The sequence below is a fragment of the Ursus arctos genome, chromosome Y, assembly GCF_023065955.2.
Source record: "Ursus arctos isolate Adak ecotype North America chromosome Y, UrsArc2.0, whole genome shotgun sequence".
Lineage (NCBI taxonomy): Eukaryota > Metazoa > Chordata > Mammalia > Carnivora > Ursidae > Ursus > Ursus arctos.
This window is the reverse complement of record NC_079874.1, coordinates 14,042,220-14,186,398: the sequence shown is the minus strand read 5'-3', so window position 1 is coordinate 14,186,398 and position 144,179 is coordinate 14,042,220.

Below are 144,179 nucleotides of genomic sequence, written 5' to 3'. Positions count from 1 at the left end.
GTGTGTGTGTGTGTGTGTGTGTGTGTGTGTTGCGTGTTCAAGTGTCTGCATGAGCACACACCTGTCCCAGTGTGGTTGTAGGCCCTGTTCGATGATGGAGAGGGACTGCGGGGTTTCTAGCTCTGCTGACTGAGGAGAAAGGGGCCAGTGGCTGACTGCAGCCACATCCCTCCTGACACACAGACGTCGTGGGCATTCCTTGGGTATTCAGGGGTGTGTCTGCCCCCGGATGCCACACGCAGAGGGGCCAAGGGGAGCAGGGAGGGGTGGGAGCTGGCAGGCGTATGTCAAGCGACCTCCCATCTGTGCTGCTGGCACGGCTGGTCCCAGCTGTGGGAAACACCGTGAGGTTTCAGCATGTGCTACAGAGGGGCTAAGAACTTGTGCCCCGATTTGCGCTGTCGGCCAAGGGTCCCAAAGAGTAAGTAAGTCCCCACTGGCAGTACGTTTCTGCAGAGGAAAGAGTCCTGAGGGGAGCGCTCCTCCTGGCCGAAGGGCCGTCCTGGTGTCCGATGAGCTCCCGGTTGGGGCGGTCATCTCTGCCTCCTGTGGACCAGGTGGAGAAGAGGGAAAGGAGAGGAGGTGGACCCTCAGGGCCCGTGTTCTCTGCCTCACCGAGGGGCACCTAGCTTGCTGCTCCTGAGTCGACAGGCGCTTCCCAAATCAACACCTCTCACTACCCCTGAGCTGGCTCCCACCACCAGCACGCCCCCGAGGACGCACTTCCCCAGGTGACGTTCCCCACTAGCTCTGCCACAACTGGACCTCGCAACGTGGGCCCCAGCTCTGTCTTCCTGTTGCCCATCAATGGTCTCTGTGTGAGCGACCCAGTGGCCCCTGGGCTGCTATGCTGACAGCTCAGCCTGTTTGGACTCTTGGCCTCTCGTCTTTGGGGAACTCTGTTCCTTCCTGCCTGTCGGAGCAGCTAGCTGTAGGTAGAGGAGGGTTCTGGCCTTCGGGCTCTGGAAGCCCTGCTGGGCCCATGGCCCCATGTCCGGAACAGCACTAGGTGGCACCACTGTGCGGCAGTGGTGGGGATCTGAAGCCCGATACACTCCTCAGGAACAGAGTAGTGCGCTGGAGAGCCGCAGTGCCGTGGGCACAGGGAGCTTCCCTTGAGCCACTGGAAAGGCTGTTCCCTCATACACGTCTTCCCGGCTCCTTGACTCCTAAGCTGCAGGGCAACCTGGCAGCTCCCATGGTCTGGTCCCTAGGATTCTTCATGTCCGCAAGGTGGAGCTGAAGACCCATGGACCCCACTGGTCCCCCACGGGACCGGCCAGCATGCCTTAGGCCCTAGAAGTCCCCAGAAAGGGCCAGCCCACCATGCCTGTTTTCCCTGGAACCTTCTGGGCTTCCTCTGGCCTTTCGGGAAGGACCTCCCAGCTATAAAAGGGAGAGGAAAGGCTGGACGGTAGCCACATGCCCTGTGCCCCCAGAGCAAGGCGCCGTGCTGCCTCGGCCACGTGGAAGACCTGTCTGCCGTGGAATGAGGTGGGGTTGATTGGATGCAGGCATCAGCTGCCAGGGAGTAAGTCTTACGTTGCCACGCCGTCTCCGGGGCATGGCTCGTGAGGCACTTTGCCGGCACCGAGGACAAAGTGGGTGTGGAAGAAGGCCCTACTTTTCAGTCATGCCTGGAGAGACTGGCTTGCATTGGCACCAAAGCAACTGCCCAAAGCTTACTGTGCCGGCTTACAAGCACACTCTGGGTGTCCTCTCACCACGACTGCGAGCCCGCCGCGGGGCCGTGGTGGCCCGGCCTGATATTCCGCTCACGGTCTGACCCGGGTGGCCTGGACGGGCCAAGGCTAGGAAGGGTACGTTCTCTTCTGCAGGCCAGGCGAGCCGGGAACCCCTTCCCATGGCATTCGCAGTGTTGGCACAATGCAGCACAACACATTCTGTGTCTAGTGGGAAAGGCGTGTGCATTCCTGCTACGTGTGTCCTGGGTGCCGTCCTCAGCTCCTTGCCGCCTGACCTCCCTAACAGCAGACAGACAGGTGGCTCCAGGCCAGCAGACGGCATCACCTGCCACCCTCTTAACAGGGTTCACCCAGACATCCTCTTCAGGGTCCCCTTTGCTCTATGCTCGTGGCTCCTCTAAGGGTCAGTTGCTCTGTCCTCCAGGGCAAACACACTGCGTGTCTGCTTGCGTGGTTGTTGGGTGAGTGTGCTGCTGTGGGACCCCGCTTGGGACCTTTTCCAGGGTCACCCGACTGGGTGCCAGTCACAGAGGGGGACAGGGCTTTTATGCCCAGGGAAAAGAGCTGCTCAGAGGGGTGAATGCATCTTCTGTCCTGAAGTCCTTCTCCCCTAGAGACCGTGTGGCCAGTGAGGGGCCAGAGAAAGAGCACCTGAACCCAAAGACTTAGAGGAAGACGGAGAGGAGAGCAAGAAGAAAGCACAGGCACGCAGATGGACAGAGCACTCTTTGTCACTCTTCTCCTGAGTAGCAAAGGACATGGGCTGGAACAAACTGTGGCCACACTTTTCCCCCCACGCTGGCCTGGCAGAGAGCATCGGGGCACCTGTGTCCTGGAATTGCCCTAGATTCTCCGGGGCATGGGCTGACGCTTTCCACACACACTGGTCCAGGGCTCTCGGGGGTGTGTACCGTGTCCTGAGTCCTAGAGGAGTCTATTCGGGTAGGCGAGGGACAGCCTGGCATTGCCTGGCTTCAAATACCAGGCGGAGGGCCCCCCGGGAGGAAGCGGCGGGAGGGGTGAAGGTGGAGGTGTGTCCCGGCGGGACGGCAGGCGGGGGCGCCGCAGCTGGCTCCCTGAGTGGTGCCTGCAGCGCGAGGGGCGGGGCCCTGCGTGACCACGCCCACCAGCCGTTACCTGATTGGACGCGGGGTTCTCCCTCGTCCAAGGCCAGCCCAGGACTCAGTCCCACCAAGGCCGCACACGTGATACAGCGTCCTCCTGGGGCGTCACAGCATGCCCGCTATCCCTTGTGCGCATGCGTTCAGCGGCCCACGGCCTCTGGGAGGACGCTGCCTCCCGCAGACAACCAGGGGCGCCGGAGCTCCACCTGCCCGACCGTTTGCGGGAGCCACGTGCTCTCACCTCCAGCTCCTCTCCGCTGCTGGCTCTGCTCGCTCACGACCAGGACCACATGGAGAGCGCGGCGGGCTCCGGGGAAGGCGGGGCTGCCCCGCCGTCCTGCACCACCTTGGTCCTGGAGGGGGGCCGTGAGGCGTCGGGGCCCCGCGCCCAGGCAGGCGCCCGGGGGGACGCAGGGCCGCTGCAGGCCCTAGGTGCCGCCGGGATGGGCGCAGAGGCTGTGGTGGGTGCTGAGGCCCAGCAGGGCAGAGAGCAGGCCGGCCCCGGGGACGAGTTGGTGCTGGTGGTGGATGTCATGGTAGCGCTGGACCCTGGTGTAGAGGAGGTTGGAGGGGAGCACACTGTAGAGGAATCAGAGGAGGAGGAGGACAAGGAGGCTGAGCAGGAAGCCAAAGTTGCGGTGGAGTCTCAGGACACAGTCAAGTCTGAGGAAGAGGAGAAAGCTGAAGTGGTGGCACGGCCTGAAGAGGCTGAGGAAGGGGAGGCTGTTGAGGATGAGAAGGAGGACACTGAGGAGGGGGCTGTTGCGGAAGAGTCTGAGATATACCTCCAAGAGGTTACGGAGGTGGGGGAGGAAGCTGATGAGGGAAATGAGAAGTCCACGGAGAAAGAGCATGAGGAGGCGGAGAAGGCTGAGGAGGATTCTGTGGACGGAGCATCTGAGGCCAAGGAGGAGGAGGCTAAGAAGGAGGAGGACGCAGATGGTGAAGAGCAGGTGGCTGAGGAAGAGGAGGCCGAGGAGTGGGAGCAGCCTGAGGAAGGGGAGAAGGCTGAAGAGGCTGAGGAGGTGGCTGTGCAGGAGGAGGCCAGGGAGGAGGGCCAGAAGGAGGAAGAGGCGCAGGAGAAGCAGGAAGGGGAAGAACAGCCAGAGGCACGGCGGGGTCCATCCCTGTCCCCGCTCGAGGCTCTAGGGGCCCTGCAGTCCGAGCTGGAGCCCGGGAATAAGCAAGCCAGCAGGTCCTACTCTCTGCTCAAGCTCAAGTCATGTCAGAGGCGGCAGCGTCACCTGGAACACCGAAGCGCCATTATCCGGGGCATCCCTGGCTTCTGGGCCAAGGCTGTATCCTTCATGCTGTCACTGAGGGATTCCGATGTATCTGGGCCAGTGTGTGAGGAACGAGAGGGAGGGGGCTGTTGACTATCAACATGCATCATGGGGGGGAACCCCCCTCACGCCCCGCAGCATTGCAGAGGACACGCTCATGCCGTGGGGATCAAGACAGCCTGGAAATCCTGGTTCCGGTTGGGCGTGGGGGCCGCAGGGTGCTCTGGGTGTCGCACGAGGCACTGAAACTCCGCTGGGCATCTAGGAGCACTGGTTCGGGTCAGAGTCAGGAATAGCAGCAGGGTCTCTTCACCCAAAACACATTCACACCAAGCACGGGTTCCCCTGGGTAGAATGCTGCAGGCAAGGGGTGGTGAGAGCCCACCCGGTCAGCCTGAGGCAGGAATGTGTGCTGTCCGGAAACGCGCTAGTTCTGCCTAGCCATCAGCACACGAGGATGAGCTGTGGAGGGGGTGTGGGGCGGGAGGGGTGTCTCTCAGGATGCCAGCTGCCTGTGTCCCTGCTGAGATATGTAGCACCACGGGGCGCCGTGGTCCTTGAGGCAGCCGGGGCGGAGGCAGTGGGACCCCGCGGCGGAGAGGGGAGACAGTGCCCGGTTGCTGTCCAGACTCGCTCTGTTGCTGTAGCTCTTTCATCTCCAGCCCTCGGAGATCCTTGACCGAAAGCAGTCTGTGAACCACTCGCAGATGTCAGCCATGATCAGTGAGCAAGATGAAGGCATACTTGGCTACCTGACGGATTTGAAGGTCTGGCCCGGGAGACTGAGGCCGGGGTGGGGGACAGGAGAGGAGAGGGTGGCCAAAGTGAGTCCTCCCCAAAGTCAGGAGGGTCAAGGTCTGCTGGACAGAGCTTTCACGCCTCTGCCCCACTTTCCCGCCGGGCAGGTGGAGGAACTGCGGTTTCCCCGTGAGTGCCGCCACATCCTGCTCTTCTTTCGCAAGAACTCCTACTTCCGGAATGAAGTGGTTGTGAAGGAGTATGTCGTCAGCGCTGCTGGTAAGAGGCCGCTGTCTGGATGGGCGGTGGCAGGTGGAGGAGGGCGGGTTGCCTTCCCCGACTCATTACCCAGCACCCTGTCACACACTCGTCTTCCTGCAGGGTACGGGCCATCTCATTCCCCTCCCATCCAGTGGCACCAGGATTTCGAACGAGAGGCCCACAGCCGCAGGCACCACAACAGCAGCCTTAACTTCTTCAACTGGTTCTCTGACCACAGCTTTGCCGGGGCTAGCAGGATAGCTGAGGTGGGGCCCTGTGACAAACAGCGTAAATGACCTTGCTGGCTTCTCCAGCTGCTTGGGATGGACACCTGAGCCCTGCCCCCGTTTCTCCTGCCAGATCCTCATGGACGACCTGTGGCCCAATCCCCTGCAGTATTATGTGAGCAAGAAGGCAGCAGGAGAGGGAACTGAGAGGACGACAGGTGAGGAGCCCAGGGCGTGGGCGCCGAGACGTGTGCTGTCGGGATCCCTGGGCCCTGGGCTACACAAAGGGAGACACTGAGGTTCACAGGAACACTCCGAGACAGCGACCCCGGGACAAAGCACGTCACCCTGACATGGAACGTGGGGAGGTGCAGTGCCAAACGGGTTGTGCCTGGGGAAGCTTGAGGCAGGCGAGGCCACGCAGCGTCATGGAGCGGAGCCGGAGAAGCAAAGCCGGCTCAGCGGCTGCACTTGCGGCAACTGTCATTCTGTGGCCCGTGAACCCCAGCCTCAGGTCTGCGAGCAGCGCATTACAAGGGTGACCAGAGGCACCCTTGGCCCAAATGTCTGGGTGTCCTGGTGCAAAGCCGCACCCCGCCTTCCCGTCCCTTCTCTGTGTTGATCACCACAGTTGTCCCCTTAAATTCCGGAGGCATCTCCTTTGCCAAGCCCACTGGCCCGCGGGCAGTCATGAAGGAGCAGGCTCGGTAACACGTGGCTGGAGGAAACATAAAGCGATCACAGTCGGGGGCAGGGGCTTGGCCAGGGGAGAATGAACGCCATTCCCGACGAGAACCTTGAAACCCTCAAGCAACCTTAAGTATGGCCCAGTGAAGATACCCACTGCTGTCCTCCTGTGTCCGTGTGCACGTGTGTCCCCGCGTGCGTGCTTGTGCGTGTGCGTGTGCGTGTGTGTGTGTGTGCCATCTCGTCTAGGGAGCTTCATGATGTTGAAGTGAGGATGAGGACCATCGCACTTGACGGAAAGCAGTCCGGAAACTTCAGAAGGAGCCGAAGGGTCAACCCGCTTCCTCTCTGCAGGAAATAACTGAAGACAGGTGCCGGGGCGAAACACGGCCTGTTGAGGCCCCGGGAGCCCTGGAGAAATATCGAAATGTAAATAAACAACGTCAAGTGTGTTTCCGTGTGTGTGTGTGTGTGTGTTTGTGTGTGTGTGTGTGTGTGTGTGTCTGTGTGCTCTGGCACACGCACTCTTCCTCCTGGAAGGGGCTCCAGGGGACTGACTGAACACAGCGGCTGCATGTCGGTGTTTTCCTTCTGCGCCTGGGCTTCCCCAGTCTGTGGATCGGCCTGTCCTGTAGGCTTGCCCACAGGGCTAGGACACGCATGGTCTGGGACTGCATCCCAGGGGGCAGAGGTACCGTTCCCCCAGGCCCAGTGGAGCCGGGCAGGGAGAAGACCTGATCGAAAGGCCAGCCAACCGGGGCTCATCTCTTCCCTGGGGAAATGAGGGAGTTCAAGGAAAGGGAATAACGAGCCAGGGCCAAACACGTCCAGTAGCCAGGTTAGGTGGACGCCGATGGTGGCCTCCAGGGATGCTCCCTGGTGGATGGCCTCAGACACACCCACCGCACATTCCATGGGGGGAGGACTCAAGGTCCATGACTCTGTCGAACCCAGTGCCACTGCTCTCCCCAGGTCTAGGAACGCACACAGCCTCCTGCTGACACAGTCAGGCTCTGAGGACCAGCAACCACGTTAAGGAGTGAGGGCCAGGCTGTATGGAGGGACTGTGGGAGAGGGGACAGAGGGAGCTGGGAGGGTAGGAAACATGACCCTCTCGTTCCGGCACAAGGGCCCAGGAGAAAGGAGAAATTGCAGGGGGACACACACACAGGCACGCTCACACACAGTGGTGCACAGACACTGCGTCCTCACACACACACTCAAACAGCCGCACCCACAAGCTGACACACACACTCACTCAGGTGCACCCTCAGTCACCCACCCCCCCACACACTCCACTCCCTCACTTGTCCTGGCACACACAAGCTCACACAGCCACGCTCTGCCGGCATCTCTAGTGCCCTGACTCCCTAGGGCCCTCGTTTGGGCTCCCCCAGATGACAAAGAGGCGGAGGCGTGCGGGAGGGGTGGTATGGTTCCTCAGGACTGGCAAGGCCCAGTCCCCGCAGCGGTGTGCTGTCTGTCCCATGACCACTGTGGTGCTGAGATTCCTGTTTCCACATGGGCTTAAGGCGTTTGCCCAAGGCCCTCTCTCCGCTGAAGACCCCACAAGGTAAGCACCACCAAGAGGCACGAATCACTGGTCCCTGTCACAAGCTGAGGCAGTTAGTCTCCAGGTGTCAGCCCACAAGACCCTTCCACACGTGAACAATAACCCCATAGGTAGGGGCAGGATCAAAGCCGTGATTGCAACACCTTATCAGGGATTGCACAGGGCCCCACACTCCAGGTTGGAAAGAGCTTATCCAACTCCCTAAACTTTTGTTTTGTACATTACCATGGCTTCCAAGATCCTGAAACTTATTTTATTTAAACTTATTTATTTATTTATTTATTTATTTATTTATCAGAGAGAGAGAGAGAGAACACAAGCAGGGAAACAGCCCAGGGAGAGGGAGAGGCAGGCTTCCCGTCGAGCAGGGAGCCCGAAGCGGGGCTCGATCCCAGGAGCCTGGCTGCAGGACCTGAGCCGAAGGCAGACGCTTAAGCGTCTAGCCACCCAGGCGCCCCAAACCCCCTAAACTTGAACAGGAACGCAGCAACCCTTTGGGGAGCTCTGTACACTTGCTGAATAAACTTTGCCCTGCTGCCCACCACTCCTCTTCTGGACTACATCTCCTTTCCACGACACGGCATGACCGAGAACCCGGGCACTGAGGGACCCACAGTCCTGGATCCCAGACTGCTGTCTCATCGGAGAGGACCACATCAGGAGTTCACTAGCGTTCTGGCTCCATGACTCTGAACCACGTGTGTGTCCCTGGCCCTTCTGGATCTTCGTGTTCTTGTCTGTGTAAAGCGTCTCTCTTTGCCCGTGTTAGTCTGTCTTCCCGAACATGCCTTGGCGTGTCTTGGCCCGGCTGTGCCTGTGCCGTCAGGTCTCCCATCTCGCATCCGTGCTGAGCCCAGATAGGCACAGCTGTGCCTCTAGGAGTGCTTTGGGCTTTGCGAGTCTCTGCTTGGCTACAGCTGCCGGGCCGTTGGCCTGCCAATGTGTTGGCGTAAGGGTTCCTGTCTCTGAGTCTGTCCACCTGTGAATTGGACCCCGTTTCATCCATTTTGGGGTCAGAATCCTCTCCTCCTCCGACGGGGGCGCGTTAGGAATCTTTGGTGAGTCTTGAGAAGTCCTTCACTTCCTGGACCGTAGGGTGGCGCAGTGACGCCTCCTTGGAAACAGAGGAAGGGCCAAGCTCCTCCTGCCGGGCAGCGAGGGGCTCACCAAAGGGTCCTCAGCCGCCCCGCTTAGGGCCGAAGGTCACTCATCGTTCTCCCTTTTCCCGCTTTCAACTACTTTGTGGCCTCAGTCTCTTGCACAGTGCGTTGATGTGGGCAGGTTTTCAAAGGCAGAACGTCCTGCTGCCGTCCCCATCTTGCTGTGTTGCCCCGTCGCCTGCTCCTGAGCAGGACCGACTGACGTCCGCCACTGTGGTACTTGGTTTCTGTGTAACCCATGCCCCTTTCCATCCTCAATTCCTGCGTTATGTCCTCCTTTGCTGTCCGCTTCGTGTGTCTGGGAGACAGGCGGACATCTCTGGCACCACTGGATCGAACTGCGCTAGGCCTCCGAGACCTTGTGCGTGAGCGAGGTACCCAAGGCACCGTCAGGGACATGCGGGGACCTCCAAGAGGTCCTTCCTGCCCCTTCGTTCTGAAATTCCTCTGCAAACGCTTGGCTGATCCCAACGCTAGGGACGAAGCCAATATTGCCACCTGCAGGCCCGGGGCACCTTGGGTCGGTAGAACTCCTGCGCCTGGCGTAACTCAGTGTTCACACCCCGACCCCGTTCACCCCGTCACCACTGCTCTACCCTGGGGTTGCTTGCCCGCCTCTGGCTCTGTTAGCTTCCTACACATGGGTGCTCCCACCCATAGGCTTCCTCCTGGGAAGGGGCTGGCTTCCTCCACGGTAGACAGTGCTTTACCGATTCTACGCTGAACGCCCCTTCTTGGGGGCCCTCCCCACTCACAGTTGCAGGGAACACCCCAGCCTGGGGGAACCCAGGTTTGCCCATACGTGGACTTGGTTGACGTAGTGGGCGAGGGGCCTGCTCCCGGCTGGGTGTCCTGACTCCACTTCACGTTCCCACAGCTTACAAGACCCAGCTCTGTGCATGCTGAGCCGACGATCCTACACGTGCCCCTGCTTGGATGCACTTGTCCTTCAGGCCACACAGGCAACGCAGCGTGGTTCCATAGGCAAATCCTGCTCTCCTGTTTCCTCTGCGAGTACTTTACGGGGATGCCTTGTATCTCAGGCTAGCCCTTTGACTTAAGGGTCTAGTGACCGGCTTCCTTTCAGCGGGTAGGACTCTGCTTATCTTAGAGCCACACACCCCCACCGCCACCCCACGGCCCTCTCCCTACCACCCTAGGCTCATCCTCTCACTCCTTCTCCTGATGCCTGGTGCATATTTTCTCGGGCGTCCTTGGCGACCATAACCTTTACGTTACACTCTTTTTCCCTGAACGTGTTGCAGGTTATCACCCACTGCCTTCTGGCCACCGTCCATCCTAAGGGGAAGCTGGCTCTTCCTCCCACTGAGGAACCCCGGGGTGTGATGGGTCAGTCCCGCCTCTGTGGGCTGCCGAGAGGCCTGTCCTTGCCTTTGCACCAAACACAAGAGCCCATTGGCCTGGGCATCCCTTTGGATCCTTCCTTCCCCTAGGACTGCATTGGGCTCCTTGGATGTGCAGAGTCAGCATTGTCCGCAAAGTGGCAAAGCTTTATCACCTTAGGTCCTCATGCACTGGCTGCCTCTTCCTCTCTCCCACCTCTTCCTGGCATTCCCAATTTGTGCCTGCTGGTGGTCAGCATGAGCTGACCCCTCTCCCTCCCTCTCCCTCTCTCCCTTCCTCTCTCCCTGCAGAGTCTCTCCCTCCTCTCTCCCTCTCCCTTTCCCTCGCTTCTCCTCTCCATCCCTCCTCTCCCTCTCCCTCCTCTCTCCCTCACCCTTCTGTGTCCCTCTCCCTCCTCTCTCCCTCCTCTCTCTTCTTCCCCCTCCCTCCTCCTCTACTTCTCCCCTCCTTTCCCTCTCTTCACCCTCTCCCTCTCCTCCCCCTCTCCCTTCTGTGTCCCTCTCCCTCCTCTCTCCCTCCTCTCTCTTCCTTCCCCTCCCTCCCTTTTCCTCCCTCCTCAGTCCTACTCTCCCTCTCTTCCCCCTCTTGCTCTCTTCCCCGTCTCCCATCACCTGGAGCCCCCAGCCTTCTCCATTTCCATGGCTGTGCTGCTTCTGGTGCAGTGTTGCCTCAGGAGCTTCCTTCAGGGGCTCGAGCAACATGACAAGAGCTAGTGTACTTAGGACTGTAGTGGTAACTCCAACGTCTGGGCTGTCTCAGGGACGGTGTTAGAAAATTTTGCTTCTCCCGCCATATGGCCTTTGGTTTTGCTCCCTTCCTCGTTTGCGTCCACAAGCAGATTTTGAAACACTGAAACGTGCTACCGCCAAAAGCCCTGCACTTTACCCCAAGGGGGACCCTCCTGCCCCTTTCCGGTTGAAATCCTCCAGGCGCCCAGACCCATTCCTTTTAAATGAGGCCCTCCCACAATGCAACACTAACCCTCGCGGCCTTGGCATCACCCACGCGGCCTTCCTGGCACTCAAGGCGGTATCCCTCGGGCACCTCAATGTTCACCCAAGGTGGGGACCGCCATGAGGCGTGGGACTGTCCCGAAGGACCTGGTGAGTACCGGAGAAAGGGCACGTGTGCTGCCAATGCTCGCTGCCATATCCCCTCGCAGGCAGGTGGTCCACTCGGTGACAGACACAGCAGGAACATGCAGCCAGTGGGGGGACCAAAGGCAGTGGAGCTGCCCAGCAGCCTCAGCTCCTCAGGAAGGTGGATAAAAGCAGGCTCCGTGGACCATTCTGCTGGAGCTCTGACATCCTTGGCAGTTAGAGCAGGAGGGAAGGAGGACACGAGAGTCCCCCAAGGAAGGAGAAAGCAAAGATGGGAAGAGAGCCAGACAGAGAAGGGTGTGGCAGAGGAAAGTACAGCGGGAGCAAGTCCTGCCAGCGGCTTTGACGAAAGACTACCCCGAGTCACTGTGTAGGCTACATGGCCTGCCCACTGGCATGCCACCGAGTCCGAATCCCGGACCTCCCTGGGGCTGTGTTAGTAGCTCTGTAGGCACCGTGGGGTGGCCAGGGACCTTGGCTCTTTGCTAATTTGAGGCCAGTTATGTGTGTGTGTTTCCTCTCTTTTGAGGAGAGTCCGGGCGCGGAGGGGGTGAGGGAGGCAGCCCCTGCATCCTGGATCCTGGTGGGCGGCCCCCTGACACCCTTCGCCACCGTTCGGGTAAATGCGGGAAGGCCATGGGCACAGCGATCTGGCGGTGGTTGGAGCACCAGGTAATGGCTCCAGGGCTTTCCTTCAGGGTCACTAAGAAAGGGCCGGGTGAGGCTTCCGGGGGTCAGGGGGTCACCCTCTTGAGCCGTTGCATTGGAATTCCCCAGTGCCAGCAGCCTGGTCCCCCTGGACGGCCGGGAAAGGCAACACGGGCTGTGTGATAGGAGGGACCTCCGGCTCATGGCCTGGCAGGTGATAGCCGGGAATAGACCAGGTTCCAGACGCGTAGGCCACCCCGGAGGAGGAGGCACACAGGCCGGCTCCCTGGCTGGTGCCTTCGGGGGCGAGGGGCGGGGGTCTGGGCGGGCACACGCTCCGCCCTGTCATCCTCAGTACGCTCCGTGCCCAGCGGCCTGGGCGTGACTCAGGGCTCCGTGTCACAAAGGCCGCATGCGTGGCGTCGCGTCACCGTCGCCCCGTGGCCATCTGGTCCCTAGCTCTTCTGCGCATGCCTTCACCAGCCTCCGGCCTCTTGGAGGCCTCTGCTTCCCGCCTCCAGTTGGGGGCGCCAGAGCTCCACCTGCCGGCCGCGTGCGGGAGCCAGGTGCTGGCTCCTCCAGCTCCTTCGCTCCGCTGCGGGCTCTGCTCCCTCAGCACCAGCACCACATGGAGAGCGCGGCGGGCTCCGGGCAAGGCGGGGCTGCCCTGCCATCCTGGAGCACCTTGTTCCTGGAGGGGGGCCGTGAGGCGCCGGAGCCCTGCGCCCAGGCAGGCGCCTGGGGTGAGGCGGGGCCGCTGCAGGCCCTAGGTGCCGGGGGGATGGGCGCAGAGGCTGTGCTGGGTGCGGAGGCCCAGCAGGGCAGAGAGCAGGCCGGCCCCGGGGACGAGTTGGTGCTGGTGGTGGAGGATATCATGGCGGTGGTGGAGGTCGTGGCCGAGGAAGACCAGGAGGCGGTGCAAGCACAGCAGGACGAGCAGCTGCAGCAGCTGCAGCAGGGGGAGTCAGGGCCGGGTCCCGAGACAGCCGGCGCCCCACTTGCCGCGCTGGAGATGGCTCAGTTCGCGCTCAGCTCTGTGGATGCCCAAGCTACCAGGGCCTACTTGCGGCTCAAGCGCAGGATGAATCAGAAGCGGAGTTCTCACCTGGCTCGAAGAAGGGCCATCATCCAGCGCATCCCCGGCTTCTGGGCCCAGGCGGTATCCTTTCTCCTGCTGGGCTTGGGTTTGTCTGCGGTGGAGGTCCACTGGGAGGAAGGGACCAGCAGAGGCTCTGCCAGGGGCAGGAGCGCTGGGGGAAAGGGTCCCCGGCCCCTCTCCACCCCCAGTGGGAGTGGGTCCCCCGTCCCTATAAGGCGCAGCACAGGGGCGTGGGCCTGGAAGGTGGGGGGAAGGCAAGGGCTGAGGCTTGTGGAGACCACGTCTGAGCAGAAGCTGCGGGCAAATGCTCTGGGACTGCAGGGAGCACTCCCAACACTCTCCCAGGGGTCATGGAGCACATGTCCACACCCTGCATGTCTAGTGTAGTTCCACCCTTGGCTCGGAGCAGGTCCTGGAAGGAAACGTCCTGCCGGCTGCGTGGGGTATGCCCATTGAGAGGCAGGCCACCCCCTTCCCTGTCCTTCAGAGCCTGTGTTCTTTTCCAAAGAGTACAGTGCCCACCCACTGCTGCGTCCTCATGCGGCTTCCAGAGTCATTCAGCAGGCCGCCAGGCTTCCCCGTACATCAGAAACCCAGACACGCTGTACGCGGTGCTGCAAACTGTCTCCTCAGGCCCTACACAGCCAGGCTGCGGCCCCATGCCCAGGCGCCCCCCCACCCCCCGTTTGCTCCCTCCGTGTCTCTCCCCTCTATGTGCGTCCCACCCTCTCCCTCGCTCCCCTCTGCCCTCCCTCTGTGTCCCTTCCTCCTGTGTGGGTATCTCTGTCTCTGTCTCTCCTTTGCTTTCCCCCCCCCCCCCGTTGCCACCCAACCCCCTTCCCTCCCTCTCTCGCTGAACCTAACGGGCCCTCCCTTTGCCCTGTGGGTGTGCAGCCAGGCTAAGGGAGATGAGTGGCCCCTTTGTGGGCGCAGAAGGCCCCTCCAGGACACAGGCCTGCAGGCCAACACATAAGCAAACACGGCCCTGAGAGCGCGACCGACCACATCTGGACACCCAAAGCAGTCACTGCCTGCCTGCCAAACACACAGGCCAGGGTGACGGTGGAAGGGAGAACAGGCAGGCCCTTGACCTTGTCCTGCCGGGCGCAGACCCTCTCGGAGGCACTGGAAGCCAAGGCACCTGCTGGTATTGAGCAGCTGTGATGAAAGAGCAGGAGCTGAGTGGCTTGGGAGGGCAGCAGGGCCTGGTGGTTCTACCCGTGCCCTGTTTGGGGCCCTTCCTCTCCCCGGGAAGGGCTGGGTTGGTCCTGGCTCTCCTTCCATAGCGCTGAAGGCGAGGCTCCTTGACCCAAGGCAGATCCTGAATCACCCCCAGATATCAGCCGTGACGGGTGACCAGGACAAAGATGTGCTCAGCTACATGACCGATTTGGAGGTCAGCACTGGGAGTGGGTGGCGGGGGTAGGACCACTGGGAGTGGAATTTGGGCAAGGGAGGGCCCGGTAGTATTGTTCAGCGGAGGATGCAGGGAGCATCTCGGGACCCGTGGAGGACAAGTCCCCTTCCCCTCGTCTTTCTTTTATGTTGCAGGTGGAGGAACTGGGCCGTCCCAAGGACCACAGCAGGTTGATGTTCTTCTTTGGGAACAACCCCTACTTCCAGAACAAAGTGATCCTTAAGGAGTATCACCTTAGCATTGCCGGTAGGAGTGGGCTAGAGCTTCGAGGGTGCCGGGGGCGGGCCGGCGGGGGCAGGTGGGCACTCGGGAGGAGCAGGGCGTGTGCAGGGACACAAGTGGAAGCCAGAGCCGGCACAGGAGGGAGAGAGGCTGAGAGGAGAGCGGGAGAGAGGGCGACAGGGTGTGGGTCCTAGGCAGTGCAGAGCCTCCCCTGAATTTTCCCTTCCTGCAGGATACAGGGCGACTCGGTCCACTCCAGTGCAGTGGTTCTGGGATGAAGAACGTGGAGCTCCCAGCCGAAGACTCGACTCCACCAGCCTTACCTTCTTCAAGTGGTTGTGCGACCCCAGCTGCCCAGGGTCTAACAAGATTGCCGAGGTGGGGCCGCTGAGGCCTTCATTAGCATTGGTGATGGCAATGGGGGCAGCCTGGGAAGGGGTCCCGGGCCCCGTGCTCACCTGGGCGGTTTCCCCTACCAGATCATAATCGAGGACCTGTGGCGCAATCCCTTGCGGTACTACCTGAGGCAGGGAGGCAGCCGACGACACTGAGCAGACAGGAGGACCTGTCGGTGAGCAGCCGGGCCACTGCGTCCTGAAATATGTGTGGGAGGTGCCAGGGCACAGTCGGGTTTGGGACTCAGTTTGGAAACTGAGGCTCAGAGGACCCTGGGCCCCGGATCACCCAGGGAGCGGCTGGAGGGAGAGTAGGGACCCTGGCGAGGGAACTCAGGGCACACACCCAGGGCAGGGTGTCCACTGGGGCAAGTTCATCCGGTGAGCCAGGTGGGAGCCAGAAAGTCTCAGGTCGTTCGGGGGAAGCAAGGCTCCTCCACCCCATTTCTCTGAACACTCACCCATGGCCGTCCGCCGGGTCCTCAGTTCTCCTGCTGGCTTTTCAGGTGGGGACAGTCTGCCAAATTTTTCGAGTGGGGCTCCCTTGTCCCGAGACGCTCCGACGTCCCTCCGTGTTACGGACCACCCCGTGGCCTCCCAGAGCCACACGGCCATTCTTGGCAATGGTACTAGGCCATCTGGAGGAGGGTGGTGAAGCCCTAGAGGAGGAGGAAGCGGGATCCCACAAGGACAGGGCCCTCGGTCACCGCCGCCTTAGCGATCCTCGGCATGAGGCAGTGTCACGAACACCTCCCTTGTGCGTCCGTGTGTCGTGTGTTTGTGTGTGTGTGTCGCGGGCACGGCAGCTGTGCGGACGTGGACACCGCAGAGCATCAGAGTTGGACCAACGAGAAGCAGTGGAGGAGGCGTCCAGCGTTGTGAGAGACGGGTGGACGAGTCTACGTGGTGCTCTGCCCGCACAGGACAGACGTGGGGGAACAGATCTTCAGGGCCATCTCTAGAGAGTGTCCAGCACCCAGATCGCCAGGGATGGCGGGCGAGTCATAAACAAGTTCAGAAGCCCTATGTGTCTGTGTGTGGATGGGTATGGGGGACCCAGCACACGGCCAGTAGGAGATCAGCCCTGGCCTGTGGGATTCCGTGTGTGCGGGGGCTGTAAGGCACGGGGGCAGGGCAGGGCAGGGCTTGGTTGTGGAGAGACCACCGCTCTTGCTCGGCAGGTCAGGGAGGAGGACGGGAAAGGGCACACCTCTCTACATGGGAGCCGTGTTCTTCAGGGCAGGGGAAGGGGCGTGCTGAGCGGGGCACTCGTGGCCCGGTGGCTCTGCTACCGCCCCGTTCACCCCGCTTGGAGAGCTTCTCCCTGTACCCTTTCTCCTGGAAGCGTGCCCTGCATTGCTGTGATGCCGTCCCGTGCATGCTTCCTCTAGTCAGGATCACCGCAAAACCACGTGTCCCTGGAGGACTAAGGAGGCGGCTCCTCAGGGTCCCTCACGGTCCCTCCAAACCCACGTCCTGTCCCTCTGCACCACCCTCCCACAGGCGTGCATGTGTGTGTGTGTGTGTGTGTGTGTGTGTGTGTGTGTTGCGTGTTCAAGTGTCTGCATGAGCACACACCTGTCCCAGTGTGGTTGTAGGCCCTGTTCGATGATGGAGAGGGACTGCGGGGTTTCTAGCTCTGCTGACTGAGGAGAAAGGGGCCAGTGGCTGACTGCAGCCACATCCCTCCTGACACACAGACGTCGTGGGCATTCCTTGGGTATTCAGGGGTGTGTCTGCCCCCGGATGCCACACGCAGAGGGGCCAAGGGGAGCAGGGAGGGGTGGGAGCTGGCAGGCGTATGTCAAGCGACCTCCCATCTGTGCTGCTGGCACGGCTGGTCCCAGCTGTGGGAAACACCGTGAGGTTTCAGCATGTGCTACAGAGGGGCTAAGAACTTGTGCCCCGATTTGCGCTGTCGGCCAAGGGTCCCAAAGAGTAAGTAAGTCCCCACTGGCAGTACGTTTCTGCAGAGGAAAGAGTCCTGAGGGGAGCGCTCCTCCTGGCCGAAGGGCCGTCCTGGTGTCCGATGAGCTCCCGGTTGGGGCGGTCATCTCTGCCTCCTGTGGACCAGGTGGAGAAGAGGGAAAGGAGAGGAGGTGGACCCTCAGGGCCCGTGTTCTCTGCCTCACCGAGGGGCACCTAGCTTGCTGCTCCTGAGTCGACAGGCGCTTCCCAAATCAACACCTCTCACTACCCCTGAGCTGGCTCCCACCACCAGCACGCCCCCGAGGACGCACTTCCCCAGGTGACGTTCCCCACTAGCTCTGCCACAACTGGACCTCGCAACGTGGGCCCCAGCTCTGTCTTCCTGTTGCCCATCAATGGTCTCTGTGTGAGCGACCCAGTGGCCCCTGGGCTGCTATGCTGACAGCTCAGCCTGTTTGGACTCTTGGCCTCTCGTCTTTGGGGAACTCTGTTCCTTCCTGCCTGTCGGAGCAGCTAGCTGTAGGTAGAGGAGGGTTCTGGCCTTCGGGCTCTGGAAGCCCTGCTGGGCCCATGGCCCCATGTCCGGAACAGCACTAGGTGGCACCACTGTGCGGCAGTGGTGGGGATCTGAAGCCCGATACACTCCTCAGGAACAGAGTAGTGCGCTGGAGAGCCGCAGTGCCGTGGGCACAGGGAGCTTCCCTTGAGCCACTGGAAAGGCTGTTCCCTCATACACGTCTTCCCGGCTCCTTGACTCCTAAGCTGCAGGGCAACCTGGCAGCTCCCATGGTCTGGTCCCTAGGATTCTTCATGTCCGCAAGGTGGAGCTGAAGACCCATGGACCCCACTGGTCCCCCACGGGACCGGCCAGCATGCCTTAGGCCCTAGAAGTCCCCAGAAAGGGCCAGCCCACCATGCCTGTTTTCCCTGGAACCTTCTGGGCTTCCTCTGGGCTTTCGGGAAGGACCTCCCAGCTATAAAAGGGAGAGGAAAGGCTGGACGGTAGCCACATGCCCTGTGCCCCCAGAGCAAGGCGCCGTGCTGCCTCGGCCACGTGGAAGACCTGTCTGCCGTGGAATGAGGTGGGGTTGATTGGATGCAGGCATCAGCTGCCAGGGAGTAAGTCTTACGTTGCCACGCCGTCTCCGGGGCATGGCTCGTGAGGCACTTTGCCGGCACCGAGGACAAAGTGGGTGTGGAAGAAGGCCCTACTTTTCAGTCATGCCTGGAGAGACTGGCTTGCATTGGCACCAAAGCAACTGCCCAAAGCTTACTGTGCCGGCTTACAAGCACACTCTGGGTGTCCTCTCACCACGACTGCGAGCCCGCCGCGGGGCCGTGGTGGCCCGGCCTGATATTCCGCTCACGGTCTGACCCGGGTGGCCTGGACGGGCCAAGGCTAGGAAGGGTACGTTCTCTTCTGCAGGCCAGGCGAGCCGGGAACCCCTTCCCATGGCATTCGCAGTGTTGGCACAATGCAGCACAACACATTCTGTGTCTAGTGGGAAAGGCGTGTGCATTCCTGCTACGTGTGTCCTGGGTGCCGTCCTCAGCTCCTTGCCGCCTGACCTCCCTAACAGCAGACAGACAGGTGGCTCCAGGCCAGCAGACGGCATCACCTGCCACCCTCTTAACAGGGTTCACCCAGACATCCTCTTCAGGGTCCCCTTTGCTCTATGCTCGTGGCTCCTCTAAGGGTCAGTTGCTCTGTCCTCCAGGGCAAACACACTGCGTGTCTGCTTGCGTGGTTGTTGGGTGAGTGTGCTGCTGTGGGACCCCGCTTGGGACCTTTTCCAGGGTCACCCGACTGGGTGCCAGTCACAGAGGGGGACAGGGCTTTTATGCCCAGGGAAAAGAGCTGCTCAGAGGGGTGAATGCATCTTCTGTCCTGAAGTCCTTCTCCCCTAGAGACCGTGTGGCCAGTGAGGGGCCAGAGAAAGAGCACCTGAACCCAAAGACTTAGAGGAAGACGGAGAGGAGAGCAAGAAGAAAGCACAGGCACGCAGATGGACAGAGCACTCTTTGTCACTCTTCTCCTGAGTAGCAAAGGACATGGGCTGGAACAAACTGTGGCCACACTTTTCCCCCCACGCTGGCCTGGCAGAGAGCATTGGGGCACCTGTGTCCTGGAATTGCCCTAGATTCTCCGGGGCATGGGCTGACGCTTTCCACACACACTGGTCCAGGGCTCTCGGGGGTGTGTACCGTGTCCTGAGTCCTAGAGGAGTCTATTCGGGTAGGCGAGGGACAGCCTGGCATTGCCTGGCTTCAAATACCAGGCGGAGGGCCCCCCGGGAGGAAGCGGCGGGAGGGGTGAAGGTGGAGGTGTGTCCCGGCGGGACGGCAGGCGGGGGCGCCGCAGCTGGCTCCCTGAGTGGTGCCTGCAGCGCGAGGGGCGGGGCCCTGCGTGACCACGCCCACCAGCCGTTACCTGATTGGACGCGGGGTTCTCCCTCGTCCAAGGCCAGCCCAGGACTCAGTCCCACCAAGACCGCACACGTGATACAGCGTCCTCCTGGGGCGTCACAGCATGCCCGCTATCCCTTGTGCGCATGCGTTCAGCGGCCCACGGCCTCTGGGAGGACGCTGCCTCCCGCAGACAACCAGGGGCGCCGGAGCTCCACCTGCCCGACCGTTTGCGGGAGCCACGTGCTCTCACCTCCAGCTCCTCTCCGCTGCTGGCTCTGCTCGCTCACGACCAGGACCACATGGAGAGCGCGGCGGGCTCCGGGGAAGGCGGGGCTGCCCCGCCGTCCTGCACCACCTTGGTCCTGGAGGGGGGCCGTGAGGCGTCGGGGCCCCGCGCCCAGGCAGGCGCCCGGGGGGACGCAGGGCCGCTGCAGGCCCTAGGTGCCGCCGGGATGGGCGCAGAGGCTGTGGTGGGTGCTGAGGCCCAGCAGGGCAGAGAGCAGGCCGGCCCCGGGGACGAGTTGGTGCTGGTGGTGGATGTCATGGTAGCGCTGGACCCTGGTGTAGAGGAGGTTGGAGGGGAGCACACTGTAGAGGAATCAGAGGAGGAGGAGGACAAGGAGGCTGAGCAGGAAGCCAAAGTTGCGGTGGAGTCTCAGGACACAGTCAAGTCTGAGGAAGAGGAGAAAGCTGAAGTGGTGGCACGGCCTGAAGAGGCTGAGGAAGGGGAGGCTGTTGAGGATGAGAAGGAGGACACTGAGGAGGGGGCTGTTGCGGAAGAGTCTGAGATATACCTCCAAGAGGTTACGGAGGTGGGGGAGGAAGCTGATGAGGGAAATGAGAAGTCCACGGAGAAAGAGCATGAGGAGGCGGAGAAGGCTGAGGAGGATTCTGTGGACGGAGCATCTGAGGCCAAGGAGGAGGAGGCTAAGAAGGAGGAGGACGCAGATGGTGAAGAGCAGGTGGCTGAGGAAGAGGAGGCCGAGGAGTGGGAGCAGCCTGAGGAAGGGGAGAAGGCTGAAGAGGCTGAGGAGGTGGCTGTGCAGGAGGAGGCCAGGGAGGAGGGCCAGAAGGAGGAAGAGGCGCAGGAGAAGCAGGAAGGGGAAGAACAGCCAGAGGCACGGCGGGGTCCATCCCTGTCCCCGCTCGAGGCTCTAGGGGCCCTGCAGTCCGAGCTGGAGCCCGGGAATAAGCAAGCCAGCAGGTCCTACTCTCTGCTCAAGCTCAAGTCATGTCAGAGGCGGCAGCGTCACCTGGAACACCGAAGCGCCATTATCCGGGGCATCCCTGGCTTCTGGGCCAAGGCTGTATCCTTCATGCTGTCACTGAGGGATTCCGATGTATCTGGGCCAGTGCGTGAGGAACGAGAGGGAGGGGGCTGTTGACTATCAACATGCATCATGGGGGGGAACCCCCCTCACGCCCCGCAGCATTGCAGAGGACACGCTCATGCCGTGGGGATCAAGACAGCCTGGAAATCCTGGTTCCGGTTGGGCGTGGGGGCCGCAGGGTGCTCTGGGTGTCGCACGAGGCACTGAAACTCCGCTGGGCATCTAGGAGCACTGGTTCGGGTCAGAGTCAGGAATAGCAGCAGGGTCTCTTCACCCAAAACACATTCACACCAAGCACGGGTTCCCCTGGGTAGAATGCTGCAGGCAAGGGGTGGTGAGAGCCCACCCGGTCAGCCTGAGGCAGGAATGTGTGCTGTCCGGAAACGCGCTAGTTCTGCCTAGCCATCAGCACACGAGGATGAGCTGTGGAGGGGGTGTGGGGCGGGAGGGGTGTCTCTCAGGATGCCAGCTGCCTGTGTCCCTGCTGAGATATGTAGCACCACGGGGCGCCGTGGTCCTTGAGGCAGCCGGGGCGGAGGCAGTGGGACCCCGCGGCGGAGAGGGGAGACAGTGCCCGGTTGCTGTCCAGACTCGCTCTGTTGCTGTAGCTCTTTCATCTCCAGCCCTCGGAGATCCTTGACCGAAAGCAGTCTGTGAACCACTCGCAGATGTCAGCCATGATCAGTGAGCAAGATGAAGGCATACTTGGCTACCTGACGGATTTGAAGGTCTGGCCCGGGAGACTGAGGCCGGGGTGGGGGACAGGAGAGGAGAGGGTGGCCAAAGTGAGTCCTCCCCAAAGTCAGGAGGGTCAAGGTCTGCTGGACAGAGCTTTCACGCCTCTGCCCCACTTTCCCGCCGGGCAGGTGGAGGAACTGCGGTTTCCCCGTGAGTGCCGCCACATCCTGCTCTTCTTTCGCAAGAACTCCTACTTCCGGAATGAAGTGGTTGTGAAGGAGTATGTCGTCAGCGCTGCTGGTAAGAGGCCGCTGTCTGGATGGGCGGTGGCAGGTGGAGGAGGGCGGGTTGCCTTCCCCGACTCATTACCCAGCACCCTGTCACACACTCGTCTTCCTGCAGGGTACGGGCCATCTCATTCCCCTCCCATCCAGTGGCACCAGGATTTCGAACGAGAGGCCCACAGCCGCAGGCACCACAACAGCAGCCTTAACTTCTTCAACTGGTTCTCTGACCACAGCTTTGCCGGGGCTAGCAGGATAGCTGAGGTGGGGCCCTGTGACAAACAGCGTAAATGACCTTGCTGGCTTCTCCAGCTGCTTGGGATGGACACCTGAGCCCTGCCCCCGTTTCTCCTGCCAGATCCTCATGGACGACCTGTGGCCCAATCCCCTGCAGTATTATGTGAGCAAGAAGGCAGCAGGAGAGGGAACTGAGAGGACGACAGGTGAGGAGCCCAGGGCGTGGGCGCCGAGACGTGTGCTGTCGGGATCCCTGGGCCCTGGGCTACACAAAGGGAGACACTGAGGTTCACAGGAACACTCCGAGACAGCGACCCCGGGACAAAGCACGTCACCCTGACATGGAACGTGGGGAGGTGCAGTGCCAGACGGGTTGTGCCTGGGGAAGCTTGAGGCAGGTGAGGCCACGCAGCGTCATGGAGCAGAGCCGGAGAAGCAAAGCCGGCTCAGCGGCTGCACTTGCGGCAACTGTCATTCTGTGGCCCGTGAACCCCAGCCTCAGGTCTGCGAGCAGCGCATTACAAGGGTGACCAGAGGCACCCTTGGCCCAAATGTCTGGGTGTCCTGGTGCAAAGCCGCACCCCGCCTTCCCGTCCCTTCTCTGTGTTGATCACCACAGTTGTCCCCTTAAATTCCGGAGGCATCTCCTTTGCCAAGCCCACTGGCCCGCGGGCAGTCATGAAGGAGCAGGCTCGGTAACACATGGCTGGAGGAAACATAAAGCGATCACAGTCGGGGGCAGGGGCTTGGCCAGGGGAGAATGAACGCCATTCCCGACGAGAACCTTGAAACCCTCAAGCAACCTTAAGTATGGCCCAGTGAAGATACCCACTGCTGTCCTCCTGTGTCCGTGTGCACGTGTGTCCCCGCGTGCGTGCTTGTGCGTGTGCGTGTGCGTGTGTGTGTGTGTGCCATCTCGTCTAGGGAGCTTCATGATGTTGAAGTGAGGATGAGGACCATCGCACTTGACGGAAAGCAGTCCGGAAACTTCAGAAGGAGCCGAAGGGTCAACCCGCTTCCTCTCTGCAGGAAATAACTGAAGACAGGTGCCGGGGTGAAACACGGCCTGTTGAGGCCCCGGGAGCCCTGGAGAAATATCGAAATGTAAATAAACAACGTCAAGTGTGTTTCCGTGTGTGTGTGTGTGTGTGTGTGTGTGTGTGTGTGTGTCTGTGTGCTCTGGCACACGCACTCTTCCTCCTGGAAGGGGCTCCAGGGGACTGACTGAACACAGCGGCTGCATGTCGGTGTTTTCCTTCTGCGCCTGGGCTTCCCCAGTCTGTGGATCGGCCTGTCCTGTAGGCTTGCCCACAGGGCTAGGACACGCATGGTCTGGGACTGCATCCCAGGGGGCAGAGGTACCGTTCCCCCAGGCCCAGTGGGGCTGGGCAGGGAAAAGACCTGATCGAAAGGCCAGCCAACCGGGGCTCATCTCTTCCCTGGGGAAATGAGGGAGTTCAAGGAAAGGGAATAACGAGCCAGGGACAAACACGTCCAGTAGCCAGGTTAGGTGGACGCCGATGGTGGCCTCCAGGGATGCTCCCTGGTGGATGGCCTCAGACACACCCACCGCACATTCCATGGGGGGAGGACTCAAGGTCCATGACTCTGTCGAACCCAGTGCCACTGCTCTCCCCAGGTCTAGGAACGCACACAGCCTCCTGCTGACACAGTCAGGCTCTGAGGACCAGCAACCACGTTAAGGAGTGAGGGCCAGGCTGTATGGAGGGACTGTGGGAGAGGGGACAGAGGGAGCTGGGAGGGTAGGAAACATGACCCTCTCGTTCCGGCACAAGGGCCCAGGAGAAAGGAGAAATTGCAGGGGGACACACACACACGCACGCTCACACACAGTGGTGCACAGACACTGCGTCCTCACACATACACTCAAACAGCCGCACCCACAAGCTGACACCCACACTCACTCAGGTGCACCCTCAGTCACCCACCCCCCCACACACTCCACTCCCTCACTTGTCCTGGCACACACAAGCTCACACAGCCACGCTCTGCGGGCATCTCTAGTGCCCTGACTCCCTAGGGCCCTCGTTTGGGCTCCCCCAGACGACAAAGAGGCGGAGGCGTGCGGGAGGGGTGGTATGGTTCCTCAGGACTGGCAAGGCCCAGTCCCCGCAGCGGTGTGCTGTCTGTCCCATGACCACTGTGGTGCTGAGATTCCTGTTTCCACATGGGCTTAAGGCGTTTGCCCAAGGCCCTCTCTCCGCTGAAGACCCCACAAGGTAAGCACCACCAAGAGGCACGAATCACTGGTCCCTGTCACAAGCTGAGGCAGTTAGTCTCCAGGTGTCAGCCCACAAGACCCTTCCACACGTGAACAATAACCCCATAGGTAGGGGCAGGATCAAAGCCGTGATTGCAACACCTTATCAGGGATTGCACAGGGCCCCACACTCCAGGTTGGAAAGAGCTTATCCAACTCCCTAAACTTTTGTTTTGTACATTACCATGGCTTCCAAGATCCTGAAACTTATTTTATTTAAACTTATTTATTTATTTATTTATTTATTTATTTATTTATTTATTTATCAGAGAGAGAGAGAGAGAGAGCACAAGCAGGGAAACAGCCCAGGGAGAGGAAGAGGCAGGCTTCCCGTCGAGCAGGGAGCCCGAAGCGGGGCTCGATCCCAGGAGCCTGGCTGCAGGACCTGAGCCGAAGGCAAGACGCTTAAGCGTCTAGCCACCCAGGCGCCCCAAACCCCCTAAACTTGAACAGGAACGCAGCAACCCTTTGGGGAGCTCTGTACACTTGCTGAATAAACTTTGCCCTGCTGCCCACCACTCCTCTTCTGGACTACATCTCCTTTCCACGACACGGCATGACCAAGAACCCGGGCACTGAGGGACCCACAGTCCTGGATCCCAGACTGCTGTCTCATCGGAGAGGACCACATCAGGAGTTCACTAGCGTTCTGGCTCCATGACTCTGAACCACGTGTGTGTCCCTGGCCCTTCTGGATCTTCGTGTTCTTGTCTGTGTAAAGCGTCCCTCTTTGCCCGTGTTAGTCTGTCTTCCCGAACATGCCTTGGCGTGTCTTGGCCCGGCTGTGCCTGTGCCGTCAGGTCTCCCATCTCGCATCCGTGCTGAGCCCAGATAGGCACAGCTGTGCCTCTAGGAGTGCTTTGGGCTTTGCGAGTCTCTGCTTGGCTACAGCTGCCGGGCCGTTGGCCTGCCAATGTGTTGGCGTAAGGGTTCCTGTCTCTGAGTCTGTCCACCTGTGAATTGGACCCCGTTTCATCCATTTTGGGGTCAGAATCCTCTCCTCCTCCGACGGGGGCGCATTAGGAATCTTTGGTGAGTCTTGAGAAGTCCTTCACTTCCTGGACCGTAGGGTGGCGCAGTGACGCCTCCTTGGAAACAGAGGAAGGGCCAAGCTCCTCCTGCCGGGCAGCGAGGGGCTCACCAAAGTGTCCTCAGCCGCCCCGCTTAGGGCCGAAGGTCACTCATCGTTCTCCCTTTTCCCGCTTTCAACTACTTTGTGGCCTCAGTCTCTTGCACAGTGCATTGATGTGGGCAGGTTTTCAAAGGCAGAACGTCCTGCTGCCGTCCCCATCTTGCTGTGTTGCCGCGTAGCCTGCTCCTGAGCAGGACCGACTGACGTCCGCCACTGTTGTACTTGGTTTCTGTGTAACCCATGCCCCTTTCCATCCTCAATTCCTGCGTTACGTCCTCCTTTGCTGTCCGTGTCGTGTGTCTGGGAGACAGGCGGACATCTCTGGCACCACTGGATCGAGCTCCGCTAGGCCTCCGAGACCTTGTGCGTGAGCGAGGTACCCAAGGCACCGTCAGGGACATGCGGGGACCTCCAAGAGGTCCTTCCTGCCCCTTCGTTCTGAAATTCCTCTGCAAACGCTTAGCTGATCCCAGCGCTAGGGACGCAGCCAATATTGCCACCTGCCGGCCCGGGGCACCTTGGGTCGGTAGAACTCCTGCGCCGGGCGGAACTCAGTGTTGACACCCTTGAGCCCTCCCCGACCCCGTTCACCCCGTCACCACTGCTCTACCCTGGGATGCTTGCCCGCCTCTGGCTCTGTTAGCTTCCTACACATGGGTGCTCCCACCCATAGGCTTCCTCCTGGGAAGGGGCTGGCTTCCTCCACGGTAGACTGTGCTTTACCGATTCTACGCTGAACGCCCCTTCTTGGGGGCCCTCCCCACTCACAGTTGCAGGGAACACCCCAGCCTGGGGGAACCCAGGTTTGCCCATACGTGGACTTGGTTGACGTAGTGGGCGAGGGGCCTGCTCCCGGCTGGGTGTCCTGACTCCACTTCACGTTCCCACAGCTTACAAGACCCAGCTCTGTGCATGCTGAGCCGACGATCCTACACGTGCCCCTGCTTGGATGCACTTGTCCTTCAGGCCACACAGGCAACGCAGCGTGGTTCCATAGGCAAATCCTGCTCTCCTGTTTCCTCTGCGAGTACTTTACGGGGATGCCTTGTATCTCAGGCTAGCCCTTTGACTTAAGGGTCTAGTGACCGGCTTCCTTTCAGCGGGTAGGACTCTGCTTATCTTAGAGCCACACACCCCCACCGCCACCCCACGGCCCTCTCCCTACCACCCTAGGCTCATCCTCTCACTCCTTCTCCTGATGCCTGGTGCATATTTTCTCGGGCGTCCTTGGCGACCATAACCTTTACGTTACACTCTTTTTCCCTGAACGTGTTGAAGGTTATCACCCACTGCCTTCTGGCCACCGTCCATCCTAAGGGGAAGCTGGCTCTTCCTCCCACTGAGGAACCCCGGGGTGTGATGGGTCAGTCCCGCCTCTGTGGGCTGCCGAGAGGCCTGTCCTTGCCTTTGCACCAAACACAAGAGCCCATTGGCCTGGGCATCCCTTTGGATCCTTCCTTCCCCTAGGACTGCATTGGGCTCCTTGGATGTGCAGAGTCAGCATTGTCCGCAAAGTGGCAAAGCTTTATCACCTTAGGTCCTCATGCACTGGCTGCCTCTTCCTCTCTCCCACCTCTTCCTGGCATTCCCAATTTGTGCCTGCTGGTGGTCAGCATGAGCTGACCCCTCTCCCTCCCTCTCCCTCTCTCCCTTCCTCTCTCCCTGCAGAGTCTCTCCCTCCTCTCTCCCTCTCCCTTTCCCTCGCTTCTCCTCTCCATCCCTCCTCTCCCTCTCCCTCCTCTCTCCCTCACCCTTCTGTGTCCCTCTCCCTCCTCTCTCCCTCCTCTCTCTTCTTCCCCCTCCCTCCTCCTCTACTTCTCCCCTCCTTTCCCTCTCTTCACCCTCTCCCTCTCCTCCCCCTCTCCCTTCTGTGTCCCTCTCCCTCCTCTCTCCCTCCTCTCTCTTCCTTCCCCTCCCTCCCTTTTCTTCCCTCCTCAGTCCTACTCTCCCTCTCTTCCCCCTCTTGCTCTCTTCCCCGTCTCCCATCACCTGGAGCCCCCAGCCTTCTCCATTTCCATGGCTGTGCTGCTTCTGGTGCAGTGTTGCCTCAGGAGCTTCCTTCAGGGGCTCGAGCAACATGACAAGAGCTAGTGTACTTAGGACTGTAGTGGTAACTCCAACGTCTGGGCTGTCTCAGGGACGGTGTTAGAAAATTTTGCTTCTCCCGCCATATGGCCTTTGGTTTTGCTCCCTTCCTCGTTTGCGTCCACAAGCAGATTTTGAAACACTGAAACGTGCTACCGCCAAAAGCCCTGCACTTTACCCCAAGGGGGACCCTCCTGCCCCTTTCCGGTTGAAATCCTCCAGGCGCCCAGACCCATTCCTTTTAAATGAGGCCCTCCCACAATGCAACACTAACCCTCGCGGCCTTGGCATCACCCACGCGGCCTTCCTGGCACTCAAGGCGGTATCCCTCGGGCACCTCAATGTTCACCCAAGGTGGGGACCGCCATGAGGCGTGGGACTGTCCCGAAGGACCTGGTGAGTACCGGAGAAAGGGCACGTGTGCTGCCAATGCTCGCTGCCATATCCCCTCGCAGGCAGGTGGTCCACTCGGTGACAGACACAGCAGGAACATGCAGCCAGTGGGGGGACCAAAGGCAGTGGAGCTGCCCAGCAGCCTCAGCTCCTCAGGAAGGTGGATAAAAGCAGGCTCCGTGGACCATTCTGCTGGAGCTCTGACATCCTTGGCAGTTAGAGCAGGAGGGAAGGAGGACACGAGAGTCCCCCAAGGAAGGAGAAAGCAAAGATGGGAAGAGAGCCAGACAGAGAAGGGTGTGGCAGAGGAAAGTACAGCGGGAGCAAGTCCTGCCAGCGGCTTTGACGAAAGACTACCCCGAGTCACTGTGTAGGCTACATGGCCTGCCCACTGGCATGCCACCGAGTCCGAATCCCGGACCTCCCTGGGGCTGTGTTAGTAGCTCTGTAGGCACCGTGGGGTGGCCAGGGACCTTGGCTCTTTGCTAATTTGAGGCCAGTTATGTGTGTGTGTTTCCTCTCTTTTGAGGAGAGTCCGGGCACGGAGGGGGTGAGGGAGGCAGCCCCTGCATCCTGGATCCTGGTGGGCGGCCCCCTGACACCCTTCGCCACCGTTCGGGTAAATGCGGGAAGGCCATGGGCACAGCGATCTGGCGGTGGTTGGAGCACCAGGTAATGGCTCCAGGGCTTTCCTTCAGGGTCACTAAGAAAGGGCCGGGTGAGGCTTCCGGGGGTCAGGGGGTCACCCTCTTGAGCCGTTGCATTGGAATTCCCCAGTGCCAGCAGCCTGGTCCCCCTGGACGGCCGGGAAAGGCAACACGGGCTGTGTGATAGGAGGGACCTCCGGCTCATGGCCTGGCAGGTGATAGCCGGGAATAGACCAGGTTCCAGACGCGTAGGCCACCCCGGAGGAGGAGGCACACAGGCCGGCTCCCTGGCTGGTGCCTTCGGGGGCCGAGGGGCGGGGGTCTGGGCGGGCACACGCTCCGCCCTGTCATCCTCAGTACGCTCCGTGCCCAGCGGCCTGGGCGTGACTCAGGGCTCCGTGTCACAAAGGCCGCATGCGTGGCGTCGCGTCACCGTCGCCCCGTGGCCATCTGGTCCCTAGCTCTTCTGCGCATGCCTTCACCAGCCTCCGGCCTCTTGGAGGCCTCTGCTTCCCGCCTCCAGTTGGGGGCGCCAGAGCTCCACCTGCCGGCCGCGTGCGGGAGCCAGGTGCTGGCTCCTCCAGCTCCTTCGCTCCGCTGCGGGCTCTGCTCCCTCAGCACCAGCACCACATGGAGAGCGCGGCGGGCTCCGGGCAAGGCGGGGCTGCCCTGCCATCCTGGAGCACCTTGTTCCTGGAGGGGGGCCGTGAGGCGCCGGAGCCCTGCGCCCAGGCAGGCGCCTGGGGTGAGGCGGGGCCGCTGCAGGCCCTAGGTGCCGGGGGGATGGGCGCAGAGGCTGTGCTGGGTGCGGAGGCCCAGCAGGGCAGAGAGCAGGCCGGCCCCGGGGACGAGTTGGTGCTGGTGGTGGAGGATATCATGGCGGTGGTGGAGGTCGTGGCCGAGGAAGACCAGGAGGCGGTGCAAGCACAGCAGGACGAGCAGCTGCAGCAGCTGCAGCAGGGGGAGTCAGGGCCGGGTCCCGAGACAGCCGGCGCCCCACTTGCCGCGCTGGAGATGGTTCAGTTCGCGCTCAGCTCTGTGGATGCCCAAGCTACCAGGGCCTACTTGCGGCTCAAGCGCAGGATGAATCAGAAGCGGAGTTCTCACCTGGCTCGAAGAAGGGCCATCATCCAGCGCATCCCCGGCTTCTGGGCCCAGGCGGTATCCTTTCTCCTGCTGGGCTTGGGTTTGTCTGCGGTGGAGGTCCACTGGGAGGAAGGGACCAGCAGAGGCTCTGCCAGGGGCAGGAGCGCTGGGGGAAAGGGTCCCCGGCCCCTCTCCACCCCCAGTGGGAGTGGGTCCCCCGTCCCTATAAGGCGCAGCACAGGGGCGTGGGCCTGGAAGGTGGGGGGAAGGCAAGGGCTGAGGCTTGTGGAGACCACGTCTGAGCAGAAGCTGCGGGCAAATGCTCTGGGACTGCAGGGAGCACTCCCAACACTCTCCCAGGGGTCATGGAGCACATGTCCACACCCTGCATGTCTAGTGTAGTTCCACCCTTGGCTCGGAGCAGGTCCTGGAAGGAAACGTCCTGCCGGCTGCGTGGGGTATGCCCATTGAGAGGCAGGCCACCCCCTTCCCTGTCCTTCAGAGCCTGTGTTCTTTTCCAAAGAGTACAGTGCCCACCCACTGCTGCGTCCTCATGCGGCTTCCAGAGTCATTCAGCAGGCCGCCAGGCTTCCCCGTACATCAGAAACCCAGACACGCTGTACGCGGTGCTGCAAACTGTCTCCTCAGGCCCTACACAGCCAGGCTGCGGCCCCATGCCCAGGCGCCCCCCCACCCCCCGTTTGCTCCCTCCGTGTCTCTCCCCTCTATGTGCGTCCCACCCTCTCCCTCGCTCCCCTCTGCCCTCCCTCTGTGTCCCTTCCTCCTGTGTGGGTATCTCTGTCTCTGTCTCTCCTTTGCTTTCCCCCCCCCCCCCGTTGCCACCCAACCCCCTTCCCTCCCTCTCTCGCTGAACCTAACGGGCCCTCCCTTTGCCCTGTGGGTGTGCAGCCAGGCTAAGGGAGATGAGTGGCCCCTTTGTGGGCGCAGAAGGCCCCTCCAGGACACAGGCCTGCAGGCCAACACATATGCAAACACGGCCCTGAGAGCGCGACCGACCACATCTGGACACCCAAAGCAGTCACTGCCTGCCTGCCAAACACACAGGCCAGGGTGACGGTGGAAGGGAGAACAGGCAGGCCCTTGACCTTGTCCTGCCGGGCGCAGACCCTCTCGGAGGCACTGGAAGCCAAGGCACCTGCTGGTATTGAGCAGCTGTGATGAAAGAGCAGGAGCTGAGTGGCTTGGGAGGGCAGCAGGGCCTGGTGGTTCTACCCGTGCCCTGTTTGGGGCCCTTCCTCTCCCCGGGAAGGGCTGGGTTGGTCCTGGCTCTCCTTCCATAGCGCTGAAGGCGAGGCTCCTTGACCCAAGGCAGATCCTGAATCACCCCCAGATATCAGCCGTGACGGGTGACCAGGACAAAGATGTGCTCAGCTACATGACCGATTTGGAGGTCAGCACTGGGAGTGGGTGGCGGGGGTAGGACCACTGGGAGTGGAATTTGGGCAAGGGAGGGCCCGGTAGTATTGTTCAGCGGAGGATGCAGGGAGCATCTCGGGACCCGTGGAGGACAAGTCCCCTTCCCCTCGTCTTTCTTTTATGTTGCAGGTGGAGGAACTGGGCCGTCCCAAGGACCACAGCAGGTTGATGTTCTTCTTTGGGAACAACCCCTACTTCCAGAACAAAGTGATCCTTAAGGAGTATCACCTTAGCATTGCCGGTAGGAGTGGGCTAGAGCTTCGAGGGTGCCGGGGGCGGGCCGGCGGGGGCAGGTGGGCACTCGGGAGGAGCAGGGAGTGTGCAGGGACACAAGTGGAAGCCAGAGCCGGCACAGGAGGGAGAGAGGCTGAGAGGAGAGCGGGAGAGAGGGCGACAGGGTGTGGGTCCTAGGCAGTGCAGAGCCTCCCCTGAATTTTCCCTTCCTGCAGGATACAGGGCGACTCGGTCCACTCCAGTGCAGTGGTTCTGGGATGAAGAACGTGGAGCTCCCAGCCGAAGACTCGACTCCACCAGCCTTACCTTCTTCAAGTGGTTGTGCGACCCCAGCTGCCCAGGGTCTAACAAGATTGCCGAGGTGGGGCCGCTGAGGCCTTCATTAGCATTGGTGATGGCAATGGGGGCAGCCTGGGAAGGGGTCCCGGGCCCCGTGCTCACCTGGGCGGTTTCCCCTACCAGATCATCATCGAGGACCTGTGGCGCAATCCCTTGCGGTACTACCTGAGGCAGGGAGGCAGCCGACGACACTGAGCAGACAGGAGGACCTGTCGGTGAGTAGCCGGGCCACTGCGTCCTGAAATATGTGTGGGAGGTGCCAGGGCACAGTCGGGTTTGGGACTCAGTTTGGAAACTGAGGCTCAGAGGACCCTGGGCCCCGGATCACCCAGGGAGCGGCTGGAGGGAGAGTAGGGACCCTGGCGAGGGAACTCAGGGCACACACCCAGGGCAGGGTGTCCACTGGGGCAAGTTCATCCGGTGAGCCAGGTGGGAGCCAGAAAGTCTCAGGTCGTTCGGGGGAAGCAAGGCTCCTCCACCCCATTTCTCTGAACACTCACCCATGGCCGTCCGCCGGGTCCTCAGTTCTCCTGCTGGCTTTTCAGGTGGGGACAGTCTGCCAAAGTTTTCGAGTGGGGCTCCCTTGTCCCGAGACGCTCCGACGTCCCTCCGTGTTACGGACCACCCCGTGGCCTCCCAGAGCCACACGGCCATTCTTGGCAATGGTACTAGGCCATCTGGAGGAGGGTGGTGAAGCCCTAGAGGAGGAGGAAGCGGGATCCCACAAGGACAGGGCCCTCGGTCACCGCCGCCTTAGCGATCCTCGGCATGAGGCAGTGTCACGAACACCTCCCTTGTGCGTCCGTGTGTCGTGTGTTTGTGTGTGTGTGTCGCGGGCACGGCAGCTGTGCGGACGTGGACACCGCAGAGCATCAGAGTTGGACCAACGAGAAGCAGTGGAGGAGGCGTCCAGCGTTGTGAGAGACGGGTGGACGAGTCTACGTGGTGCTCTGCCCGCACAGGACAGACGTGGGGGAACAGATCTTCAGGGCCAGCTCTAGAGAGTGTCCAGCACCCAGATCGCCAGGGATGGCGGGCGAGTCATAAACAAGTTCAGAAGCCCTATGTGTCTGTGTGTGGATGTGTATGGGGGACCCAGCACACGGCCAGTAGGAGATCAGCCCTGGCCTGTGGGATTCCGTGTGTGCGGGGGCTGTAAGGCACGGGGGCAGGGCAGGGCAGGGCTTGGTTGTGGAGAGACCACCGCTCTTGCTCGGCAGGTCAGGGAGGAGGACGGGAAAGGGCACACCTCTCTACATGGGAGCCGTGTTCTTCAGGGCAGGGGAAGGGGCGTGCCGAGCGGGGCACTCGTGGCCCGGTGGCTCTGCTACCGCCCCGTTCACCCCGCTTGGAGAGCTTCTCCCTGTACCCTTTCTCCTGGAAGCGTGCCCTGCATTGCTGTGATGCCGTCCCGTGCATGCTTCCTCTAGTCAGGATCACCGCAAAACCACGTGTCCCTGGAGGACTAAGGAGGCGGTTCCTCAGGGTCCCTCACGGTCCCTCCAAACCCACGTCCTGTCCCTCTGCACCACCCTCCCACAGGCGTGCATGTGTGTGTGTGTGTGTGTGTGTGTGTGTGTGTGTGTGTGTGTTGCGTGTTCAAGTGTCTGCATGAGCACACACCTGTCCCAGTGTGGTTGTAGGCCCTGTTCGATGATGGAGAGGGACTGCGGGGTTTCTAGCTCTGCTGACTGAGGAGAAAGGGGCCAGTGGCTGACTGCAGCCACATCCCTCCTGACACACAGACGTCGTGGGCATTCCTTGGGTATTCAGGGGTGTGTCTGCCCCCGGATGCCACACGCAGAGGGGCCAAGGGGAGCAGGGAGGGGTGGGAGCTGGCAGGCGTATGTCAAGCGACCTCCCATCTGTGCTGCTGGCACGGCTGGTCCCAGCTGTGGGAAACACCGTGAGGTTTCAGCATGTGCTACAGAGGGGCTAAGAACTTGTGCCCCGATTTGCGCTGTCGGCCAAGGGTCCCAAAGAGTAAGTAAGTCCCCACTGGCAGTACGTTTCTGCAGAGGAAAGAGTCCTGAGGGGAGCGCTCCTCCTGGCCGAAGGGCCGTCCTGGTGTCCGATGAGCTCCCGGTTGGGGCGGTCATCTCTGCCTCCTGTGGACCAGGTGGAGAAGAGGGAAAGGAGAGGAGGTGGACCCTCAGGGCCCGTGTTCTCTGCCTCACCGAGGGGCACCTAGCTTGCTGCTCCTGAGTCGACAGGCGCTTCCCAAATCAACACCTCTCACTACCCCTGAGCTGGCTCCCACCACCAGCACGCCCCCGAGGACGCACTTCCCCAGGTGACGTTCCCCACTAGCTCTGCCACAACTGGACCTCGCAACGTGGGCCCCAGCTCTGTCTTCCTGTTGCCCATCAATGGTCTCTGTGTGAGCGACCCAGTGGCCCCTGGGCTGCTATGCTGACAGCTCAGCCTGTTTGGACTCTTGGCCTCTCGTCTTTGGGGAACTCTGTTCCTTCCTGCCTGTCGGAGCAGCTAGCTGTAGGTAGAGGAGGGTTCTGGCCTTCGGGCTCTGGAAGCCCTGCTGGGCCCATGGCCCCATGTCCGGAACAGCACTAGGTGGCACCACTGTGCGGCAGTGGTGGGGATCTGAAGCCCGATACACTCCTCAGGAACAGAGTAGTGCGCTGGAGAGCCGCAGTGCCGTGGGCACAGGGAGCTTCCCTTGAGCCACTGGAAAGGCTGTTCCCTCATACACGTCTTCCCGGCTCCTTGACTCCTAAGCTGCAGGGCAACCTGGCAGCTCCCATGGTCTGGTCCCTAGGATTCTTCATGTCCGCAAGGTGGAGCTGAAGACCCATGGACCCCACTGGTCCCCCACGGGACCGGCCAGCATGCCTTAGGCCCTAGAAGTCCCCAGAAAGGGCCAGCCCACCATGCCTGTTTTCCCTGGAACCTTCTGGGCTTCCTCTGGGCTTTCGGGAAGGACCTCCCAGCTATAAAAGGGAGAGGAAAGGCTGGACGGTAGCCACATGCCCTGTGCCCCCAGAGCAAGGCGCCGTGCTGCCTCGGCCACGTGGAAGACCTGTCTGCCGTGGAATGAGGTGGGGTTGATTGGATGCAGGCATCAGCTGCCAGGGAGTAAGTCTTACGTTGCCACGCCGTCTCCGGGGCATGGCTCGTGAGGCACTTTGCCGGCACCGAGGACAAAGTGGGTGTGGAAGAAGGCCCTACTTTTCAGTCATGCCTGGAGAGACTGGCTTGCATTGGCACCAAAGCAACTGCCCAAAGCTTACTGTGCCGGCTTACAAGCACACTCTGGGTGTCCTCTCACCACGACTGCGAGCCCGCCGCGGGGCCGTGGTGGCCCGGCCTGATATTCCGCTCACGGTCTGACCCGGGTGGCCTGGACGGGCCAAGGCTAGGAAGGGTACGTTCTCTTCTGCAGGCCAGGCGAGCCGGGAACCCCTTCCCATGGCATTCGCAGTGTTGGCACAATGCAGCACAACACATTCTGTGTCTAGTGGGAAAGGCGTGTGCATTCCTGCTACGTGTGTCCTGGGTGCCGTCCTCAGCTCCTTGCCGCCTGACCTCCCTAACAGCAGACAGACAGGTGGCTCCAGGCCAGCAGACGGCATCACCTGCCACCCTCTTAACAGGGTTCACCCAGACATCCTCTTCAGGGTCCCCTTTGCTCTATGCTCGTGGCTCCTCTAAGGGTCAGTTGCTCTGTCCTCCAGGGCAAACACACTGCGTGTCTGCTTGCGTGGTTGTTGGGTGAGTGTGCTGCTGTGGGACCCCGCTTGGGACCTTTTCCAGGGTCACCTGACTGGGTGCCAGTCACAGAGGGGGACAGGGCTTTTATGCCCAGGGAAAAGAGCTGCTCAGAGGGGTGAATGCATCTTCTGTCCTGAAGTCCTTCTCCCCTAGAGACCGTGTGGCCAGTGAGGGGCCAGAGAAAGAGCACCTGAACCCAAAGACTTAGAGGAAGACGGAGAGGAGAGCAAGAAGAAAGCACAGGCACGCAGATGGACAGAGCACTCTTTGTCACTCTTCTCCTGAGTAGCAAAGGACATGGGCTGGAACAAACTGTGGCCACACTTTTCCCCCCACGCTGGCCTGGCAGAGAGCATCGGGGCACCTGTGTCCTGGAATTGCCCTAGATTCTCCGGGGCATGGGCTGACGCTTTCCACACACACTGGTCCAGGGCTCTCGGGGGTGTGTACCGTGTCCTGAGTCCTAGAGGAGTCTATTCGGGTAGGCGAGGGACAGCCTGGCATTGCCTGGCTTCAAATACCAGGCGGAGGGCCCCCCGGGAGGAAGCGGCGGGAGGGGTGAAGGTGGAGGTGTGTCCCGGCGGGACGGCAGGCGGGGGCGCCGCAGCTGGCTCCCTGAGTGGTGCCTGCAGCGCGAGGGGCGGGGCCCTGCGTGACCACGCCCACCAGCCGTTACCTGATTGGACGCGGGGTTCTCCCTCGTCCAAGGCCAGCCCAGGACTCAGTCCCACCAAGGCCGCACACGTGATACAGCGTCCTCCTGGGGCGTCACAGCATGCCCGCTATCCCTTGTGCGCATGCGTTCAGCGGCCCACGGCCTCTGGGAGGACGCTGCCTCCCGCAGACAACCAGGGGCGCCGGAGCTCCACCTGCCCGACCGTTTGCGGGAGCCACGTGCTCTCACCTCCAGCTCCTCTCCGCTGCTGGCTCTGCTCGCTCACGACCAGGAACACATGGAGAGCGCGGCGGGCTCCGGCGAAGGCGGGGCTGCCCCGCCGTCCTGCACCACCTTGGTCCTGGAGGGGGGCCGTGAGGCGTCGGGGCCCCGCGCCCAGGCAGGCGCCCGGGGGGACGCAGGGCCGCTGCAGGCCCTAGGTGCCGCCGGGATGGGCGCAGAGGCTGTGGTGGGTGCTGAGGCCCAGCAGGGCAGAGAGCAGGCCGGCCCCGGGGACGAGTTGGTGCTGGTGGTGGATGTCATGGTAGCGCTGGACCCTGGTGTAGAGGAGGTTGGAGGGGAGCACACTGTAGAGGAATCAGAGGAGGAGGAGGACAAGGAGGCTGAGCAGGAAGCCAAAGTTGCGGTGGAGTCTCAGGACACAGTCAAGTCTGAGGAAGAGGAGAAAGCTGAAGTGGTGGCACGGCCTGAAGAGGCTGAGGAAGGGGAGGCTGTTGAGGATGAGAAGGAGGACACTGAGGAGGGGGCTGTTGCGGAAGAGTCTGAGATATACCTCCAAGAGGTTACGGAGGTGGGGGAGGAAGCTGATGAGGGAAATGAGAAGTCCACGGAGAAAGAGCATGAGGAGGCGGAGAAGGCTGAGGAGGATTCTGTGGACGGAGCATCTGAGGCCAAGGAGGAGGAGGCTAAGAAGGAGGAGGACGCAGATGGTGAAGAGCAGGTGGCTGAGGAAGAGGAGGCCGAGGAGTGGGAGCAGCCTGAGGAAGGGGAGAAGGCTGAAGAGGCTGAGGAGGTGGCTGTGCAGGAGGAGGCCAGGGAGGAGGGCCAGAAGGAGGAAGAGGCGCAGGAGAAGCAGGAAGGGGAAGAACAGCCAGAGGCACGGCGGGGTCCATCCCTGTCCCCGCTCGAGGCTCTAGGGGCCCTGCAGTCCGAGCTGGAGCCCGGGAATAAGCAAGCCAGCAGGTCCTACTCTCTGCTCAAGCTCAAGTCATGTCAGAGGCGGCAGCGTCACCTGGAACACCGAAGCGCCATTATCCGGGGCATCCCTGGCTTCTGGGCCAAGGCTGTATCCTTCATGCTGTCACTGAGGGATTCCGATGTATCTGGGCCAGTGCGTGAGGAACGAGAGGGAGGGGGCTGTTGACTATCAACATGCATCATGGGGGGGAACCCCCCTCACGCCCCGCAGCATTGCAGAGGACACGCTCATGCCGTGGGGATCAAGACAGCCTGGAAATCCTGGTTCCGGTTGGGCGTGGGGGCCGCAGGGTGCTCTGGGTGTCGCACGAGGCACTGAAACTCCGCTGGGCATCTAGGAGCACTGGTTCGGGTCAGAGTCAGGAATAGCAGCAGGGTCTCTTCACCCAAAACACATTCACACCAAGCACGGGTTCCCCTGGGTAGAATGCTGCAGGCAAGGGGTGGTGAGAGCCCACCCGGTCAGCCTGAGGCAGGAATGTGTGCTGTCCGGAAACGCGCTAGTTCTGCCTAGCCATCAGCACACGAGGATGAGCTGTGGAGGGGGTGTGGGGCGGGAGGGGTGTCTCTCAGGATGCCAGCTGCCTGTGTCCCTGCTGAGATATGTAGCACCACGGGGCGCCGTGGTCCTTGAGGCAGCCGGGGCGGAGGCAGTGGGACCCCGCGGCGGAGAGGGGAGACAGTGCCCGGTTGCTGTCCAGACTCGCTCTGTTGCTGTAGCTCTTTCATCTCCAGCCCTCGGAGATCCTTGACCGAAAGCAGTCTGTGAACCACTCGCAGATGTCAGCCATGATCAGTGAGCAAGATGAAGGCATACTTGGCTACCTGACGGATTTGAAGGTCTGGCCCGGGAGACTGAGGCCGGGGTGGGGGACAGGAGAGGAGAGGGTGGCCAAAGTGAGTCCTCCCCAAAGTCAGGAGGGTCAAGGTCTGCTGGACAGAGCTTTCACGCCTCTGCCCCACTTTCCCGCCGGGCAGGTGGAGGAACTGCGGTTTCCCCGTGAGTGCCGCCACATCCTGCTCTTCTTTCGCAAGAACTCCTACTTCCGGAATGAAGTGGTTGTGAAGGAGTATGTCGTCAGCGCTGCTGGTAAGAGGCCGCTGTCTGGATGGGCGGTGGCAGGTGGAGGAGGGCGGGTTGCCTTCCCCGACTCATTACCCAGCACCCTGTCACACACTCGTCTTCCTGCAGGGTACGGGCCATCTCATTCCCCTCCCATCCAGTGGCACCAGGATTTCGAACGAGAGGCCCACAGCCGCAGGCACCACAACAGCAGCCTTAACTTCTTCAACTGGTTCTCTGACCACAGCTTTGCCGGGGCTAGCAGGATAGCTGAGGTGGGGCCCTGTGACAAACAGCGTAAATGACCTTGCTGGCTTCTCCAGCTGCTTGGGATGGACACCTGAGCCCTGCCCCCGTTTCTCCTGCCAGATCCTCATGGACGACCTGTGGCCCAATCCCCTGCAGTATTATGTGAGCAAGAAGGCAGCAGGAGAGGGAACTGAGAGGACGACAGGTGAGGAGCCCAGGGCGTGGGCGCCGAGACGTGTGCTGTCGGGATCCCTGGGCCCTGGGCTACACAAAGGGAGACACTGAGGTTCACAGGAACACTCCGAGACAGCGACCCCGGGACAAAGCACGTCACCCTGACATGGAACGTGGGGAGGTGCCGTGCCAAACGGGTTGTGCCTGGGGAAGCTTGAGGCAGGCGAGGCCACGCAGCGTCATGGAGCAGAGCCGGAGAAGCAAAGCCGGCTCAGCGGCTGCACTTGCGGCAACTGTCATTCTGTGGCCCGTGAACCCCAGCCTCAGGTCTGCGAGCAGCGCATTACAAGGGTGACCAGAGGCACCCTTGGCCCAAATGTCTGGGTGTCCTGGTGCAAAGCCGCACCCCGCCTTCCCGTCCCTTCTCTGTGTTGATCACCACAGTTGTCCCCTTAAATTCCGGAGGCATCTCCTTTGCCAAGCCCACTGGCCCGCGGGCAGTCATGAAGGAGCAGGCTCGGTAACACGTGGCTGGAGGAAACATAAAGCGATCACAGTCGGGGGCAGGGGCTTGGCCAGGGGAGAATGAACGCCATTCCCGACGAGAACCTTGAAACCCTCAAGCAACCTTAAGTATGGCCCAGTGAAGATACCCACTGCTGTCCTCCTGTGTCCGTGTGCACGTGTGTCCCCGCGTGCGTGCTTGTGCGTGTGCGTGTGCATGTGTGTGTGTGTGCCATCTCGTCTAGGGAGCTTCATGATGTTGAAATGAGGATGAGGACCATCGCACTTGACGGAAAGCAGTCCGGAAACTTCAGAAGGAGCCGAAGGGTCAACCCGCTTCCTCTCTGCAGGAAATAACTGAAGACAGGTGCCGGGGTGAAACACGGCCTGTTGAGGCCCCGGGAGCCCTGGAGAAATATCGAAATGTAAATAAACAACGTCAAGTGTGTTTCCGTGTGTGTGTGTGTGTGTGTGTCTGTGTGTGTGTGTGTGTGTGTGTCTGTGTGCTCTGGCACACGCACTCTTCCTCCTGGAAGGGGCTCCAGGGGACTGACTGAACACAGCGGCTGCATGTCGGTGTTTTCCTTCTGCGCCTGGGCTTCCCCAGTCTGTGGATCGGCCTGTCCTGTAGGCTTGCCCACAGGGCTAGGACACGCATGGTCTGGGACTGCATCCCAGGGGGCAGAGGTACCGTTCCCCCAGGCCCAGTGGGGCCAGGCAGGGAGAAGACCTGATCGAAAGGCCAGCCAACCGGGGCTCATCTCTTCCCTGGGGAAATGAGGGAGTTCAAGGAAAGGGAATAACGAGCCAGGGACAAACACGTCCAGTAGCCAGGTTAGGTGGACGCCGATGGTGGCCTCCAGGGATGCTCCCTGGTGGATGGCCTCAGACACACCCACCGCACATTCCATGGGGGGAGGACTCAAGGTCCATGACTCTGTCGAACCCAGTGCCACTGCTCTCCCCAGGTCTAGGAACGCACACAGCCTCCTGCTGACACAGTCAGGCTCTGAGGACCAGCAACCACGTTAAGGAGTGAGGGCCAGGCTGTATGGAGGGACTGTGGGAGAGGGGACAGAGGGAGCTGGGAGGGTAGGAAACATGACCCTCTCGTTCCGGCACAAGGGCCCAGGAGAAAGGAGAAATTGCAGGGGGACACACACACACGCACGCTCACACACAGTGGTGCACAGACACTGCGTCCTCACACACACACTCAAACAGCCGCACCCACAAGCTGACACACACACTCACTCAGGTGCACCCTCAGTCACCCCCCCCCCACACTCCACTCCCTCACTTGTCCTGGCACACACAAGCTCACACAGCCACGCTCTGCGGGCATCTCTAGTGCCCTGACTCCCTAGGGCCCTCGTTTGGGCTCCCCCAGACGACAAAGAGGCGGAGGCGTGCGGGAGGGGTGGTATGGTTCCTCAGGACTGGCAAGGCCCAGTCCCCGCAGCGGTGTGCTGTCTGTCCCATGACCACTGTGGTGCTGAGATTCCTGTTTCCACATGGGCTTAAGGCGTTTGCCCAAGGCCCTCTCTCCGCTGAAGACCCCACAAGGTAAGCACCACCAAGAGGCACGAATCACTGGTCCCTGTCACAAGCTGAGGCAGTTAGTCTCCAGGTGTCAGCCCACAAGACCCTTCCACACGTGAACAATAACCCCATAGGTAGGGGCAGGATCAAAGCCGTGATTGCAACACCTTATCAGGGATTGCACAGGGCCCCACACTCCAGGTTGGAAAGAGCTTATCCAACTCCCTAAACTTTTGTTTTGTACATTACCATGGCTTCCAAGATCCTGAAACTTATTTTATTTAAACTTATTTATTTATTTATTTATTTATTTATTTATTTATTTATTTATTTATTTATCAGAGAGAGAGAGAGAGAGAGAACAAGCAGGGAAACAGCCCAGGGAGAGGGAGAGGCAGGCTTCCCGTCGAGCAGGGAGCCCGAAGCGGGGCTCGATCCCAGGAGCCTGGCTGCAGGACCTGAGCCGAAGGCAAGACGCTTAAGCGTCTAGCCACCCAGGCGCCCCAAACCCCCTAAACTTGAACAGGAACGCAGCAACCCTTTGGGGAGCTCTGTACACTTGCTGAATAAACTTTGCCCTGCTGCCCACCACTCCTCTTCTGGACTACATCTCCTTTCCACGACACGGCATGACCGAGAACCCGGGCACTGAGGGACCCACAGTCCTGGATCCCAGACTGCTGTCTCATCGGAGAGGACCACATCAGGAGTTCACTAGCGTTCTGGCTCCATGACTCTGAACCACGTGTGTGTCCCTGGCCCTTCTGGATCTTCGTGTTCTTGTCTGTGTAAAGCGTCCCTCTTTGCCCGTGTTAGTCTGTCTTCCCGAACATGCCTTGGCGTGTCTTGGCCCGGCTGTGCCTGTGCCGTCAGGTCTCCCATCTCGCATCCGTGCTGAGCCCAGATAGGCACAGCTGTGCCTCTAGGAGTGCTTTGGGCTTTGCGAGTCTCTGCTTGGCTACAGCTGCCGGGCCGTTGGCCTGCCAATGAGTTGGCGTAAGGGTTCCTGTCTCTGAGTCTGTCCACCTGTGAATTGGACCCCGTTTCATCCATTTTGGGGTCAGAATCCTCTCCTCCTCCGACAGGGGCGCATTAGGAATCTTTGGTGAGTCTTGAGAAGTCCTTCACTTCCTGGACCGTAGGGTGGCGCAGTGACGCCTCCTTGGAAACAGAGGAAGGGCCAAGCTCCTCCTGCCGGGCAGCGAGGGGCTCACCAAAGTGTCCTCAGCCGCCCCGCTTAGGGCCGAAGGTCACTCATCGTTCTCCCTTTTCCCGCTTTCAACTACTTTGTGGCCTCAGTCTCTTGCACAGTGCATTGATGTGGGCAGGTTTTCAAAGGCAGAACGTCCTGCTGCCGTCCCCATCTTGCTGTGTTGCCGCGTAGCCTGCTCCTGAGCAGGACCGACTGACGTCCGCCACTGTTGTACTTGGTTTCTGTGTAACCCATGCCCCTTTCCATCCTCAATTCCTGCGTTACGTCCTCCTTTGCTGTCCGTGTCGTGTGTCTGGGAGACAGGCGGACATCTCTGGCACCACTGGATCGAGCTCCGCTAGGCCTCCGAGACCTTGTGGGTGAGCGAGGTACCCAAGGCACAGTCAGGGACATGCGGGGACCTCCAAGAGGTCCTTCCTGCCCCTTCGTTCTGAAATTCCTCTGCAAACGCTTGGCTGATCCCAACGCTAGGGACGAAGCCAATATTGCCACCTGCAGGCCCGGGGCACCTTGGGTCGGTAGAACTCCTGCGCCGGGCGGAACTCAGTGTTGACACCCTTGAGCCCTCCCCAACCCCGTTCACCCCGTCACCACTGCTCTACCCTGGGGTTGCTTGCCCGCCTCTGGCTCTGTTAGCTTCCTACACATGGGTGCTCCCACCCATAGGCTTCCTTCTGGGAAGGGGCTGGCTTCCTCCACGGTAGACTGTGCTTTACCGATTCTACGCTGAACGCCCCTTCTTGGGGGCCCTCCCCACTCACAGTTGCAGGGAACACCCCAGCCTGGGGGAACCCAGGTTTGCCCATACGTGGACTTGGTTGACGTAGTGGGCGAGGGGCCTGCTCCCGGCTGGGTGTCGTGACTCCACTTCACGTTCCCACAGCTTACAAGACCCAGCTCTGTGCATGCTGAGCCGAAGATCCTACACGTGCCCCTGCTTGGATGCACTTGTCCTTCAGGCCACACAGGCAACGCAGCGTGGTTCCATAGGCAAATCCTGCTCTCCTGTTTCCTCTGCGAGTACTTTACGGGGATGCCTTGTATCTCAGGCTAGCCCTTTGACTTAAGGGTCTAGTGACCGGCTTCCTTTCAGCGGGTAGGACTCTGCTTATCTTAGAGCCACACACCCCCACCGCCACCCCACGGCCCTCTCCCTACCACCCTAGGCTCATCCTCTCACTCCTTCTCCTGATGCCTGGTGCATATTTTCTCGGGCGTCCTTGGCGACCATAACCTTTACGTTACACTCTTTTTCCCTGAACGTGTTGAAGGTTATCACCCACTGCCTTCTGGCCACCGTCCATCCTAAGGGGAAGCTGGCTCTTCCTCCCACTGAGGAACCCCGGGGTGTGATGGGTCAGTCCCGCCTCTGTGGGCTGCCGAGAGGCCTGTCCTTGCCTTTGCACCAAACACAAGAGCCCATTGGCCTGGGCATCCCTTTGGATCCTTCCTTCCCCTAGGACTGCATTGGGCTCCTTGGATGTGCAGAGTCAGCATTGTCCGCAAAGTGGCAAAGCTTTATCACCTTAGGTCCTCATGCACTGGCTGCCTCTTCCTCTCTCCCACCTCTTCCTGGCATTCCCAATTTGTGCCTGCTGGTGGTCAGCATGAGCTGACCCCTCTCCCTCCCTCTCCCTCTCTCCCTTCCTCTCTCCCTGCAGAGTCTCTCCCTCCTCTCTCCCTCTCCCTTTCCCTCGCTTCTCCTCTCCATCCCTCCTCTCCCTCTCCCTCCTCTCTCCCTCACCCTTCTGTGTCCCTCTCCCTCCTCTCTCCCTCCTCTCTCTTCTTCCCCCTCCCTCCTCCTCTACTTCTCCCCTCCTTTCCCTCTCTTCACCCTCTCCCTCTCCTCCCCCTCTCCCTTCTGTGTCCCTCTCCCTCCTCTCTCCCTCCTCTCTCTTCCTTCCCCTCCCTCCCTTTTCCTCCCTCCTCAGTCCTACTCTCCCTCTCTTCCCCCTCTTGCTCTCTTCCCCGTCTCCCATCACCTGGAGCCCCCAGCCTTCTCCATTTCCATGGCTGTGCTGCTTCTGGTGCAGTGTTGCCTCAGGAGCTTCCTTCAGGGGCTCGAGCAACATGACAAGAGCTAGTGTACTTAGGACTGTAGTGGTAACTCCAACGTCTGGGCTGTCTCAGGGACGGTGTTAGAAAATTTTGCTTCTCCCGCCATATGGCCTTTGGTTTTGCTCCCTTCCTCGTTTGCGTCCACAAGCAGATTTTGAAACACTGAAACGTGCTACCGCCAAAAGCCCTGCACTTTACCCCAAGGGGGACCCTCCTGCCCCTTTCCGGTTGAAATCCTCCAGGCGCCCAGACCCATTCCTTTTAAATGAGGCCCTCCCACAATGCAACACTAACCCTCGCGGCCTTGGCATCACCCACGCGGCCTTCCTGGCACTCAAGGCGGTATCCCTCGGGCACCTCAATGTTCACCCAAGGTGGGGACCGCCATGAGGCGTGGGACTGTCCCGAAGGACCTGGTGAGTACCGGAGAAAGGGCACGTGTGCTGCCAATGCTCGCTGCCATATCCCCTCGCAGGCAGGTGGTCCACTCGGTGACAGACACAGCAGGAACATGCAGCCAGTGGGGGGACCAAAGGCAGTGGAGCTGCCCAGCAGCCTCAGCTCCTCAGGAAGGTGGATAAAAGCAGGCTCCGTGGACCATTCTGCTGGAGCTCTGACATCCTTGGCAGTTAGAGCAGGAGGGAAGGAGGACACGAGAGTCCCCCAAGGAAGGAGAAAGCAAAGATGGGAAGAGAGCCAGACAGAGAAGGGTGTGGCAGAGGAAAGTACAGCGGGAGCAAGTCCTGCCAGCGGCTTTGACGAAAGACTACCCCGAGTCACTGTGTAGGCTACATGGCCTGCCCATTGGCATGCCACCGAGTCCGAATCCCGGACCTCCCTGGGGCTGTGTTAGTAGCTCTGTAGGCACCGTGGGGTGGCCAGGGACCTTGGCTCTTTGCTAATTTGAGGCCAGTTATGTGTGTGTGTTTCCTCTCTTTTGAGGAGAGTCCGGGCGCGGAGGGGGTGAGGGAGGCAGCCCCTGCATCCTGGATCCTGGTGGGCGGCCCCCTGACACCCTTCGCCACCGTTCGGGTAAATGCGGGAAGGCCATGGGCACAGCGATCTGGCGGTGGTTGGAGCACCAGGTAATGGCTCCAGGGCTTTCCTTCAGGGTCACTAAGAAAGGGCCGGGTGAGGCTTCCGGGGGTCAGGGGGTCACCCTCTTGAGCCGTTGCATTGGAATTCCCCAGTGCCAGCAGCCTGGTCCCCCTGGACGGCCGGGAAAGGCAACACGGGCTGTGTGATAGGAGGGACCTCCGGCTCATGGCCTGGCAGGTGATAGCCGGGAATAGACCAGGTTCCAGATGCGGAGGCCACCCCGGAGGAGGAGGCACACAGGCCGGCTCCCTGGCTGGTGCCTTCGGGGGCCGAGGGGCGGGGGTCTGGGCGGGCACACGCTCCGCCCTGTCATCCTCAGTACGCTCCGTGCCCAGCGGCCTGGGCGTGACTCAGGGCTCCGTGTCACAAAGGCCGCATGCGTGGCGTCGCGTCACCGTCGCCCCGTGGCCATCTGGTCCCTAGCTCTTCTGCGCATGCCTTCACCAGCCTCCGGCCTCTTGGAGGCCTCTGCTTCCCGCCTCCAGTTGGGGGCGCCAGAGCTCCACCTGCCGGCCGCGTGCGGGAGCCAGGTGCTGGCTCCTCCAGCTCCTTCGCTCCGCTGCGGGCTCTGCTCCCTCAGCACCAGCACCACATGGAGAGCGCGGCGGGCTCCGGGCAAGGCGGGGCTGCCCTGCCATCCTGGAGCACCTTGTTCCTGGAGGGGGGCCGTGAGGCGCCGGAGCCCTGCGCCCAGGCAGGCGCCTGGGGTGAGGCGGGGCCGCTGCAGGCCCTAGGTGCCGGGGGGATGGGCGCAGAGGCTGTGCTGGGTGCGGAGGCCCAGCAGGGCAGAGAGCAGGCCGGCCCCGGGGACGAGTTGGTGCTGGTGGTGGAGGATATCATGGCGGTGGTGGAGGTCGTGGCCGAGGAAGACCAGGAGGCGGTGCAAGCACAGCAGGACGAGCAGCTGCAGCAGCTGCAGCAGGGGGAGTCAGGGCCGGGTCCCGAGACAGCCGGCGCCCCACTTGCCGCGCTGGAGATGGTTCAGTTCGCGCTCAGCTCTGTGGATGCCCAAGCTACCAGGGCCTACTTGCGGCTCAAGCGCAGGATGAATCAGAAGCGGAGTTCTCACCTGGCTCGAAGAAGGGCCATCATCCAGCGCATCCCCGGCTTCTGGGCCCAGGCGGTATCCTTTCTCCTGCTGGGCTTGGGTTTGTCTGCGGTGGAGGTCCACTGGGAGGAAGGGACCAGCAGAGGCTCTGCCAGGGGCAGGAGCGCTGGGGGAAAGGGTCCCCGGCCCCTCTCCACCCCCAGTGGGAGTGGGTCCCCCGTCCCTATAAGGCGCAGCACAGGGGCGTGGGCCTGGAAGGTGGGGGGAAGGCAAGGGCTGAGGCTTGTGGAGACCACGTCTGAGCAGAAGCTGCGGGCAAATGCTCTGGGACTGCAGGGAGCACTCCCAACACTCTCCCAGGGGTCATGGAGCACATGTCCACACCCTGCATGTCTAGTGTAGTTCCACCCTTGGCTCGGAGCAGGTCCTGGAAGGAAACGTCCTGCCGGCTGCGTGGGGTATGCCCATTGAGAGGCAGGCCACCCCCTTCCCTGTCCTTCAGAGCCTGTGTTCTTTTCCAAAGAGTACAGTGCCCACCCACTGCTGCGTCCTCATGCGGCTTCCAGAGTCATTCAGCAGGCCGCCAGGCTTCCCCGTACATCAGAAACCCAGACACGCTGTACGCGGTGCTGCAAACTGTCTCCTCAGGCCCTACACAGCCAGGCTGCGGCCCCATGCCCAGGCGCCCCCCCACCCCCCGTTTGCTCCCTCCGTGTCTCTCCCCTCTATGTGCGTCCCACCCTCTCCCTCGCTCCCCTCTGCCCTCCCTCTGTGTCCCTTCCTCCTGTGTGGGTATCTCTGTCTCTGTCTCTCCTTTGCTTCCCCCCTCCCGTTGCCACCCAACCCCCTTCCCTCCCTCTCTCGCTGAACCTAACGGGCCCTCCCTTTGCCCTGTGGGTGTGCAGCCAGGCTAAGGGAGATGAGTGGCCCCTTTGTGGGCGCAGAAGGCCCCTCCAGGACACAGGCCTGCAGGCCAACACATAAGCAAACACGGCCCTGAGAGCGCGACCGACCACATCTGGACACCCAAAGCAGTCACTGCCTGCCTGCCAAACACACAGGCCAGGGTGACGGTGGAAGGGAGAACAGGCAGGCCCTTGACCTTGTCCTGCCGGGCGCAGACCCTCTCGGAGGCACTGGAAGCCAAGGCACCTGCTGGTATTGAGCAGCTGTGATGAAAGAGCAGGAGCTGAGTGGCTTGGGAGGGCAGCAGGGCCTGGTGGTTCTACCCGTGCCCTGTTTGGGGCCCTTCCTCTCCCCGGGAAGGGCTGGGTTGGTCCTGGCTCTCCTTCCATAGCGCTGAAGGCGAGGCTCCTTGACCCAAGGCAGATCCTGAATCACCCCCAGATATCAGCCGTGACGGGTGACCAGGACAAAGATGTGCTCAGCTACATGACCGATTTGGAGGTCAGCACTGGGAGTGGGTGGCGGGGGTAGGACCACTGGGAGTGGAATTTGGGCAAGGGAGGGCCCGGTAGTATTGTTCAGCGGAGGATGCAGGGAGCATCTCGGGACCCGTGGAGGACAAGTCCCCTTCCCCTCGTCTTTCTTTTATGTTGCAGGTGGAGGAACTGGGCCGTCCCAAGGACCACAGCAGGTTGATGTTCTTCTTTGGGAACAACCCCTACTTCCAGAACAAAGTGATCCTTAAGGAGTATCACCTTAGCATTGCCGGTAGGAGTGGGCTAGAGCTTCGAGGGTGCCGGGGGCGGGCCGGCGGGGGCAGGTGGGCACTCGGGAGGAGCAGGGCGTGTGCAGGGACACAAGTGGAAGCCAGAGCCGGCACAGGAGGGAGAGAGGCTGAGAGGAGAGCGGGAGAGAGGGCGACAGGGTGTGGGTCCTAGGCAGTGCAGAGCCTCCCCTGAATTTTCCCTTCCTGCAGGATACAGGGCGACTCGGTCCACTCCAGTGCAGTGGTTCTGGGATGAAGAACGTGGAGCTCCCAGCCGAAGACTCGACTCCACCAGCCTTACCTTCTTCAAGTGGTTGTGCGACCCCAGCTGCCCAGGGTCTAACAAGATTGCCGAGGTGGGGCCGCTGAGGCCTTCATTAGCATTGGTGATGGCAATGGGGGCAGCCTGGGAAGGGGTCCCGGGCCCCGTGCTCACCTGGGCGGTTTCCCCTACCAGATCATCATCGAGGACCTGTGGCGCAATCCCTTGCGGTACTACCTGAGGCAGGGAGGCAGCCGACGACACTGAGCAGACAGGAGGACCTGTCGGTGAGTAGCCGGGCCACTGCGTCCTGAAATATGTGTGGGAGGTGCCAGGGCACAGTCGGGTTTGGGACTCAGTTTGGAAACTGAGGCTCAGAGGACCCTGGGCCCCGGATCACCCAGGGAGCGGCTGGAGGGAGAGTAGGGACCCTGGCGAGGGAACTCAGGGCACACACCCAGGGCAGGGTGTCCACTGGGGCAAGTTCATCCGGTGAGCCAGGTGGGAGCCAGAAAGTCTCAGGTCGTTCGGGGGAAGCAAGGCTCCTCCACCCCATTTCTCTGAACACTCACCCATGGCCGTCCGCCGGGTCCTCAGTTCTCCTGCTGGCTTTTCAGGTGGGGACAGTCTGCCAAAGTTTTCGAGTGGGGCTCCCTTGTCCCGAGACGCTCCGACGTCCCTCCGTGTTACGGACCACCCCGTGGCCTCCCAGAGCCACACGGCCATTCCTGGCAATGGTACTAGGCCATCTGGAGGAGGGTGGTGAAGCCCTAGAGGAAGAGGAAGCGGGATCCCACAAGGACAGGGCCCTCGGTCACCGCCGCCTTAGCGATCCTCGGCATGAGGCAGTGTCACGAACACCTCCCTTGTGCGTCAGTGTGTCGTGTGTTTGTGTGTGTGTGTCGCGGGCACGGCAGCTGTGCGGACGTGGACACCGCAGAGCATCAGAGTTGGACCAACGAGAAGCAGTGGAGGAGGCGTCCAGCGTTGTGAGAGACGGGTGGACGAGTCTACGTGGTGCTCTGCCCGCACAGGACAGACGTGGGGGAACAGATCTTCAGGGCCAGCTCTAGAGAGTGTCCAGCACCCAGATCGCCAGGGATGGCGGGCGAGTCATAAACAAGTTCAGAAGCCCTATGTGTCTGTGTGTGGATGTGTATGGGGGACCCAGCACACGGCCAGTAGGAGATCAGCCCTGGCCTGTGGGATTCCGTGTGTGCGGGGGCTGTAAGGCACGGGGGCAGGGCAGGGCAGGGCTTGGTTGTGGAGAGACCACCGCTCTTGCTCGGCAGGTCAGGGAGGAGGACGGGAAAGGGCACACCTCTCTACATGGGAGCCGTGTTCTTCAGGGCAGGGGAAGGGGCGTGCCGAGCGGGGCACTCGTGGCCCGGTGGCTCTGCTACCGCCCCGTTCACCCCGCTTGGAGAGCTTCTCCCTGTACCCTTTTTCCTGGAAGCGTGCCCTGCATTGCTGTGATGCCGTCCCGTGCATGCTTCCTCTAGTCAGGATCACCGCAAAACCACGTGTCCCTGGAGGACTAAGGAGGCGGTTCCTCAGGGTCCCTCACGGTCCCTCCAAACCCACGTCCTGTCCCTCTGCACCACCCTCCCACAGGCGTGCATGTGTGTGTGTGTGTGTGTGTGTGTGTGTGTGTGTGTGTGTTGCGTGTTCAAGTGTCTGCATGAGCACACACCTGTCCCAGTGTGGTTGTAGGCCCTGTTCGATGATGGAGAGGGACTGCGGGGTTTCTAGCTCTGCTGACTGAGGAGAAAGGGGCCAGTGGCTGACTGCAGCCACATCCCTCCTGACACACAGACGTCGTGGGCATTCCTTGGGTATTCAGGGGTGTGTCTGCCCCCGGATGCCACACGCAGAGGGGCCAAGGGGAGCAGGGAGGGGTGGGAGCTGGCAGGCGTATGTCAAGCGACCTCCCATCTGTGCTGCTGGCACGGCTGGTCCCAGCTGTGGGAAACACCGTGAGGTTTCAGCATGTGCTACAGAGGGGCTAAGAACTTGTGCCCCGATTTGCGCTGTCGGCCAAGGGTCCCAAAGAGTAAGTAAGTCCCCACTGGCAGTACGTTTCTGCAGAGGAAAGAGTCCTGAGGGGAGCGCTCCTCCTGGCCGAAGGGCCGTCCTGGTGTCCGATGAGCTCCCGGTTGGGGCGGTCATCTCTGCCTCCTGTGGACCAGGTGGAGAAGAGGGAAAGGAGAGGAGGTGGACCCTCAGGGCCCGTGTTCTCTGCCTCACCGAGGGGCACCTAGCTTGCTGCTCCTGAGTCGACAGGCGCTTCCCAAATCAACACCTCTCACTACCCCTGAGCTGGCTCCCACCACCAGCACGCCCCCGAGGACGCACTTCCCCAGGTGACGTTCCCCACTAGCTCTGCCACAACTGGACCTCGCAACGTGGGCCCCAGCTCTGTCTTCCTGTTGCCCATCAATGGTCTCTGTGTGAGCGACCCAGTGGCCCCTGGGCTGCTATGCTGACAGCTCAGCCTGTTTGGACTCTTGGCCTCTCGTCTTTGGGGAACTCTGTTCCTTCCTGCCTGTCGGAGCAGCTAGCTGTAGGTAGAGGAGGGTTCTGGCCTTCGGGCTCTGGAAGCCCTGCTGGGCCCATGGCCCCATGTCCGGAACAGCACTAGGTGGCACCACTGTGCGGCAGTGGTGGGGATCTGAAGCCCGATACACTCCTCAGGAACAGAGTAGTGCGCTGGAGAGCCGCAGTGCCGTGGGCACAGGGAGCTTCCCTTGAGCCACTGGAAAGGCTGTTCCCTCATACACGTCTTCCCGGCTCCTTGACTCCTAAGCTGCAGGGCAACCTGGCAGCTCCCATGGTCTGGTCCCTAGGATTCTTCATGTCCGCAAGGTGGAGCTGAAGACCCATGGACCCCACTGGTCCCCCACGGGACCGGCCAGCATGCCTTAGGCCCTAGAAGTCCCCAGAAAGGGCCAGCCCACCATGCCTGTTTTCCCTGGAACCTTCTGGGCTTCCTCTGGGCTTTCGGGAAGGACCTCCCAGCTATAAAAGGGAGAGGAAAGGCTGGACGGTAGCCACATGCCCTGTGCCCCCAGAGCAAGGCGCCGTGCTGCCTCGGCCACGTGGAAGACCTGTCTGCCGTGGAATGAGGTGGGGTTGATTGGATGCAGGCATCAGCTGCCAGGGAGTAAGTCTTACGTTGCCACGCCGTCTCCGGGGCATGGCTCGTGAGGCACTTTGCCGGCACCGAGGACAAAGTGGGTGTGGAAGAAGGCCCTACTTTTCAGTCATGCCTGGAGAGACTGGCTTGCATTGGCACCAAAGCAACTGCCCAAAGCTTACTGTGCCGGCTTACAAGCACACTCTGGGTGTCCTCTCACCACGACTGCGAGCCCGCCGCGGGGCCGTGGTGGCCCGGCCTGATATTCCGCTCACGGTCTGACCCGGGTGGCCTGGACGGGCCAAGGCTAGGAAGGGTACGTTCTCTTCTGCAGGCCAGGCGAGCCGGGAACCCCTTCCCATGGCATTCGCAGTGTTGGCACAATGCAGCACAACACATTCTGTGTCTAGTGGGAAAGGCGTGTGCATTCCTGCTACGTGTGTCCTGGGTGCCGTCCTCAGCTCCTTGCCGCCTGACCTCCCTAACAGCAGACAGACAGGTGGCTCCAGGCCAGCAGACGGCATCACCTGCCACCCTCTTAACAGGGTTCACCCAGACATCCTCTTCAGGGTCCCCTTTGCTCTATGCTCGTGGCTCCTCTAAGGGTCAGTTGCTCTGTCCTCCAGGGCAAACACACTGCGTGTCTGCTTGCGTGGTTGTTGGGTGAGTGTGCTGCTGTGGGACCCCGCTTGGGACCTTTTCCAGGGTCACCTGACTGGGTGCCAGTCACAGAGGGGGACAGGGCTTTTATGCCCAGGGAAAAGAGCTGCTCAGAGGGGTGAATGCATCTTCTGTCCTGAAGTCCTTCTCCCCTAGAGACCGTGTGGCCAGTGAGGGGCCAGAGAAAGAGCACCTGAACCCAAAGACTTAGAGGAAGACGGAGAGGAGAGCAAGAAGAAAGCACAGGCACGCAGATGGACAGAGCACTCTTTGTCACTCTTCTCCTGAGTAGCAAAGGACATGGGCTGGAACAAACTGTGGCCACACTTTTCCCCCCACGCTGGCCTGGCAGAGAGCATCGGGGCACCTGTGTCCTGGAATTGCCCTAGATTCTCCGGGGCATGGGCTGACGCTTTCCACACACACTGGTCCAGGGCTCTCGGGGGTGTGTACCGTGTCCTGAGTCCTAGAGGAGTCTATTCGGGTAGGCGAGGGACAGCCTGGCATTGCCTGGCTTCAAATACCAGGCGGAGGGCCCCCCGGGAGGAAGCGGCGGGAGGGGTGAAGGTGGAGGTGTGTCCCGGCGGGACGGCAGGCGGGGGCGCCGCAGCTGGCTCCCTGAGTGGTGCCTGCAGCGCGAGGGGCGGGGCCCTGCGTGACCACGCCCACCAGCCGTTACCTGATTGGACGCGGGGTTCTCCCTCGTCCAAGGCCAGCCCAGGACTCAGTCCCACCAAGGCCGCACACGTGATACAGCGTCCTCCTGGGGCGTCACAGCATGCCCGCTATCCCTTGTGCGCATGCGTTCAGCGGCCCACGGCCTCTGGGAGGACGCTGCCTCCCGCAGACAACCAGGGGCGCCGGAGCTCCACCTGCCCGACCGTTTGCGGGAGCCACGTGCTCTCACCTCCAGCTCCTCTCCGCTGCTGGCTCTGCTCGCTCACGACCAGGAACACATGGAGAGCGCGGCGGGCTCCGGCGAAGGCGGGGCTGCCCCGCCGTCCTGCACCACCTTGGTCCTGGAGGGGGGCCGTGAGGCGTCGGGGCCCCGCGCCCAGGCAGGCGCCCGGGGGGACGCAGGGCCGCTGCAGGCCCTAGGTGCCGCCGGGATGGGCGCAGAGGCTGTGGTGGGTGCTGAGGCCCAGCAGGGCAGAGAGCAGGCCGGCCCCGGGGACGAGTTGGTGCTGGTGGTGGATGTCATGGTAGCGCTGGACCCTGGTGTAGAGGAGGTTGGAGGGGAGCACACTGTAGAGGAATCAGAGGAGGAGGAGGACAAGGAGGCTGAGCAGGAAGCCAAAGTTGCGGTGGAGTCTCAGGACACAGTCAAGTCTGAGGAAGAGGAGAAAGCTGAAGTGGTGGCACGGCCTGAAGAGGCTGAGGAAGGGGAGGCTGTTGAGGATGAGAAGGAGGACACTGAGGAGGGGGCTGTTGCGGAAGAGTCTGAGATATACCTCCAAGAGGTTACGGAGGTGGGGGAGGAAGCTGATGAGGGAAATGAGAAGTCCACGGAGAAAGAGCATGAGGAGGCGGAGAAGGCTGAGGAGGATTCTGTGGACGGAGCATCTGAGGCCAAGGAGGAGGAGGCTAAGAAGGAGGAGGACGCAGATGGTGAAGAGCAGGTGGCTGAGGAAGAGGAGGCCGAGGAGTGGGAGCAGCCTGAGGAAGGGGAGAAGGCTGAAGAGGCTGAGGAGGTGGCTGTGCAGGAGGAGGCCAGGGAGGAGGGCCAGAAGGAGGAAGAGGCGCAGGAGAAGCAGGAAGGGGAAGAACAGCCAGAGGCACGGCGGGGTCCATCCCTGTCCCCGCTCGAGGCTCTAGGGGCCCTGCAGTCCGAGCTGGAGCCCGGGAATAAGCAAGCCAGCAGGTCCTACTCTCTGCTCAAGCTCAAGTCATGTCAGAGGCGGCAGCGTCACCTGGAACACCGAAGCGCCATTATCCGGGGCATCCCTGGCTTCTGGGCCAAGGCTGTATCCTTCATGCTGTCACTGAGGGATTCCGATGTATCTGGGCCAGTGCGTGAGGAACGAGAGGGAGGGGGCTGTTGACTATCAACATGCATCATGGGGGGGAACCCCCCTCACGCCCCGCAGCATTGCAGAGGACACGCTCATGCCGTGGGGATCAAGACAGCCTGGAAATCCTGGTTCCGGTTGGGCGTGGGGGCCGCAGGGTGCTCTGGGTGTCGCACGAGGCACTGAAACTCCGCTGGGCATCTAGGAGCACTGGTTCGGGTCAGAGTCAGGAATAGCAGCAGGGTCTCTTCACCCAAAACACATTCACACCAAGCACGGGTTCCCCTGGGTAGAATGCTGCAGGCAAGGGGTGGTGAGAGCCCACCCGGTCAGCCTGAGGCAGGAATGTGTGCTGTCCGGAAACGCGCTAGTTCTGCCTAGCCATCAGCACACGAGGATGAGCTGTGGAGGGGGTGTGGGGCGGGAGGGGTGTCTCTCAGGATGCCAGCTGCCTGTGTCCCTGCTGAGATATGTAGCACCACGGGGCGCCGTGGTCCTTGAGGCAGCCGGGGCGGAGGCAGTGGGACCCCGCGGCGGAGAGGGGAGACAGTGCCCGGTTGCTGTCCAGACTCGCTCTGTTGCTGTAGCTCTTTCATCTCCAGCCCTCGGAGATCCTTGACCGAAAGCAGTCTGTGAACCACTCGCAGATGTCAGCCATGATCAGTGAGCAAGATGAAGGCATACTTGGCTACCTGACGGATTTGAAGGTCTGGCCCGGGAGACTGAGGCCGGGGTGGGGGACAGGAGAGGAGAGGGTGGCCAAAGTGAGTCCTCCCCAAAGTCAGGAGGGTCAAGGTCTGCTGGACAGAGCTTTCACGCCTCTGCCCCACTTTCCCGCCGGGCAGGTGGAGGAACTGCGGTTTCCCCGTGAGTGCCGCCACATCCTGCTCTTCTTTCGCAAGAACTCCTACTTCCGGAATGAAGTGGTTGTGAAGGAGTATGTCGTCAGCGCTGCTGGTAAGAGGCCGCTGTCTGGATGGGCGGTGGCAGGTGGAGGAGGGCGGGTTGCCTTCCCCGACTCATTACCCAGCACCCTCTCACACACTCGTCTTCCTGCAGGGTACGGGCCATCTCATTCCCCTCCCATCCAGTGGCACCAGGATTTCGAACGAGAGGCCCACAGCCGCAGGCACCACAACAGCAGCCTTAACTTCTTCAACTGGTTCTCTGACCACAGCTTTGCCGGGGCTAGCAGGATAGCTGAGGTGGGGCCCTGTGACAAACAGCGTAAATGACCTTGCTGGCTTCTCCAGCTGCTTGGGATGGACACCTGAGCCCTGCCCCCGTTTCTCCTGCCAGATCCTCATGGACGACCTGTGGCCCAATCCCCTGCAGTATTATGTGAGCAAGAAGGCAGCAGGAGAGGGAACTGAGAGGACGACAGGTGAGGAGCCCAGGGCGTGGGCGCCGAGACGTGTGCTGTCGGGATCCCTGGGCCCTGGGCTACACAAAGGGAGACACTGAGGTTCACAGGAACACTCCGAGACAGCGACCCCGGGACAAAGCACGTCACCCTGACATGGAACGTGGGGAGGTGCCGTGCCAAACGGGTTGTGCCTGGGGAAGCTTGAGGCAGGCGAGGCCACGCAGCGTCATGGAGCAGAGCCGGAGAAGCAAAGCCGGCTCAGCGGCTGCACTTGCGGCAACTGTCATTCTGTGGCCCGTGAACCCCAGCCTCAGGTCTGCGAGCAGCGCATTACAAGGGTGACCAGAGGCACCCTTGGCCCAAATGTCTGGGTGTCCTGGTGCAAAGCCGCACCCCGCCTTCCCGTCCCTTCTCTGTGTTGATCACCACAGTTGTCCCCTTAAATTCCGGAGGCATCTCCTTTGCCAAGCCCACTGGCCCGCGGGCAGTCATGAAGGAGCAGGCTCGGTAACACGTGGCTGGAGGAAACATAAAGCGATCACAGTCGGGGGCAGGGGCTTGGCCAGGGGAGAATGAACGCCATTCCCGACGAGAACCTTGAAACCCTCAAGCAACCTTAAGTATGGCCCAGTGAAGATACCCACTGCTGTCCTCCTGTGTCCGTGTGCACGTGTGTCCCCGCGTGCGTGCTTGTGCGTGTGCGTGTGCGTGTGTGTGTGTGTGCCATCTCGTCTAGGGAGCTTCATGATGTTGAAATGAGGATGAGGACCATCGCACTTGACGGAAAGCAGTCCGGAAACTTCAGAAGGAGCCGAAGGGTCAACCCGCTTCCTCTCTGCAGGAAATAACTGAAGACAGGTGCCGGGGTGAAACACGGCCTGTTGAGGCCCCGGGAGCCCTGGAGAAATATCGAAATGTAAATAAACAACGTCAAGTGTGTTTCCGTGTGTGTGTGTGTGTGTGTGTCTGTGTGTGTGTGTGTGTGTGTGTCTGTGTGCTCTGGCACACGCACTCTTCCTCCTGGAAGGGGCTCCAGGGGACTGACTGAACACAGCGGCTGCATGTCGGTGTTTTCCTTCTGCGCCTGGGCTTCCCCAGTCTGTGGATCGGCCTGTCCTGTAGGCTTGCCCACAGGGCTAGGACACGCATGGTCTGGGACTGCATCCCAGGGGGCAGAGGTACCGTTCCCCCAGGCCCAGTGGGGCCAGGCAGGGAGAAGACCTGATCGAAAGGCCAGCCAACCGGGGCTCATCTCTTCCCTGGGGAAATGAGGGAGTTCAAGGAAAGGGAATAACGAGCCAGGGACAAACACGTCCAGTAGCCAGGTTAGGTGGACGCCGATGGTGGCCTCCAGGGATGCTCCCTGGTGGATGGCCTCAGACACACCCACCGCACATTCCATGGGGGGAGGACTCAAGGTCCATGACTCTGTCGAACCCAGTGCCACTGCTCTCCCCAGGTCTAGGAACGCACACAGCCTCCTGCTGACACAGTCAGGCTCTGAGGACCAGCAACCACGTTAAGGAGTGAGGGCCAGGCTGTATGGAGGGACTGTGGGAGAGGGGACAGAGGGAGCTGGGAGGGTAGGAAACATGACCCTCTCGTTCCGGCACAAGGGCCCAGGAGAAAGGAGAAATTGCAGGGGGACACACACACACGCACGCTCACACACAGTGGTGCACAGACACTGCGTCCTCACACACACACTCAAACAGCCGCACCCACAAGCTGACACACACACTCACTCAGGTGCACCCTCAGTCACCCCCCCCCCACACTCCACTCCCTCACTTGTCCTGGCACACACAAGCTCACACAGCCACGCTCTGCGGGCATCTCTAGTGCCCTGACTCCCTAGGGCCCTCGTTTGGGCTCCCCCAGACGACAAAGAGGCGGAGGCGTGCGGGAGGGGTGGTATGGTTCCTCAGGACTGGCAAGGCCCAGTCCCCGCAGCGGTGTGCTGTCTGTCCCATGACCACTGTGGTGCTGAGATTCCTGTTTCCACATGGGCTTAAGGCGTTTGCCCAAGGCCCTCTCTCCGCTGAAGACCCCACAAGGTAAGCACCACCAAGAGGCACGAATCACTGGTCCCTGTCACAAGCTGAGGCAGTTAGTCTCCAGGTGTCAGCCCACAAGACCCTTCCACACGTGAACAATAACCCCATAGGTAGGGGCAGGATCAAAGCCGTGATTGCAACACCTTATCAGGGATTGCACAGGGCCCCACACTCCAGGTTGGAAAGAGCTTATCCAACTCCCTAAACTTTTGTTTTGTACATTACCATGGCTTCCAAGATCCTGAAACTTATTTTATTTAAACTTATTTATTTATTTATTTATTTATTTATTTATTTATTTATCAGAGAGAGAGAGAGAGAGAGAACAAGCAGGGAAACAGCCCAGGGAGAGGGAGAGGCAGGCTTCCCGTCGAGCAGGGAGCCCGAAGCGGGGCTCGATCCCAGGAGCCTGGCTGCAGGACCTGAGCCGAAGGCAAGACGCTTAAGCGTCTAGCCACCCAGGCGCCCCAAACCCCCTAAACTTGAACAGGAACGCAGCAACCCTTTGGGGAGCTCTGTACACTTGCTGAATAAACTTTGCCCTGCTGCCCACCACTCCTCTTCTGGACTACATCTCCTTTCCACGACACGGCATGACCGAGAACCCGGGCACTGAGGGACCCACAGTCCTGGATCCCAGACTGCTGTCTCATCGGAGAGGACCACATCAGGAGTTCACTAGCGTTCTGGCTCCATGACTCTGAACCACGTGTGTGTCCCTGGCCCTTCTGGATCTTCGTGTTCTTGTCTGTGTAAAGCGTCCCTCTTTGCCCGTGTTAGTCTGTCTTCCCGAACATGCCTTGGCGTGTCTTGGCCCGGCTGTGCCTGTGCCGTCAGGTCTCCCATCTCGCATCCGTGCTGAGCCCAGATAGGCACAGCTGTGCCTCTAGGAGTGCTTTGGGCTTTGCGAGTCTCTGCTTGGCTACAGCTGCCGGGCCGTTGGCCTGCCAATGTGTTGGCGTAAGGGTTCCTGTCTCTGAGTCTGTCCACCTGTGAATTGGACCCCGTTTCATCCATTTTGGGGTCAGAATCCTCTCCTCCTCCGACAGGGGCGCATTAGGAATCTTTGGTGAGTCTTGAGAAGTCCTTCACTTCCTGGACCGTAGGGTGGCGCAGTGACGCCTCCTTGGAAACAGAGGAAGGGCCAAGCTCCTCCTGCCGGGCAGCGAGGGGCTCACCAAAGTGTCCTCAGCCGCCCCGCTTAGGGCCGAAGGTCACTCATCGTTCTCCCTTTTCCCGCTTTCAACTACTTTGTGGCCTCAGTCTCTTGCACAGTGCATTGATGTGGGCAGGTTTTCAAAGGCAGAACGTCCTGCTGCCGTCCCCATCTTGCTGTGTTGCCGCGTAGCCTGCTCCTGAGCAGGACCGACTGACGTCCGCCACTGTTGTACTTGGTTTCTGTGTAACCCATGCCCCTTTCCATCCTCAATTCCTGCGTTACGTCCTCCTTTGCTGTCCGTGTCGTGTGTCTGGGAGACAGGCGGACATCTCTGGCACCACTGGATCGAGCTCCGCTAGGCCTCCGAGACCTTGTGGGTGAGCGAGGTACCCAAGGCACAGTCAGGGACATGCGGGGACCTCCAAGAGGTCCTTCCTGCCCCTTCGTTCTGAAATTCCTCTGCAAACGCTTGGCTGATCCCAACGCTAGGGACGAAGCCAATATTGCCACCTGCAGGCCCGGGGCACCTTGGGTCGGTAGAACTCCTGCGCCGGGCGGAACTCAGTGTTGACACCCTTGAGCCCTCCCCAACCCCGTTCACCCCGTCACCACTGCTCTACCCTGGGGTTGCTTGCCCGCCTCTGGCTCTGTTAGCTTCCTACACATGGGTGCTCCCACCCATAGGCTTCCTTCTGGGAAGGGGCTGGCTTCCTCCACGGTAGACTGTGCTTTACCGATTCTACGCTGAACGCCCCTTCTTGGGGGCCCTCCCCACTCACAGTTGCAGGGAACACCCCAGCCTGGGGGAACCCAGGTTTGCCCATACGTGGACTTGGTTGACGTAGTGGGCGAGGGGCCTGCTCCCGGCTGGGTGTCGTGACTCCACTTCACGTTCCCACAGCTTACAAGACCCAGCTCTGTGCATGCTGAGCCGACGATCCTACACGTGCCCCTGCTTGGATGCACTTGTCCTTCAGGCCACACAGGCAACGCAGCGTGGTTCCATAGGCAAATCCTGCTCTCCTGTTTCCTCTGCGAGTACTTTACGGGGATGCCTTGTATCTCAGGCTAGCCCTTTGACTTAAGGGTCTAGTGACCGGCTTCCTTTCAGCGGGTAGGACTCTGCTTATCTTAGAGCCACACACCCCCACCGCCACCCCACGGCCCTCTCCCTACCACCCTAGGCTCATCCTCTCACTCCTTCTCCTGATGCCTGGTGCATATTTTCTCGGGCGTCCTTGGCGACCATAACCTTTACGTTACACTCTTTTTCCCTGAACGTGTTGAAGGTTATCACCCACTGCCTTCTGGCCACCGTCCATCCTAAGGGGAAGCTGGCTCTTCCTCCCACTGAGGAACCCCGGGGTGTGATGGGTCAGTCCCGCCTCTGTGGGCTGCCGAGAGGCCTGTCCTTGCCTTTGCACCAAACACAAGAGCCCATTGGCCTGGGCATCCCTTTGGATCCTTCCTTCCCCTAGGACTGCACTGGGCTCCTTGGATGTGCAGAGTCAGCATTGTCCGCAAAGTGGCAAAGCTTTATCACCTTAGGTCCTCATGCACTGGCTGCCTCTTCCTCTCTCCCACCTCTTCCTGGCATTCCCAATTTGTGCCTGCTGGTGGTCAGCATGAGCTGACCCCTCTCCCTCCCTCTCCCTCTCTCCCTTCCTCTCTCCCTGCAGAGTCTCTCCCTCCTCTCTCCCTCTCCCTTTCCCTCGCTTCTCCTCTCCATCCCTCCTCTCCCTCTCCCTCCTCTCTCCCTCACCCTTCTGTGTCCCTCTCCCTCCTCTCTCCCTCCTCTCTCTTCTTCCCCCTCCCTCCTCCTCTACTTCTCCCCTCCTTTCCCTCTCTTCACCCTCTCCCTCTCCTCCCCCTCTCCCTTCTGTGTCCCTCTCCCTCCTCTCTCCCTCCTCTCTCTTCCTTCCCCTCCCTCCCTTTTCCTCCCTCCTCAGTCCTACTCTCCCTCTCTTCCCCCTCTTGCTCTCTTCCCCGTCTCCCATCACCTGGAGCCCCCAGCCTTCTCCATTTCCATGGCTGTGCTGCTTCTGGTGCAGTGTTGCCTCAGGAGCTTCCTTCAGGGGCTCGAGCAACATGACAAGAGCTAGTGTACTTAGGACTGTAGTGGTAACTCCAACGTCTGGGCTGTCTCAGGGACGGTGTTAGAAAATTTTGCTTCTCCCGCCATATGGCCTTTGGTTTTGCTCCCTTCCTCGTTTGCGTCCACAAGCAGATTTTGAAACACTGAAACGTGCTACCGCCAAAAGCCCTGCACTTTACCCCAAGGGGGACCCTCCTGCCCCTTTCCGGTTGAAATCCTCCAGGCGCCCAGACCCATTCCTTTTAAATGAGGCCCTCCCACAATGCAACACTAACCCTCGCGGCCTTGGCATCACCCACGCGGCCTTCCTGGCACTCAAGGCGGTATCCCTCGGGCACCTCAATGTTCACCCAAGGTGGGGACCGCCATGAGGCGTGGGACTGTCCCGAAGGACCTGGTGAGTACCGGAGAAAGGGCACGTGTGCTGCCAATGCTCGCTGCCATATCCCCTCGCAGGCAGGTGGTCCACTCGGTGACAGACACAGCAGGAACATGCAGCCAGTGGGGGGACCAAAGGCAGTGGAGCTGCCCAGCAGCCTCAGCTCCTCAGGAAGGTGGATAAAAGCAGGCTCCGTGGGCCATTCTGCTGGAGCTCTGACATCCTTGGCAGTTAGAGCAGGAGGGAAGGAGGACACGAGAGTCCCCCAAGGAAGGAGAAAGCAAAGATGGGAAGAGAGCCAGACAGAGAAGGGTGTGGCAGAGGAAAGTACAGCGGGAGCAAGTCCTGCCAGCGGCTTTGACGAAAGACTACCCCGAGTCACTGTGTAGGCTACATGGCCTGCCCATTGGCATGCCACCGAGTCCGAATCCCGGACCTCCCTGGGGCTGTGTTAGTAGCTCTGTAGGCACCGTGGGGTGGCCAGGGACCTTGGCTCTTTGCTAATTTGAGGCCAGTTATGTGTGTGTGTTTCCTCTCTTTTGAGGAGAGTCCGGGCGCGGAGGGGGTGAGGGAGGCAGCCCCTGCATCCTGGATCCTGGTGGGCGGCCCCCTGACACCCTTCGCCACCGTTCGGGTAAATGCGGGAAGGCCATGGGCACAGCGATCTGGCGGTGGTTGGAGCACCAGGTAATGGCTCCAGGGCTTTCCTTCAGGGTCACTAAGAAAGGGCCGGGTGAGGCTTCCGGGGGTCAGGGGGTCACCCTCTTGAGCCGTTGCATTGGAATTCCCCAGTGCCAGCAGCCTGGTCCCCCTGGACGGCCGGGAAAGGCAACACGGGCTGTGTGATAGGAGGGACCTCCGGCTCATGGCCTGGCAGGTGATAGCCGGGAATAGACCAGGTTCCAGATGCGGAGGCCACCCCGGAGGAGGAGGCACACAGGCCGGCTCCCTGGCTGGTGCCTTCGGGGGCCGAGGGGCGGGGGTCTGGGCGGGCACACGCTCCGCCCTGTCATCCTCAGTACGCTCCGTGCCCAGCGGCCTGGGCGTGACTCAGGGCTCCGTGTCACAAAGGCCGCATGCGTGGCGTCGCGTCACCGTCGCCCCGTGGCCATCTGGTCCCTAGCTCTTCTGCGCATGCCTTCACCAGCCTCCGGCCTCTTGGAGGCCTCTGCTTCCCGCCTCCAGTTGGGGGCGCCAGAGCTCCACCTGCCGGCCGCGTGCGGGAGCCAGGTGCTGGCTCCTCCAGCTCCTTTGCTCCGCTGCGGGCTCTGCTCCCTCAGCACCAGCACCACATGGAGAGCGCGGCGGGCTCCAGGCAAGGCGGGGCTGCCCTGCCATCCTGGAGCACCTTGTTCCTGGAGGGGGGCCGTGAGGCGCCGGAGCCCTGCGCCCAGGCAGGCGCCTGGGGTGAGGCGGGGCCGCTGCAGGCCCTAGGTGCCGGGGGGATGGGCGCAGAGGCTGTGCTGGGTGCGGAGGCCCAGCAGGGCAGAGAGCAGGCCGGCCCCGGGGACGAGTTGGTGCTGGTGGTGGAGGATATCATGGCGGTGGTGGAGGTCGTGGCCGAGGAAGACCAGGAGGCGGTGCAAGCACAGCAGGACGAGCAGCTGCAGCAGCTGCAGCAGGGGGAGTCAGGGCCGGGTCCCGAGACAGCCGGCGCCCCACTTGCCGCGCTGGAGATGGTTCAGTTCGCGCTCAGCTCTGTGGATGCCCAAGCTACCAGGGCCTACTTGCAGCTCAAGCGCAGGATGAATCAGAAGCGGAGTTCTCACCTGGCTCGAAGAAGGGCCATCATCCAGCGCATCCCCGGCTTCTGGGCCCAGGCGGTATCCTTTCTCCTGCTGGGCTTGGGTTTGTCTGCGGTGGAGGTCCACTGGGAGGAAGGGACCAGCAGAGGCTCTGCCAGGGGCAGGAGCGCTGGGGGAAAGGGTCCCCGGCCCCTCTCCACCCCCAGTGGGAGTGGGTCCCCCGTCCCTATAAGGTGCAGCACAGGGGCGTGGGCCTGGAAGGTGGGGGGAAGGCAAGGGCTGAGGCTTGTGGAGACCACGTCTGAGCAGAAGCTGCGGGCAAATGCTCTGGGACTGCAGGGAGCACTCCCAACACTCTCCCAGGGGTCATGGAGCACATGTCCACACCCTGCATGTCTAGTGTAGTTCCACCCTTGGCTCGGAGCAGGTCCTGGAAGGAAACGTCCTGCCGGCTGCGTGGGGTATGCCCATTGAGAGGCAGGCCACCCCCTTCCCTGTCCTTCAGAGCCTGTGTTCTTTTCCAAAGAGTACAGTGCCCACCCACTGCTGCGTCCTCATGCGGCTTCCAGAGTCATTCAGCAGGCCGCCAGGCTTCCCCGTACATCAGAAACCCAGACACGCTGTACGCGGTGCTGCAAACTGTCTCCTCAGGCCCTACACAGCCAGGCTGCGGCCCCATGCCCAGGCGCCCCCCCACCCCCCGTTTGCTCCCTCCGTGTCTCTCCCCTCTATGTGCGTCCCACCCTCTCCCTCGCTCCCCTCTGCCCTCCCTCTGTGTCCCTTCCTCCTGTGTGGGTATCTCTGTCTCTGTCTCTCCTTTGCTTCCCCCCTCCCGTTGCCACCCAACCCCCTTCCCTCCCTCTCTCGCTGAACCTAACGGGCCCTCCCTTTGCCCTGTGGGTGTGCAGCCAGGCTAAGGGAGATGAGTGGCCCCTTTGTGGGCGCAGAAGGCCCCTCCAGGACACAGGCCTGCAGGCCAACACATAAGCAAACACGGCCCTGAGAGCGCGACCGACCACATCTGGACACCCAAAGCAGTCACTGCCTGCCTGCCAAACACACAGGCCAGGGTGACGGTGGAAGGGAGAACAGGCAGGCCCTTGACCTTGTCCTGCCGGGCGCAGACCCTCTCGGAGGCACTGGAAGCCAAGGCACCTGCTGGTATTGAGCAGCTGTGATGAAAGAGCAGGAGCTGAGTGGCTTGGGAGGGCAGCAGGGCCTGGTGGTTCTACCCGTGCCCTGTTTGGGGCCCTTCCTCTCCCCGGGAAGGGCTGGGTTGGTCCTGGCTCTCCTTCCATAGCGCTGAAGGCGAGGCTCCTTGACCCAAGGCAGATCCTGAATCACCCCCAGATATCAGCCGTGACGGGTGACCAGGACAAAGATGTGCTCAGCTACATGACCGATTTGGAGGTCAGCACTGGGAGTGGGTGGCGGGGGTAGGACCACTGGGAGTGGAATTTGGGCAAGGGAGGGCCCGGTAGTATTGTTCAGCGGAGGATGCAGGGAGCATCTCGGGACCCGTGGAGGACAAGTCCCCTTCCCCTCGTCTTTCTTTTATGTTGCAGGTGGAGGAACTGGGCCGTCCCAAGGACCACAGCAGGTTGATGTTCTTCTTTGGGAACAACCCCTACTTCCAGAACAAAGTGATCCTTAAGGAGTATCACCTTAGCATTGCCGGTAGGAGTGGGCTAGAGCTTCGAGGGTGCCGGGGGCGGGCCGGCGGGGGCAGGTGGGCACTCGGGAGGAGCAGGGCGTGTGCAGGGACACAAGTGGAAGCCAGAGCCGGCACAGGAGGGAGAGAGGCTGAGAGGAGAGCGGGAGAGAGGGCGACAGGGTGTGGGTCCTAGGCAGTGCAGAGCCTCCCCTGAATTTTCCCTTCCTGCAGGATACAGGGCGACTCGGTCCACTCCAGTGCAGTGGTTCTGGGATGAAGAACGTGGAGCTCCCAGCCGAAGACTCGACTCCACCAGCCTTACCTTCTTCAAGTGGTTGTGCGACCCCAGCTGCCCAGGGTCTAACAAGATTGCCGAGGTGGGGCCGCTGAGGCCTTCATTAGCATTGGTGATGGCAATGGGGGCAGCCTGGGAAGGGGTCCCGGGCCCCGTGCTCACCTGGGCGGTTTCCCCTACCAGATCATCATCGAGGACCTGTGGCGCAATCCCTTGCGGTACTACCTGAGGCAGGGAGGCAGCCGACGACACTGAGCAGACAGGAGGACCTGTCGGTGAGCAGCCGGGCCACTGCGTCCTGAAATATGTGTGGGAGGTGCCAGGGCACAGTCGGGTTTGGGACTCAGTTTGGAAACTGAGGCTCAGAGGACCCTGGGCCCCGGATCACCCAGGGAGCGGCTGGAGGGAGAGTAGGGACCCTGGCGAGGGAACTCAGGGCACACACCCAGGGCAGGGTGTCCACTGGGGCAAGTTCATCCGGTGAGCCAGGTGGGAGCCAGAAAGTCTCAGGTCGTTCGGGGGAAGCAAGGCTCCTCCACCCCATTTCTCTGAACACTCACCCATGGCCGTCCGCCGGGTCCTCAGTTCTCCTGCTGGCTTTTCAGGTGGGGACAGTCTGCCAAAGTTTTCGAGTGGGGCTCCCTTGTCCCGAGACGCTCCGACGTCCCTCCGTGTTACGGACCACCCCGTGGCCTCCCAGAGCCACACGGCCATTCTTGGCAATGGTACTAGGCCATCTGGAGGAGGGTGGTGAAGCCCTAGAGGAGGAGGAAGCGGGATCCCACAAGGACAGGGCCCTCGGTCACCGCCGCCTTAGCGATCCTCGGCATGAGGCAGTGTCACGAACACCTCCCTTGTGCGTCAGTGTGTCGTGTGTTTGTGTGTGTGTGTCGCGGGCACGGCAGCTGTGCGGACGTGGACACCGCAGAGCATCAGAGTTGGACCAACGAGAAGCAGTGGAGGAGGCGTCCAGCGTTGTGAGAGACGGGTGGACGAGTCTACGTGGTGCTCTGCCCGCACAGGACAGACGTGGGGGAACAGATCTTCAGGGCCAGCTCTAGAGAGTGTCCAGCACCCAGATCGCCAGGGATGGCGGGCGAGTCATAAACAAGTTCAGAAGCCCTATGTGTCTGTGTGTGGATGTGTATGGGGGACCCAGCACACGGCCAGTAGGAGATCAGCCCTGGCCTGTGGGATTCCGTGTGTGCGGGGGCTGTAAGGCACGGGGGCAGGGCAGGGCAGGGCTTGGTTGTGGAGAGACCACCGCTCTTGCTCGGCAGGTCAGGGAGGAGGACGGGAAAGGGCACACCTCTCTACATGGGAGCCGTGTTCTTCAGGGCAGGGGAAGGGGCGTGCCGAGCGGGGCACTCGTGGCCCGGTGGCTCTGCTACCGCCCCGTTCACCCCGCTTGGAGAGCTTCTCCCTGTACCCTTTCTCCTGGAAGCGTGCCCTGCATTGCTGTGATGCCGTCCCGTGCATGCTTCCTCTAGTCAGGATCACCGCAAAACCACGTGTCCCTGGAGGACTAAGGAGGCGGTTCCTCAGGGTCCCTCACGGTCCCTCCAAACCCACGTCCTGTCCCTCTGCACCACCCTCCCACAGGCGTGCATGTGTGTGTGTGTGTGTGTGTGTGTGTGTTGCGTGTTCAAGTGTCTGCATGAGCACACACCTGTCCCAGTGTGGTTGTAGGCCCTGTTCGATGATGGAGAGGGACTGCGGGGTTTCTAGCTCTGCTGACTGAGGAGAAAGGGGCCAGTGGCTGACTGCAGCCACATCCCTCCTGACACACAGACGTCGTGGGCATTCCTTGGGTATTCAGGGGTGTGTCTGCCCCCGGATGCCACACGCAGAGGGGCCAAGGGGAGCAGGGAGGGGTGGGAGCTGGCAGGCGTATGTCAAGCGACCTCCCATCTGTGCTGCTGGCACGGCTGGTCCCAGCTGTGGGAAACACCGTGAGGTTTCAGCATGTGCTACAGAGGGGCTAAGAACTTGTGCCCCGATTTGCGCTGTCGGCCAAGGGTCCCAAAGAGTAAGTAAGTCCCCACTGGCAGTACGTTTCTGCAGAGGAAAGAGTCCTGAGGGGAGCGCTCCTCCTGGCCGAAGGGCCGTCCTGGTGTCCGATGAGCTCCCGGTTGGGGCGGTCATCTCTGCCTCCTGTGGACCAGGTGGAGAAGAGGGAAAGGAGAGGAGGTGGACCCTCAGGGCCCGTGTTCTCTGCCTCACCGAGGGGCACCTAGCTTGCTGCTCCTGAGTCGACAGGCGCTTCCCAAATCAACACCTCTCACTACCCCTGAGCTGGCTCCCACCACCAGCACGCCCCCGAGGACGCACTTCCCCAGGTGACGTTCCCCACTAGCTCTGCCACAACTGGACCTCGCAACGTGGGCCCCAGCTCTGTCTTCCTGTTGCCCATCAATGGTCTCTGTGTGAGCGACCCAGTGGCCCCTGGGCTGCTATGCTGACAGCTCAGCCTGTTTGGACTCTTGGCCTCTCGTCTTTGGGGAACTCTGTTCCTTCCTGCCTGTCGGAGCAGCTAGCTGTAGGTAGAGGAGGGTTCTGGCCTTCGGGCTCTGGAAGCCCTGCTGGGCCCATGGCCCCATGTCCGGAACAGCACTAGGTGGCACCACTGTGCGGCAGTGGTGGGGATCTGAAGCCCGATACACTCCTCAGGAACAGAGTAGTGCGCTGGAGAGCCGCAGTGCCGTGGGCACAGGGAGCTTCCCTTGAGCCACTGGAAAGGCTGTTCCCTCATACACGTCTTCCCGGCTCCTTGACTCCTAAGCTGCAGGGCAACCTGGCAGCTCCCATGGTCTGGTCCCTAGGATTCTTCATGTCCGCAAGGTGGAGCTGAAGACCCATGGACCCCACTGGTCCCCCACGGGACCGGCCAGCATGCCTTAGGCCCTAGAAGTCCCCAGAAAGGGCCAGCCCACCATGCCTGTTTTCCCTGGAACCTTCTGGGCTTCCTCTGGGCTTTCGGGAAGGACCTCCCAGCTATAAAAGGGAGAGGAAAGGCTGGACGGTAGCCACATGCCCTGTGCCCCCAGAGCAAGGCGCCGTGCTGCCTCGGCCACGTGGAAGACCTGTCTGCCGTGGAATGAGGTGGGGTTGATTGGATGCAGGCATCAGCTGCCAGGGAGTAAGTCTTACGTTGCCACGCCGTCTCCGGGGCATGGCTCGTGAGGCACTTTGCCGGCACCGAGGACAAAGTGGGTGTGGAAGAAGGCCCTACTTTTCAGTCATGCCTGGAGAGACTGGCTTGCATTGGCACCAAAGCAACTGCCCAAAGCTTACTGTGCCGGCTTACAAGCACACTCTGGGTGTCCTCTCACCACGACTGCGAGCCCGCCGCGGGGCCGTGGTGGCCCGGCCTGATATTCCGCTCACGGTCTGACCCGGGTGGCCTGGACGGGCCAAGGCTAGGAAGGGTACGTTCTCTTCTGCAGGCCAGGCGAGCCGGGAACCCCTTCCCATGGCATTCGCAGTGTTGGCACAATGCAGCACAACACATTCTGTGTCTAGTGGGAAAGGCGTGTGCATTCCTGCTACGTGTGTCCTGGGTGCCGTCCTCAGCTCCTTGCCGCCTGACCTCCCTAACAGCAGACAGACAGGTGGCTCCAGGCCAGCAGACGGCATCACCTGCCACCCTCTTAACAGGGTTCACCCAGACATCCTCTTCAGGGTCCCCTTTGCTCTATGCTCGTGGCTCCTCTAAGGGTCAGTTGCTCTGTCCTCCAGGGCAAACACACTGCGTGTCTGCTTGCGTGGTTGTTGGGTGAGTGTGCTGCTGTGGGACCCCGCTTGGGACCTTTTCCAGGGTCACCTGACTGGGTGCCAGTCACAGAGGGGGACAGGGCTTTTATGCCCAGGGAAAAGAGCTGCTCAGAGGGGTGAATGCATCTTCTGTCCTGAAGTCCTTCTCCCCTAGAGACCGTGTGGCCAGTGAGGGGCCAGAGAAAGAGCACCTGAACCCAAAGACTTAGAGGAAGACGGAGAGGAGAGCAAGAAGAAAGCACAGGCACGCAGATGGACAGAGCACTCTTTGTCACTCTTCTCCTGAGTAGCAAAGGACATGGGCTGGAACAAACTGTGGCCACACTTTTCCCCCCACGCTGGCCTGGCAGAGAGCATCGGGGCACCTGTGTCCTGGAATTGCCCTAGATTCTCCGGGGCATGGGCTGACGCTTTCCACACACACTGGTCCAGGGCTCTCGGGGGTGTGTACCGTGTCCTGAGTCCTAGAGGAGTCTATTCGGGTAGGCGAGGGACAGCCTGGCATTGCCTGGCTTCAAATACCAGGCGGAGGGCCCCCCGGGAGGAAGCGGCGGGAGGGGTGAAGGTGGAGGTGTGTCCCGGCGGGACGGCAGGCGGGGGCGCCGCAGCTGGCTCCCTGAGTGGTGCCTGCAGCGCGAGGGGCGGGGCCCTGCGTGACCACGCCCACCAGCCGTTACCTGATTGGACGCGGGGTTCTCCCTCGTCCAAGGCCAGCCCAGGACTCAGTCCCACCAAGGCCGCACACGTGATACAGCGTCCTCCTGGGGCGTCACAGCATGCCCGCTATCCCTTGTGCGCATGCGTTCAGCGGCCCACGGCCTCTGCGAGGACGCTGCCTCCCGCAGACAACCAGGGGCGCCGGAGCTCCACCTGCCCGACCGTTTGCGGGAGCCACGTGCTCTCACCTCCAGCTCCTCTCCGCTGCTGGCTCTGCTCGCTCACGACCAGGAACACATGGAGAGCGCGGCGGGCTCCGGCGAAGGCGGGGCTGCCCCGCCGTCCTGCACCACCTTGGTCCTGGAGGGGGGCCGTGAGGCGTCGGGGCCCCGCGCCCAGGCAGGCGCCCGGGGGGACGCAGGGCCGCTGCAGGCCCTAGGTGCCGCCGGGATGGGCGCAGAGGCTGTGGTGGGTGCTGAGGCCCAGCAGGGCAGAGAGCAGGCCGGCCCCGGGGACGAGTTGGTGCTGGTGGTGGATGTCATGGTAGCGCTGGACCCTGGTGTAGAGGAGGTTGGAGGGGAGCACACTGTAGAGGAATCAGAGGAGGAGGAGGACAAGGAGGCTGAGCAGGAAGCCAAAGTTGCGGTGGAGTCTCAGGACACAGTCAAGTCTGAGGAAGAGGAGAAAGCTGAAGTGGTGGCACGGCCTGAAGAGGCTGAGGAAGGGGAGGCTGTTGAGGATGAGAAGGAGGACACTGAGGAGGGGGCTGTTGCGGAAGAGTCTGAGATATACCTCCAAGAGGTTACGGAGGTGGGGGAGGAAGCTGATGAGGGAAATGAGAAGTCCACGGAGAAAGAGCATGAGGAGGCGGAGAAGGCTGAGGAGGATTCTGTGGACGGAGCATCTGAGGCCAAGGAGGAGGAGGCTAAGAAGGAGGAGGACGCAGATGGTGAAGAGCAGGTGGCTGAGGAAGAGGAGGCCGAGGAGTGGGAGCAGCCTGAGGAAGGGGAGAAGGCTGAAGAGGCTGAGGAGGTGGCTGTGCAGGAGGAGGCCAGGGAGGAGGGCCAGAAGGAGGAAGAGGCGCAGGAGAAGCAGGAAGGGGAAGAACAGCCAGAGGCACGGCGGGGTCCATCCCTGTCCCCGCTCGAGGCTCTAGGGGCCCTGCAGTCCGAGCTGGAGCCCGGGAATAAGCAAGCCAGCAGGTCCTACTCTCTGCTCAAGCTCAAGTCATGTCAGAGGCGGCAGCGTCACCTGGAACACCGAAGCGCCATTATCCGGGGCATCCCTGGCTTCTGGGCCAAGGCTGTATCCTTCATGCTGTCACTGAGGGATTCCGATGTATCTGGGCCAGTGCGTGAGGAACGAGAGGGAGGGGGCTGTTGACTATCAACATGCATCATGGGGGGGAACCCCCCTCACGCCCCGCAGCATTGCAGAGGACACGCTCATGCCGTGGGGATCAAGACAGCCTGGAAATCCTGGTTCCGGTTGGGCGTGGGGGCCGCAGGGTGCTCTGGGTGTCGCACGAGGCACTGAAACTCCGCTGGGCATCTAGGAGCACTGGTTCGGGTCAGAGTCAGGAATAGCAGCAGGGTCTCTTCACCCAAAACACATTCACACCAAGCACGGGTTCCCCTGGGTAGAATGCTGCAGGCAAGGGGTGGTGAGAGCCCACCCGGTCAGCCTGAGGCAGGAATGTGTGCTGTCCGGAAACGCGCTAGTTCTGCCTAGCCATCAGCACACGAGGATGAGCTGTGGAGGGGGTGTGGGGCGGGAGGGGTGTCTCTCAGGATGCCAGCTGCCTGTGTCCCTGCTGAGATATGTAGCACCACGGGGCGCCGTGGTCCTTGAGGCAGCCGGGGCGGAGGCAGTGGGACCCCGCGGCGGAGAGGGGAGACAGTGCCCGGTTGCTGTCCAGACTCGCTCTGTTGCTGTAGCTCTTTCATCTCCAGCCCTCGGAGATCCTTGACCGAAAGCAGTCTGTGAACCACTCGCAGATGTCAGCCATGATCAGTGAGCAAGATGAAGGCATACTTGGCTACCTGACGGATTTGAAGGTCTGGCCCGGGAGACTGAGGCCGGGGTGGGGGACAGGAGAGGAGAGGGTGGCCAAAGTGAGTCCTCCCCAAAGTCAGGAGGGTCAAGGTCTGCTGGACAGAGCTTTCACGCCTCTGCCCCACTTTCCCGCCGGGCAGGTGGAGGAACTGCGGTTTCCCCGTGAGTGCCGCCACATCCTGCTCTTCTTTCGCAAGAACTCCTACTTCCGGAATGAAGTGGTTGTGAAGGAGTATGTCGTCAGCGCTGCTGGTAAGAGGCCGCTGTCTGGATGGGCGGTGGCAGGTGGAGGAGGGCGGGTTGCCTTCCCCGACTCATTACCCAGCACCCTCTCACACACTCGTCTTCCTGCAGGGTACGGGCCATCTCATTCCCCTCCCATCCAGTGGCACCAGGATTTCGAACGAGAGGCCCACAGCCGCAGGCACCACAACAGCAGCCTTAACTTCTTCAACTGGTTCTCTGACCACAGCTTTGCCGGGGCTAGCAGGATAGCTGAGGTGGGGCCCTGTGACAAACAGCGTAAATGACCTTGCTGGCTTCTCCAGCTGCTTGGGATGGACACCTGAGCCCTGCCCCCGTTTCTCCTGCCAGATCCTCATGGACGACCTGTGGCCCAATCCCCTGCAGTATTATGTGAGCAAGAAGGCAGCAGGAGAGGGAACTGAGAGGACGACAGGTGAGGAGCCCAGGGCGTGGGCGCCGAGACGTGTGCTGTCGGGATCCCTGGGCCCTGGGCTACACAAAGGGAGACACTGAGGTTCACAGGAACACTCCGAGACAGCGACCCCGGGACAAAGCACGTCACCCTGACATGGAACGTGGGGAGGTGCAGTGCCAAACGGGTTGTGCCTGGGGAAGCTTGAGGCAGGCGAGGCCACGCAGCGTCATGGAGCAGAGCCGGAGAAGCAAAGCCGGCTCAGCGGCTGCACTTGCGGCAACTGTCATTCTGTGGCCCGTGAACCCCAGCCTCAGGTCTGCGAGCAGCGCATTACAAGGGTGACCAGAGGCACCCTTGGCCCAAATGTCTGGGTGTCCTGGTGCAAAGCCGCACCCCGCCTTCCCGTCCCTTCTCTGTGTTGATCACCACAGTTGTCCCCTTAAATTCCGGAGGCATCTCCTTTGCCAAGCCCACTGGCCCGCGGGCAGTCATGAAGGAGCAGGCTCGGTAACACGTGGCTGGAGGAAACATAAAGCGATCACAGTCGGGGGCAGGGGCTTGGCCAGGGGAGAATGAACGCCATTCCCGACGAGAACCTTGAAACCCTCAAGCAACCTTAAGTATGGCCCAGTGAAGATACCCACTGCTGTCCTCCTGTGTCCGTGTGCACGTGTGTCCCCGCGTGTGTGCTTGTGCGTGTGCGTGTGCGTGTGTGTGTGTGTGCCATCTCGTCTAGGGAGCTTCATGATGTTGAAGTGAGGATGAGGACCATCGCACTTGACGGAAAGCAGTCCGGAAACTTCAGAAGGAGCCGAAGGGTCAACCCGCTTCCTCTCTGCAGGAAATAACTGAAGACAGGTGCCGGGGTGAAACACGGCCTGTTGAGGCCCCGGGAGCCCTGGAGAAATATCGAAATGTAAATAAACAACGTCAAGTGTGTTTCCGTGTGTGTGTGTGTGTGTGTTTGTGTGTGTGTGTGTGTGTGTGTGTGTCTGTGTGCTCTGGCACACGCACTCTTCCTCCTGGAAGGGGCTCCAGGGGACTGACTGAACACAGCGGCTGCATGTCGGTGTTTTCCTTCTGAGCCTGGGCTTCCCCAGTCTGTGGATCGGCCTGTCCTGTAGGCTTGCCCACAGGGCTAGGACACGCATGGTCTGGGACTGCATCCCAGGGGGCAGAGGTACCGTTCCCCCAGGCCCAGTGGGGCTGGGCAGGGAGAAGACCTGATCGAAAGGCCAGCCAACCGGGGCTCATCTCTTCCCTGGGGAAATGAGGGAGTTCAAGGAAAGGGAATAACGAGCCAGGGACAAACACGTCCAGTAGCCAGGTTAGGTGGACGCCGATGGTGGCCTCCAGGGATGCTCCCTGGTGGATGGCCTCAGACACACCCACCGCACATTCCATGGGGGGAGGACTCAAGGTCCATGACTCTGTCGAACCCAGTGCCACTGCTCTCCCCAGGTCTAGGAACGCACACAGCCTCCTGCTGACACAGTCAGGCTCTGAGGACCAGCAACCACGTTAAGGAGTGAGGGCCAGGCTGTATGGAGGGACTGTGGGAGAGGGGACAGAGGGAGCTGGGAGGGTAGGAAACATGACCCTCTCGTTCCGGCACAAGGGCCCAGGAGAAAGGAGAAATTGCAGGGGGACACACACACACGCACGCTCACACACAGTGGTGCACAGACACTGCGTCCTCACACACACACTCAAACAGCCGCACCCACAAGCTGACACACACACTCACTCAGGTGCACCCTCAGTCACCCACCCCCCCCCACACTCCACTCCCTCACTTGTCCTGGCACACACAAGCTCACACAGCCACGCTCTGCGGGCATCTCTAGTGTCCTGACTCCCTAGGGCCCTCGTTTGGGCTCCCCCAGACGACAAAGAGGCGGAGGCGTGCGGGAGGGGTGGTATGGTTCCTCAGGACTGGCAAGGCCCAGTCCCCGCAGCGGTGTGCTGTCTGTCCCATGACCACTGTGGTGCTGAGATTCCTGTTTCCACATGGGCTTAAGGCGTTTGCCCAAGGCCCTCTCTCCGCTGAAGACCCCACAAGGTAAGCACCACCAAGAGGCACGAATCACTGGTCCCTGTCACAAGCTGAGGCAGTTAGTCTCCAGGTGTCAGCCCACAAGACCCTTCCACACGTGAACAATAACCCCATAGGTAGGGGCAGGATCAAAGCCGTGATTGCAACACCTTATCAGGGATTGCACAGGGCCCCACACTCCAGGTTGGAAAGAGCTTATCCAACTCCCTAAACTTTTGTTTTGTACATTACCATGGCTTCCAAGATCCTGAAACTTATTTTATTTAAACTTATTTATTTATTTATTTATTTATTTATTTATTTATTTATCAGAGAGAGAGAGAGAGAGCACAAGCAGGGAAACAGCCCAGGGAGAGGGAGAGGCAGGCTTCCCGTCGAGCAGGGAGCCCGAAGCGGGGCTCGATCCCAGGAGCCTGGCTGCAGGACCTGAGCCGAAGGCAGACGCTTAAGCGTCTAGCCACCCAGGCGCCCCAAACCCCCTAAACTTGAACAGGAACGCAGCAACCCTTTGGGGAGCTCTGTACACTTGCTGAATAAACTTTGCCCTGCTGCCCACCACTCCTCTTCTGGACTACATCTCCTTTCCACGACACGGCATGACCGAGAACCCGGGCACTGAGGGACCCACAGTCCTGGATCCCAGAGTGCTGTCTCATCGGAGAGGACCACATCAGGAGTTCACTAGCGTTCTGGCTCCATGACTCTGAACCACGTGTGTGTCCCTGGCCCTTCTGGATCTTCGTGTTCTTGTCTGTGTAAAGCGTCCCTCTTTGCCCGTGTTAGTCTGTCTTCCCGAACATGCCTTGGCGTGTCTTGGCCCGGCTGTGCCTGTGCCGTCAGGTCTCCCATCTCGCATCCGTGCTGAGCCCAGATAGGCACAGCTGTGCCTCTAGGAGTGCTTTGGGCTTTGCGAGTCTCTGCTTGGCTACAGCTGCCGGGCCGTTGGCCTGCCAATGTGTTGGCGTAAGGGTTCCTGTCTCTGAGTCTGTCCACCTGTGAATTGGACCCCGTTTCATCCATTTTGGGGTCAGAATCCTCTCCTCCTCCGACGGGGGCGCGTTAGGAATCTTTGGTGAGTCTTGAGAAGTCCTTCACTTCCTGGACCGTAGGGTGGCGCAGTGACGCCTCCTTGGAAACAGAGGAAGGGCCAAGCTCCTCCTGCCGGGCAGCGAGGGGCTCACCAAAGGGTCCTCAGCCGCCCCGCTTAGGGCCGAAGGTCACTCATCGTTCTCCCTTTTCCCGCTTTCAACTACTTTGTGGCCTCAGTCTCTTGCACAGTGCGTTGATGTGGGCAGGTTTTCAAAGGCAGAACGTCCTGCTGCCGTCCCCATCTTGCTGTGTTGCCGCGTAGCCTGCTCCTGAGCAGGACCGACTGACGTCCGCCACTGTAGTACTTGGTTTCTGTGTAACCCATGCCCCTTTCCATCCTCAATTCCTGCGTTACGTCCTCCTTTGCTGTCCGCTTCGTGTGTCTGGGAGACAGGCGGACATCTCTGGCACCACTGGATCGAGCTCCGCTAGGCCTCCGAGACCTTGTGCGTGAGCGAGGTACCCAAGGCACCGTCAGGGACATGCGGGGACCTCCAAGAGGTCCTTCCTGCCCCTTCGTTCTGAAATTCCTCTGTAAACGCTTGGCTGATCCCAACGCTAGGGACGCAGCCAATATTGCCACCTGCCGGCCCGGGGCACCTTGGGTCGGTAGAACTCCTGCGCCGGGCGGAACTCAGTGTTCACACCCCGACCCCGTTCACCCCGTCACCACTGCTCTACCCTGGGGTTGCTTTCCCGCCTCTGGCTCTGTTAGCTTCCTACACATGGGTGCTCCCACCCGTAGGCTTCCTTCTGGGAAGGCGCTGGCTTCCTCCACGGTAGACAGTGCTTTACCGATTCTACGCTGAACGCCCCTTCTTGGGGGCCCTCCCCACTCACAGTTGCAGGGAACACCCCAGCCTGGGGGAACCCAGGTTTGCCCATACGTGGACTTGGTTGACGTCGTGGGCGAGGGGCCTGCTCCCGGCTGGGTGTCGTGACTCCACTTCACGTTCCCACAGCTTACAAGACCCAGCTCTGTGCATGCTGAGCCGACGATCCTACACGTGCCCCTGCTTGGATGCACTTGTCCTTCAGGCCACACAGGCAACGCAGCATGGTTCCATAGGCAAATCCTGCTCTCCTGTTTCCTCTGCGAGTACTTTACGGGGATGCCTTGTATCTCAGGCTAGCCCTTTGACTTAAGGGTCTAGTGACCGGCTTCCTTTCAGCGGGTAGGACTCTGCTTATCTTAGAGCCACACACCCCCACCGCCACCCCACGGCCCTCTCCCTACCACCCTAGGCTCATCCTCTCACTCCTTCTCCTGATGCCTGGTGCATATTTTCTCGGGCGTCCTTGGCGACCATAACCTTTACGTTACACTCTTTTTCCCTGAACGTGTTGAAGGTTATCACCCACTGCCTTCTGGCCACCGTCCATCCTAAGGGGAAGCTGGCTCTTCCTCCCACTGAGGAACCCCGGGGTGTGATGGGTCAGTCCCGCCTCTGTGGGCTGCCGAGAGGCCTGTCCTTGCCTTTGCACCAAACACAAGAGCCCATTGGCCTGGGCATCCCTTTGGATCCTTCCTTCCCCTAGGACTGCATTGGGCTCCTTGGATGTGCAGAGTCAGCATTGTCCGCAAAGTGGCAAAGCTTTATCACCTTAGGTCCTCATGCACTGGCTGCCTCTTCCTCTCTCCCACCTCTTCCTGGCATTCCCAATTTGTGCCTGCTGGTGGTCAGCATGAGCTGACCCCTCTCCCTCCCTCTCCCTCTCTCCCTTCCTCTCTCCCTGCAGAGTCTCTCCCTCCTCTCTCCCTCTCCCTTTCCCTCGCTTCTCCTCTCCATCCCTCCTCTCCCTCTCCCTCCTCTCTCCCTCACCCTTCTGTGTCCCTCTCCCTCCTCTCTCCCTCCTCTCTCTTCTTCCCCCTCCCTCCTCCTCTACTTCTCCCCTCCTTTCCCTCTCTTCACCCTCTCCCTCTCCTCCCCCTCTCCCTTCTGTGTCCCTCTCCCTCCTCTCTCCCTCCTCTCTCTTCCTTCCCCTCCCTCCCTTTTCCTCCCTCCTCAGTCCTACTCTCCCTCTCTTCCCCCTCTTGCTCTCTTCCCCGTCTCCCATCACCTGGAGCCCCCAGCCTTCTCCATTTCCATGGCTGTGCTGCTTCTGGTGCAGTGTTGCCTCAGGAGCTTCCTTCAGGGGCTCGAGCAACATGACAAGAGCTAGTGTACTTAGGACTGTAGTGGTAACTCCAACGTCTGGGCTGTCTCAGGGACGGTGTTAGAAAATTTTGCTTCTCCCGCCATATGGCCTTTGGTTTTGCTCCCTTCCTCGTTTGCGTCCACAAGCAGATTTTGAAACACTGAAACGTGCTACCGCCAAAAGCCCTGCACTTTACCCCAAGGGGGACCCTCCTGCCCCTTTCCGGTTGAAATCCTCCAGGCGCCCAGACCCATTCCTTTTAAATGAGGCCCTCCCACAATGCAACACTAACCCTCGCGGCCTTGGCATCACCCACGCGGCCTTCCTGGCACTCAAGGCGGTATCCCTCGGGCACCTCAATGTTCACCCAAGGTGGGGACCGCCATGAGGCGTGGGACTGTCCCGAAGGACCTGGTGAGTACCGGAGAAAGGGCACGTGTGCTGCCAATGCTCGCTGCCATATCCCCTCGCAGGCAGGTGGTCCACTCGGTGACAGACACAGCAGGAACATGCAGCCAGTGGGGGGACCAAAGGCAGTGGAGCTGCCCAGCAGCCTCAGCTCCTCAGGAAGGTGGATAAAAGCAGGCTCCGTGGACCATTCTGCTGGAGCTCTGACATCCTTGGCAGTTAGAGCAGGAGGGAAGGAGGACACGAGAGTCCCCCAAGGAAGGAGAAAGCAAAGATGGGAAGAGAGCCAGACAGAGAAGGGTGTGGCAGAGGAAAGTACAGCGGGAGCAAGTCCTGCCAGCGGCTTTGACGAAAGACTACCCCGAGTCACTGTGTAGGCTACATGGCCTGCCCATTGGCATGCCACCGAGTCCGAATCCCGGACCTCCCTGGGGCTGTGTTAGTAGCTCTGTAGGCACCGTGGGGTGGCCAGGGACCTTGGCTCTTTGCTAATTTGAGGCCAGTTATGTGTGTGTGTTTCCTCTCTTTTGAGGAGAGTCCGGGCGCGGAGGGGGTGAGGGAGGCAGCCCCTGCATCCTGGATCCTGGTGGGCGGCCCCCTGACACCCTTCGCCACCGTTCGGGTAAATGCGGGAAGGCCATGGGCACAGCGATCTGGCGGTGGTTGGAGCACCAGGTAATGGCTCCAGGGCTTTCCTTCAGGGTCACTAAGAAAGGGCCGGGTGAGGCTTCCGGGGGTCAGGGGGTCACCCTCTTGAGCCGTTGCATTGGAATTCCCCAGTGCCAGCAGCCTGGTCCCCCTGGACGGCCGGGAAAGGCAACACGGGCTGTGTGATAGGAGGGACCTCCGGCTCATGGCCTGGCAGGTGATAGCCGGGAATAGACCAGGTTCCAGATGCGGAGGCCACCCCGGAGGAGGAGGCACACAGGCCGGCTCCCTGGCTGGTGCCTTCGGGGGCCGAGGGGCGGGGGTCTGGGCGGGCACACGCTCCGCCCTGTCATCCTCAGTACGCTCCGTGCCCAGCGGCCTGGGCGTGACTCAGGGCTCCGTGTCACAAAGGCCGCATGCGTGGCGTCGCGTCACCGTCGCCCCGTGGCCATCTGGTCCCTAGCTCTTCTGCGCATGCCTTCACCAGCCTCCGGCCTCTTGGAGGCCTCTGCTTCCCGCCTCCAGTTGGGGGCGCCAGAGCTCCACCTGCCGGCCGCGTGCGGGAGCCAGGTGCTGGCTCCTCCAGCTCCTTCGCTCCGCTGCGGGCTCTGCTCCCTCAGCACCAGCACCACATGGAGAGCGCGGCGGGCTCCGGGCAAGGCGGGGCTGCCCTGCCATCCTGGAGCACCTTGTTCCTGGAGGGGGGCCGTGAGGCGCCGGAGCCCTGCGCCCAGGCAGGCGCCTGGGGTGAGGCGGGGCCGCTGCAGGCCCTAGGTGCCGGGGGGATGGGCGCAGAGGCTGTGCTGGGTGCGGAGGCCCAGCAGGGCAGAGAGCAGGCCGGCCCCGGGGACGAGTTGGTGCTGGTGGTGGAGGATATCATGGCGGTGGTGGAGGTCGTGGCCGAGGAAGACCAGGAGGCGGTGCAAGCACAGCAGGACGAGCAGCTGCAGCAGCTGCAGCAGGGGGAGTCAGGGCCGGGTCCCGAGACAGCCGGCGCCCCACTTGCCGCGCTGGAGATGGCTCAGTTCGCGCTCAGCTCTGTGGATGCCCAAGCTACCAGGGCCTACTTGCGGCTCAAGCGCAGGATGAATCAGAAGCGGAGTTCTCACCTGGCTCGAAGAAGGGCCATCATCCAGCGCATCCCCGGCTTCTGGGCCCAGGCGGTATCCTTTCTCCTGCTGGGCTTGGGTTTGTCTGCGGTGGAGGTCCACTGGGAGGAAGGGACCAGCAGAGGCTCTGCCAGGGGCAGGAGCGCTGGGGGAAAGGGTCCCCGGCCCCTCTCCACCCCCAGTGGGAGTGGGTCCCCCGTCCCTATAAGGCGCAGCACAGGGGCGTGGGCCTGGAAGGTGGGGGGAAGGCAAGGGCTGAGGCTTGTGGAGACCACGTCTGAGCAGAAGCTGCGGGCAAATGCTCTGGGACTGCAGGGAGCACTCCCAACACTCTCCCAGGGGTCATGGAGCACATGTCCACACCCTGCATGTCTAGTGTAGTTCCACCCTTGGCTCGGAGCAGGTCCTGGAAGGAAACGTCCTGCCGGCTGCGTGGGGTATGCCCATTGAGAGGCAGGCCACCCCCTTCCCTGTCCTTCAGAGCCTGTGTTCTTTTCCAAAGAGTACAGTGCCCACCCACTGCTGCGTCCTCATGCGGCTTCCAGAGTCATTCAGCAGGCCGCCAGGCTTCCCCGTACATCAGAAACCCAGACACGCTGTACGCGGTGCTGCAAACTGTCTCCTCAGGCCCTACACAGCCAGGCTGCGGCCCCATGCCCAGGCGCCCCCCCACCCCCCGTTTGCTCCCTCCGTGTCTCTCCCCTCTATGTGCGTCCCACCCTCTCCCTCGCTCCCCTCTGCCCTCCCTCTGTGTCCCTTCCTCCTGTGTGGGTATCTCTGTCTCTGTCTCTCCTTTGCTTTCCCCCCCCCCCCCGTTGCCACCCAACCCCCTTCCCTCCCTCTCTCGCTGAACCTAACGGGCCCTCCCTTTGCCCTGTGGGTGTGCAGCCAGGCTAAGGGAGATGAGTGGCCCCTTTGTGGGCGCAGAAGGCCCCTCCAGGACACAGGCCTGCAGGCCAACACATAAGCAAACACGGCCCTGAGAGCGCGACCGACCACATCTGGACACCCAAAGCAGTCACTGCCTGCCTGCCAAACACACAGGCCAGGGTGACGGTGGAAGGGAGAACAGGCAGGCCCTTGACCTTGTCCTGCCGGGCGCAGACCCTCTCGGAGGCACTGGAAGCCAAGGCACCTGCTGGTATTGAGCAGCTGTGATGAAAGAGCAGGAGCTGAGTGGCTTGGGAGGGCAGCAGGGCCTGGTGGTTCTACCCGTGCCCTGTTTGGGGCCCTTCCTCTCCCCGGGAAGGGCTGGGTTGGTCCTGGCTCTCCTTCCATAGCGCTGAAGGCGAGGCTCCTTGACCCAAGGCAGATCCTGAATCACCCCCAGATATCAGCCGTGACGGGTGACCAGGACAAAGATGTGCTCAGCTACATGACCGATTTGGAGGTCAGCACTGGGAGTGGGTGGCGGGGGTAGGACCACTGGGAGTGGAATTTGGGCAAGGGAGGGCCCGGTAGTATTGTTCAGCGGAGGATGCAGGGAGCATCTCGGGACCCGTGGAGGACAAGTCCCCTTCCCCTCGTCTTTCTTTTATGTTGCAGGTGGAGGAACTGGGCCGTCCCAAGGACCACAGCAGGTTGATGTTCTTCTTTGGGAACAACCCCTACTTCCAGAACAAAGTGATCCTTAAGGAGTATCACCTTAGCATTGCCGGTAAGAGTGGGCTAGAGCTTCGAGGGTGCCGGGGGCGGGCCGGCGGGGGCAGGTGGGCACTCGGGAGGAGCAGGGAGTGTGCAGGGACACAAGTGGAAGCCAGAGCCGGCACAGGAGGGAGAGAGGCTGAGAGGAGAGCGGGAGAGAGGGCGACAGGGTGTGGGTCCTAGGCAGTGCAGAGCCTCCCCTGAATTTTCCCTTCCTGCAGGATACAGGGCGACTCGGTCCACTCCAGTGCAGTGGTTCTGGGATGAAGAACGTGGAGCTCCCAGCCGAAGACTCGACTCCACCAGCCTTACCTTCTTCAAGTGGTTGTGCGACCCCAGCTGCCCAGGGTCTAACAAGATTGCCGAGGTGGGGCCGCTGAGGCCTTCATTAGCATTGGTGATGGCAATGGGGGCAGCCTGGGAAGGGGTCCCGGGCCCCGTGCTCACCTGGGCGGTTTCCCCTACCAGATCATCATCGAGGACCTGTGGCGCAATCCCTTGCGGTACTACCTGAGGCAGGGAGGCAGCCGACGACACTGAGCAGACAGGAGGACCTGTCGGTGAGCAGCCGGGCCACTGCGTCCTGAAATATGTGTGGGAGGTGCCAGGGCACAGTCGGGTTTGGGACTCAGTTTGGAAACTGAGGCTCAGAGGACCCTGGGCCCCGGATCACCCAGGGAGCGGCTGGAGGGAGAGTAGGGACCCTGGCGAGGGAACTCAGGGCACACACCCAGGGCAGGGTGTCCACTGGGGCAAGTTCATCCGGTGAGCCAGGTGGGAGCCAGAAAGTCTCAGGTCGTTCGGGGGAAGCAAGGCTCCTCCACCCCATTTCTCTGAACACTCACCCATGGCCGTCCGCCGGGTCCTCAGTTCTCCTGCTGGCTTTTCAGGTGGGGACAGTCTGCCAAATTTTTCGAGTGGGGCTCCCTTGTCCCGAGACGCTCCGACGTCCCTCCGTGTTACGGACCACCCCGTGACCTCCCAGAGCCACACGGCCATTCTTGGCAATGGTACTAGGCCATCTGGAGGAGGGTGGTGAAGCCCTAGAGGAGGAGGAAGCGGGATCGCACAAGGACAGGGCCCTCGGTCACCGCCGCCTTAGCGATCCTCGGCATGAGGCAGTGTCACGAACACCTCCCTTGTGCGTCCGTGTGTCGTGTGTTTGTGTGTGTGTGTCGCGGGCACGGCAGCTGTGCGGACGTGGACACCGCAGAGCATCAGAGTTGGACCAACGAGAAGCAGTGGAGGAGGCGTCCAGCGTTGTGAGAGACGGGTGGACGAGTCTACGTGGTGCTCTGCCCGCACAGGACAGACGTGGGGGAACAGATCTTCAGGGCCAGCTCTAGAGAGTGTCCAGCACCCAGATCGCCAGGGATGGCGGGCGAGTCATAAACAAGTTCAGAAGCCCTATGTGTCTGTGTGTGGATGTGTATGGGGGACCCAGCACACGGCCAGTAGGAGATCAGCCCTGGCCTGTGGGATTCCGTGTGTGCGGGGGCTGTAAGGCACGGGGGCAGGGCAGGGCAGGGCTTGGTTGTGGAGAGACCACCGCTCTTGCTCGGCAGGTCAGGGAGGAGGACGGGAAAGGGCACACCTCTCTACATGGGAGCCGTGTTCTTCAGGGCAGGGGAAGGGGCGTGCCAAGCGGGGCACTCGTGGCCCGGTGGCTCTGCTACCGCCCCGTTCACCCCGCTTGGAGAGCTTCTCCCTGTACCCTTTCTCCTGGAAGCGTGCCCTGCATTGCTGTGATGCCGTCCCGTGCATGCTTCCTCTAGTCAGGATCACCGCAAAACCACGTGTCCCTGGAGGACTAAGGAGGCGGTTCCTCAGGGTCCCTCACGGTCCCTCCAAACCCATGTCCTGTCCCTCTGCACCACCCTCCCACAGGCGTGCATGTGTGTGTGTGTGTGTGTGTGTGTGTGTGTGTGTGTTGCGTGTTCAAGTGTCTGCATGAGCACACACCTGTCCCAGTGTGGTTGTAGGCCCTGTTCGATGATGGAGAGGGACTGCGGGGTTTCTAGCTCTGCTGACTGAGGAGAAAGGGGCCAGTGGCTGACTGCAGCCACATCCCTCCTGACACACAGACGTCGTGGGCATTCCTTGGGTATTCAGGGGTGTGTCTGCCCCCGGATGCCACACGCAGAGGGGCCAAGGGGAGCAGGGAGGGGTGGGAGCTGGCAGGCGTATGTCAAGCGACCTCCCATCTGTGCTGCTGGCACGGCTGGTCCCAGCTGTGGGAAACACCGTGAGGTTTCAGCATGTGCTACAGAGGGGCTAAGAACTTGTGCCCCGATTTGCGCTGTCGGCCAAGGGTCCCAAAGAGTAAGTAAGTCCCCACTGGCAGTACGTTTCTGCAGAGGAAAGAGTCCTGAGGGGAGCGCTCCTCCTGGCCGAAGGGCCGTCCTGGTGTCCGATGAGCTCCTGGTTGGGGCGGTCATCTCTGCCTCCTGTGGACCAGGTGGAGAAGAGGGAAAGGAGAGGAGGTGGACCCTCAGGGCCTGTGTTCTCTGCCTCACCGAGGGGCACCTAGCTTGCTGCTCCTGAGTCGACAGGCGCTTCCCAAATCAACACCTCTCACTACCCCTGAGCTGGCTCCCACCACCAGCACGCCCCCGAGGACGCACTTCCCCAGGTGACGTTCCCCACTAGCTCTGCCACAACTGGACCTCGCAACGTGGGCCCCAGCTCTGTCTTCCTGTTGCCCATCAATGGTCTCTGTGTGAGCGACCCAGTGGCCCCTGGGCTGCTATGCTGACAGCTCAGCCTGTTTGGACTCTTGGCCTCTCGTCTTTGGGGAACTCTGTTCCTTCCTGCCTGTCGGAGCAGCTAGCTGTAGGTAGAGGAGGGTTCTGGCCTTCGGGCTCTGGAAGCCCTGCTGGGCCCATGGCCCCATGTCCGGAACAGCACTAGGTGGCACCACTGTGCGGCAGTGGTGGGGATCTGAAGCCCGATACACTCCTCAGGAACAGAGTAGTGCGCTGGAGAGCCGCAGTGCCGTGGGCACAGGGAGCTTCCCTTGAGCCACTGGAAAGGCTGTTCCCTCATACACGTCTTCCCGGCTCCTTGACTCCTAAGCTGCAGGGCAACCTGGCAGCTCCCATGGTCTGGTCCCTAGGATTCTTCATGTCCGCAAGGTGGAGCTGAAGACCCATGGACCCCACTGGTCCCCCACGGGACCGGCCAGCATGCCTTAGGCCCTAGAAGTCCCCAGAAAGGGCCAGCCCACCATGCCTGTTTTCCCTGGAACCTTCTGGGCTTCCTCTGGGCTTTCGGGAAGGACCTCCCAGCTATAAAAGGGAGAGGAAAGGCTGGACGGTAGCCACATGCCCTGTGCCCCCAGAGCAAGGCGCCGTGCTGCCTCGGCCACGTGGAAGACCTGTCTGCCGTGGAATGAGGTGGGGTTGATTGGATGCAGGCATCAGCTGCCAGGGAGTAAGTCTTACGTTGCCACGCCGTCTCCGGGGCATGGCTCGTGAGGCACTTTGCCGGCACCGAGGACAAAGTGGGTGTGGAAGAAGGCCCTACTTTTCAGTCATGCCTGGAGAGACTGGCTTGCATTGGCACCAAAGCAACTGCCCAAAGCTTACTGTGCCGGCTTACAAGCACACTCTGGGTGTCCTCTCACCACGACTGCGAGCCCGCCGCGGGGCCGTGGTGGCCCGGCCTGATATTCCGCTCACGGTCTGACCCGGGTGGCCTGGACGGGCCAAGGCTAGGAAGGGTACGTTCTCTTCTGCAGGCCAGGCGAGCCGGGAACCCCTTCCCATGGCATTCGCAGTGTTGGCACAATGCAGCACAACACATTCTGTGTCTAGTGGGAAAGGCGTGTGCATTCCTGCTACGTGTGTCCTGGGTGCCGTCCTCAGCTCCTTGCCGCCTGACCTCCCTAACAGCAGACAGACAGGTGGCTCCAGGCCAGCAGACGGCATCACCTGCCACCCTCTTAACAGGGTTCACCCAGACATCCTCTTCAGGGTCCCCTTTGCTCTATGCTCGTGGCTCCTCTAAGGGTCAGTTGCTCTGTCCTCCAGGGCAAACACACTGCGTGTCTGCTTGCGTGGTTGTTGGGTGAGTGTGCTGCTGTGGGACCCCGCTTGGGACCTTTTCCAGGGTCACCTGACTGGGTGCCAGTCACAGAGGGGGACAGGGCTTTTATGCCCAGGGAAAAGAGCTGCTCAGAGGGGTGAATGCATCTTCTGTCCTGAAGTCCTTCTCCCCTAGAGACCGTGTGGCCAGTGAGGGGCCAGAGAAAGAGCACCTGAACCCAAAGACTTAGAGGAAGACGGAGAGGAGAGCAAGAAGAAAGCACAGGCACGCAGATGGACAGAGCACTCTTTGTCACTCTTCTCCTGAGTAGCAAAGGACATGGGCTGGAACAAACTGTGGCCACACTTTTCCCCCCACGCTGGCCTGGCAGAGAGCATCGGGGCACCTGTGTCCTGGAATTGCCCTAGATTCTCCGGGGCATGGGCTGACGCTTTCCACACACACTGGTCCAGGGCTCTCGGGGGTGTGTACCGTGTCCTGAGTCCTAGAGGAGTCTATTCGGGTAGGCGAGGGACAGCCTGGCATTGCCTGGCTTCAAATACCAGGCGGAGGGCCCCCCGGGAGGAAGCGGCGGGAGGGGTGAAGGTGGAGGTGTGTCCCGGCGGGACGGCAGGCGGGGGCGCCGCAGCTGGCTCCCTGAGTGGTGCCTGCAGCGCGAGGGGCGGGGCCCTGCGTGACCACGCCCACCAGCCGTTACCTGATTGGACGCGGGGTTCTCCCTCGTCCAAGGCCAGCCCAGGACTCAGTCCCACCAAGGCCGCACACGTGATACAGCGTCCTCCTGGGGCGTCACAGCATGCCCGCTATCCCTTGTGCGCATGCGTTCAGCGGCCCACGGCCTCTGGGAGGACGCTGCCTCCCGCAGACAACCAGGGGCGCCGGAGCTCCACCTGCCCGACCCTTTGCGGGAGCCACGTGCTCTCACCTCCAGCTCCTCTCCGCTGCTGGCTCTGCTCGCTCACGACCAGGACCACATGGAGAGCGCGGCGGGCTCCGGGGAAGGCGGGGCTGCCCCGCCGTCCTGCACCACCTTGGTCCTGGAGGGGGGCCGTGAGGCGTCGGGGCCCCGCGCCCAGGCAGGCGCCCGGGGGGACGCAGGGCCACTGCAGGCCCTAGGTGCCGCCGGGATGGGCGCAGAGGCTGTGGTGGGTGCTGAGGCCCAGCAGGGCAGAGAGCAGGCCGGCCCCGGGGACGAGTTGGTGCTGGTGGTGGATGTCATGGTAGCGCTGGACCCTGGTGTAGAGGAGGTTGGAGGGGAGCACACTGTAGAGGAATCAGAGGAGGAGGAGGACAAGGAGGCTGAGCAGGAAGCCAAAGTTGCGGTGGAGTCTCAGGACACAGTCAAGTCTGAGGAAGAGGAGAAAGCTGAAGTGGTGGCACGGCCTGAAGAGGCTGAGGAAGGGGAGGCTGTTGAGGATGAGAAGGAGGACACTGAGGAGGGGGCTGTTGCGGAAGAGTCTGAGATATACCTCCAAGAGGTTACGGAGGTGGGGGAGGAAGCTGATGAGGGAAATGAGAAGTCCACGGAGAAAGAGCATGAGGAGGCGGAGAAGGCTGAGGAGGATTCTGTGGACGGAGCATCTGAGGCCAAGGAGGAGGAGGCTAAGAAGGAGGAGGACGCAGATGGTGAAGAGCAGGTGGCTGAGGAAGAGGAGGCCGAGGAGTGGGAGCAGCCTGAGGAAGGGGAGAAGGCTGAAGAGGCTGAGGAGGTGGCTGTGCAGGAGGAGGCCAGGGAGGAGGGCCAGAAGGAGGAAGAGGCGCAGGAGAAGCAGGAAGGGGAAGAACAGCCAGAGGCACGGCGGGGTCCATCCCTGTCCCCGCTCGAGGCTCTAGGGGCCCTGCAGTCCGAGCTGGAGCCCGGGAATAAGCAAGCCAGCAGGTCCTACTCTCTGCTCAAGCTCAAGTCATGTCAGAGGCGGCAGCGTCACCTGGAACACCGAAGCGCCATTATCCGGGGCATCCCTGGCTTCTGGGCCAAGGCTGTATCCTTCATGCTGTCACTGAGGGATTCCGATGTATCTGGGCCAGTGCGTGAGGAACGAGAGGGAGGGGGCTGTTGACTATCAACATGCATCATGGGGGGGAACCCCCCTCACGCCCCGCAGCATTGCAGAGGACACGCTCATGCCGTGGGGATCAAGACAGCCTGGAAATCCTGGTTCCAGTTGGGCGTGGGGGCCGCAGGGTGCTCTGGGTGTCGCACGAGGCACTGAAACTCCACTGGGCATCTAGGAGCACTGGTTCGGGTCAGAGTCAGGAATAGCAGCAGGGTCTCTTCACCCAAAACACATTCACACCAAGCACGGGTTCCCCTGGGTAGAATGCTGCAGGCAAGGGGTGGTGAGAGCCCACCCGGTCAGCCTGAGGCAGGAATGTGTGCTGTCCGGAAACGCGCTAGTTCTGCCTAGCCATCAGCACACGAGGATGAGCTGTGGAGGGGGTGTGGGGCGGGAGGGGTGTCTCTCAGGATGCCAGCTGCCTGTGTCCCTGCTGAGATATGTAGCACCACGGGGCGCCGTGGTCCTTGAGGCAGCCGGGGCGGAGGCAGTGGGACCCCGCGGCGGAGAGGGGAGACAGTGCCCGGTTGCTGTCCAGACTCGCTCTGTTGCTGTAGCTCTTTCATCTCCAGCCCTCGGAGATCCTTGACCGAAAGCAGTCTGTGAACCACTCGCAGATGTCAGCCATGATCAGTGAGCAAGATGAAGGCATACTTGGCTACCTGACGGATTTGAAGGTCTGGCCCGGGAGACTGAGGCCGGGGTGGGGGACAGGAGGGGAGAGGGTGGCCAAAGTGAGTCCTCCCCAAAGTCAGGAGGGTCAAGGTCTGCTGGACAGAGCTTTCACGCCTCTGCCCCACTTTCCCGCCGGGCAGGTGGAGGAACTGCGGTTTCCCCGTGAGTGCCGCCACATCCTGCTCTTCTTTCGCAAGAACTCCTACTTCCGGAATGAAGTGGTTGTGAAGGAGTACGTCGTCAGCGCTGCTGGTAAGAGGCCGCTGTCTGGATGGGCGGTGGCAGGTGGAGGAGGGCGGGTTGCCTTCCCCGACTCATTACCCAGCACCCTGTCACACACTCGTCTTCCTGCAGGGTACGGGCCATCTCATTCCCCTCCCATCCAGTGGCACCAGGATTTCGAACGAGAGGCCCACAGCCGCAGGCACCACAACAGCAGCCTTAACTTCTTCAACTGGTTCTCTGACCACAGCTTTGCCGGGGCTAGCAGGATAGCTGAGGTGGGGCCCTGTGACAAACAGCGTAAATGACCTTGCTGGCTTCTCCAGCTGCTTGGGATGGACACCTGAGCCCTGCCCCCGTTTCTCCTGCCAGATCCTCATGGACGACCTGTGGCCCAATCCCCTGCAGTATTATGTGAGCAAGAAGGCAGCAGGAGAGGGAACTGAGAGGACGACAGGTGAGGAGCCCAGGGCGTGGGCGCCGAGACGTGTGCTGTCGGGATCCCTGGGCCCTGGGCTACACAAAGGGAGACACTGAGGTTCACAGGAACACTCCGAGACAGCGACCCCGGGACAAAGCACGTCACCCTGACATGGAACGTGGGGAGGTGCAGTGCCAGACGGGTTGTGCCTGGGGAAGCTTGAGGCAGGCGAGGCCACGCAGCGTCATGGAGCAGAGCCGGAGAAGCAAAGCCGGCTCAGCGGCTGCACTTGCGGCAACTGTCATTCTGTGGCCCGTGAACCCCAGCCTCAGGTCTGCGAGCAGCGCATTACAAGGGTGACCAGAGGCACCCTTGGCCCAAATGTCTGGGTGTCCTGGTGCAAAGCCGCACCCCGCCTTCCCGTCCCTTCTCTGTGTTGATCACCACAGTTGTCCCCTTAAATTCCGGAGGCATCTCCTTTGCCAAGCCCACTGGCCCGCGGGCAGTCATGAAGGAGCAGGCTCGGTAACACGTGGCTGGAGGAAACATAAAGCGATCACAGTCGGGGGCAGGGGCTTGGCCAGGGGAGAATGAACGCCATTCCCGACGAGAACCTTGAAACCCTCAAGCAACCTTAAGTATGGCCCAGTGAAGATACCCACTGCTGTCCTCCTGTGTCCGTGTGCACGTGTGTCCCCGCGTGCGTGCTTGTGCGTGTGCGTGTGCGTGTGTGTGTGTGTGCCATCTCGTCTAGGGAGCTTCATGATGTTGAAGTGAGGATGAGGACCATCGCACTTGACGGAAAGCAGTCCGGAAACTTCAGAAGGAGCCGAAGGGTCAACCCGCTTCCTCTCTGCAGGAAATAACTGAAGACAGGTGCCGGGGTGAAACACGGCCTGTTGAGGCCCCGAGAGCCCTGGAGAAATATCGAAATGTAAATAAACAACGTCAAGTGTGTTTCCGTGTGTGTGTGTGTGTGTGTGTGTGTGTGTGTGCTCTGGCACACGCACTCTTCCTCCTGGAAGGGGCTCCAGGGGACTGACTGAACACAGCGGCTGCATGTCGGTGTTTTCCTTCTGCACCTGGGCTTCCCCAGTCTGTGGATCGGCCTGTCCTGTAGGCTTGCCCACAGGGCTAGGACACGCATGGTCTGGGACTGCATCCCAGGGGGCAGAGGTACCGTTCCCCCAGGCCCAGTGGGGCTGGGCAGGGAGAAGACCTGATCGAAAGGCCAGCCAACCGGGGCTCATCTCTTCCCTGGGGAAATGAGGGAGTTCAAGGAAAGGGAATAACGAGCCAGGGACAAACACGTCCAGTAGCCAGGTTAGGTGGACGCCGATGGTGGCCTCCAGGGATGCTCCCTGGTGGATGGCCTCAGACACACCCACCGCACATTCCATGGGGGGAGGACTCAAGGTCCATGACTCTGTCGAACCCAGTGCCACTGCTCTCCCCAGGTCTAGGAACGCACACAGCCTCCTGCTGACACAGTCAGGCTCTGAGGACCAGCAACCACGTTAAGGAGTGAGGGCCAGGCTGTATGGAGGGACTGTGGGAGAGGGGACAGAGGGAGCTGGGAGGGTAGGAAACATGACCCTCTCGTTCCGGCACAAGGGCCCAGGAGAAAGGAGAAATTGCAGGGGGACACACACACACGCACGCTCACACACAGTGGTGCACAGACACTGCGTCCTCACACACACACTCAAACAGCCGCACCCACAAGCTGACACACACACTCACTCAGGTGCACCCTCAGTCACCCACCCCCCCCCACACTCCACTCCCTCACTTGTCCTGGCACACACAAGCTCACACAGCCACGCTCTGCCGGCATCTCTAGTGCCCTGACTCCCTAGGGCCCTCGTTTGGGCTCCCCCAGACGACAAAGAGGCAGAGGCGTGCGGGAGGGGTGGTATGGTTCCTCAGGACTGGCAAGGCCCAGTCCCCGCAGCGGTGTGCTGTCTGTCCCATGACCACTGTGGTGCTGAGATTCCTGTTTCCACATGGGCTTAAGGCGTTTGCCCAAGGCCCTCTCTCCGCTGAAGACCCCACAAGGTAAGCACCACCAAGAGGCACGAATCACTGGTCCCTGTCACAAGCTGAGGCAGTTAGTCTCCAGGTGTCAGCCCACAAGACCCTTCCACACGTGAACAATAACCCCATAGGTAGGGGCAGGATCAAAGCCGTGATTGCAACACCTTATCAGGGATTGCACAGGGCCCCACACTCCAGGTTGGAAAGAGCTTATCCAACTCCCTAAACTTTTGTTTTGTACATTACCATGGCTTCCAAGATCCTGAAACTTATTTTATTTAAACTTATTTATTTATTTATTTATTTATTTATTTATTTATTTATTTATTTATTTATCAGAGAGAGAGAGAGAGAGAGCACAAGCAGGGAAACAGCCCAGGGAGAGGGAGAGGCAGGCTTCCCGTCGAGCAGGGAGCCCGAAGCGGGGCTCGATCCCAGGAGCCTGGCTGCAGGACCTGAGCCGAAGGCAGACGCTTAAGCGTCTAGACACCCAGGCGCCCCAAACCCCCTAAACTTGAACAGGAACGCAGCAACCCTTTGGGGAGCTCTGTACACTTGCTGAATAAACTTTGCCCTGCTGCCCACCACTCCTCTTCTGGACTACATCTCCTTTCCACGACGCGGCATGACCGAGAACCCGGGCACTGAGGGACCCACAGTCCTGGATCCCAGAGTGCTGTCTCATCGGAGAGGACCACATCAGGAGTTCACTAGCGTTCTGGCTCCATGACTCTGAACCACGTGTGTGTCCCTGGCCCTTCTGGATCTTCGTGTTCTTGTCTGTGTAAAGCGTCCCTCTTTGCCCTTGTTAGTCTGTCTTCCCGAACATGCCTTGGCGTGTCTTGGCCCGGCTGTGCCTGTGCCGTCAGGTCTCCCATCTCGCATCCGTGCTGAGCCCAGATAGGCACAGCTGTGCCTCTAGGAGTGCTTTGGGCTTTGCGAGTCTCTGCTTGGCTACAGCTGCCGGGCCGTTGGCCTGCCAATGTGTTGGCGTAAGGGTTCCTGTCTCTGAGTCTGTCCACCTGTGAATTGGACCCCGTTTCATCCATTTTGGGGTCAGAATCCTCTCCTCCTCCGACGGGGGCGCGTTAGGAATCTTTGGTGAGTCTTGAGAAGTCCTTCACTTCCTGTACCGTAGGGTGGCGCAGTGACGCCTCCTTGGAAACAGAGGAAGGGCCAAGCTCCTCCTGCCGGGCAGCGAGGGGCTCACCAAAGGGTCCTCAGCCGACCCGCTTAGGGCCGAAGGTCACTCATCGTTCTCCCTTTTCCCGCTTTCAACTACTTTGTGGCCTCAGTCTCTTGCACAGTGCGTTGATGTGGGCAGGTTTTCAAAGGCAGAACGTCCTGCTGCCGTCCCCATCTTGCGGTGTTGCCCCGTAGCCTGCTCCTGAGCAGGACCGACTGACGTCCGCCACTGTGGTACTTGGTTTCTGTGTAACCCATGCCCCTTTCCATCCTCAATTCCTGCGTTACGTCCTCCTTTGCTGTCCGCTTCGTGTGTCTGGGAGACAGGCGGACATCTCTGGCACCACTGGATCGAACTGCGCTAGGCCTCCGAGACCTTGTGCGTGAGCGAGGTACCCAAGGCACCGTCAGGGACATGCGGGGACCTCCAAGAGGTCCTTCCTGCCCCTTCGTTCTGAAATTCCTCTGCAAACGCTTGGCTGATCCCAACGCTAGGGACGCAGCCAATATTGCCACCTGCCGGCCCGGGGCACCTTGGGTCGGTAGAACTCCTGCGCCTGGCGGAACTCAGTGTTCACACCCCGACCCCGTTCACCCCGTCACCACTGCTCTACCCTGGGGTTGCTTGCCCGCCTCTGGCTCTGTTAGCTTCCTACACATGGGTGCTCCCACCCATAGGCTTCCTCCTGGGAAGGGGCTGGCTTCCTCCACGGTAGACAGTGCTTTACCGATTCTACGCTGAACGCCCCTTCTTGGGGGCCCTCCCCACTCACAGTTGCAGGGAACACCCCAGCCTGGGGGAACCCAGGTTTGCCCATACGTGGACTTGGTTGACGTAGTGGGCGAGGGGCCTGCTCCCGGCTGGGTGTCGTGACTCCACTTCACGTTCCCACAGCTTACAAGACCCAGCTCTGTGCATGCTGAGCCGACGATCCTACACGTGCCCCTGCTTGGATGCACTTGTCCTTCAGGCCACACAGGCAACGCAGCGTGGTTCCATAGGCAAATCCTGCTCTCCTGTTTCCTCTGCGAGTACTTTACGGGGATGCCTTGTATCTCAGGCTAGCCCTTTGACTTAAGGGTCTAGTGACCGGCTTCCTTTCAGCGGGTAGGACTCTGCTTATCTTAGAGCCATATTCTTAGAGGCATACACAATGTTTTCCCGCCAACACAAACACACACAGAAACACACACTGCCACACTCACAACACAGCATTCACACTGGCACTTGGAACTGCCACAACATACTCACATACGTGGTTCCGACACACACATACACAAGAAACACACACAAACACCCATCGACTTTTTCTTAGAAGCATACACTGTGGGGTTCCCCCAAACACACACACACACACAGACACACACACACTGTCACACTCACAACACATCACTCTCACTGGGTCTCCAGCAGAGCCATCAACACTTGGAACTGCCCTAACATATTCACAAATGTGGTCCCGACACACACATACAGAAGAAACACACACAAACACCCATGGAATTTTTCTTATAGGCATACAGACTGGTTTCCTGCAAACACACACACAGACACGCACACACACTGTCACACTCACAACACACACTCACACTGGATATCCAGCAAACTCATGAACACTTGGAACTGCCCTCACACACTCACAAATGTGGATCTGAAACACAATACGCAAGAACACTCAAATACACCCATCGACTTTTTCATACAGGCATACACAATGGTTACCCGAAAACACACACACACACACACACACACACACACACTCTCACACTCACAACACAGCACTCACTCTGTACCTCGGCAGAGACATCAACACTTGGAACTGCCCTAACATACTCACAAACGTTTTCCCAACACAGACATACACAAGAAACACACAAACACCCATCGACATTTTCTCACAGGCGTACACAATGGTTTCCCGCAAACACACACGCACACACACTATCACACTCACAACACAGCACTCACAGTGCGTATCCAGCAGAGCCATCAACAGTTGGAACTGCCCTAACATACTCACAAACGAGGTCTCGACACACACATACACAAGAAACTCACACAAACACCCATCGATTTATTCTTACGGGCATACACAATGGTTTCCCGGAAACACACACACACCCACACACGCACACACATGTCCCCCTGACAACGCAGCACTCACACTGGATCTCCAGCATAGCCATGAACACTTGGAACTGCCCTGACATACTGACAGACGTGGTACCCAAAATCACATACAGAAGAAACACACACAAACACCTATCGACTTTTTCATACAGGCATACTCAATGGTTTCCCTTAAACTAACACACACACACACACACACACAAACACTGTCACACTCGCAACACAGCACTCACACTGGGCCTCGGCAGAGCCATCAACACTTGGAACTGCCCTAACATACTCACAAACGTTTTCCCAACACACACATACACAAGAAACACACACAAACACCCATTTAGTTTTTCTTACAGGCGTACACAGGGGGTTCTGAAACACACACATACACACACACACTATCACACTCACAACACAGCACTCACACTGGGTCTCCAACACAGCCGTCAACACTTGGAACTGCTTTAACATAATCACAAACATGGTCCTGACACACACATATACAAATAACACACACAAACACCCATCGACTTTTTCTTGCAGGCATACACAATGGTTTCCTGCAAACACACACACACACAAAAGTCACACTCACGAGACAGCACTCACATTGGATCTCCAGCAGAGCCATGAACACTTGGAATTACCTTAACGTATTCACAAACGTGGTCCTGAAACACACATGCAGAAGAAACACACAAAAACACCCTTCGACTTTTTCTTACAGACATACACAATGCTATCCAGCAAAACACAGACACACACACACTCACACACACTGTCACACTAACAGCACAGTACGCACACTGGGCCTCGGCAGAGCCATCAACACTTGGAACTGCCCTAACATACTCACAAACGTTTTACCGACACACACATACACAAGAAACACACACAAACACCCATCGACTTTTTCTTACAGTCATGCACAACGGTTTCCCGCGAACACACACACACACAGTCACACTTACAACACAGCACTCACAATGGGTATCCAGCAGAACCATCAACACATGGAACTGCCCTAAAATATTGACAAATGTGGTCGCGACACACACATACACATGAAACTCACACAAACATCCATCTACTTATTCTTACAGGCATACACAATGTTTTCCCGCCAACACAAACACACACAGAAACACACACTGCCACACTCACAACACAGCATTCACACTGGCACTTGGAACTGCCACAACATACTCACATACGTGGTCCCGACACACACATACACAAGAAACACACACAAACACCCACTGAGTTTTTCTTACAGGCGTACAGGGGGGTTCTGAAACACACACAGACACACACACACTATCACACTCACAACACAGCACTCACACTGGGTCTCCAACACAGTCGTCAACACTTGGAACTGCTTTAACATAATCACAAACATGGTCCTGACACACACATATACAAATAACACACACAAACACCCATCGACTTTTTCTTGCAGGCATACACAATGGTTTCCTGCAAACACACACACACACACACACACAAAAGGCACTCTCACGACAGAGCACTCACATTGGATCTCCAGCAGAGCCATGAACACTTGGAATTACCTTAACATATTCACAAACGTGGTCCCGAAACACACATGCAGAAGAAACACACAAAAACACCCTACGACTTTTACTTACACACATACACAATGGTATCCAGCAAAACACACACACACACACACACTATCACACTCACAACACAGCACTCTCACTGGGTCCCCGGCATAGCCATCAACAGTTGGAACTGCCCTAACATACTCACAAACGTGGTCCCGACACACACATACACAAGAAACACACACAAACACCCATGGAATTTTTCTTACAGGCGTACACAGGGGGTTCTGAAACACACACAGACACACACACACTATCACACTCACAACACAGCACTCACACTGGGTCTCCAACACAGCCGTCAACACTTGGAACTGCTTTAACATAATCACAAACATGGTCCTCACACACACATATACAAATAACACACACAAACACCCATCGACTTTTTCTTGCAGGCATAAACAATGGTTTCGTGCAAACACACACACACACACACACAAAAGTCACACTGACGACAGAGCACTCACATTGGATCTCCAGCAGAGCCATCAACACTTGGAATTACCTTAACATATTCAGAAACGTGGTCCCGAAACACACATGCAGAAGAAACACACAAAAACACCCTACGACTTTTTCTTACAGACATACACAATGGTATCCAGCAAAACACACACACACACACACACATACACTATCACACGCACAACACAGCACTCACACTGGGTCCCCGGCATAGCCATCAACAGTTGGAACTGCCCTAACATACTCACAAACGTGGTCCCGACACACACATACACAAGAAACACACACAAACTCCCATTGACTTTTACTTACAGTCATGCACAATGGTTTCCGCAAACACACACACACACACACTATCACACTCACAACACAGCATTCACACTGGCACTTGAATCTGCCCTAACATACAAATAAACGTGGTCCCGACACACACATACACAAGAAACACACACAAACACCCATCAACATTTTGTTACAGGCAGACAGAGTGGGGTTTCCCCAAACACACACACACACACACACACACACACACACACACTGTCACACTAACAGCACAGTACGCACACTGGGCCTCGGCAGAGCCATCAACACTTGGAACTGCCCTAACATACTCACAAACGTTTTCCCGACACACACATACACAAGAAACACACACAAACTCCCATTGACTTTTACTTACAGTCATGCACAATGGTTTCCGCAAACACACACACACACACACTATCACACTCACAACACAGCATTCACACTGGCACTTGAATCTGCCCTAACATACAAATAAACGTGGTCCCGACACACACATACACAAGAAACACACACAAACACCCATCAACATTTTGTTACAGGCAGACAGAGTGGGGTTTCCCCAAACACACACACACACACACACACACACACACACACACTGTCACACTAACAGCACAGTACGCACACTGGGCCTCGGCAGAGCCATCAACACTTGGAACTGCCCTAACATACTCACAAACGTTTTCCCGACACACACATACACAAGAAACACACACAAACACCCATCGACTTTTTCTTACAGGCATACACAACGGTTTCCCGCGAACACACACACACACAGTCACACTTACAACACAGCACTCACAATGGGTATCCAGCAGAACCATCAACACTTGGAACTGCCCTAAAATATTGACAAATGTGGTCGCGACACACACATACACATGAAACTCACACAAACATCCATCGACTTATTCTTACAGGCATACACAATGTTTCCCGCCAACACAAACACACACAGAAACACACACTGCCACACTCACAACACAGCATTCACACTGGCACTTGGAACTGCCACAACATACTCACATACGTGGTCCCGACACACACATACACAAGAAACACACACAAACACCCATCGACTTTTTCTTAGAAGCATACACTGTGGGGTTCCCCCAAACACACACACACACAGAGACACACACACACTATCACACTCACAACACAGCACTCTCACTGGGTCTCCAGCAGAGCCATCAACACTTGGAACTGCCCTAACATATTCACAAATGTGGTCCCGACACACACATACAGAAGAAACACACACAAACACCCATGGAATTTTTCTTATAGGCATACAGACTGGTTTCCTGCAAACACACACACAGACACGCACACACACTGTCACACTCACAACACACACTCACACTGGATATCCAGCAAACTCATGAACACTTGGAACTGCCCTCACACACTCAGAAATGTGGATCTGAAACACAATACGCAAGAACACACAAATACACCCATCGACTTTTTCATACAGGCATACACAATGGTTACCCGAAAACACACACACACACACACACTCTCACACTCACAACACAGCACTCACTCTGTACCTCGGCAGAGACATCAACAATTGGAACTGCCCTCACACACTCACAAATGTGGATCTGAAACACAATACGCAAGAACACACAAATACACCCATCGACTTTTTCATACAGGCATACAGAATGGTTACCGGAAAACACACACACACACACACACACACACACTGTCACACTCGCAACACAGCACTCACACTTGGCCTCGGCAGAGCCATCAACACTTGGAACTGCCCTAACATACTCACAAACGTTTTCCCGACACACACATACACAAGAAACACACACAAACACCCATTGAGTTTTACTTACAGGCGTACACAGGGGGTTCTGAAACACACACAGACACACACACACTATCACACTCACAACACAGCACTCACACTGGGTCTCCAACACAGCCGTCAACACTTGGAACTGCTTTAACATAATCACAAACATGGTCCTGACACACACATATACAAATAACACACACAAACACCCATCGACTTTTTCTTGCAGGCATACACAATGGTTTCCTGCAAACACACACACACACACACACACACACACACAAAAGTCACACTCACGACAGAGCACTCACATTGGATCTCCAGCAGAGCCATGAACACTTGGAATTACCTTAACATATTCACAAACGTGGTCCCGAAACACACATGCAGAAGAAACACACAAAAACACCCTACGACTTTTTCTTACAGACATACACAATGGTATCCAGCAAAACACACACACACACACACACACATACACTATCACACGCACAACACAGCACTCACACTGGGTCCCCGGCATAGCCATCAACAGTTGGAACTGCCCTAACATACTCACAAACGTGTTCCCGACACACACATACACAAGAAACACACACAAACTCCCATTGACTTTTACTTACAGTCATGCACAATGGTTTCCGCAAACACACACACACACACACTATCACACTCACAACACAGCATTCACACTGGCACTTGAATCTGCCCTAACATACAAACAAACGTGGTCCCGACACACACATACACAAGAAACACACACAAACACCCATCAACTTTTTGTTACAGGCAGACAGAGTGGGGTTTCCCCAAACACACACACACACACACACACACACACACACACTGTCACACTAACAGCACAGTACGCACACTGGGCCTCGGCAGAGCCATCAACACTTGGAGCTGCCCTAACATACTCACAAACGTTTTCCCGACACACACATACACAAGAAACACACACAAACACCCATCGACTTTTTCTTACAGGCATACACAACGGTTTCCCGTGAACACACACACACACAGTCACACTTACAACACAGCACTCACAATGGGTATCCAGCAGAACCATCAACACTTGGAACTGCCCTAAAATATTGACAAATGTGGTCGCGACACACACATACACATGAAACTCACAGAAACATCCATCGACTTATTCTTACAGGCATACACAATGTTTTCCCGCCAACACAAACACACACAGAAACACACACTGCCACACTCACAACACAGAATTCACACTGGCACTTGGAACTGCCACAACATACTCACATACGTGGTCCCGACACACACATACACAAGAAAAACACACAAACACCCATCGACTTTTTCTTAGAAGCATACACTGTGGGGTTCCCCCAAACACACACACACACACACAGACACACACACACTGTCACACTCACAACACAGCACTCTCACTGGGTCTCCAGCAGAGCCATCAACACTTGGAACTGCCCTAACATATTCACAAATGTGGTCCCGACACACACATACAGAAGAAACACACACAAACACCCATGGAATTTTTCTTATAGGCATACAGACTGGTTTCCTGCAAACACACACACAGACACGCACACACACTGTCACACTCACAACACACACTCACACTGGATATCCAGCAAACTCATGAACACTTGGAACTGCCCTCACACACTCACAAATGTGGATCTGAAACACAATACGCAAGAACACACAAATACACCCATCGACTTTTTCATACAGGCATACACAATGGTTACCGGAAAACACACACACACACACACACACACACTGTCACACTCGCAACACAGCACTCACACTGGGCCTCGGCAGAGCCATCAACACTTGGAACTGCCCTAACATACTCACAAACGTTTTCCCGACACACACATACACAAGAAACACACACAAACACCCATGGAATTTTTCTTACAGGCGTACACAGGGGGTTCTGAAACACACACAGACACACACACACTATCACACTCACAACACAGCACTCACACTGGGTCTCCAACACAGCCGTCAACACTTGGAACTGCTTTAACATAATCACAAACATGGTCCTGACACACACATATACAAATAACACACACAAACACCCATCGACTTTTTCTTCCAGGCATACACAATGGTTTCCTGCAAACACACACACACACACACACAAAAGTCACACTGACGACAGAGCACTCACATTGGATCTCCAGCAGAGCCATGAACACTTGGAATTACCTTAACATATTCACAAACGTGGTCCCGAAACACACATGCAGAAGAAACACACAAAAACACCCTACGACTTTTTCTTACAGACATACACAATGGTATCCAGCAAAACACACACACACACACACACACACATACACTATCACACGCACAACACAGCACTCACACTGGGTCCCCGGCATAGCCATCAACAGTTGGAACTGCCCTAACATACTCACAAACGTGGTCCCGACACACACATACACAAGAAACACACACAAACTCCCATTGACTTTTACTTACAGTCATGCACAATGGTTTCCGCAAACACACACACACACACACTATCACACTCACAACACAGCATTCACACTGGCACTTGAATCTGCCCTAACATACAAAGAAACGTGGTCCCGACACACACATACACAAGAAACACACACAAACACCCATCAACTTTTTGTTACAGGCAGACAGAGTGGGGCTTCCCCAAACACACACACACACACACACACACACACACACTGTCACACTAACAGCACAGTACGCACACTGGGCCTCGGCAGAGCCATCAACACTTGGAGCTGCCCTAACATACTCACAAACGTTTTCCCGACACACACATACACAAGAAACACACACAAACACCCATCGACTTTTTCTTACAGGCATACACAACGGTTTCCCGCGAACACACACACACAGAGTCACACTTACAACACAGCACTCACAATGGGTATCCAGCAGAACCATCAACACTTGGAACTGCCCTAAAATATTGACAAATGTGGTCGCGACACACACATACACATGAAACTCACACAAACACCCATCGACTTTTTCATACAGGCATACACAATGGTTACCCGAAAACACACACACACACACACACTGTCACACTCGCAATACAGCACTCACAGTGGGCCTCGGCAGAGCCATCAACACTTGGAACTGCCCTCACACACTCACAAATGTGGATATGAAACACAATACGCAAGAACACACAAATACACCCATCGACTTTTCCATACAGGCATACACAATGGTTACCTGAAAACACACACACACACACACACAAACTCTCACACTCACAACACAGCACTCACTTTGTACCTCGGCAGAGACATCAACACTTGGAACTGCCCTAACATACTCACAAACGTTTTCCCAACACAGACATACACAAGAAACACACAAACACCCATCGACATTTTCTTACAGGCGTACACAACGGTTTCCCGCAAACACACACACACACACACTATCACACTCACAACACAGCACTCACAGTGTGTATCCAGCAGAGCCATCAACACTTGGAACTGCCCTCACACACTCACAAATGTGGATCTGAAACACAATACGCAAGAACACACAACACACCCATCGACTTTTTCATACAGGCATACACAATGGTTACCGGAAAACACACACACACACACACACACTGTCACACTCGCAACACAGAACACACACTGGGCCTCGGTAGAGCCATCAACACTTGGAACTGCCCTAACATACTCACAAATGTTTTCCCGACACACACATACAGAAGAAACACACACAAACACCCATCGAATTTTTCTTATAGGCATACAGACTGGTTTCCTGCAAACACACACACAGACACGCACACACACTGTCACACTCACAACACACACTCACACTGGATATCCAGCAAACTCATGAACACTTGGAACTGCCCTCACACACTCACAAATGTGGATCTGAAACACAATACGCAAGAACACACAAATACACCCATCGACTTTTTCATACAGGCATACACAATGGTTACCCGAAAACACACACACACACACACACACACACTCTCATACTCACAACACAGTACTCACTCTGTACCTCGGCAGAGACATCAACACTTGGAACTGCCCTCACACACTCACAAATGTGGATCTGAAACACAATACGCAAGAACACACAAATACACCCATCGACTTTTTCATACAGGCATACACAATGGTTACCGGAAAACACACACACACACACACACACACACTGTCACACTCGCAACACAGCACTCACACTGGGCCTCGGCAGAGCCATCAACACTTGGAACTGCCCTAACATACTCACAAACATTTTCCCGACACACACATACACAAGAAACACACACAAACACCCATGGAATTTTTCTTACAGGCGTACACAGGGGGTTCTGAAACACACACAGACACACACACATTATCACACTCACAACATAGCACTCACACTGGGTCTCCAACACAGCCGTCAACACTTGGAACTGCTTTAACATAATCACAAACATGGTCCTGACACACACATATACAAATAACACACACAAACACCCATCGACTTTTTCTTGCAGGCATACACAATGGTTTCCTGCAAACACACACACACACACACACACACACACAAAAGTCACACTCACGACAGAGCACTCACATTGGATCTCCAGCAGAGCCATCAACACTTGGAATTACCTTAACATATTCACAAACGTGGTCCCGAAACACACATGCAGAAGAAACACACAAAAACACCCTACGACTTTTTCTTACAGACATACACAATGGTATCCAGCAAAACACACACACACACACACACACACAAATACACTATCACACGCACAACACAGCACTCTCACTGGTTCCCCGGCATAGCCATCAACAGTTGGAACTGCCCTAACATACTCACAAACGTGGTCCCGACACACACATACACAAGAAACACACACAAACTCCCATTGACTTTTACTTACAGTCATGCACAATGGTTTCCGCAAACACACACACACACACTCTCACACTCACAACACAGCATTCACACTGGCACTTGAATCTGCCCTAACATACAAACAAACGTGGTCCCGACACACACATACACAAGAAACACACACAAACACCCATCAACTTTTTGTTACAGGCAGACAGAGTGGGGTTTCCCCAAACACACACACACACACACACACACACACACACACACACACTGTCACACTAACAGCACAGTACGCACACTGGGCCTCGGCAGAGCCATCAACACTTGGAACTGCCCTAACATACTCACAAACGTTTTCCCGACACACACATACACAAGAAACACACACAAACACCCATCGACTTTTTCTTACAGGCATACACAACGGTTTCCCGCGAACACACACACACAGAGTCACACTTACAACACAGCACTCACAATGGGTATCCAGCAGAACCATCAACACTTGGAACTGCCCTAAAATATTGACAAATGTGGTCGCGACACACACATACACATGAAACTCACACAAACATCCATCGACTTATTCTTACAGGCATACACAATGTTTTCCCGCCAACACAAACACACACAGAAACACACACTGCCACACTCACAACACAGCATTCACTCTGGCACTTGGAACTGCCACAACATACTCACATACGTGGTCCCGACACACACATACATAAGAAACACACACAAACACCCATCGACTTTTTCTTAGAAGCATACACTGTGGGGTTCCCCCAAACACACACACACACACACAGACACACACACACTGTCACACTCACAACACAGCACTCTCACTGGGTCTCCAGCAGAGCCATCAACACTTGGAACTGCCCTAACATATTCACAAATGTGGTCCCGACACACACATACAGAAGAAACACACACAAACACCCATCGAATTTTTCTTATAGGCATACAGACTGGTTTCCTGCAAACACACACACAGACACGCACACACACTGTCACACTCACAACATACACTCACACTGGATATCCAGCAAACTCATGAACACTTGGAACTGCCCTCACACACTCACAAATGTGGATCTGAAACACAATACTCAAGAACACACAAATACACCCATCGACTTTTTCATACAGGCATACACAATGGTTACCGGAAAACACACACACACACACACACACACTGTCACACTCGCAACACAGCACTCACACTGGGCCTCGGCAGAGCCATCAACACTTGGAACTGCCCTAACATACTCACAAACGTTTTCCCGACACACACATACACAAGAAACACACACAAACACCCATGGAATTTTTCTTACAGGAGTACACAGGGGGTTCGGAAACACACACAGACACACACACACTATCACACTCACAACACAGCACTCACACTGGGTCTCCAACACAGCCGTCAACACTTGGAACTGCTTTAACATAATCACAAACATGGTCCTGACACACACATATACAAATAACACACACAAACACCCATCGACTTTTTCTTGCAGGCATACACAATGGTTTCCTGCAAACACACACACACACACACACAAAAGTCACACTCACGACAGAGCACTCACATTGGATCTCCAGCAGAGCCATGAACACTTGGAATTACCTTAACATATTCACAAACGTGGTCCCGAAACACACATGCAGAAGAAACACACAAAAACACCCTACGACTTTTTCTTACAGACATACACAATGGTATCCAGCAAAACACACACACACACACACACACATACACTATCACACGCACAACACAGCACTCACACTGGGTCCCCGGCATAGCCATCAACAGTTGGAACTGCCCTAACATACTCACAAACGTGGTCCCGACACACACATACACAAGAAACACACACAAACTCCCATTGACTTTTACTTACAGTCATGCACAATGGTTTCCGCAAACACACACACACACACTATCACACTCACAACACAGCATTCACACTGGCACTTGAATCTGCCCTAACATACAAACAAACGTGGTCCCGACACACACATACAGAAGAAACACACACAAACATCCATCAACTTTTTGTTACAGGCAGACAGAGTGGGGTTTCTCCAAACACACACACACACACACACTGTCACACTAACAGCACAGTACGCACACTGGGCCTCGGCAGAGCCATCAACACTTGGAACTGCCCTAACATACTCACAAACGTTTTCCCGACACACACATACACAAGAAACACACACAAACACCCATCGACTTTTTCTTACAGGCATACACAACGGTTTCCCGCGAACACACACACACACAGTCACACTTACAACACAGCACTCACAATGGGTATCCAGCAGAACCATCAACACTTGGAACTGCCCTAAAATATTGACAAATGTGGTCGCGACACACACATACACATGAAACTCACACAAACACCCATCGACTTTTTCATACAGGCATACACAATGGTTACCCGAAAACACACACACACACACACACTGTCACACTCGCAATACAGCACTCACAGTGGGCCTCGGCAGAGCCATCAACACTTGGAACTGCCCTCACACACTCACAAATGTGGATATGAAACACAATACGCAAGAACACACAAATACACCCATCGACTTTTCCATACAGGCATACACAATGGTTACCTGAAAACACACACACACACACACACACACTCTCACACTCACAACACAGCACTCACTTTGTACCTCGGCAGAGACATCAACACTTGGAACTGCCCTAACATACTCACAAACGTTTTCCCAACACAGACATACACAAGAAACACACAAACACCCATCGACATTTTCTTACAGGCGTACACAACGGTTTCCCGCAAACACACACACACACACACTATCACACTCACAACACAGCACTCACAGTGCGTATCCAGCAGAGCCATCAACACTTGGAACTGCCCTCACACACTCACAAATGTGGATCTGAAACACAATACGCAAGAACACACAAACACACCCATCGACTTTTTCATACAGGCATACACAATGGTTACCGGAAAACACACACACACACACACACACTGTCACACTCGCAACACAGAACACACACTGGGCCTCGGTAGAGCCATCAACACTTGGAACTGCCCTAACATACTCACAAACGTTTTCCCGACACACACATACACAAGAAACACACACAAACACCCATGGAATTTTTCTTACAAGCGTACACAGGGGGTTCTGAAACACACACAGACACACACACACTATCACACTCACAACACAGCACTCACACTGGGTCTCCAACACAGCCGTCAACACTTGGAACTGCTTTAACATAATCACAAACATGGTCCTGACACACACATATACAAATAACACACACAAACACCCATCGACTTTTTCTTGCAGGCATACACAATGGTTTCCTGCAAACACACACACACACACACACACACACAAAAGTCACACTCACGACAGAGCACTCACATTGGATCTCCAGCAGAGCCATAACACTTGGAATTACCTTAACATATTCACAAACGTGGTCCCGAAACACACATGCAGAAGAAACACACAAAAACACCCTACGACTTTTTCTTACAGACATACACAATGGTATCCAGCCAAACACACACACACACACACACATACACTATCACATGCACAACACAGCACTCACACTGGGTCCCCGGCATAGCCATCAACAGTTGGAACTGCCCTAACATACTCACAAACGTGGTCCCGACACACACATACACAAGAAACACACACAAACTCCCATTGACTTTTACTTACAGTCATGCACAATGGTTTCCGCAAACACACACACACACACACTATCACACTCACAACACAGCATTCACACTGGCACTTGAATCTGCCCTAACATACAAACAAACGTGGTCCCGACACACACATACACAAGAAACACACACAAACACCCATCAACATTTTGTTACAGGCAGACAGAGTGGGGTTTCCCCAAACACACACACACACACACACACACACACACTGTCACACTAACAGCACAGTACGCACACTGGGCCTCGGCAGAGCCATCAACACTTGGAACTGCCCTAACATACTCACAAACGTTTTACCGACACACACATACACAAGAAACACACACAAACACCCATCGACTTTTTCTTACAGGCATACACAACGGTTTCCCGCGAAAACACACACACACATTCACACTTACAACACAGCACTCACAATGGGTATCCAGCAGAACCATCAACACTTGGAACTGCCCTAAAATATTGACAAATGTGGTCGCGACACACACATACACATGAAACTCACACACACATCCATCGACTTATTCTTACAGGCATACACAATGTTTTCCCGCCAACACAAACACACACAGAAACACACACTGCCACACTCACAACACAGCATTCACACTGGCACTTGGAACTGCCACAACATACTCACATACGTGGTCCCGAAACACACATACACAAGAAACACACACAAACACCCATTCAGTTTTTCTTACAGGCGTACACAGGGGGTTCTGAAACACACACAGACACACACACACTATCACACTCACAACACAGCACTCACACTAGGTCTCCAACACAGCCGTCAACACTTGGAACTGCTTTAACATAATCACAAACATGGTCCTGACACACACATATACAAATAACACACACAAACACCCATCGACTTTTTCTTGCAGGCATACACAATGGTTTCCTGCAAACACACACACACACACACACACAAAAGGCACACTCACGACAGAGCACTCACATTGGATCTCCAGCAGAGACATGAACACTTGGAATTACCTTAACATATTCACAAACGTGGTCCCGAAACACACATGCAGAAGAAACACACAAAAACACCCTACGACTTTTTCTTACAGACATACACAATGGTATCCAGCAAAACACACACACAGACACACACACTATCACACTTACAACACAGCACTCTCACTGGGTCCGCGGCATAGCCATCAACAGTTGGAACTGCCCTAACATACTCACAAACGTGGTCCCGACACACACATACACAAGAAACACACACAAACTCCCATTGACTTTTACTTACAGTCATGCACAATGGTTTCCGCAAACACACACACACACACTATCACACTCACAACACAGCATTCACACTGGCACTTGAATCTGCCCTAACATACAAACAAACGTGGTCCCGACACACACATACAGAAGAAACACACACAAACACCAATCAACTTTTTGTTACAGGCAGACAGAGTGGGGTTTCCCCAAACACACACACACACACACACACACACACACACACACTGTCACACTAACAGCACAGTACGCACACTGGGCCTCGGCAGAGCCATCAACACTTGGAACTGCCCTAACATACTCACAAACGTTTTACCGACACACACATACACATAAACACACACAAACACCCATCGACTTTTTCTTACAGGCATACACAACGGTTTCCCGCGAACACACACACACACAGTCACACTTACAACACAGCACTCACAATGGGTATCCAGCAGAACCATCAACACTTGGAACTGCCCTAAAATATTGACAAATGTGGTCGCGACACACACATACACATGAAACTCACACACACATCCATCGACTTATTCTTACAGGCATACACAATGTTTTCCCGCCAACACAAACACACACAGAAACACACACTGCCACACTCACAACACAGCATTCACACTGGCACTTGGAACTGCCACAACATACTCACATACGTGGTCCCGACACACACATACACAAGAAACACACACAAACACCCATCGACTTTTTCTTAGAAGCATACACTGTGGGGTTCCCCCAAACACACACACACACACACAGACACACACACACTGTCACACTCACAACACAGCACTCTCACTGGGTCTCCAGCAGAGCCATCAACACTTGGAACTGCCCTAACATATTCACAAATGTGGTCCCGACACACACATACAGAAGAAACACACACAAACACCCATCGAATTTTTCTTATAGGCATACAGACTGGTTTCCTGCAAACACACACACAGACACGCACACACACTGTCACACTCACAACATACACTTACACTGGATATCCAGCAAACTCATGAACACTTGGAACTGCCCTCACACACTCACAAATGTGGATCTGAAACACAATACGCAAGAACACACAAATACACCCATCGACTTTTTCATACAGGCATACACAATGGTTACCCGAAAACACACACACACACACACACACACACTGTAACACTCGCAACACAGCACTCACACTGTGCCTCGGCAGAGCCATCAACACTTGGAACTGCCCTAACATACTCACAAACGTTTTCCCGACACACACATACACAAGAAACACACACAAACACCCATGGAATTTTTCTTACAGGCGTACACAGGGGGTTCTGAAACACACACAGACACACACACACTATCACACTCACAACACAGCACTCACACTGGGTCTCCAACACAGCCGTCAACACTTGGAACTGCTTTAACATAATCACAAACATGGTCCTGACACACACATATACAAATAACACACACAAACACCCATCGACTTTTTCTTGCAGGCATACACAATGGTTTCCTGCAAACACACACACACACACACACAAAAGTCACACTCACGACAGAGCACTCACATTGGATCTCCAGCAGAGCCATGAACACTTGGAATTACCTTAACATATTCACAAACGTGGTCCCGAAACACACATGCAGAAGAAACACACAAAAACACCCTACGACTTTTTCTTACAGACATACACAATGGTATCCAGCAAAACACACACACACACACACACACATACACTATCACACGCACAACACAGCACTCACACTGGGTCCCCGGCATAGCCATCAACAGTTGGAACTGCCCTAACATACTCACAAACGTGGTCCCGACACACACATACACAAGAAACATACACAAACTCCCATTGACTTTTACTTACAGTCATGCACAATGGTTTCCGCAAACACACACACACACACACACTCTCACACTCACAACACAGCATTCACACTGGCACTTGAATCTGCCCTAACATACAAACAAACGTGGTCCCGACACACACATACAGAAGAAACACACACAAACATCCATCAACTTTTGTTACAGGCAGACAGAGTGGGGTTTCTCCAAACACACACACACACACACACTGTCACACTAACAGCACAGTATGCACACTGGGCCTCGGCAGAGCCATCAACACTTGGAACTGCCCGAAAATACTCACAAACTTTTTCCCGACACACACATACACAAGAAACACACACAAACACACATCGACTTTTTCTTACAGGCATACACAACGGTTTCCCGGGAACACACACACACACAGTCACACTTACAACACAGCACTCACAATGGGTATCCAGCAGAACCATCAACACTTGGAACTGCCCTAAAATATTGACAAATGTGGTCGCGACACACACATACACATGAAACTCACACAAACATCCATCGACTTATTCTTACAGGCAAACACAATGTTTTCCCGCCAACACAAACACACACAAAAACACACACTGCCACACTCACAACACAGCATTCACACTGGCACTTGGAACTGCCACAACATACTCACATACGTGGTCCCGACACACACATACACAAGAAACACACACAAACACCCATCGACTTTTTCTTAGAAGCATACACTGTGGGGTTCCCCCAAACACACACACACACACACAGACACACACACACTGTCACACTCACAACACAGCACTCTCACTGGGTCTCCAGCAGAGCCATCAACACTTGGAACTGCCCTAACATATTCACAAATGTGGTCCCGACACACACATACAGAAGAAACACACACAAACACCCATCGAATTTTTCTTATAGGCATACAGACTGGTTTCCTGCAAACACACACACAGACACGCACACACACTGTCACACTCACAACACACACTTACACTGGATATCCAGCAAACTCATGAACACTTGGAACTGCCCTCACACACTCACAAATGTGGATCTGAAACACAATACGCAAGAACACACAAATACACCCATCGACTTTTTCATACAGGCATACACAATGGTTACCGGAAAACACACACACACACACACACACACACACTGTCACACTCGCAACACAGCACTCACACTGGGCCTCGGCAGAGCCATCAACACTTGGAACTGCCCTAACATACTCACAAACGTTTTCCCGACACACACATACACAAGAAACACACACAAACACCCATGGAATTTTTCTTACAGGAGTACACAGGGGGTTCGGAAACACACACAGACACACACACACTATCACACTCACAACACAGCACTCACACTGGGTCTCCAACACAGCCGTCAACACTTGGAACTGCTTTAACATAATCACAAACATGGTCCTGACACACACATATACAAATAACACACACAAACACCCATCGACTTTTTCTTGCAGGCATACACAATGGTTTCCTGCAAACACACACACACACACACACAAAAGTCACACTCACGACAGAGCACTCACATTGGATCTCCAGCAGAGCCATGAACACTTGGAATTACCTTAACATATTCACAAACGTGGTCCCGAAACACACATGCAGAAGAAACACACAAAAACACCCTACGACTTTTTCTTACAGACATACACAATGGTATCCAGCAAAACACACACACACACACACACACACACACACACATACACTATCACACGCACAACACAGCACTCACACTGGGTCCCCGGCATAGCCATCAACAGTTGGAACTGCCCTAACATACTCACAAACGTGGTCCCGACACACACATACACAAGAAACACACACAAACTCCCATTGACTTTTACAGTCATGCACAATGGTTTCCGCAAACACACACACACACACACTATCACACTCACAACACAGCATTCACACTGGCACTTGAATCTGCCCTAACATACAAACAAACGTGGTCCCGACACACACATACAGAAGAAACACACACAAACATCCATCAACTTTTTGTTACAGGCAGACAGAGTGGGGTTTCTCCAAACACACACACACACACACACTGTCACACTAACAGCACAGTACGCACACTGGGCCTCGGCAGAGCCATCAACACTTGGAACTGCCCTAACATACTCACAAACGTTTTCCCGACACACACATACACAAGAAACACACACAAACACCCATCGACTTTTTCTTACAGGCATACACAACGGTTTCCCGCGAACACACACACACACAGTCACACTTACAACACAGCACTCACAATGGGTATCCAGCAGAACCATCAACACTTGGAACTGCCCTAAAATATTGACAAATGTGGTCGCGACACACACATACACATGAAACTCACACAAACATCCATCGACTTATTCTTACAGGCATACACAATGTTTTCCCGCCAACACAAACACACACAAAAACACACACTGCCACACTCACAACACAGCATTCACACTGGCACTTGGAACTGCCACAACATACTCACATACGTGGTCCCGACACACACATACACAAGAAACACACACAAACACCCATCGACTTTTTCTTAGAAGCATACACTGTGGGGTTCCCCCAAACACACACACACACACACAGACACACACACACTGTCACACTCACAACACAGCACTCTCACTGGGTCTCCAGCAGAGCCATCAACACTTGGAACTGCCCTAACATATTCACAAATGTGGTCCCGACACACACATACAGAAGAAACACACACAAACACCCATCGAATTTTTCTTATAGGCATACAGACTGGTTTCCTGCAAACACACACACAGACACGCACACACACTGTCACACTCACAACACACACTCACACTGGATATCCAGCAAACTCATGAACACTTGGAACTGCCCTCACACACTCACAAATGTGGATCTGAAACACAATACGCAATAACACACAAATACACCCATCGACTTTTTCATACAGGCATACACAATGGTTACCCGAAAACACACACACACACACACACTGTCACACTCGCAATACAGCACTCACAGTGGGCCTCGGCAGAGCCATCAACACTTGGAACTGCCCTCACACACTCACAAATGTGGATATGAAACACAATACGCAAGAACACACAAATACACCCATCGACTTTTCCATACAGGCATACACAATGGTTACCTGAAAACACACACACACACACACACACTCTCACACTCACAACACAGCACTCACTTTGTACCTCGGCAGAGACATCAACACTTGGAACTGCCCTAACATACTCACAAACGTTTTCCCAACACAGACATACACAAGAAACACACAAACACCCATCGACATTTTCTTACAGGCGTACACAACGGTTTCCCGCAAACACACACACACACACACTATCACACTCACAACACAGCACTCACAGTGCGTATCCAGCAGAGCCATCAACACTTGGAACTGCCCTCACACACTCACAAATGTGGATCTGAAACACAATACGCAAGAACACACAAACACACCCATCGACTTTTTCATACAGGCATACACAATGGTTACCGGAAAACACACACACACACACACACACACACTGTCACACTCGCAACACAGAACACACACTGGGCCTCGGTAGAGCCATCAACACTTGGAACTGCCCTAACATACTCACAAACGTTTTCCCGACACACACATACACAAGAAACACACACAAACACCCATGGAATTTTTCTTACAAGCGTACACAGGGGGTTCTGAAACACACACAGACACACACACACTATCACACTCACAACACAGCACTCACATTGGGTCTCCAACACAGCCGTCAACACTTGGAACTGCTTTAACATAATCACAAACATGGTCCTGACACACACATATACAAATAACACACACAAACACCCATCGACTTTTTCTTGCAGGCATACACAATGGTTTCCTGCAAACACACACACACACACACACACACAAAAGTCACACTCACGACAGAGCACTCACATTGGATCTCCAGCAGAGCCATGAACACTTGGAATTACCTTAACATATTCACAAACGTGGTCCCGAAACACACATGCAGAAGAAACACACAAAAACACCCTACGACTTTTTCTTACAGACATACACAATGGTATCCAGCCAAACACACACACACACACACACATACACTATCACACGCACAACACAGCACTCACACTGGGTCCCCGGCATAGCCATCAACAGTTGGAACTGCCCTAACATACTCACAAACGTGGTCCCGACACACACATACACAAGAAACACACACAAACTCCCATTGACTTTTACTTACAGTCATGCACAATGGTTTCCGCAAACACACACACACACACACTATCACACTCACAACACAGCATTCACACTGGCACTTGAATCTGCCCTAACATACAAACAAACGTGGTCCCGACACACACATACACAAGAAACACACACAAACACCCATCAACATTTTGTTACAGGCAGACAGAGTGGGGTTTCCCCAAACACACACACACACACACACACACACACTGTCACACTAACAGCACAGTACGCACACTGGGCCTCGGCAGAGCCATCAACACTTGGAACTGCCCTAACATACTCAGAAACGTTTTACCGACACACACATACACAAGAAACACACACAAACACCCATCGACTTTTTCTTACAGGCATACACAACGGTTTCCCGCGAAAACACACACACACATTCACACTTACAACACAGCACTCACAATGGGTATCCAGCAGAACCATCAACACTTGGAACTGCCCTAAAATATTGACAAATGTGGTCGCGACACACACATACACATGAAACTCACACACACATCCATCGACTTATTCTTACAGGCATACACAATGTTTTCCCGCCAACACAAACACACACAGAAACACACACTGCCACACTCACAACACAGCATTCACACTGGCACTTGGAACTGCCACAACATACTCACATACGTGGTCCCGACACACACATACACAAGAAACACACACAAACACCCATTCAGTTTTTCTTACAGGCGTACACAGGGGGTTCTGAAACACACACAGACACACACACACTATCACACTCACAACACAGCACTCACACTAGGTCTCCAACACAGCCGTCAACACTTGGAACTGCTTTAACATAATCACAAACATGGTCCTGACACACACATATACAAATAACACACACAAACACCCATCGACTTTTTCTTGCAGGCATACACAATGGTTTCCTGCAAACACACACACACACACACACACACAAAAGGCACACTCACGACAGAGCACTCACATTGGATCTCCAGCAGAGCCATGAACACTTGGAATTACCTTAACATATTCACAAACGTGGTCCCGAAACACACATGCAGAAGAAACACACAAAAACACCCTACGACTTTTTCTTACAGACATACACAATGGTATCCAGCAAAACACACACACAGACACACACACTATCACACTCACAACACAGCACTCTCACTGGGTCCCCGGCATAGCCATCAACAGTTGGAACTGCCCTAACATACTCACAAACGTGGTCCCGACACACACATACACAAGAAACACACACAAACTCCCATTGACTTTTACTTACAGTCATGCACAATGGTTTCCGCAAACACACACACACACACTCTCACACTCACAACACAGCATTCACACTGGCACTTGAATCTGCCCTAACATACAAACAAACGTGGTCCCGACACACACATACACAAGAAACACACACAAACACCCATCAACTTTTTGTTACAGGCAGACAGAGTGGGGTTTCCCCAAACACACACACACACACACACACACACACACACACACACTGTCACACTAACAGCACAGTACGCACACTGGGCCTCGGCAGAGCCATCAACACTTGGAACTGCCCTAACATACTCACAAACGTTTTACCGACACACACATACACATAAACACACACAAACACCCATCGACTTTTTCTTACATGCATACACAACGGTTTCCCGCGAACACACACACACACAGTCACACTTACAACACAGCACTCACAATGGGTATCCAGCAGAACCATCAACACTTGGAACTGCCCTAAAATATTGACAAATGTGGTCGCGACACACACATACACATGAAACTCACACACACATCCATCGACTTATTCTTACAGGCATACACAATGTTTTCCCGCCAACACAAACACACACAGAAACACACACTGCCACACTCACAACACAGCATTCACACTGGCACTTGGAACTGCCACAACATACTCACATACGTGGTCCCGACACACACATACACAAGAAACACACACAAACACCCATCGACTTTTTCTTAGAAGCATACACTGTGGGGTTCCCCCAAACACACACACACACACACAGACACACACACACTGTCACACTCACAACACAGCACTCTCACTGGGTCTCCAGCAGAGCCATCAACACTTGGAACTGCCCTAACATATTCACAAATGTGGTCCCGACACACACATACAGAAGAAACACACACAAACACCCATGGAATTTTTCTTATAGGCATACAGACTGGTTTCCTGCAAACACACACACAGACACGCACACACACTGTCACACTCACAACACACACTCACACTGGATATCCAGCAAACTCATGAACACTTGGAACTGCCCTCACACACTCACAAATGTGGATCTGAAACACAATACGCAAGAACACACAAATACACCCATCGACTTTTTCATACAGGCATACACAATGGTTACCGGAAAACACACACACACACACACACACACACTGTCACACTCGCAACACAGCACTCACACTGGGCCTCGGCAGAGCCATCAACACTTGGAACTGCCCTAACATACTCACAAACGTTTTCCCGACACACACATACACAAGAAACACACACAAACACCCATGGAATTTTTCTTACAGGCGTACACAGGGGGTTCTGAAACACACACAGACACACACACACTATCACACTCACAACACAGCACTCACACTGGGTCTCCAACACAGCCGTCAACACTTGGAACTGCTTTAACATAATCACAAACATGGTCCTGACACACACATATACAAATAACACACACAAACACCCATCGACTTTTTCTTCCAGGCATACACAATGGTTTCCTGCAAACACACACACACACACACACACAAAAGTCACACTGACGACAGAGCACTCACATTGGATCTCCAGCAGAGCCATGAACACTTGGAATTACCTTAACATATTCACAAACGTGGTCCCGAAACACACATGCAGAAGAAACACACAAAAACACCCTACGACTTTTTCTTACAGACATACACAATGGTATCCAGCAAAACACACACACACACACACACACACATACACTATCACACGCACAACACAGCACTCACACTGGGTCCCCGGCATAGCCATCAACAGTTGGAACTGCCCTAACATACTCACAAACGTGGTCCCGACACACACATACACAAGAAACACACACAAACTCCCATTGACTTTTACTTACAGTCATGCACAATGGTTTCCGCAAACACACACACACACACACTATCACACTCACAACACAGCATTCACACTGGCACTTGAATCTGCCCTAACATACAAAGAAACGTGGTCCCGACACACACATACACAAGAAACACACACAAACACCCATCAACTTTTTGTTACAGGCAGACAGAGTGGGGCTTCCCCAAACACACACACACACACACACACACACACACACTGTCACACTAACAGCACAGTACGCACACTGGGCCTCGGCAGAGCCATCAACACTTGGAGCTGCCCTAACATACTCACAAACGTTTTCCCGACACACACATACACAAGAAACACACACAAACACCCATCGACTTTTTCTTACAGGCATACACAACGGTTTCCCGCGAACACACACACACAGAGTCACACTTACAACACAGCACTCACAATGGGTATCCAGCAGAACCATCAACACTTGGAACTGCCCTAAAATATTGACAAATGTGGTCGCGACACACACATACACATGAAACTCACACAAACACCCATCGACTTTTTCATACAGGCATACACAATGGTTACCCGAAAACACACACACACACACACACTGTCACACTCGCAATACAGCACTCACAGTGGGCCTCGGCAGAGCCATCAACACTTGGAACTGCCCTCACACACTCACAAATGTGGATATGAAACACAATACGCAAGAACACACAAATACACCCATCGACTTTTCCATACAGGCATACACAATGGTTACCTGAAAACACACACACACACACACACACACTCTCACACTCACAACACAGCACTCACTTTGTACCTCGGCAGAGACATCAACACTTGGAACTGCCCTAACATACTCACAAACGTTTTCCCAACACAGACATACACAAGAAACACACAAACACCCATCGACATTTTCTTACAGGCGTACACAACGGTTTCCCGCAAACACACACACACACACACTATCACACTCACAACACAGCACTCACAGTGTGTATCCAGCAGAGCCATCAACACTTGGAACTGCCCTCACACACTCACAAATGTGGATCTGAAACACAATACGCAAGAACACACAAACACACCCATCGACTTTTTCATACAGGCATACACAATGGTTACCGGAAAACACACACACACACACACACACTGTCACACTCGCAACACAGAACACACACTGGGCCTCGGTAGAGCCATCAACACTTGGAACTGCCCTAACATACTCACAAATGTTTTCCCGACACACACATACAGAAGAAACACACACAAACACCCATCGAATTTTTCTTATAGGCATACAGACTGGTTTCCTGCAAACACACACACAGACACGCACACACACTGTCACACTCACAACACACACTCACACTGGATATCCAGCAAACTCATGAACACTTGGAACTGCCCTCACACACTCACAAATGTGGATCTGAAACACAATACGCAAGAACACACAAATACACCCATCGACTTTTTCATACAGGCATACACAATGGTTACCCGAAAACACACACACACACACACACACACACTCTCATACTCACAACACAGTACTCACTCTGTACCTCGGCAGAGACATCAACACTTGGAACTGCCCTCACACACTCACAAATGTGGATCTGAAACACAATACGCAAGAACACACAAATACACCCATCGACTTTTTCATACAGGCATACACAATGGTTACCGGAAAACACACACACACACACACACACACTGTCACACTCGCAACACAGCACTCACACTGGGCCTCGGCAGAGCCATCAACACTTGGAACTGCCCTAACATACTCACAAACGTTTTCCCGACACACACATACACAAGAAACACACACAAACACCCATGGAATTTTTCTTACAGGCGTACACAGGGGGTTCTGAAACACACACAGACACACACACACTATCACACTCACAACACAGCACTCACACTGGGTCTCCAACACAGCCGTCAACACTTGGAACTGCTTTAACATAATCACAAACATGGTCCTGACACACACATATACAAATAACACACACAAACACCCATCGACTTTTTCTTGCAGGCATACACAATGGTTTCCTGCAAAGACACACACACACTGTCACACTTACCACACAGCACTCACAATGGGTATCCAGCAGAACCATCAACACTTGGAACTGCCCTAAAATATTGACAAATGTGGTCGCGACACACACATACACATGAAACTCACACAAACATCCATCGACTTATTCTTTTTTTTTTTTTAAAGATTTTATTTATTTATTTATGTGACAGAGAGACAGCCAGCGAGAGAGGGAACACAGCAGGGGAGAGGGAGAGGAAGAAGCAGGCTCCCAGCCGAGGAGCCCGATGTGGGACTCGATCCCGGAACGCCAGGATCACGCCCTCAGCCGAAGGCAGACGGTTAACGACTGCGCTACCCAGGCGCCCCTCCATCGACTTATTCTTACAGGCATACACAATGTTTTCCCGCCAACACAAACTCACACAAAAACACACACTGCCGCACTCACAACGCAGCATTCACACTGGCACTTGGAACTGCCACAACATACTCACATACGTGGTCCCGACACACACATACACAAGAAACACACACAAACACCCATTGAGTTTTTCTTACAGGCGTACACAGGGGGTTCTGAAACACACACAGACACACACACACTATCACACTCACAACACCGCACTCACACTGGGTCTCCAACACAGCCGTCAACACTTGGAACTGCTTTAACATAATCACAAACATGGTCCTGACACACACATATACAAATAACACACACAAACACCCATCGACTTTTTCTTGCAGGCATACACAATGGTTTCCTGCAAACACACACACACACACACACAAAAGTCACACTCACGACAGAGCACTCACATTGGATCTCCAGCAGAGCCATGAACACTTGGAATTACCTTAACATATTCACAAACGTGGTCCCGAAACACACATGCAGAAGAAACACACAAAAACACCCTACGACTTTTTCTTACAGACATACACAATGGTATCCAGCAAAACACACACACACACACACACACACATACACTATCACACGCACAACACAGCACTCTCACTGGGTCCCCGGCATAGCCATCAACAGTTGGAACTGCCCTAACATACTCACAAACGTGGTCCCGACACACACATACACAAGAAACACACACAAACTCCCATTGACTTTTACTTACAGTCATGCACAATGGTTTCCGCAAACACACACACACACACTCTCACACTCACAACACAGCATTCACACTGGCACTTGAATCTGCCCTAACATACAAACAAACGTGGTCCCGACACACACATACACAAGAAACACACACAAACACCCATCAACTTTTTGTTACAGGCAGACAGAGTGGGGTTTCCCCAAACACACACACACACACACACACACACACACACTGTCACACTAACAGCACAGTACGCACACTGGGCCTCGGCAGAGCCATCAACACTTGGAACTGCCCTAACATACTCAGAAACGTTTTACCGACACACACATACACAAGAAACACACACAAACACCCATCGACCTTTTCTTACAGACATACACAATGGTTTCCGGCGAACACACACACACACAGTCATACTTACAACACAGCACTCACAATGGGTATCCAGCAGAACCATCAACACTTGGGACTGCCCTAAAATATTGACAAATGTGGTTGCGACACACACATACACATGAAACTCACACAAACATCCATCGACTTAGTCTTACAGGCATACACAATGTTTTCCCGCCAACACAAACACACACAAAAACACACACTGCCACACTCACAACACAGCATTCACACTGGCACTTGGAACTGCCACAACATACTCACATACGTGGTCCCGACACACACATACACAAGAAACACACACAAACACCCATTGAGTTTTTCTTACAGGCGTACACAGGGGGTTCTGAATCACACACAGACACACACACACTATCACACTCACAACACAGCACTCACACTGGGTCTCCAACACAGCCGTCAACACTTGGAACTGCTTTAACATAATCACAAACATGGTCCTGACCCACACATATACAAATAACACACACAAACACCCATCGACTTTTTCTTGCAGGCATACACAATGGTTTCCTGCAAAGACACACACACACAGTCACACTTACCACACAGCACTCACAATGGGTATCCAGCAGAACCATCAACACTTGGAACTGCCCTAAAATATTGACAAATGTGGTCGCGACACACACATACACATGAAACTCACACAAACATCCATCGACTTATTCTTTTTTTTTTTTTAAAGATTTTATTTATTTATTTATGTGACAGAGAGACAGCCAGCGAGAGAGGGAACACAGCAGGGGAGAGGGAGAGGAAGAAGCAGGCTCCCAGCCGAGGAGCCCGATGTGGGACTCGATCCCGGAACGCCAGGATCACGCCCTCAGCCGAAGGCAGACGGTTAACGACTGCGCTACCCAGGCGCCCCTCCATCGACTTATTCTTACAGGCATACACAATGTTTTCCCGCCAACACAAACTCACACAAAAACACACACTGCCGCACTCACAACGCAGCATTCACACTGGCACTTGGAACTGCCACAACATACTCACATACGTGGTCCCGACACACACATACACAAGAAACACACACAAACACCCATTGAGTTTTTCTTACAGGCGTACACAGGGGGTTCTGAAACACACACAGACACACACACACTATCACACTCACAACACCGCACTCACACTGGGTCTCCAACACAGCCGTCAACACTTGGAACTGCTTTAACATAATCACAAACATGGTCCTGACACACACATATACAAATAACACACACAAACACCCATCGACTTTTTCTTGCAGGCATACACAATGGTTTCCTGCAAACACACACACACACACACACAAAAGTCACACTCACGACAGAGCACTCACATTGGATCTCCAGCAGAGCCATGAACACTTGGAATTACCTTAACATATTCACAAACGTGGTCCCGAAACACACATGCAGAAGAAACACACAAAAACACCCTACGACTTTTTCTTACAGACATACACAATGGTATCCAGCAAAACACACACACACACACACACACACATACACTATCACACGCACAACACAGCACTCTCACTGGGTCCCCGGCATAGCCATCAACAGTTGGAACTGCCCTAACATACTCACAAACGTGGTCCCGACACACACATACACAAGAAACACACACAAACTCCCATTGACTTTTACTTACAGTCATGCACAATGGTTTCCGCAAACACACACACACACACTCTCACACTCACAACACAGCATTCACACTGGCACTTGAATCTGCCCTAACATACAAACAAACGTGGTCCCGACACACACATACACAAGAAACACACACAAACACCCATCAACTTTTTGTTACAGGCAGACAGAGTGGGGTTTCCCCAAACACACACACACACACACACACACACTGTCACACTAACAGCACAGTACGCACACTGGGCCTCGGCAGAGCCATCAACACTTGGAACTGCCCTAACATACTCAGAAACGTTTTACCGACACACACATACACAAGAAACACACACAAACACCCATCGACCTTTTCTTACAGACATACACAATGGTTTCCGGCGAACACACACACACACAGTCATACTTACAACACAGCACTCACAATGGGTATCCAGCAGAACCATCAACACTTGGGACTGCCCTAAAATATTGACAAATGTGGTTGCGACACACACATACACATGAAACTCACACAAACATCCATCGACTTAGTCTTACAGGCATACACAATGTTTTCCCGCCAACACAAACACACACAAAAACACACACTGCCACACTCACAACACAGCATTCACACTGGCACTTGGAACTGCCACAACATACTCACATACGTGGTCCCGACACACACATACACAAGAAACACACACAAACACCCATTGAGTTTTTCTTACAGGCGTACACAGGGGGTTCTGAATCACACACAGACACACACACACTATCACACTCACAACACAGCACTCACACTGGGTCTCCAACACAGCCGTCAACACTTGGAACTGCTTTAACATAATCACAAACATGGTCCTGACCCACACATATACAAATAACACACACAAACACCCATCGACTTTTTCTTGCAGGCATACACAATGGTTTCCTGCAAACACACACACACACAGTCACACTTACCACACAGCACTCACAATGGGTATCCAGCAGAACCATCAACACTTGGAAATGCCCTAAAATATTGACAAATGTGGTCGCGACACACACATACACATGAAACTCACACAAACATCCATCGACTTATTCTTTTTTTTTTTTAAAGATTTTATTTATTTATTTATGTGACAGAGAGACAGCCAGCGAGAGAGGGAACACAGCAGGGGAGAGGGAGAGGAAGAAGCAGGCTCCCAGCCGAGGAGCCCGATGTGGGACTCGATCCCGGAACGCCAGGATCACGCCTTGAGCCGAAGTCAGACGGTTAACGACTGCGCTACCCAGGCGCCCCTCCATCGACTTATTCTTACAGGCATACACAATGTTTTCCCGCCAACACAAACTCACACAAAAACACACACTGCCGCACTCACAACGCAGCATTCACACTGGCACTTGGAACTGCCACAACATACTCACATACGTGGTCCCGACACACACATACACAAGAAACACACACAAACACCCATTGAGTTTTTCTTACAGGCGTACACAGGGGGTTCTGAAACACACACAGACACACACACACTATCACACTCACAACACAGCACTCACACTGGGTCTCCAACACAGCCGTCAACACTTGGAACTGCTTTAACATAATCACAAACATGGTCCTGACACACACATATACAAATAACACACACAAACACCCATCGACTTTTTCTTGCAGGCATACACAATGGTTTCCTGCAAACACACACACACACACACACAAAAGTCACACTCACGACAGAGCACTCACATTGGATCTCCAGCAGAGCCATGAACACTTGGAATTACCTTAACATATTCACAAACGTGGTCCCGAAACACACATGCAGAAGAAACACACAAAAACACCCTACGACTTTTTCTTACAGGCATACACAATGGTATCCAGCAAAACACACGCACACACACACACACACACATACACTAACACACGCACAACACAGCACTCACACTGGGTCCCCGGCATAGCCATCAACAGTTGGAACTGTCCTAACATACTCACAAACGTGGTCCCGACACACACATACACAAGAAACACACACAAACTCCCATTGACTTTTACTTACAGTCATGCACAATGGTTTCCGCAAACACACACACACACACTATCAAACTCACAACACAGCATTCACACTGGCACTTGAATCTGCCCTAACATACCAACAAACGTGGTCCCGACACACACATACAGAAGAAACACACACAAACACCCATCAACTTTTTTGTTACAGGCAGACAGAGTGGGGTTTCCCCAAACACACACACACACACACACACACACTGTCACACTAACAGCACAGTACGCACACTGGGCCTCGGCAGAGCCATCAACACTTGGAACTGCCCTAACATACTCACAAACGTTCTCCCGACACACACATACACAAGAAACACACACAAACACCCATCGACTTTTTCTTACAGCCATACACAACGGTTTCCCGCGAACACACACACACACAGTCACACTTACAACACAGCACTCACAATGGGTATCCAGCAGAACCATCAACACTTGGAACTGCCCTAAAATATTGACAAATGTGGTCGCGACACACACATACACATGAAACTCACACAAACATCCATCGACTTATTCTTACAGGCAAACACAATGTTTTCCCGCCAACACAAACACACACAAAAACACACACTGCCACACTCACAACACAGCATTCACACTGGCACTTGGAACTGCCACAACATACTCACATACGTGGTCCCGACACACACATACACAAGAAACACACACAAACACCCATTGAGTTTTTCTTACAGGCGTACACAGGGGGTTCTGAATCACACACAGACACACACACACTATCACACTCACAACACAGCACTCACACTGGGTCTCCAACACAGCCGTCAACACTTGGAACTGCTTTAACATAATCACAAACATGGTCCTGACCCACACATATACAAATAACACACACAAACACCCATCGACTTTTTCTTGCAGGCATACACAATGGTTTCCTGCAAAGACACACACACACTGTCACACTTACCACACAGCACTCACATTGGATCTCCAGCAGAACCATCAACACTTGGAACTGCCCTAAAATATTGACAAATGTGGTCGCGACACACACATACACATGAAACTCACACAAACATCCATCGACTTATTCTTTTTTTTTTTTTAAAGATTTTATTTATTTATTTATGTGACAGAGAGACAGCCAGCGAGAGAGGGAACACAGCAGGGGAGAGGGAGAGGAAGAAGCAGGCTCCCAGCCGAGGAGCCCGATGTGGGACTCGATCCCGGAACGCCAGGATCACGCCCTCAGCCGAAGGCAGACGGTTAACGACTGCGCTACCCAGGCGCCCCTCCATCGACTTATTCTTACAGGCATACACAATGTTTTCCCGCCAACACAAACTCACACAAAAACACACACTGCCGCACTCACAACGCAGCATTCACACTGGCACTTGGAACTGCCACAACATACTCACATACGTGGTCCCGACACACACATACACAAGAAACACACACAAACACCCATTGAGTTTTTCTTACAGGCGTACACAGGGGGTTCTGAAACACACACAGACACACACACACTATCACACTCACAACACCGCACTCACACTGGGTCTCCAACACAGCCGTCAACACTTGGAACTGCTTTAACATAATCACAAACATGGTCCTGACCCACACATATACAAATAACACACACAAACACCCATCGACTTTTTCTTGCAGGCATACACAATGGTTTCCTGCAAACACACACACACACACACACAAAAGTCACACTCACGACAGAGCACTCACATTGGATCTCCAGCAGAGCCATGAACACTTGGAATTACCTTAACATATTCACAAACGTGGTCCCGAAACACACATGCAGAAGAAACACACAAAAACACCCTACGACTTTTTCTTACAGACATACACAATGGTATCCAGCAAAACACACACACACACACACACACACATACACTATCACACGCACAACACAGCACTCTCACTGGGTCCCCGGCATAGCCATCAACAGTTGGAACTGCCCTAACATACTCACAAACGTGGTCCTGACACACACATACACAAGAAACACACACAAACTCCCATTGACTTTTACTTACAGTCATGCACAATGGTTTCCGCAAACACACACACACACACTCTCACACTCACAACACAGCATTCACACTGGCACTTGAATCTGCCCTAACATACAAACAAACGTGGTCCCGACACACACATACACAAGAAACACACACAAACACCCATCAACTTTTTGTTACAGGCAGACAGAGTGGGGTTTCCCCAAACACACACACACACACACACACACACACACACTGTCACACTAACAGCACAGTACGCACACTGGGCCTCGGCAGAGCCATCAACACTTGGAACTGCCCTAACATACTCAGAAACGTTTTACCGACACACACATACACAAGAAACACACACAAACACCCATCGACCTTTTCTTACAGACATACACAATGGTTTCCGGCGAACACACACACACACAGTCATACTTACAACACAGCACTCACAATGGGTATCCAGCAGAACCATCAACACTTGGGACTGCCCTAAAATATTGACAAATGTGGTTGCGACACACACATACACATGAAACTCACACAAACATCCATCGACTTAGTCTTACAGGCATACACAATGTTTTCCCGCCAACACAAACACACACAAAAACACACACTGCCACACTCACAACACAGCATTCACACTGGCACTTGGAACTGCCACAACATACTCACATACGTGGTCCCGACACACACATACACAAGAAACACACACAAACACCCATTGAGTTTTTCTTACAGGCGTACACAGGGGGTTCTGAATCACACACAGACACACACACACTATCACACTCACAACACAGCACTCACACTGGGTCTCCAACACAGCCGTCAACACTTGGAACTGCTTTAACATAATCACAAACATGGTCCTGACCCACACATATACAAATAACACACACAAACACCCATCGACTTTTTCTTGCAGGCATACACAATGGTTTCCTGCAAAGACACACACACACTGTCACACTTACCACACAGCACTCACAATGGGTATCCAGCAGAACCATCAACACTTGGAACTGCCCTAAAATATTGACAAATGTGGTCGCGACACACACATACACATGAAACTCACACAAACATCCATCGACTTATTCTTTTTTTTTTTTTAAAGATTTTATTTATTTATTTATGTGACAGAGAGACAGCCAGCGAGAGAGGGAACACAGCAGGGGAGAGGGAGAGGAAGAAGCAGGCTCCCAGCCGAGGAGCCCGATGTGGGACTCGATCCCGGAACGCCAGGATCACGCCCTCAGCCGAAGGCAGACGGTTAACGACTGCGCTACCCAGGCGCCCCTCCATCGACTTATTCTTACAGGCATACACAATGTTTTCCCGCCAACACAAACTCACACAAAAACACACACTGCCGCACTCACAACGCAGCATTCACACTGGCACTTGGAACTGCCACAACATACTCACATACGTGGTCCCGACACACACATACACAAGAAACACACACAAACACCCATTGAGTTTTTCTTACAGGCGTACACAGGGGGTTCTGAAACACACACAGACACACACACACTATCACACTCACAACACCGCACTCACACTGGGTCTCCAACACAGCCGTCAACACTTGGAACTGCTTTAACATAATCACAAACATGGTCCTGACACACACATATACAAATAACACACACAAACACCCATCGACTTTTTCTTGCAGGCATACACAATGGTTTCCTGCAAACACACACACACACACACACAAAAGTCACACTCACGACAGAGCACTCACATTGGATCTCCAGCAGAGCCATGAACACTTGGAATTACCTTAACATATTCACAAACGTGGTCCCGAAACACACATGCAGAAGAAACACACAAAAACACCCTACGACTTTTTCTTACAGACATACACAATGGTATCCAGCAAAACACACACACACACACACACACACACATACACTATCACACGCACAACACAGCACTCTCACTGGGTCCCCGGCATAGCCATCAACAGTTGGAACTGCCCTAACATACTCACAAACGTGGTCCCGACACACACATACACAAGAAACACACACAAACTCCCATTGACTTTTACTTACAGTCATGCACAATGGTTTCCGCAAACACACACACACACACTCTCACACTCACAACACAGCATTCACACTGGCACTTGAATCTGCCCTAACATACAAACAAACGTGGTCCCGACACACACATACACAAGAAACACACACAAACACCCATCAACTTTTTGTTACAGGCAGACAGAGTGGGGTTTCCCCAAACACACACACACACACACACACACACACACACTGTCACACTAACAGCACAGTACGCACACTGGGCCTCGGCAGAGCCATCAACACTTGGAACTGCCCTAACATACTCAGAAACGTTTTACCGACACACACATACACAAGAAACACACACAAACACCCATCGACCTTTTCTTACAGACATACACAATGGTTTCCGGCGAACACACACACACACAGTCATACTTACAACACAGCACTCACAATGGGTATCCAGCAGAACCATCAACACTTGGGACTGCCCTAAAATATTGACAAATGTGGTTGCGACACACACATACACATGAAACTCACACAAACATCCATCGACTTAGTCTTACAGGCATACACAATGTTTTCCCGCCAACACAAACACACACAAAAACACACACTGCCACACTCACAACACAGCATTCACACTGGCACTTGGAACTGCCACAACATACTCACATACGTGGTCCCGACACACACATACACAAGAAACACACACAAACACCCATTGAGTTTTTCTTACAGGCGTACACAGGGGGTTCTGAATCACACACAGACACACACACACTATCACACTCACAACACAGCACTCACACTGGGTCTCCAACACAGCCGTCAACACTTGGAACTGCTTTAACATAATCACAAACATGGTCCTGACCCACACATATACAAATAACACACACAAACACCCATCGACTTTTTCTTGCAGGCATACACAATGGTTTCCTGCAAAGACACACACACACTGTCACACTTACCACACAGCACTCACAATGGGTATCCAGCAGAACCATCAACACTTGGAACTGCCCTAAAATATTGACAAATGTGGTCGCGACACACACATACACATGAAACTCACACAAACATCCATCGACTTATTCTTTTTTTTTTTTTAAAGATTTTATTTATTTATTTATGTGACAGAGAGACAGCCAGCGAGAGAGGGAACACAGCAGGGGAGAGGGAGAGGAAGAAGCAGGCTCCCAGCCGAGGAGCCCGATGTGGGACTCGATCCCGGAACGCCAGGATCACGCCCTCAGCCGAAGGCAGACGGTTAACGACTGCGCTACCCAGGCGCCCCTCCATCGACTTATTCTTACAGGCATACACAATGTTTTCCCGCCAACACAAACTCACACAAAAACACACACTGCCGCACTCACAACGCAGCATTCACACTGGCACTTGGAACTGCCACAACATACTCACATACGTGGTCCCGACACACACATACACAAGAAACACACACAAACACCCATTGAGTTTTTCTTACAGGCGTACACAGGGGGTTCTGAAACACACACAGACACACACACACTATCACACTCACAACACCGCACTCACACTGGGTCTCCAACACAGCCGTCAACACTTGGAACTGCTTTAACATAATCACAAACATGGTCCTGACACACACATATACAAATAACACACACAAACACCCATCGACTTTTTCTTGCAGGCATACACAATGGTTTCCTGCAAACACACACACACACACACACAAAAGTCACACTCACGACAGAGCACTCACATTGGATCTCCAGCAGAGCCATGAACACTTGGAATTACCTTAACATATTCACAAACGTGGTCCCGAAACACACATGCAGAAGAAACACACAAAAACACCCTACGACTTTTTCTTACAGACATACACAATGGTATCCAGCAAAACACACACACACACACACACACACATACACTATCACACGCACAACACAGCACTCTCACTGGGTCCCCGGCATAGCCATCAACAGTTGGAACTGCCCTAACATACTCACAAACGTGGTCCCGACACACACATACACAAGAAACACACACAAACTCCCATTGACTTTTACTTACAGTCATGCACAATGGTTTCCGCAAACACACACACACACACTCTCACACTCACAACACAGCATTCACACTGGCACTTGAATCTGCCCTAACATACAAACAAACGTGGTCCCGACACACACATACACAAGAAACACACACAAACACCCATCAACTTTTTGTTACAGGCAGACAGAGTGGGGTTTCCCCAAACACACACACACACACACACACACACACACACTGTCACACTAACAGCACAGTACGCACACTGGGCCTCGGCAGAGCCATCAACACTTGGAACTGCCCTAACATACTCAGAAACGTTTTACCGACACACACATACACAAGAAACACACACAAACACCCATCGACCTTTTCTTACAGACATACACAATGGTTTCCGGCGAACACACACACACACAGTCATACTTACAACACAGCACTCACAATGGGTATCCAGCAGAACCATCAACACTTGGGACTGCCCTAAAATATTGACAAATGTGGTTGCGACACACACATACACATGAAACTCACACAAACATCCATCGACTTAGTCTTACAGGCATACACAATGTTTTCCCGCCAACACAAACACACACAAAAACACACACTGCCACACTCACAACACAGCATTCACACTGGCACTTGGAACTGCCACAACATACTCACATACGTGGTCCCGACACACACATACACAAGAAACACACACAAACACCCATTGAGTTTTTCTTACAGGCGTACACAGGGGGTTCTGAATCACACACAGACACACACACACTATCACACTCACAACACAGCACTCACACTGGGTCTCCAACACAGCCGTCAACACTTGGAACTGCTTTAACATAATCACAAACATGGTCCTGACCCACACATATACAAATAACACACACAAACACCCATCGACTTTTTCTTGCAGGCATACACAATGGTTTCCTGCAAAGACACACACACACTGTCACACTTACCACACAGCACTCACATTGGATCTCCAGCAGAACCATCAACACTTGGAACTGCCCTAAAATATTGACAAATGTGGTCGCGACACACACATACACATGAAACTCACACAAACATCCATCGACTTATTCTTTTTTTTTTTTTAAAGATTTTATTTATTTATTTATGTGACAGAGAGACAGCCAGCGAGAGAGGGAACACAGCAGGGGAGAGGGAGAGGAAGAAGCAGGCTCCCAGCCGAGGAGCCCGATGTGGGACTCGATCCCGGAACGCCAGGATCACGCCCTCAGCCGAAGGCAGACGGTTAACGACTGCGCTACCCAGGCGCCCCTCCATCGACTTATTCTTACAGGCATACACAATGTTTTCCCGCCAACACAAACTCACACAAAAACACACACTGCCGCACTCACAACGCAGCATTCACACTGGCACTTGGAACTGCCACAACATACTCACATACGTGGTCCCGACACACACATACACAAGAAACACACACAAACACCCATTGAGTTTTTCTTACAGGCGTACACAGGGGGTTCTGAAACACACACAGACACACACACACTATCACACTCACAACACTGCACTCACACTGGGTCTCCAACACAGCCGTCAACACTTGGAACTGCTTTAACATAATCACAAACATGGTCCTGACACACACATATACAAATAACACACACAAACACCCATCGACTTTTTCTTGCAGGCATACACAATGGTTTCCTGCAAACACACACACACACACACACAAAAGTCACACTCACGACAGAGCACTCACATTGGATCTCCAGCAGAGCCATGAACACTTGGAATTACCTTAACATATTCACAAACGTGGTCCCGAAACACACATGCAGAAGAAACACACAAAAACACCCTACGACTTTTTCTTACAGACATACACAATGGTATCCAGCAAAACACACACACACACACACACACACACATACACTATCACACGCACAACACAGCACTCTCACTGGGTCCCCGGCATAGCCATCAACAGTTGGAACTGCCCTAACATACTCACAAACGTGGTCCCGACACACACATACACAAGAAACACACACAAACTCCCATTGACTTTTACTTACAGTCATGCACAATGGTTTCCGCAAACACACACACACACACTCTCACACTCACAACACAGCATTCACACTGGCACTTGAATCTGCCCTAACATACAAACAAACGTGGTCCCGACACACACATACACAAGAAACACACACAAACACCCATCAACTTTTTGTTACAGGCAGACAGAGTGGGGTTTCCCCAAACACACACACACACACACACACACACACACTGTCACACTAACAGCACAGTACGCACACTGGGCCTCGGCAGAGCCATCAACACTTGGAACTGCCCTAACATACTCAGAAACGTTTTACCGACACACACATACACAAGAAACACACACAAACACCCATCGACCTTTTCTTACAGACATACACAATGGTTTCCGGCGAACACACACACACACAGTCATACTTACAACACAGCACTCACAATGGGTATCCAGCAGAACCATCAACACTTGGGACTGCCCTAAAATATTGACAAATGTGGTTGCGACACACACATACACATGAAACTCACACAAACATCCATCGACTTAGTCTTACAGGCATACACAATGTTTTCCCGCCAACACAAACACACACAAAAACACACACTGCCACACTCACAACACAGCATTCACACTGGCACTTGGAACTGCCACAACATACTCACATACGTGGTCCCGACACACACATACACAAGAAACACACACAAACACCCATTGAGTTTTTCTTACAGGCGTACACAGGGGGTTCTGAATCACACACAGACACACACACACTATCACACTCACAACACAGCACTCACACTGGGTCTCCAACACAGCCGTCAACACTTGGAACTGCTTTAACATAATCACAAACATGGTCCTGACCCACACATATACAAATAACACACACAAACACCCATCGACTTTTTCTTGCAGGCATACACAATGGTTTCCTGCAAAGACACACACACACTGTCACACTTACCACACAGCACTCACAATGGGTATCCAGCAGAACCATCAACACTTGGAACTGCCCTAAAATATTGACAAATGTGGTCGCGACACACACATACACATGAAACTCACACAAACATCCATCGACTTATTCTTTTTTTTTTTTTAAAGATTTTATTTATTTATTTATGTGACAGAGAGACAGCCAGCGAGAGAGGGAACACAGCAGGGGAGAGGGAGAGGAAGAAGCAGGCTCCCAGCCGAGGAGCCCGATGTGGGACTCGATCCCGGAACGCCAGGATCACGCCCTCAGCCGAAGGCAGACGGTTAACGACTGCGCTACCCAGGCGCCCCTCCATCGACTTATTCTTACAGGCATACACAATGTTTTCCCGCCAACACAAACTCACACAAAAACACACACTGCCGCACTCACAACGCAGCATTCACACTGGCACTTGGAACTGCCACAACATACTCACATACGTGGTCCCGACACACACATACACAAGAAACACACACAAACACCCATTGAGTTTTTCTTACAGGCGTACACAGGGGGTTCTGAAACACACACAGACACACACACACTATCACACTCACAACACCGCACTCACACTGGGTCTCCAACACAGCCGTCAACACTTGGAACTGCTTTAACATAATCACAAACATGGTCCTGACACACACATATACAAATAACACACACAAACACCCATCGACTTTTTCTTGCAGGCATACACAATGGTTTCCTGCAAACACACACACACACACACACAAAAGTCACACTCACGACAGAGCACTCACATTGGATCTCCAGCAGAGCCATGAACACTTGGAATTACCTTAACATATTCACAAACGTGGTCCCGAAACACACATGCAGAAGAAACACACAAAAACACCCTACGACTTTTTCTTACAGACATACACAATGGTATCCAGCAAAACACACACACACACACACACACACATACACTATCACACGCACAACACAGCACTCTCACTGGGTCCCCGGCATAGCCATCAACAGTTGGAACTGCCCTAACATACTCACAAACGTGGTCCCGACACACACATACACAAGAAACACACACAAACTCCCATTGACTTTTACTTACAGTCATGCACAATGGTTTCCGCAAACACACACACACACACTCTCACACTCACAACACAGCATTCACACTGGCACTTGAATCTGCCCTAACATACAAACAAACGTGGTCCCGACACACACATACACAAGAAACACACACAAACACCCATCAACTTTTTGTTACAGGCAGACAGAGTGGGGTTTCCCCAAACACACACACACACACACACACACACACACACACTGTCACACTAACAGCACAGTACGCACACTGGGCCTCGGCAGAGCCATCAACACTTGGAACTGCCCTAACATACTCAGAAACGTTTTACCGACACACACATACACAAGAAACACACACAAACACCCATCGACCTTTTCTTACAGACATACACAATGGTTTCCGGCGAACACACACACACACAGTCATACTTACAACACAGCACTCACAATGGGTATCCAGCAGAACCATCAACACTTGGGACTGCCCTAAAATATTGACAAATGTGGTTGCGACACACACATACACATGAAACTCACACAAACATCCATCGACTTAGTCTTACAGGCATACACAATGTTTTCCCGCCAACACAAACACACACAAAAACACACACTGCCACACTCACAACACAGCATTCACACTGGCACTTGGAACTGCCACAACATACTCACATACGTGGTCCCGACACACACATACACAAGAAACACACACAAACACCCATTGAGTTTTTCTTACAGGCGTACACAGGGGGTTCTGAATCACACACAGACACACACACACTATCACACTCACAACACAGCACTCACACTGGGTCTCCAACACAGCCGTCAACACTTGGAACTGCTTTAACATAATCACAAACATGGTCCTGACCCACACATATACAAATAACACACACAAACACCCATCGACTTTTTCTTGCAGGCATACACAATGGTTTCCTGCAAAGACACACACACACTGTCACACTTACCACACAGCACTCACAATGGGTATCCAGCAGAACCATCAACACTTGGAACTGCCCTAAAATATTGACAAATGTGGTCGCGACACACACATACACATGAAACTCACACAAACATCCATCGACTTATTCTTTTTTTTTTTTTAAAGATTTTATTTATTTATTTATGTGACAGAGAGACAGCCAGCGAGAGAGGGAACACAGCAGGGGAGAGGGAGAGGAAGAAGCAGGCTCCCAGCCGAGGAGCCCGATGTGGGACTCGATCCCGGAACGCCAGGATCACGCCCTCAGCCGAAGGCAGACGGTTAACGACTGCGCTACCCAGGCGCCCCTCCATCGACTTATTCTTACAGGCATACACAATGTTTTCCCGCCAACACAAACTCACACAAAAACACACACTGCCGCACTCACAACGCAGCATTCACACTGGCACTTGGAACTGCCACAACATACTCACATACGTGGTCCCGACACACACATACACAAGAAACACACACAAACACCCATTGAGTTTTTCTTACAGGCGTACACAGGGGGTTCTGAAACACACACAGACACACACACACTATCACACTCACAACACCGCACTCACACTGGGTCTCCAACACAGCCGTCAACACTTGGAACTGCTTTAACATAATCACAAACATGGTCCTGACACACACATATACAAATAACACACACAAACACCCATCGACTTTTTCTTGCAGGCATACACAATGGTTTCCTGCAAACACACACACACACACACACAAAAGTCACACTCACGACAGAGCACTCACATTGGATCTCCAGCAGAGCCATGAACACTTGGAATTACCTTAACATATTCACAAACGTGGTCCCGAAACACACATGCAGAAGAAACACACAAAAACACCCTACGACTTTTTCTTACAGACATACACAATGGTATCCAGCAAAACACACACACACACACACACACACATACACTATCACACGCACAACACAGCACTCTCACTGGGTCCCCGGCATAGCCATCAACAGTTGGAACTGCCCTAACATACTCACAAACGTGGTCCCGACACACACATACACAAGAAACACACACAAACTCCCATTGACTTTTACTTACAGTCATGCACAATGGTTTCCGCAAACACACACACACACACTCTCACACTCACAACACAGCATTCACACTGGCACTTGAATCTGCCCTAACATACAAACAAACGTGGTCCCGACACACACATACACAAGAAACACACACAAACACCCATCAACTTTTTGTTACAGGCAGACAGAGTGGGGTTTCCCCAAACACACACACACACACACACACACACACACACTGTCACACTAACAGCACAGTACGCACACTGGGCCTCGGCAGAGCCATCAACACTTGGAACTGCCCTAACATACTCAGAAACGTTTTACCGACACACACATACACAAGAAACACACACAAACACCCATCGACCTTTTCTTACAGACATACACAATGGTTTCCGGCGAACACACACACACACACAGTCATACTTACAACACAGCACTCACAATGGGTATCCAGCAGAACCATCAACACTTGGGACTGCCCTAAAATATTGACAAATGTGGTTGCGACACACACATACACATGAAACTCACACAAACATCCATCGACTTAGTCTTACAGGCATACACAATGTTTTCCCGCCAACACAAACACACACAAAAACACACACTGCCACACTCACAACACAGCATTCACACTGGCACTTGGAACTGCCACAACATACTCACATACGTGGTCCCGACACACACATACACAAGAAACACACACAAACACCCATTGAGTTTTTCTTACAGGCGTACACAGGGGGTTCTGAATCACACACAGACACACACACACTATCACACTCACAACACAGCACTCACACTGGGTCTCCAACACAGCCGTCAACACTTGGAACTGCTTTAACATAATCACAAACATGGTCCTGACCCACACATATACAAATAACACACACAAACACCCATCGACTTTTTCTTGCAGGCATACACAATGGTTTCCTGCAAAGACACACACACACTGTCACACTTACCACACAGCACTCACAATGGGTATCCAGCAGAACCATCAACACTTGGAACTGCCCTAAAATATTGACAAATGTGGTCGCGACACACACATACACATGAAACTCACACAAACATCCATCGACTTATTCTTTTTTTTTTTTTAAAGATTTTATTTATTTATTTATGTGACAGAGAGACAGCCAGCGAGAGAGGGAACACAGCAGGGGAGAGGGAGAGGAAGAAGCAGGCTCCCAGCCGAGGAGCCCGATGTGGGACTCGATCCCGGAACGCCAGGATCACGCCCTCAGCCGAAGGCAGATGGTTAACGACTGCGCTACCCAGGCGCCCCTCCATCGACTTATTCTTACAGGCATACACAATGTTTTCCCGCCAACACAAACTCACACAAAAACACACACTGCCGCACTCACAACGCAGCATTCACACTGGCACTTGGAACTGCCACAACATACTCACATACGTGGTCCCGACACACACATACACAAGAAACACACACAAACACCCATTGAGTTTTTCTTACAGGCGTACACAGGGGGTTCTGAAACACACACAGACACACACACACTATCACACTCACAACACCGCACTCACACTGGGTCTCCAACACAGCCGTCAACACTTGGAACTGCTTTAACATAATCACAAACATGGTCCTGACACACACATATACAAATAACACACACAAACACCCATCGACTTTTTCTTGCAGGCATACACAATGGTTTCCTGCAAACACACACACACACACACACAAAAGTCACACTCACGACAGAGCACTCACATTGGATCTCCAGCAGAGCCATGAACACTTGGAATTACCTTAACATATTCAGAAACGTGGTCCCGAAACACACATGCAGAAGAAACACACAAAAACACCCTACGACTTTTTCTTACAGACATACACAATGGTATCCAGCAAAACACACACACACACACACACACACACATACACTATCACACGCACAACACAGCACTCTCACTGGGTCCCCAGCATAGCCATCAACAGTTGGAACTGCCCTAACATACTCACAAACGTGGTCCCGACACACACATACACAAGAAACACACACAAACTCCCATTGACTTTTACTTACAGTCATGCACAATGGTTTCCGCAAACACACACACACACACTCTCACACTCACAACACAGCATTCACACTGGCACTTGAATCTGCCCTAACATACAAACAAACGTGGTCCCGACACACACATACACAAGAAACACACACAAACACCCATCAACTTTTTGTTACAGGCAGACAGAGTGGGGTTTCCCCAAACACACACACACACACACACACACACACACACTGTCACACTAACAGCACAGTACGCACACTGGGCCTCGGCAGAGCCATCAACACTTGGAACTGCCCTAACATACTCAGAAACGTTTTACCGACACACACATACACAAGAAACACACACAAACACCCATCGACCTTTTCTTACAGACATACACAATGGTTTCCGGCGAACACACACACACACACAGTCATACTTACAACACAGCACTCACAATGGGTATCCAGCAGAACCATCAACACTTGGGACTGCCCTAAAATATTGACAAATGTGGTTGCGACACACACATACACATGAAACTCACACAAACATCCATCGACTTATTCTTACAGGCATACACAATGTTTTCCCGCCAACACAAACACACACAAAAACACACACTGCCACACTCACAACACAGCATTCACACTGGCACTTGGAACTGCCACAACATACTCACATACGTGGTCCCGACACACACATACACAAGAAACACACACAAACACCCATTGAGTTTTTCTTACAGGCGTACACAGGGGGTTCTGAATCACACACAGACACACACACACTATCACACTCACAACACAGCACTCACACTGGGTCTCCAACACAGCCGTCAACACTTGGAACTGCTTTAACATAATCACAAACATGGTCCTGACCCACACATATACAAATAACACACACAAACACCCATCGACTTTTTCTTGCAGGCATACACAATGGTTTCCTGCAAAGACACACACACACTGTCACACTTACCACACAGCACTCACAATGGGTATCCAGCAGAACCATCAACACTTGGAACTGCCCTAAAATATTGACAAATGTGGTCGCGACACACACATACACATGAAACTCACACAAACATCCATCGACTTATTCTTTTTTTTTTTTTAAAGATTTTATTTATTTATTTATGTGACAGAGAGACAGCCAGCGAGAGAGGGAACACAGCAGGGGAGAGGGAGAGGAAGAAGCAGGCTCCCAGCCGAGGAGCCCGATGTGGGACTCGATCCCGGAACGCCAGGATCACGCCCTCAGCCGAAGGCAGACGGTTAACGACTGCGCTACCCAGGCGCCCCTCCATCGACTTATTCTTACAGGCATACACAATGTTTTCCCGCCAACACAAACTCACACAAAAACACACACTGCCGCACTCACAACGCAGCATTCACACTGGCACTTGGAACTGCCACAACATACTCACATACGTGGTCCCGACACACACATACACAAGAAACACACACAAACACCCATTGAGTTTTTCTTACAGGCGTACACAGGGGGTTCTGAAACACACACAGACACACACACACTATCACACTCACAACACCGCACTCACACTGGGTCTCCAACACAGCCGTCAACACTTGGAACTGCTTTAACATAATCACAAACATGGTCCTGACACACACATATACAAATAACACACACAAACACCCATCGAATTTTTCTTGCAGGCATACACAATGGTTTCCTGCAAACACACACACACACACACACAAAAGTCACACTCACGACAGAGCACTCACATTGGATCTCCAGCAGAGCCATGAACACTTGGAATTACCTTAACATATTCACAAACGTGGTCCCGAAACACACATGCAGAAGAAACACACAAAAACACCCTACGACTTTTTCTTACAGACATACACAATGGTATCCAGCAAAACACACACACACACACACACACACACACATACACTATCACACGCACAACACAGCACTCTCACTGGGTCCCCGGCATAGCCATCAACAGTTGGAACTGCCCTAACATACTCACAAACGTGGTCCCGACACACACATACACAAGAAACACACACAAACTCCCATTGACTTTTACTTACAGTCATGCACAATGGTTTCCGCAAACACACACACACACACTCTCACACTCACAACACAGCATTCACACTGGCACTTGAATCTGCCCTAACATACAAACAAACGTGGTCCCGACACACACATACACAAGAAACACACACAAACACCCATCAACTTTTTGTTACAGGCAGACAGAGTGGGGTTTCCCCAAACACACACACACACACACACACACACACACACTGTCACACTAACAGCACAGTACGCACACTGGGCCTCGGCAGAGCCATCAACACTTGGAACTGCCCTAACATACTCAGAAACGTTTTACCGACACACACATACACAAGAAACACACACAAACACCCATCGACCTTTTCTTACAGACATACACAATGGTTTCCGGCGAACACACACACACACACAGTCATACTTACAACACAGCACTCACAATGGGTATCCAGCAGAACCATCAACACTTGGGACTGCCCTAAAATATTGACAAATGTGGTTGCGACACACACATACACATGAAACTCACACAAACATCCATCGACTTAGTCTTACAGGCATACACAATGTTTTCCCGCCAACACAAACACACACAAAAACACACACTGCCACACTCACAACACAGCATTCACACTGGCACTTGGAACTGCCACAACATACTCACATACGTGGTCCCGACACACACATACACAAGAAACACACACAAACACCCATTGAGTTTTTCTTACAGGCGTACACAGGGGGTTCTGAATCACACACAGACACACACACACTATCACACTCACAACACAGCACTCACACTGGGTCTCCAACACAGCCGTCAACACTTGGAACTGCTTTAACATAATCACAAACATGGTCCTGACCCACACATATACAAATAACACACACAAACACCCATCGACTTTTTCTTGCAGGCATACACAATGGTTTCCTGCAAAGACACACACACACTGTCACACTTACCACACAGCACTCACAATGGGTATCCAGCAGAACCATCAACACTTGGAACTGCCCTAAAATATTGACAAATGTGGTCGCGACACACACATACACATGAAACTCACACAAACATCCATCGACTTATTCTTTTTTTTTTTTTAAAGATTTTATTTATTTATTTATGTGACAGAGAGACAGCCAGCGAGAGAGGGAACACAGCAGGGGAGAGGGAGAGGAAGAAGCAGGCTCCCAGCCGAGGAGCCCGATGTGGGACTCGATCCCGGAACGCCAGGATCACGCCCTCAGCCGAAGGCAGACGGTTAACGACTGCGCTACCCAGGCGCCCCTCCATCGACTTATTCTTACAGGCATACACAATGTTTTCCCGCCAACACAAACTCACACAAAAACACACACTGCCGCACTCACAACGCAGCATTCACACTGGCACTTGGAACTGCCACAACATACTCACATACGTGGTCCCGACACACACATACACAAGAAACACACACAAACACCCATTGAGTTTTTCTTACAGGCGTACACAGGGGGTTCTGAAACACACACAGACACACACACACTATCACACTCACAACACCGCACTCACACTGGGTCTCCAACACAGCCGTCAACACTTGGAACTGCTTTAACATAATCACAAACATGGTCCTGACACACACATATACAAATAACACACACAAACACCCATCGACTTTTTCTTGCAGGCATACACAATGGTTTCCTGCAAACACACACACACACACACACAAAAGTCACACTCACGACAGAGCACTCACATTGGATCTCCAGCAGAGCCATGAACACTTGGAATTACCTTAACATATTCACAAACGTGGTCCCGAAACACACATGCAGAAGAAACACACAAAAACACCCTACGACTTTTTCTTACAGACATACACAATGGTATCCAGCAAAACACACACACACACACACACACACACACATACACTAACACACGCACAACACAGCACTCACACTGGGTCCCCGGCATAGCCATCAACAGTTGGAACTGCCCTAACATACTCACAAACGTGGTCCCGACACACACATACACAAGAAACACACACAAACTCCCATTGACTTTTACTTACAGTCATGCACAATGGTTTCCGCAAACACACACACACACACTATCACACTCACAACACAGCATTCACACTGGCACTTGAATCTGCCGTAACATACAAACAAACGTGGTCCCGACACACACATACAGAAGAAACACACACAAACACCCATCAACTTTTTTGTTACAGGCAGACAGAGTGGGGTTTCCCCAAACACACACACACACACACACACACACACACACACTGTCACACTAACAGCACAGTACGCACACTGGGCCTCGGCAGAGCCATCAACACTTGGAACTGCCCTAACATACTCACAAACGTTCTCCCGACACACACATACACAAGAAACACACACAAACACCCATCGACTTTTTCTTACAGGCATACACAACGGTTTCCCGCGAACACACACACACACAGTCACACTTACAACACAGCACTCACAATGGGTATCCAGCAGAACCATCAACACTTGGAACTGCCCTAAAATATTGACAAATGTGGTCGCGACACACACATACACATGAAAATCACACAAACATCCATCGACTTATTCTTACAGGCATACACAATGTTTTCCCGCCAACACAAACACACACAGAAACACACACTGCCACACTCACAACACAGCATTCACACTGGCACTTGGAACTGCCACAACATACTCACATACGTGGTCCCGACACACACATACACAAGAAACAAACACAAACACTCATTGAGTTTTTCTTACAGGCGTTCACAGGGGGTTCTGAAACACACACAGACACACACACACTATCACACTCACAACACAGCACTCACACTGGGTCTCCAACACAGCCGTCAACACTTGGAACTGCTTTAACATAATCACAAACATGGTCCTGACGCACACATATACAAATAACACACACAAACACCCATCGACTTTTTCTTGCAGGCATACACAATGGTTTCCTGCAAACACACACGCACACAAAGGTCACACTCACGACAGAGCACTCACAGTGGATCTCCAGCAGAGCCATGAACACTTGGAATTACCTTAACGTATTCACAAACGTGGTCCCGAAACACACATGCAGAAGAAACACACAAAAACACCCTACGACTTTTTTTTACAGACATACACAATGGTATCCAGCAAAACACAGACACACACACACACACACACACACACTGTCACACTAACAGCACAGTACGCACACTGGGCCTCGGCAGAGCCATCAACACTTGGAACTGCCCTAACATACTCACAAACGTTTTACCGACACACACATACACAAGAAACACACACAAACACCCATCGACTTTTTCTTACAGGCATACACAACGGTTTCCCGCGAAAACACACACACACATTCACACTTACAACACAGCACTCACAATGGGTATCCAGCAGAACCATCAACACTTGGAACTGCCCTAAAATATTGACAAATGTGGTCGCGACACAC